At 51.6% G+C, this 126,710-nt stretch overlaps 4 protein-coding genes across 9 annotated transcripts; 2 read left to right on the forward strand and 2 right to left on the reverse strand.

Annotated features, from left to right (window-relative positions):
* Positions 1-15,632: 15,632 nt before the first annotated feature.
* Positions 15,633-72,580, reverse strand: CNGB1 (cyclic nucleotide gated channel subunit beta 1). 3 transcript variants are annotated; one of them, XM_081273774.1, is made up of 22 exons: positions 72,456-72,580; positions 72,159-72,195; positions 66,995-67,154; positions 60,951-61,044; positions 60,367-60,403; positions 54,562-54,718; positions 51,369-51,479; positions 48,947-49,104; positions 47,766-47,921; positions 46,433-46,641; positions 44,237-44,287; positions 43,767-43,853; positions 41,394-41,458; positions 40,188-40,310; positions 32,015-32,156; positions 31,672-31,831; positions 30,672-30,769; positions 30,494-30,577; positions 28,082-28,200; positions 27,573-27,719; positions 21,742-21,952; positions 15,633-18,835 (listed from the first exon to the last, which is right to left on the reverse strand). In XM_081273774.1, the coding sequence occupies exons 3-22, from the start codon at positions 67,048-67,050 to the stop codon at positions 18,464-18,466; spliced, it is 2,637 nt and encodes an 878-aa protein (XP_081129900.1). In that variant the 5' UTR covers positions 67,051-67,154; positions 72,159-72,195; positions 72,456-72,580; the 3' UTR covers positions 15,633-18,463. The 3 variants fall into 3 exon arrangements, with proteins under 3 accessions (XP_081129900.1, XP_081129899.1, XP_081129901.1); XM_081273773.1 differs by having other exon boundaries at positions 72,505-72,576; XM_081273775.1 differs by lacking the exons at positions 60,367-60,403; positions 60,951-61,044.
* A 16,868-nt stretch (positions 72,581-89,448) lies between these two features.
* Positions 89,449-96,934, forward strand: SPMIP8 (sperm microtubule inner protein 8; the record flags this gene model as incomplete). Its single annotated transcript, XM_081273784.1, has 7 exons — positions 89,449-89,671; positions 93,547-93,608; positions 93,827-94,001; positions 94,426-94,487; positions 94,708-94,772; positions 95,103-95,135; positions 96,203-96,934. 7 exons carry the CDS (start codon positions 89,449-89,451, stop codon positions 96,231-96,233), a joined length of 651 nt encoding a protein of 216 aa, XP_081129910.1. The 3' UTR covers positions 96,234-96,934.
* Positions 96,935-102,093: 5,159 nt separating this feature from the next.
* ZNF319 (zinc finger protein 319) lies at positions 102,094-108,516 on the reverse strand. 3 transcript variants are annotated; one of them, XM_081273777.1, is made up of 3 exons: positions 107,687-108,516; positions 106,790-106,965; positions 102,094-105,840 (listed from the first exon to the last, which is right to left on the reverse strand). In XM_081273777.1, the coding sequence occupies exon 3, from the start codon at positions 105,583-105,585 to the stop codon at positions 103,837-103,839; it is 1,749 nt and encodes a 582-aa protein (XP_081129903.1). In that variant the 5' UTR covers positions 105,586-105,840; positions 106,790-106,965; positions 107,687-108,516; the 3' UTR covers positions 102,094-103,836. The 3 variants fall into 3 exon arrangements, with proteins under 3 accessions (XP_081129903.1, XP_081129904.1, XP_081129902.1); XM_081273778.1 differs by lacking the exon at positions 106,790-106,965 and having other exon boundaries at positions 102,094-105,586; XM_081273776.1 differs by lacking the exon at positions 106,790-106,965.
* Positions 108,517-108,535: 19 nt separating this feature from the next.
* USB1 (U6 snRNA biogenesis phosphodiesterase 1) lies at positions 108,536-123,118 on the forward strand. Of its 2 annotated transcripts, none has more exons than XM_081273782.1 (7): positions 108,536-108,786; positions 109,872-110,038; positions 113,460-113,643; positions 118,286-118,339; positions 119,644-119,749; positions 120,975-121,058; positions 122,005-123,118. In XM_081273782.1, exons 1-7 carry the CDS (start codon positions 108,665-108,667, stop codon positions 122,194-122,196), a joined length of 909 nt encoding a protein of 302 aa, XP_081129908.1. In that variant the 5' UTR covers positions 108,536-108,664; the 3' UTR covers positions 122,197-123,118. The 2 variants fall into 2 exon arrangements, with proteins under 2 accessions (XP_081129908.1, XP_081129909.1); XM_081273783.1 differs by having other exon boundaries at positions 122,092-123,117.
* Positions 123,119-126,710: the final 3,592 nt, after the last annotated feature.

Raw genomic sequence — 126,710 nt, forward strand, 5'->3', positions numbered from 1 at the left:
TCTCTCTCTCTTTCTTCCTTTCTCTCTCTCTTTCTTTCTTTCTTCCTTTCCCTCTCTCTCTTTCTTTCTTTCTTTCTTTCTTCCTTTCTCTCTCTTTCTTTCCTTCTTCCTTTCTCTCTCTCTCTTTCTTTCTTCCTTTCTCTCTCTCTCTTTCTTTCTTCCTTTCTCTCTCTCTCTTTCTTTCTTTCTTTCTTTCTTTCTTCCTTTCTCTCTCTCTCTTTCTTTCTTTCTTTCTTCCTCTCTCTCTCTCCCTCTCTCTCTTTCTTTCTTTCTTTCTTTCTTTCTTTCTTTCTTTCTTTCTTTTTTTGTACCAGGATTAAATCCAAGGACGCTTAAGCCACTGAGCCACATCTCCAACCCCTTTCCATTTTTTCTTTCAAGACAGGGTCTCACTAGGTTGCTTACAGCCTCACTAAGTTGCTGAGGCAGGACTTGAATTTGCAATCCTCTTGCCTCAGCCTCCTGAGCTGCTTGGATTACACGTGCTGTGTGCCACCACACCCAGCTCCTTGACACCTTTGATTAGCTGTTGTTTCCTCTTACATTATCCTTCGGGGGTTTTACTTTGTAAATCTGACAATCATTTCATTTTGGCTCAGGAAGGGATAGAGGCGTGATGCATCCAGGCTTACTTCAAAGCACGTTTTTTTCTTTAGTGCTGGGGATCAAACCCAGGGCCTCCTGCCTGTTGGCCAAATGCTCTACCACCGAGCCAAACCCCAGCCTTCAAAGCACATTTACTTTAGGTGTCATTATTGTTCCATAAACTCTAATGAGCCCAACAGGGGGAGAGTAAGGAAGCCACATGGTGAAGATTCTACCCTCCACCTGAAGTGGTAGAGCAATAGTTGAAAGTAAAGCATCACAAGTCACATATGTATGCCATAATTCCTGCAGCAATTTAAAAAATTCTTTGTAGAACAGTCTTTTATTGATTTGTTTTTTTAAATTTTTTTTTGTAGTTGTGGATGGACAGAGTGCCTTTATTTTATTTGTTTATTTTTATGTGGTGCTGAGGATCAAACCCAGTGTCTCAAGCATGCTAGGCAAGCACTCTGCGACTGAGCTACAGTCCCAGCCCACTCTTTTATTTTATTATATTATTATTTATTATTTTTACAGTGATGGGGATCAAACTCAGGGCCTCATGTATGCCAGGCAAGCACTCTACCACTAAGCTGCCTCCCCAAAACCCTGTAGTCATTATAGAGAATGACTAGAAATATTTTTGTGTAGCACTAAAACTAGTATATTCTAGTAGTTTTCTTTTTTTCTTTTGATACCAGGGATTGAACCCAGGAGTGCTTAACCACTGAGCTCCAGCCCCTTTAAATATTTTATTTAAAGGCAGAGTCTCTTGAAGTTGTTTAGGGTCTCACTCAATTCCTAAGGCTGGCTTGGAACTTGGGATCCTCCTGCCTCAGCCTCCCCAGCTGCTGGGAAAAAGTTGATTCTTTTAAAAGATCAATTAACCTGATAATCCTGTAGCCAGAACTGACAAACGAGTGAAGCTAGAAATGAAGTATTAAAAGGGAAAGCGATATAATCAGACTGCACAGGCAATGGAAGAATAATAAGGAATTATTACAATCAATTCTGTGCACTTGAGTTAAATGAAATGGACCCATTACTTAAAGCTACCAACTACTAAAGCTCACCCAAGAAGAAACAGAAAGACCACAGTGTAGTAGAGGTTCTAGAAGAAATGGAATGTATAGTGGAAATTCTTCCATAAAGCAAAACCCCAGGCCCTGGCAGTTTTATTGGTGAATTCTCTCCAGTGTTTAAAGATATAAGATCAGATCTTCACATGCTCAGAAAATAGACGAGGGAACACCTACCAGCTCATTTTCTTGGCCAGCATTACCCTGATAGTAATGAACCAGACAGATTGTATTAGTGCCACTCACAATGATGACATACCCCAATGCCACCTGCCAATGCTGTGCTTGTGTGCCGTGTGTCTTTCTGTGGGTCCCCAGAAAGGAAGCACACATTGGGGCTCCGCCATCCTCTCCAGGAGAGAGTGAACTGACCGGTCAGGAATCACCACACCTAAGACGCACACTCCCCTCAGGAAAGCCCAGTCTGACCCTCGGCCAGGTCCTCCGACTCGCCTGGCCTTCCTGGACTCTTCTCCCATTTCTAATTCTCCCAAGTCTCCCAACAACCCCTCAAACCTCCTTCCTCTCTTCAAACTTCCTGATACTCAATGAGCCAAGAAATTTCTCTCCCGTTATCCTCGGAGCCTCATGGCAGGACCCCAAGGCCCTCAGTAAGTGCATCCAAGTGCAGAGGACTGTGCCCTTGGGCAGAGCTGGCCCTTCCCTGGATCCCAAGAGCAGCTGACGCCAAATTGAGTTTTGTTTAATTTCTGCTGTTTGTTTTGTCTTTTATCTTCTCCTTCCTGCCACATTTCAGGAATAGCGACAAGCCATCTAATGTAAGGATTGTGAACTATTCATAGAAAATCAAAGTGCACAGCATGGCAGCCAGCCATGTCTTGTGCTGGTGTTCTGCTCCAGGTGTGTGATTAAGGGTCATTTACTTTCTTTAGCTCGATAATTCACAAGTGTGTCCCCTATCCCACCCTGGGCTAGAGATGGAACCCAGGGCCTTGCTAGGCAAGTGCTCCACCTCTGTGCTACACCCACAGTCCTTTTTATTTTTATTTTTATTTTGAGACAGGGTCTCACTAAGTTGCTGAGGCTGGCCTCCAACTTGCCATCCTCCTGCCTCAGCCTCCTGAGTTGCTGAGATTACAGGCATGTAACACCACAACTTTACTCTACACCCTACCCCGCTTTAAAGCCTTCTTGTTCTTTAACAAATTTAAATGAAAATACATAGTTGAATTCTCATAACGAATTTGATTCCCATGCATACCAAGACAGATGTGTCGAAAAATAGCCAAAGACACTTTATTCAGCTTTATGACAAAAGAAGGTCCATAAAATTATATTTTTCCTTGACACTCTTCCTGACTTAAAATTATATATAGGACCGTATCCACCTTCTTATCTCGGATAATACTGGAACAAGTTCTCTCCGGGGATGTCAGAGTTAGATTCCCCTAAAGCTGCATACTCTGGTGGGCAGCAAAGATATTACATTCAACCTGATCCCAAAAAGGAGACACAAAGCCTTTCCAGAAATGTCTACACGAAAACACTTGTTTTCCACACACCAAAAATAGAGACTTGTCTAATGCGTGTTCTCTCTTTGAATATTTTTTCCTGCTTCCGCTTCCAAATTTAAGAAAGGGCTGAGCTGAGCTTTGCTTCCTCCCTCCTGCAAGGATTGGGTTGGAGCCACGAGATGACATGAGTGACATTAGCTCCAAGCCTAGAGCGGAGAGCTGGGGCTGTCACTCAGTGGTTGGGCACTTGCCTCCCCAGGTGCAAGGCCCTGAGTTCAACTCCCTGCACCTCGTCCCCCTCCCCCCCCCCACCCAAAAAAAGCAAGAAGAGCAAAAGAGAGTGTCACTTAAGGAAACACTAATTATAACTCTTTCTATTCAGGTCTCAGAGCTCCATCCCGCTGAGCTGCCAGACCCCACCATTAGGCCGTCTGCGTTGGCCTTAGAAACTTCCCTCAGACAAATCTCCTCCCACACCCCCAAGTGATGCCACGGTATGGCGGGGGGCAACTGTGCAGGGGGGGAAACCCAAACTGTTGGCTTCTTTGCAAAACATAAACCCAACCGCCCCCAACAAAACCAAGAGCGGCAGATGAAGTGCTCTTCATTCCACCCGAGGAAAGGAGGGGGAGCAGGCAGGAGCCCAGGAAACGGGACATCTCGGTGAAACAGAATGACACCCGTTCACTCCTCACCTCTGTCAACCTTCTGCCTCAACGCCCTTCCCTCTGGTCCTATCACTGCGCAAACCAAGGCAATCTGTGAGTCTCATCCATCAAATAAAATCGACTAGGGCAAATGGCCGGCCTGGACGTTCCCAAGGAAACATTGCATGCAGGTGGCACGAAGGTGGATGAGCCAAGTAGCCAGAACTTTCTCAGTGGATGCTCAGGACACATGGCTCCGACAGGAGGGCCGAGAGCGCCTTGTGACCACAAGGATGTGGGGGTTTGACTGGCTGCTGCCTCTGCCTGGGAGCGCCGGGCTGTCCCTCATTTACTGGCTGTATCCCAGCTTTAGGTATCATCTGAGGAGTCACCTCCCCAGAGATTAACTGCTTTTCTTGTTCATGCGTGAATACAGAAACGGAGCCTCACCTGAGGTGCAAGTTTCTCATCCGTGATGAGGGCCACCTGCATGGAGTCCCCAACACGTCCTATGAGCCTGTCATCCTGCAGCTCTGGAGGCGCCCTGTGGAGCCAAACCAGGGAGCCCACTGAGCTGTCCTGATGGGGAGGCTCCACGCCGGGCCCAGGGTAAGCCCTGGAGAAAGGGGAGCCATCCTCGAATCTTACAGAAAACTTGTAGCCTGCGAATCTACACAAAGAAATTTACCAAGAGCTTCCAACATTTTGTCCCAAGCTAATGACAGCCCTCTGGACATATTCGAAATACGATTCGGTTCACAGAACTTTTCATCTGGGCTCCAGAGTGATATTTGCAGTAATTATAAGTAGGTGTCAGCAGCACCCAAAGAAGATAGGAAGGGTCTGGACTGGGACATTCTCCCAAAGACACAGTCTCTGGTCCAGGGCAGGTGACGGCCCTCCGCTCCCAGAGCCACTCCCCTTGGCTAGCCACAGAGGCAGCCATGGCAGTCCACCAGGAGGGCCATGACAGGCTGTTCCTCGTGACACTGGACACAGACAGAAATAATGTCCTCAGCCCTCATCAGTGTCCACAGCCAGAGGAGGAGGCCTCTGAGGAGTAAAGAATGAGGATAATGAAAATGGAAACGTCAGTGGCAAGTGTCAAACGTGGAGGGCCACCCGGGGGACAAGGGAGGATCTATTTCTCCCTAACAGGCAGCACCGGGTGGGGCGGGGCTGGAAGGGAGTTGGTCGATGATCCCTTTGAGGAAGAGGCATTTTTCTGCACTTCCATGTGGAATTGCTTTTAAACTGCATTAAAAAAAATACTTTCAAACATTTAATCCAAGGAAGATGTGCATTTAATTAAAATTTAATCTCTGCACTGCCTTATAAGTAATTCATACTCCAGAGTTCTTACAGTTCTCCAAGGATTTCCGCTGCAAACCCAATCCCTGTCAATCCTGCCGCTGGAACCTCTCTCCAGCTTCCCTCCCCCCCGCCACACAGAACCAGGTCATCACCTCACTCTGCTCTGGGACCGGAGCCTCCAATCCAGATGCATCCTCGTCTCTGGACCTCCATAAGGCTGCCAGGGTTCTCTTTCCAAAAAGCAGCTCCGTCCAGGCCATTCCCTGAGCTCTCCTGCTTCCTGGGCTGCCCCACGGCCTTCAGGGTAAAGTACAAACTCCTCAGCAGACACCTGCAAGGAATCCTTTGCAGTCCATTCCCTCCTCCCTTGGAATGCCACCTGGCCCTGTGCCCCATGCCCTTTGGTCATCAGCCTTTCTAGCTATTCTCCAGCACACCGTGTCACCTGGCCAGCCTTCTGGGGACACTGGGCCTGGAACGCCCTGCCTCCTGTTTCCCAGCCTGCAAGAGCCTATGTGGCCTTCATCCTCCAACAAAACCTCACTGAAATATTCCCTCTGCATGCCACACAAGGGCTGGGACTGTGGCTCAGTGGCAGAGCCCTCGCCTAGTGTGTTCGAGGACCTGGGTTCAATCCCCAGTCCAGAAATGAAGATCCCCCTGGAGCTGATCACAAATTCCCCTAAGTGGCCAGAGTGTGCTGTGATCGCCTCCATCTTTGATTTGGGTGGGGTTCTTTGTTTTGTTTTGTTTTTGCATTTATTTATTTTCTAAGGGAAAGAAAGCTCCTAGGGCCCTCATTTCACCTGTTTTTATCCTCAGAGTCCAGCGTTATGCAAAGCAGAAGGTAAGTACTGGATAACTGCTTCTTGAGCAAAGGAAGGAATGAATGGCACCCTGCAGGTGCCAAAGTGCCTTTTGCAAAAACCAGTCTGCGTCACTCTTTGACCTTTGATCCTTCCTAGTGATAAGGTCACATTGGAAGCTATGAAAACAGGTAAAGGAGTTGAGGGGAGGAGGCGGGGATTAGTCCAGTGCAGTAGCACAGGCCCAAAACTTGGGAGGCTGAGCTAGGAGACACAAGTTCCAGGCTCTTCAGGGAGACCCTGTCTCAAAAAATTTAAAAAGGGGTGGGGACATGGCTCAATGGTGGAGTGCCTGCATAGTGGGAAGCCGTGGGTTTGATCCCCAGCACACACACACAAAGGAGGAGAGAGATCTATGGGACTCTGACAATTTACTTATTTTCACTGTTTCTTCTTTTGTTACAAAAGTTCTGCCTGGATGAGCTTGGAAGGTCTCTTCCCGTTCTCCTGGGTCCAGAAACAGCTGGGTGAAAACCCGAGCCTTAGCGCCACCTAGTGGCCAACTGGCAAGAGATAGCGAGGAGGAGGAGATGGAGGAGGAGGGACCTGGGGGTGGGCAAGGGAGGGAAGAAGCCCCAGCTCAGTTACATGAGGAGGCAGCCAGAAATTAGGTCAAAAGTGCCAATGTGAAGTTAATCCAAGAGGCAGCACTTTATCCTGATGCTGAGATAATGAATTAGCCTTGGAACAGGTATGAAGTAGATGACAGGAAAACCCCAATTGGAAAAAGGCAAAAAACAATCTCTACTTATCCATTTACTGCTTGATACTTCAATTAATTAAATAGTTTCCTTAAGAGGAAATTTTATTTATTTGTTTGTTTATTTGTTTGTTAGTTTGTTTGTAACGAGGATTGAACTCTTACGCTAAGCACCTATTCTACCACTGAGCTACACCCCCAGCCCAGGAGATATACTTTTGAAGAATCTACAGGATTGGATGCTAATGACTCACTGAAATCACAATCTAATCTAGAGTATCTAATCAAGAGTACAAAGATAGTTTTCAAAGTCTTTCTTTACCTACATTAGAGTGTAATAAGGAACATTAAAAACCCAGATGAGTTAGATGTGGTGGCACCTGTAATACCAGCAACTCTGGAGGCTGAGGCAGGATTGCAAGTTCAGACCAGCCTCAGTAACTTAGTGAGACCCCGACTCAAAATAAAAAATAAAAATGGCTGGGGATGGGGCTCAGTGGTAGAGCGCCCCTGGGTTCAATCCCCAGTATCACAAAAACAAAACAAAACAAAAACAGATATGACCAATTCACACTAGAGAAAATATTTAAAATGATCTGAAAAAAGCAGAAAAATAATAACAAAATATTAGCGTCTGCACATGCTTGGGCGTAAGCTTCATGAAAGCTTACTGAGCTAAACTTTTTTTTATTAATATCAATCTTTGTTTTCTACATTATTTTCTAGCTGCCCAAAATGAGACTCAAATAACCAATTGAATAAATAAACAATTTTTAAAAATTCATCATTTACTGAAGGAGGACTACACTGAAGATGTCTCAACCAACGCTAAAGTGAGATTCCTTGGTTACATTCACAAATAACAAACTCTATCTGTATGTGTATTACCTTATAAAATCTGTTCTTCTATATCCCATCTCATTGGGATCTGATAGAATCCCAGTATTTATTGACACCCCCACCGGCAGTACTTATTATTGCAGGGCCCCAAAAACACAGACTCTTCCACTGTGATGCCATATTTTCCAAACCAAAAAATGAAGACCCCTGGTACTGTTAAGAATGTTTACATAGAAACGAAAGGAAAAAGAAAATCTCCAAGACACAGGACTTCCAGGTGGCTCTCTTCCTGACAAATCTATCACCTAAAACTGCTTGAAAAGGAAGAAATTGCAAAAGGGAAAAGGAAAGAAGTTGGGACCCAAGAGGGAGGTTTGGGGGACCCCTGAAGGAAGGGGCACAGGTGAATCAGACACCGACAACATAAGAGAACACAGCTAGTCATGGGTGGTGGGTCCGGAGGCAGGCTGAGCCTGGCAGGTGTATTTTACCTGCTGTTCAACACACAACATAGGCCTCAACCTGCAAGCTCACTAGCTGTGCCTTTCTTTCTTTCTTTATTTCTTTTCTTTTCTTTCTTCAGCGCTGGGGATCAAAGCCCTGGCCTCTGGCATCTAGGCACACGCTCCCACCCCCACTTAAAACATGCAGACCTAAAAAAGAAACTTTAAATGAATAAAAAAAATGTAAATCCTAACAATGCTCAGATAGGTCACCTCAGCACAGGCAGAAGGCCCAGGACACAATCCTCAGCTTCATAATAAAACCCAGACAGGAAAAAGACTTGACAATTAATCTCCTGGCTTGAGGTTTAAAACATATCAGGTTCAAGTGAAAAATGACCCTCTGCGCTCACACCCATTGAGATGCAAATGTGGTTTTATTCTCCGGACTCCCCGACTTGGTTCTGAAATTCTGTTTGGAAATTCTGTCTGTCTGCAGATGTCAAGGCCATTAGCTTCTTCTTGGTTGATAAGTGTGCTTTGCATAGAGCGTTTTGTAGGAGTTATTTTTCCCGTAATGAACACTCAGCCACGCAGGCCTGTCTTTCCAGCCTGCCTGATGTAAGTAAGTGTCCCTTGATTAATGGACCTGCCAACTCGATGAGCTGATATCACCCTGACAAAGGCTCAGCCTGAAAAATGTCGCTTCTTATCCTGGTTGTCCAAGCACTTCTGCTTTATGAGCTTTGTGCTTCTCCTGGATGTATCTAGTATTTCATTTGCGGTTTTGTTAGTAATAAGGAAAGTCATATTGAAGCCGAGCACTGAATTACTTAATTCCATAGAAATACTTTCTTTTGCTTAAATGACATGTCTCAGAGGATGGGCAAGTTCTCTTGTTTTTGTTTTTTCCCCCATTTTTTCGCTCCTGTCGGCTACACTGCTACGTCCCTTAAATCAATGGATAGATACGTAAACACAATATTTTTTTCTAGATTCTGCCTGGAGACAAAGCCTTGCAATAATAGAGATGTTTGAGAAGGAAAAAAAGAAAATTCTTCATTGAAAACATTTTGCTTTACTTAGTCAAAGACATAGAATCTGGATGTGTGAATAGTCAACTCTGCCAGCATATTTTATGTTATTGGTAAAATTCTATTTCAGCAGAAGAATCAGAAGTCTCATAATGTAAATAAGCAGAATTATGGGCTACTCTGGCTGCATGATAGAACAGTACTCTTTTTCTTTTTTCTTTTTTTTTTTTTGGGTACTGGGGATTGGACCCAGGGGTGCTTAACCACTGAGCCACATCCTCCACCCTCTTTTTGTATTTTATTAGAGACAGGGTCTCGCTGAGTTGCTAAGTGCCTCGCTAAGTTGCTGAGGCTGGCTTGAACTCGCCAACCTCCCGCCTCAGCCTCTCAAGCTGCCGGGATTACAGGTGTGCGCCTTGTGCCTGGGCAGACAGTATAATTGAAAAATCCCATAACCATTGTATAGAATAAATTTCAAGGTATTATGAAGACTAGTGATCCCAAAGTTATAAGACAATAGGACCCCACCACCACCACACTCACAGAACTGCATTCCACAATGTGAATGAAGGACTTCTGTAATCATTAAATGTCAAGCTGGGTCCCAAATGAAAGAAGGAAAACAAAATCCTCAAACAAAAACATACTTCTTGGGCTGGGGGTGTAGTTCTTGCCCAGCACAGGCAAAGCCCTGGTTGATCCCCAGCATGAAAAGGAAAGAAAAACTCACTTCCTTCATTCCATGGGCGAGGTTTACAAATATAGTTCTCAAAAGAAGCAAAACTAGAGTATAGGTACACGAGTACCTAATTTCCATAATCATCAAAATCTAAAATGGTATAAAATAATAAAAAAGAGAGCACCTTGGAAAGGGGAAAGAGTCTGGATCAACCTGGCCAAGTGCAAGGACGAGGACCAAAAGACAAAGAGGAGAGAGACATCCTGCTCACATACTGTCTTCATTCATTTTGTGTGGCTATAACAAAATGCCATAGGCTGGTTAGTTTTCAAAGAGAAGAAATTTATAAGTCACAGTTCTGGAAGAAACCCATGATTGAAGGGCCACCTCGGGCAAGGGCCTTCTTGCTGCATCAAAACATGACAGAAGACATTGCATGACCAGGAGCACACAGGAGACACAGCTGTCAAGAGGGGGCCGAAACTGCTGTGACAGCATGTCCAGTCTCAAGAGCCTAACCTGCTCCTGAGATAACAACACAGATCCATTCATGAAGTCAGAGCCCTGGTGACCTAATCACCTCTGAAAGGTCCTAGCTCTCAACACTATTAGAGCAGTTATTAATTTCCACATGAGTTTTTGGAAGGTGCCTTCAACCCATCGCTCATTCAGATCAAATTTGAGCAACATCCAGTAAAATGTCAAAATTCAGTGAAAGGCTGGGGATGTGGTGCAGGCGCATGCTCAAGGCCTGGGTTTGATCCCAGCACTGCAAAAGCAAACAAAGAGCAATTAACACCCCCCCCCACAAAAAATACACTGATGACAATAGAGTAATAGCCAAACATTACTAATCCATGGAGAGATTTCAACAAGTTCTCAGCAGAAACCAAAGCTCATAAGGAAACAAAACATTAAAGAAATGCCTCGAGTCTCTGTAGCTGGCCACGTCCTCTTTTTATTAGATTGTCCTAAAAATTAATTACTTCTGCTGTAGGGAATTTTCTGCTGGGTATAAAAATATTAGGGAAAAAAAAAAAGAAGCTTACTAAGTAGAACAACTCCAAGTTCTCAGGCTTGTAGAGACTTGAGTGCTGGTTGTGCCACATAGTGTCATATCACCTGCTGACAGATTAATAGGAGAAGGATTCCTAGTTCTCATAGCAATCTCATGCAGATATTGCTGGGGCACTGTTCTTTAGAACTGGGCAGGTGCCCGAAGATTTCCCTCTAAGCAAGTCTCATTCTGTGATTCAACAAGCCTTATTCTATTGGTTGTTCTCAGAGGCACGACTCATATCTGGAAGGATTATTCCGAATTGCAATGGATATTTCAAGTCTGAATCATTCAAAGTTTCGAGGCTCCTTCTCTATAGTCACCGTGGTTACAGGTGAAGGGCCTACCTATGGCCTGTGCACTGTCCTTTCAAGTAAATTTCAATGCTGAGAGAAAGCCAAGTATTATTCTTTGGTGCAAACTTTTGTGGCTCGTAATTCTTCCTGGCAGTTTTCTCCCCTGGTGAGGGTTATTTATTATGAATTTGCCAAAAGTCATCCAGTTTGTTGTTGATTGAATTGAGGTCAATCTATTTTTATGTCTCCCACCCGCCACTCAGTGCTGGGACTGAACCCCAGGCCTTGTGCATGTGCTGTACCCCTGAGCTACATCCCCAGCCTGTGATCAATCTGGTTTTATTTTATTTTACAAGTATATTTGATTCTATTTTACAAGTGTATGTGTTGCTAGGGATCAAACCCACGGACCTCATGCATGCTAGGCAAGCACTCTACCACTGAGTTATGCCCTCGATCCCATCAATCTAATTTTAAAACTGGTTATTTCTTTTAAATTTACGCATGGAAGTTTTCAGTCTTATCTGAATTATTTTTCTAACCATTCCAATCTTTCTTTAAAGATGGAAACACTCCCAGCAGCTCAGAGGCAGGAGGACTGCAAGTTCAAAACCAGCCTCAGCAACTTATTGAGGTCCTAAGCAACTTAGCAAGACCTTGTCTCAAAAAATTTAAAAAATAAAAATAAAAAGGGCTGGGGATGTGGCTCTGTGGTTAAGTGCCCCTGGATTCAATTCCTGTTACAAAAAAAAAAAAAAAAAAAAAATCAAGGCACCACTTGGTTTCAGATAGTTGGCAAAGTGAAGGCAGAGGCCTTCTGAGACTCTTCACATACCTTGATAGCCATTTGTCTAGTTAATTGCTTTTATCTCAAAGGATAATAAAGTCCTCTTCCCTCCCAGAGAGGGACAAATGGCTGGGCAGAGGTTTGGGTTTCACCCCACTGTGCCTGCAAGACTCCAGGGAAGAGTATTTACACACCAAAGGGAGGAAGTGCCAGACCTTTAAGGCCTTAAGTGGCTTGGGAGACACCTGGGGCTCTCTATCTCTCACCTGGAGAGACTTTCTTTAATCAGTGGTGTCTTTTGCTTGTTTGGGGGGAGGGATCCTGGGGAGGAAACCCAGGGCTTCCCAGGTGCTAGGGGAGCACCTGCCACATTCCCAGCAGGAAAGACTATTCACATCCCAAAAGGCTGGAGTTTTAGGGTCCACCCATTATGCTTCAAGAGAGACCCTTTCAGGAAGGGAGAGGGAGTCCACCTCCTTTTGCTTTATAAGCAGAAAAATGTTATTATCATTAGTTTTTTCTTGCTCTTCTCCTAATGCCCACCTACGACATTCCCCAGCCCGGAGGAGGGAGGGAGGGGGCGGGACGATGTGTATATACTTACTTAAGCTAATTAATACTTAAGGTAATTAGTAAGATCAGATCCGGAACACCTGGTGTGCACATCCAGGACAAAATTAATTAAGGTAGGCGTTGAACACCTAACCCAGACGGCACAGTGGAGCGGGCTCTTGCCCTCCTCTGGCGACAATCCTGACCCCTCAGGAGAGGGAGGGGGAGGTGTCCAATCAGGCTGCAGGATGCCCACCGCCCTCTTTTATTTCTTTGAAGGGGCAGACGTTTGTCTCCATCTTGATAAAACACACCCAGCTGCATTTCGATTTTGGATATATAACAAATTTTTGGTAAAGGTGTGTCCCCAGTATTGTCCCACATATACTGAGAACAAGCAACACAAAACCCACAACCATTTGCTGTTTATCTGAAATCCAACCTGTATTTTTATTTCCTAAATCTGGCAAAGTATGGCGGTGACCCGGGAAGACCCCTGGAGATGCCAACAGCTCTTGCCCACTGAAGGAATAAGATAAGCAGGGCGCTTGTGCCCCTTTCCCTTCATTTTGGGGCTGGTGAAGAAAGACTGCTTAGCATATCGAATCCAGGAAATCTTAACTAACACCCATAAATTTTTTGGTCATAGTTTATTTAAAATCCATTGAATCTTCTTAGAACACCCTGGGAGGATTGCTTTATTTCTCCCAATTGAGATGGAAGGGCTGGGACTGTAGCTCAGTAGATCTTGGGCTTAAGCATGCGTGAGACTCTGGATTCAGTACCCAGTTCCAAAAAATAAAAATGGAGTTGGAATGCCTGAGGTCCAGAAAGCAAGCAGAACAGTGCCTGGCACAAAGGAAGAAAATTTAAAAATATTTACCAAATGAATGAATATCATTTAGGTCAGATGAGCCTGCAGAAACAGGACGGTGGCCAGCAGAGGACATTTCTTTTGGCTATTTGTGCCTCTAGCCAAGGTGCTGATTCCTTAAGAATCGATTCTTTCGCCTATCAAGTTAGAATTTCCTCATCAATAATGTGGATCTTATCATTTCCTTCCTGATCACTTTGCCTCTCCGCAGCCCCAAAGCACAGTCACCTCTGTTCTTAGCACTTAAGGATGTGAAAGACGGCAAGGGGGCGGGATCATTCTAAAGAATCCTTAATGAGGTGGGTTCTGCTCCAAGACTTCTGCCTTTAACACAGGGAATGGGCTGGGAGAAGTTCTTGGGAAATATCTTTCATGCTCAAGTTTGCTGACAGGTCAAAACACTCTCTCCCAGTGGACTGTCCATCCACAGAGAGGTATGTGACCTGGGTCTTGATCAAACCCACCTCCTCTATTCTCTGTTGCCTTCCCTGAGGAGCTCTTCTTGATGTTTGCATTTAGAAACCCAGACTTGTTTTTAAATAGTTTCTAAACAGAAACCAAGTGCCTGTGCTAGACTAAAAGTCACACCCAGAGTAGGTGGCAGAGATCTTGGGTTTTAAATAATCAGGAGACTCCCACAAGTCCTTGCTTAGGTTTCCTTCATTTCGAGCAACAGAAACCAACAGACTAAAGCTCAAGGCAGTGTGTGCGTCATCAGGGTGAGGCTGAGGACAGGCCAGGGAGGCCAGGGAGGCCAGGGACACAGCTGGTAATAAGAATCTGAGCAATAAGAACTAATGTCCAGCCAGGCCAGGGTGTCAGGTTTGGGACGCCTCTGTTCCTGTTTTCTTTCTTTCCTTCTTCACTTATCCCTCACTTCAGGATGGAAGAATGGCCTCAATAATAAATATAGACCATTATCTCCTATGGCAAGTGGTCTGGGGCTAAGTGTCTCAGGGTGGGTTGGGCCACTCAAACATGTCAAGACCTGCATCTCTCTGATGTTTGACTCCTTGGTCACAAGATGGTTGCTGCAGCTCCAAACATATTCTTGCATCCGTATCACGAGCAGGAGGAAAGGAGGACAGTGGTAATGGGGATCTTTCCTTTAATAAGGAGGTCTTATCATCCTTTCTTTTGTAATTCGTTGCTTGGAACTGGGTCAAATGGCCACCCCACTATGGACAAGGCTGGGGAGTCGGGTGTCAGGGGAAAGAGAGAGAGTGAGAGGGACTGGCTTGGACAGGGCTTCGTCTCCTGCAGGTAGGTGTGTTGTTGCCCAAAGCTAAACCAGTGCCCTGTTAGCAAGGAGTTAGGTGGCAATCGCTGTCAAGAGTCGAATTCTTAGCAAACAGAATCTAGCTGAGGTCCACCCGTGGCCCAAAGGAAATCTTCCCAAGGGGAAGGGAAGGGAGGCAGGAGCTGGAGGCAGAAAAGACACCCCTGCCTCCCTCTCCCAGGGGCCTTTTCAGATACCAGGTGGCTTCCTTATCTAGCCATGACAGGCAGTGTCATTCTGTGGGGCCCAGTGCAAATAAAAATGCAAGACTTGTTCAAAAATTATTAATGTCCAACGCAGGGTCCTTCTGACACGGGCCTTGTGTGAATGCACGAGTCACATGCCTAGTGTCCGTCCCAGGAGGGGAAACCTTTAGGGAGTGTGTTAGCCTCTGTTTTCATGTGAGAGTGAGTTAAACCGTTAACATTGGTAGGGAAAGCCGTGATTTATAGTGTTATAATTCACACATGCCCAGCCCTTTGTACAAACTCTTGTAAAATTTCAAGAAAGAGGAGATCAGGCCCATTCTGTGTGTATAATTCAGAAGCAGAATTTAGAGGAGAGAGACCCCTGGGGCGGGGGTGGCTTCCAGTCTCCTCTGCAGCAGAGTCAGGGGGTGTCCGATTGGATTTATTCCTCGTGCCCATTCAGACTTGGCGGTGCCCCCTGGTATCGGATCGTCACGCTGGTCCTGTGTGATTCAGTGTGTTATCCCCATCTCATAGACGACATCATCGGGGGTCAGAGTCAAGCTGCAATTGGAAGCCAGACGGTCTGAATCCAGAGCCCGTGTTCAGGAGCACGTTGTGTCATGGAACAGGCTGGATGGGGAAACTGTGAACAGTTGGCTTGCTGAGACCAGACATAAAAAGGCCGTCCATTCGAGGCTCTTAGAATTCCAGGGGCCGTGGGGGTTTGATAAGGACATCACCCCAGAGACAGAATAAAGGATGGATTATGGCTCCAAAGATGTCAGTGGGAGATGAGCAAGGGCGCCTGAGCCAGGAAATTCACTTAGTACTGCTCACGGAGGTGCTGTCGCACACAGCCGGCTTTTAAAATGAATCCAAGGGCCAAGAACATTTGTCTAAATACTTTAATTAAAATGCACTGTAATCTGAAAGCCCCGGTGTGTATGTGAAGTATTCATGTTTACTAAGGAAACAGATTATAATATTCCTGATAGCTGAACACATTTTGATTATGAAATTTTAAACAGCTTCTTGGTCTGGTTTAAAATATTTATGTAGTTAAAAAAATAACTTGCTTTTCATTTTCTACCCAAATGCAGGAAATATTGAGACATTCAAAATGCACAGATTCAACATATACAGATAAAGGTCCTAGAATTCCTCGACTGTAGAATGACACTGTTTCTGAGCTGTTCCATATCTCAGCAACCAACAGTCCAATTCAATTTGGAGAATAATGCCCGTCTTGAACTCAATTGACCGAATATCCAGGTTTGGGGAAAGTGTTGAATTTAAGATAGCTCAGTGAAATATTAAGACACTGTTCATCTCACTTCAAAATCACTTTCTTTCCAGGGCAATTCTTGAGAACGGTAAGAATCTCTTGTTTTACATAATAAGCAGTACGAGTTCAAGAAAGAAGAACATTCACATACAAAAGATTCCTTATAAAACAGGATTCACAGTGAAGGTGCCATTGAAGTGTTTTGCTGTCTACAGAAGGGCGATATGTTTACCTTCTGTGAAGGTCAGAAATAACTTGCAAAGAGTGGAAGCATTCTCTGTGCTTGGGTCTTAGAAGATGTGGTGCGAATATGGGAAGGATAAATGAGGGTAAGGGAAGAAATCCTCCTAAACTCCCAGACCTTCCCCATTTAAAAAGACTGTGCCAGTGAAATTACGTCCATACAAGATTTTTTCCAGTGCTGGGGTGAAACCTAGAGCCTTGCTCATGCCAGGTAAGTTTCCTACCACCGAGCATCACTGGCAGCCCCTGTAGGTGACAATCAGATTGCACATTATTTTTTTTAACGGCATCGGATTGGAATCATCAATGCTTATCGATGGAGATGGTTTAAGTACCATGATACGTCCATCCGATGGGCTAGATTGCCATCCATGAAAACATAGGCATGTTCTTTATGTACTGATAGGGAACAATCTCTAGAATAAATAAGATGGAGAAGAATGGTGGGCCTACTATGGGTTACCACTTATAAAGGAGGAGAAGGGGCCAGAGGGGGAGGAAGAGGGAGGAGCGGGACATGGTGGCTCATGCCTATAGTCCCAGTTACTTGGGAGGTTAAGGCAGGAGGATTGCTTGAGCCCAGGAGTTTGAGGCCAGCCTGGGTAACAGAGCAAGACCATGTCTCAAAAACAAAAACAAACAAACAAACAAAAAAAGAAAAATAAGAAAAGGAAGGGAATAAGAATGAATATACATAGTTACTTGCATAAGCATAAAATATCTCTGAGAGGATACACAGGGAGCTGATAACAGTGATTACTTCCAAAGAGGGCTCCGGGGAGGCTGGGAGCCAGGGATAGTTATAGGATCAATCATTTTTCCTGAGTATCCTTTTGTACCCTTGTGAATATATTTTTTTGTGTGTGTGTGCTGGGGATTGAACCCAGGGCCTTGTGCATTCAGGGCAAGCACTCTATACCATCTGAGCTACGTCCCCAGCCCCATGTGAATGTTTTTAACCTACTAAAACAAATGACTAAAACCTTTAAAGAGGAGGATAATAATGCTGATCATCATTACATTCAGTGTCGTGAACGGCTGTACCAGTGAAATGGCGTTCAGTGGAATGATTGTCCAGGTCACATGACATGACATCAACGAGATAAATCTGTTCATCACTCTGGGATTTGGAAATGCTTAGGCCCACCTGGGAACTCCCAAGTTGTTTAAAAATGTCACAGTGTTGTTTGTAGCCGAAGGACAAATACTACAGTTTGGAGCCTTCGGGAAGTCCCTTCAGGGGCTCCCCAGGTCCTGTCATTTGATATAAAATGGGAAGAACCTACTGGAATTCAAGCCCTTTGGGTTCACGGTTGCTGGTGGAAACAAATGGTTCAATACCAGATTTTGTTTTTAATCATGGGCTCCCCCAAGAGCCATTCGGTATGCAAATAAAATCCTCTTGATAAATATTCATGGACTAAATAACCCTTTCTGCTTTTTTTTTTTTAATCATATAAACATGACATGATCTGGAGAGACTTCAGGGATTTAAGTGGTGTCAGCAGCTGTGAGATTACATTTTTGAGGATTAATCCAACTCGCTGCCACCATTTCTACAGCAAGGGTGTCTAAGGCAAGTGACAGCCTGATCCCTGCTGGTGAGAAATGGGGCTTTTCAGGGTGACAGGCTGAAGATGCTCCCACAGGGCTGCCCTTTACCTGGGAAAGCTAAGTCCATTTCCCTCTTCTCTGCTCTGACATAATGGCGTCAGACAGGCAACTGAATGTAGTCCGGGGAACATGCAGGGCCAGCCTAATAAGCTGCATGTCCCTTAATGTCCCTAAACTGCCTAGCCAAGGAAAACAGCATTCCCTGTTCCGACCAGGATCACCACGGACAGCAGGCTGCCCCCCCCCCCATTGTTTCTTACCCTTGACATAAAGGGGACATAAAGGGACAAATCCGGAGAAGCCCTCCCACTCCCAGACCTGACTTCTCCAAAAGCTTCCAGAGACCTCAGAGCCTCATTCTATCACCTGCAGATGAACTTTAAAAGCGGAAAGTGATTTTGTTCTTTTAAAATATAAACCACAGCGTGGTCCGGGGACTGTGGGAGCTTGGGGACACCGACATTTGATGGACATTTGCTGATTTCAAGACCAAGTCCATCAGGAGGCGTCTTAGGAATGGGAAGGTTGGCTCGACTGGCAGGCGTCCTCGGACACAGGCACCCTGCACAGGGCTTGGCGGGCGGGTGGGTGCACCTGCCAGACGGGGCGCAGGCGACCCTCACTCACTCCACCGCCTCCTTCTTCTCCTCGGGCATTTCTATGGACAGAGACTGCTCGCCTGGATCCGGACCAGGGCTCATGCTGATCCGCACCGAGTGCTCCTCGGGCCCCACCACTCCCTCCCCGCCTGCCTCGGGCTTCCTGGGGGAAGCAGGCGACGCAGAGCGCGCGGCCGGGGGCTCCTGGGGCGCAGGCTGGCCAGGGGCAGCCGCCACCGAGGGGGCCGAGGGGGCCGAGGGGGCCGAGGGGGCCGAGGGGGCCGAGGGGGCCGAGGGGGCCGAGGGGGCCGAGGGGGCCGAGGGGGCCTGGGGCTGGTCCTGGGTGGCAGAGCCTGCCTCGCCCTCCTCTCCTGTGGCTTCTTGCGAGTTCTTGGCCTGAAATTCAAAAAGGATGATTGGTGAGAAACAAACGCCCAGGGAGTCTGGCGGGGTCTGGATACCTCCTAGTTTCCATCCTCTTGGGCCCAAAGAGCAGGACGGTGGGTGCCCACGGCTGACGTTTGCTGGGGCAGGGCAGCTTATCGAGGTTATTTAGAAACAGCAGAATATGTTACCCGGACGTTTAAGGACAGAAAGTCCCAGCTGGATTTCATGGAAGGTCTTGGAGCATCCTCGGTTGCAGAGCAGGAAACCTCTGCAACTATTGAGGGAGGTGACCGGAGCTGCCCTGCCCACTCCCAGGTGTGGATGATGGAGAGACAGAAAACCCTAAGCTGGCAGGGTAGAGGCTGATGAGGGCAGGAGCCGCAGGAGCCCAAGGTGGGATCCTCAGGGGAGGATGGGGCTGGATGCCATTGGCATTAGGCTGAGCTGACCCCATACTCCAGGACTGGGCGGGCACCTCCTCCTAGCCTGTGTGGGCACCTCCTCTCTAGCCTGTGCTTCCTCCTGTCAACATTGGCCATGGTCTGTGTATCAACAGCAAATTGGGTTTATTTATTTATTTTGTACTGGGGATTGAGCCCAAGGATGCTTCACCACTGAGCCACATCCCCAGCCCATTTTATTTTTTATTTTTTTTGGGGGTACTGCAGATTAAACTCAGGGGCACATCCTCAGCCCTATTTTGTATTTTATTTAGAGACAGGGTCTCACTGAGTTTCTTAGTGCCTCCCTTTTGCTGAGGCTGGCTTTGAACTCGCCATTCTCCTGTCTCTTCCTCCAGAGCCCCTGGGATTACGTAGTGGGCCACTACACTGGCCAGCCTGGTGTTTTTTTTTTTTGTTGTTGTTGTTGTTTTGTTTTTTTTTTTAGACATGGTCTCATTTAGTCCTTTAGGGCCTTGCTAAGTTGCAAAGGCTGGCCTTGAACTTGTGATCCTCCTGCCCCAGCCTCCTGATTGCTGGGATTATAGGCACAGGCCACTGCCCCCAGCTAGGGAATTGGGCCAAAACAAAACTAAAAACCAAACCAAAGCCCGTGGATGCCTGTGAGCCTGCCTGCTGCCTGACCCATTTCTACATGGAAGGAAACTGGACAAGGAGCCGCCCCCAGAGGATGAGGCCAGATGGTCCTCAGGTGCCTGAGACCCACTTGAGGCAGTGGTTGTAAATTTAAAGGGAGAGCGACCGGCATGCTGTGAGGAACAGGGACCCCTGAAGTTTGCCCAAGTCGTAGGGTTTTAAAGGAAGGGAACAGTGAGCCAGGGGACAGGGTGCTCCCAGAACACCAGGCAGCTCCAGGGACCTGCTGCTCCCTCTGTCTTGGTGCACCTGTTCCGTCCTCCCCTGTCCACCCTAAATTCGGACAACACCCTTCCAGGGCACGGTGCTCAGAGGGGACGTCTGAAGCACATGCTTTGATCAGAGCCAGGGGAATCACGGGAAGCCTAGTGAAGTGCTTTTCCGTGTTCAAAATGCTCTTATAAATGGTCTCCAAAGTGGCCTGCTTGCTCTCGCGACCCCACGACCCCACGGGGCAACGATGAGGAATCTGGGTTGCAGAAAGCTCAGGGTCCCCAGGGCCATGGAACTAGCAGGTGACAGAGCTGGGATTTTGACCTGCATCTCTGCACTTCTAACAGCTCCTCGGGCTCTGCCATGCTGCCCTGGTTGTTCTAAATTGCAGAGGAAATGCCTTTGATTAGCACCCTCATGCAAATTTAATTTACATCTCAGTGACGAGATGACACTTAGGAGCAAGAATCCATTGCAGCTGAAGCCTTCCTCTGCACTGAGCGCACTCTGGAAGTCCATGTCCGCTCAGCCCCATGCAGCAGCCAGCGCTCATGACCCCAGCCTGGGCTCCACCTTGACCTTGGTGATTGCCGAGCTCAGCAATCGCATCTTTCTTCAACCTGTGGCCATTGGTGGCTGTGTCTAGAGGCTATCTCAGAACCCCAGAATCACCACACTCCTGCCATCTGTGACCCCTGGATGGCTCCCCTGGACTCTGACACCAGCCTGGGTGGAGGTGGAATTCACGGGGCTCCCTTAAACTCTGTCGTGTGTCCTGCTATCTGTACCCCGAGAGAGCCCCACCACTGAGCGCTCGCATGCCCCGGCCACCTCCTTCCCTGGCAGCCTCCCTAAGGGACAGTCATGAACAGACATAATTAACGTAATTATTCTAATTGGCATTCTTGGCTTTAGTCACAGAAAAAAAAAAAATCCCAGAACTAATTTTAATATTCCCTTCAGCCTTATGGGGGTGGGGGCCCCGCGCCGTGCCTGTCTGTGGGAGTCCTCCTGTCAGATCTTTTAATGGGTCACAGACACAGTGTGAAGTTGTCCCTGACACCTGGGAGGGACATTCCCTGTCCAGATGCTCTCTTCCCACCTCCACGACAGCACCAGGGCTTCCCGTTAGGGAACATCCCCACCCCATCCTGCCACTCTCCGCCCAGGGCTGGGCATGTGGCCTGGGTTCCTCCCGAGTACCACGCTCCCCTGGCTGCACCCAATGGCTCCTGGCCAGGGACAGTGAGTCCCGGGACTTTTGCTTGGATCTCTGGGAAGAGGCACTCTCTGGTGGAGTGGGGACACCAGGAGGATGGGATCTTAGGGGCGTGCCTGGAAGTGGAGCCTCCCCAAAGAAAACGGTCACGACAGAAGGTTTGTAGTGAGATCCTCTGGGCCCCATCTGGGCTCCTGGATCCAGCTTCACCTGAACTTGTCGACGACCTGCCTCCCCGATTCCCTCAGCTAATTTGAACTTGCCGCCTGTCCCTGGCCACCCAGTGAGTCCTGCCTGATGGAAAGAATGTGTGCGTGGGTCCCTAATACCAAATGAGTGGCCTCCCTGGCACAAACCGGAAACAGTCTGGGTCCCAAGGGCCTCACCTGCTCCAGCAGCTGCTGCTGCCTGGCGGCGGCCTCCAGTGCGGCCAGCTCCTTGAGGCGGGCTCGGAGGTGGGCCAGCTTGCCGCCCTTGCCGCCCATCTTCCCTGCTGCAGCGAGCGCCGCGTTGAAGAGCTTCGGGGTCCCCGCCCGCGGGGGCAGGATGAGCACGCTCTTCTCCCCCTTGGGCTTGTTGTTGTTTCTCAGCATGCGCCTGAAAGAGAGCCGCTGCTGCTCGCATCAGGAGCACCCTGGGGCGGGAGTGAGCTCTGTGCTGGTGGTGGGGTGGCTGATGGCTTGGGGGCGCCTTTTCTGAGCCAAGCACAGGGCTCAGTGTGAATGCCCAGACCTCCTTGAAGGATCAGAACATCCACCATGAGGTGGGTCTTCTGGATGCAGAGGTCCTGATGCACGCTGGAGCTCAGAGAGGTTAAATAACTCATCTTTGGTCACACAGGACTCACTAAAGGACAGTGGTATGGTGTGGATATGGTTTGAGTGTGTCCCCAAGGAACCACATGTTGGGCTCTCATTTGGGAGAGTCGGGAGGTGGAGGAGCCTTGAAGAGGGGGTGCCTGGTGTATAGTAATGAGGTCACTGAGGGAATGATGTCGTGGGTCCCAGAGGGTTGTCATACAAGGGGGAGCCTGGCTGCCCTCCTCTCTCTCTGGCTTCCTGTCTTACCGTGAGGTCTTTCTCCAACGTCCTCCCATCATGATGGCATCTGCTGTGGGGTCCTCACAGAGCCAAGCCCATAACCAGCTCTGAGCCCTTGCCCTTGGCCTACAGACTGGGAGCCAAACACACCTCCTTTCTGTATCCCGCGCCCCCCCCCCTCCCCCAGGTATTGCTTTTCTTCTCGGCAGTGCTGAGGGCAGAACTGGGTCCCAGGCCCGAGCCCCGCCCCCAGCCCTTGGATTCTCACAGCAACAGGAAACAGACCCTGGGGGCCTGAGTGGCCCTAGGGGCTGGGCCCTGTGCTGCCCTTCACAGCACTCTGGGGCCCCCAGCCCCCCTTCCTGGTGCTCACCCCTCTGTGGGGTCCTCACCTGGGAAGACCAGGGAGACATGCAGCTCTTACAAGATCCACACACCACCATGTGCTGGTGCCACCCAGGACTGCAGTCTTGCAAGGAGACTCCCCCACTGGCTCTGATAAAGCCACATTTGGGAACCCTGCAGGGCCAACAGCTAGCTAGGCACAGAAGCACCCCATCCTGCAGCCCCAAGGATCTGAATTCAGCCAATGATCATGTGACCTTGGAATCAGGTCCTCCCCCCATGAAGACTTGAAATGCAACCTTGCCCTGGCTGTCACCTTGATGACAGGTCCAGATAAGCCATCCCCAAAGGAGGATGCAGATGTCCAGAGTGGGTGAGTAACTTTCCCAAGGCCACACAGCCAGGAAACCAAAGAGCTAGAATTCAAACCCACCGTGGGGGGAGCACATGTCCAAGGTGGCTCAGAAGTGGCAGAGGCAGAATCCCAGTCCGGATCTAGTGCCCCGTGCCACCCTGTTTCTCTGAGCGAGGATAGAATTTTCCATCAAACACAGCCCCCGCCTTTTACAAGACATTTTTCCTGCCCCAAGTATGTGCTGAGTGGTTTAGCTCAGGAACAAATGGACGTCGCCTGCCATCTAGCTGGCCCAGATGACCAGCCGGCAAGTGTACTCATCAGCATTCCGGCGCAACTTGTTTGTTTAAATATGAGGCCATTCCCGGCTGCTCCTCTAATCAGAGGCCGTGGGTCTAAATTGTGGGTATTGATATTAATTGCCCAAGATTTGCATGTTCTCACTGGGCTCCCCCCGGAGGGCACAAACATGGCGATTCATCAGGGCCTCTTAGAGACCGGCCTGGCACCGTCACCTGGGTTATTGAGTCCAGAGTTCATGGCTCGGCAGTCCACAGGAAGGACACAGAGGCGCTCTCCATAGGACTTTTGCCGATCGCTAGTGGCTGGCCCTGTTCTGAAACACCGTGCTGGCCTTGGGGACGTTCCAGAGTGAGCACATCTGTCCTCATCATCAGTGGATGAGCTTCCTGTTCACGAGGGCGAGGCACTGCCCTGGGAAAGGGACCCCGAGCACACCTTTCAGCCCCTGACTTGGAGTGGCCAGGCCAGGACCGTGGGCGCCCCACTTCCTTAGGGCCTCGGGTCCCCTTCTGTGAAGTGGGGGTCTTAGACAGAATCCCCTGAGTGGACCTCGTCAACTGTGGGTCTCAGTCTCTCCTTTGATGGGCAGAGTCATCTCCCAGCTCTCCAAGCTGGCCTGTCCCAAGGCAGGGGACAGCCACTCTGAGGGATTGGGATGCCCTGGTCTCATCCCTCTCCCTTCCTCTGCCACCCCAAAGTCCAGGAGGGTCTTGGGGACACTGTAGGGAACAGGGACCCTTCATGGCCCTGGCGAGGGCCCTCCTGATTCCCAATAGCTTGCCTTCCCCACCAGAGGGACAGGGAGCCAATTGTGGCCCTGAGACGTGTTCCTCTGCAGGGGGAGGGCCAGGGTGACGGCGCAGGGGCCGTGAAGGCAGTTTTCAGACCTGGACAGTTGAATTGCACGATTTGCGAGAATCCTGTTCAATAAGGTGTCTGCGGACCCTGAACCAGCAAATATGAAACCAACGCTCCTAGAAAACACAGGTGAGGCCCCGGAACTTCTCACCACAGCATTTGTCAACCGCCAGTCCACGGCCTCCCTTACAAATGTCAGCAGCCTCGTCAGTGCTGACCACAGCCAGGGGTACTGGGCTCCGACCTGAGCGAAGCTTATCACAACTACTTTCTGTGCAGGTGCACGGCAGCCTTCCCGTGCTTAGGAACACAACAGTGGCACTTTGGCCCTGTGCTGGGGGACCATTTGAAACAGCAAAGCCACCAACAAAGAGCACAAACACAATTTTTAAAATGTGGCCCTGAAATAACCACCGATCTCAAATGTTCCCCAAAGGCCCATGTGCTCAAGGCCTGGTCACTAGCCTGTGGTGCTATTGGAGGTGGTGGACCCCTGAGGAGGCGGGGCCTAGGGAAAGGAAGTTAGGTTATTGGGGGTGTGGCCTTGAAAAGGCAGGGGAGCCTTTCCCCTTTCTCTGTGTGTCTGCCTGTCTGTCTGCGTCCAGGCTGCCGTGAGGTGGGCGGCTTGGCTCTACCACATGCCACATGTTCTGCCGCAGTATAGGCCCAAAGCCACCGGGCCAGGGGACCACAGGCTGGACCCTCTGAAACCATGAGCCAAAATAAGTCCTTGCTCCTCATGGGTTGCTCATCCCAGGTGTTTTGTCACAGGGCTGAGCGCCAACAGGGAGGCAGAGGGTCCCCTCATCTGACTTCAGCTGGGAACATGCATTTTGAATGACCCAAATTTTTGATCACTCTGGGCATGTCCTGACTGAAGCCTGTGAGCGCCAATCTTGGGGTACCTAGGAAATGAGTGAGTAGAGAATGTAGTGTGGAAATCGTGAGAATGAGGATCTCCTCCACTTCTCTGCCCCCGGGAGAGCAGGAGCTGGTTTGTATACCTGCTGTGACAGGGACAGTGGGCAGATCAGGTCAGGAAAGTTCTGGTAGACTGGCCCATGGCAGGGCCCAGGTGGGCTTCCTGAGAGCAGCCAGATATGCTGAGTTACAGGCAGCTCCCTTCCCCAGGGCCTCGGCGCCAGATGCATGTGATGCTTCAGTAGCAGCCCAGCCTCCTTTCACCTTGAAGCTGCCAAAGGAACCCTGTAAACACCTGTCACATCAAGCGACTGCCGTATGTAAGCTTGTACAGCTCCTGTCTTCCTCAGAGTAAAAGCCAAAGCCATTGCCAAGTCATTCCCTACAAGGACCCACACAATCTCTTTCCCTCCATTTCTCTGATCCCACATCAAGCGACACCCATTTTCCTACTGTTTCTCTGCACACACACGGAGGTTGCTCCACCTCAGGGCCTTTGCACATGCCATTCCTTCTGTCTGGAATGTTTTACCCTGCGGAAAACACTCCCAGCTCCCCTCTTCCCTCTGTGCAAGTCTTAGTTGAAATGCCGCCTCCTGAGACTCGTGTCCCCGGCCCAGCTTGTCTCAAATAGCCCCTTCCATCTCCGCTCTCTACACATGGCCTTTATTTTCTCATGGCTCCTACCACAGCTGACACCTTGCAGAGCCACCCATTTTTCCATTGTCAGTCGCCCTGAGTAGAATGTGAGCTTTGGTCCCTCCTGTGTCCCCAGGGCCTAGAACTCTGTGCTGGATGAATGGTTGTTGGTGACTTGTTCCCTTCCTCTGACCTCGATGTTTTTTTTTCCAAATGAAAAACTTTAGGGAGAATTCAGTGGGTAAAAAGGGGAACCCGAGGATTATCATCATGAAGTGAGCACCTGCCAGGCACCCCACAGAGATGCTCTTGCCCCCTGGTTTATTGAATCTTCACAACGGCAAAGTCAGGGGTGGTCACCTTTATTTTACAGAGGCAAAAACTGAGACCAGAAAAGTTTAGCAACTTTCCTAAAGAAACAAACCAGTAACTCACATGGAAGGGAGTTGAGCCTCATTGGACTCCCAAGTCTTTTCTGGGCTTTCTACCACAGGGTACTGCCTCTGCCGCTCAGTTTGAAGCCCAATCTTAAAGATCTGAAAGCAAAGCCCTGCTTTGCTAAAAAATAAAAATAAAAAATTTATAAATGACCTATTTTCCAATAATACAAAATGTAGGTGCACAAGGTCACGGGTTGCAAAACACTGGAAATACCCTCAGTGCACACTCATAGGAATGTCGTGCAAACCGCTGAAGGGAATGAGGAAGCCGTCCATGCACCGAGAAAGCAGCTCCCAGGATATTTTGTCAAGGGGGACAAGCCAGGTGCAGAAAGAATCTATGGTATGCTGCCTCTGCACAACAGGGAAGGGAAAATGAGAACACAGCCGTGGATCTGCCTATCTGTTGCAAAAGTCAACACAGGAATGAAATGCAGAAATCAATGAGGCTGGCCACCCAGGGGTGGGTGGCAGTGGGGACGCTTGTCTGGGCATACAGTTTTGTAGAATGTGGACTTTTGGAAATTTAGCAAGGAACAGCCAGTAGATGCTAAAGGTAAGAGATGAAAGTACTATGAGCAGGTACGTGCCGCACGCCTGGAATCCCAGCGGCTCGGGAGGCTGAGGCAGGAGGATCGCGAGTTCAAAGCCAGCCTCAGCTACTTAGCCAGGCCCTGAGCCCCTCAGCGAGACCCTGTCTCTAAATAAAATATTAAAAGGGCTGGGGATGTGGCTCAGTGGTTAAGCACCCGTGGGTTCCTTCCCTGGCACCAAAAATAAAAAGTTCTAAGGGGAGTGGGACACCTGAATGGTCCTCAAGTGACTGCCCCGTAGTTACTTATTAATTACAAAAAGAAAAACACTAACAATAGCGTAGAACTTGACCACGAGATTGAATTAAAAACCATCAGACCAGCCCCGTGTGCCCCTAGTGAGATCACTGAGACAGACACAGGGTCACTCCTGCCCTAGATCTGAATCTGAGGGTCATCACAAGAAGAAATCGGGGGAACCCAGACTGAGGAACAGCACAATTCCAAGAAATCAAAGTCAGCAGAGAAGCCAGCTGACCAGCAGTTCCAGATCCAAGGAGACAAAGGACACGTGGCGACCCCATGTGACGTGTGACCCTGGGTCTGATCCAGGAAGGAACAGAAGCCAAGCCAAGCTGATCCCTGGGATGATTAGCAAGATTTGAACCTGGGTCCCAGGTGGATAAGGGTGTTGTTTCCGTGTTAAATGTCCTGATTTTGGTAAAGGTATCGTGGTTAGGTCATTTTTTTTTAAATGAAAAACAAAACAAGTAAATTGTGTACCTGGCCTTCTTCCGGAGTAACTTCTGAGATTCAGGATAATGCACCAAAATTTCGTTCAAGTCCTTCTTATCCAAAATGAAGAGGTTGGTGAAGCCGTGAGCCACCACGTTGGCTGTGCGCCGATTCCCGCCCCCGATGGCCAGCAGGCTGGGTGGAGAGGGGAGGAGGTGAGAGCCCTTCCAAGGCTGGGGGAGTCTGGGGTTCTGTTTCTTGAGGTGGGGTCTTGCTCTGGCCCAGGCTGGTCTTGCACACCTGGGCTCAAGCCTCGAAGAGGGCTGGGACCAGAGGTGCGCACCTTCCCGCCCAGGATAGTGGCTGAGGTCACCATCAACGGTGCATCCCCCGCTGCGTGGAGCACGACGGTGACCCCACCGACTTGAGAGCTCAGACTCAGCCTGCAAATGCCAGCAGGTGCCCGTGCTGTGCCCACCCAGTCTCCCAAGATCCACCGCGGCCCCTGCCCCCAGCCTTTGCTCATAGCCTCCCACTCACCCCAGTTCCCTCCTGACCTTATCTCTCCAAACACGGATCCAGCTTTCAGTGTCACCAGCACAGACTTCCCGTCAGGGCCCCCCAGAACCTGCACCTGCCCCGCCTGGATGATGTACATCTCCCGGCCGATCTCCCCCTGAAACAGACAGCACAGAGTCCTTCTGTCCCCCTCAGAGCAAGCAGGGAAGAGGCGAGGGCTGGGCCCCGAGGCTGGTGGCCCAGGGAGGAGGCACCAAGTCTGAGCTCGTGGGGCCAATCACGTCCCATGGGGGCCTCAGACTCCTCATCTGTGGACTGGGGAGGCCAGAGCGCCCTGCCTGCCTGACTGATGGCCTCACGAGGGGAGGGTCAGCAGCGTCGCAGGAGAGAAAAAACAGCCACGTGCCAGGTGCTGGCGTAAGGGTCTCCTGCAATTCCCAACTCTACCCGGCAATGGGGGTGTGGCACATGGGACGGTGGCCAGGACGGTGGCCCAGGCTGTGAGTGACTGTCCAGGCCCAGCACCTACCAGGTGTTTGCTAACTCAGCAACAACCAAGCCCCGCAGGTCCATGACACTTTTAGGTGCCAGCCCTGGTCTGAGTGCCCTACGCACCTGTACCTTCAGGAGGCTCTGCGCCCTTGGAGGCAGGACTGAGCTTTTCTCAAGGCCATAAAGCAAGGACGAGGCAGAGCCAGGGTTGGATCCAGCTGGTTCCAGAGTTCGTAGTTTTCATGGTTGTTATGGGTTGAATTCCCCACCCCGCCCCCATTATCTGTCCCAATTGTAATCTCCAGTAGTTTAAAGTGTGACCGTATCTGGCCATAGGCTCCCCATAGGTGTAATTCAATTAAGATGAGGCTGTACTGGAGTTGGATGGGTGCTGGGTGCCCAATCCAATCTGACTGGCATCCTTACACAAAGGGAAACTGGGGCCGGGCACGGTGGCACACGCCTGTCATCCCAGTGACTCAGGAGGCTGAGGCAGGAGAATCGCAAGCTTGAGGCCAGCCTCAGAAACTAAAAGGTCCTAAGCAACTGAGGGAGACCCTGTCTCAAAATAAAAAGTAAAAAGGGCTGGGGATGTGGCCCTTGGGTTCAATTCCCAGTACCTGCCCCACCCTCCAAAAAGGGGAAACTGGACACAGACAAGCACAGAGGAGAGATGATATGAAGGGACTCAGAGAAGAAGGCCATCAGGAAGCCAACCAAAGAGGCCTGCCACCTGTCCGTCATGCCTGGCATATTTGAAATGGGGAAAGGCCAAGGACAGGAACCCGTGACACTTTAGATTTGTTCACCAAATGTTTCCTGCACGTCTCACTCCGTGACCCTCTTCGAGAAAGGGGGAGGTAGTGGGCCTCCCTGTTTCCACGTTCAGTCTGTCATGGGGCCAAAGTGTGAGGGCCACCAAGCTCCCCCTCTCTGGCAGGCTGCCCCTGGAGAGTGTCGCTGAGCAAAACCGCCAGCAGAGGGCGCCACTCACAGCGCTGGGAACAGCCAACTCCCCACACTGCTGCCTTCCTCTCACCTACTGCCAACTGCGGTCCCCAGGCCGATAACAGCCACGGCAACTGTAATCGCTCTGTGCCAGGCACAGTGCCAAGCCAGGGGCTCATATTTCTCCTCCCAGCCCACCCCCATACGGAAGCACTACCAATGGCCCCTCGTCGTTGCCGAACAGGAAGGGCGGATGCTGGCTCAGGCTGCACAGCGAGGCAGGGCTCCAGTGTCAGGGACATCACTTGATTGTTCCCAGATCCCTCCCGGGAACTTTGAATCTCAGCCTCCTGCAGCAGTTTCTTCTTCCTGTCCCCCAGCTCTCTGCTTCCAGAAACTTCACGACTGCCCAGGATGCTACTTAGTCGGGGGGCCTTCTTGGGCTGGGGGCTCCTAGATCTTACAGGCAACATGTTCACCCCGTACACATTCCCAGCTTCGTCACCAGCTCCGTGCAAGAGGACTAACCCTGGGTACTGTCCCCTCCCCAGTTGACCTTGGTGTCACCTTAAATGCCAAAGACAGGAAGCAGAGGGGGCACCTGACACTGTCAAGTTCAGGGTTCAAACCCATACGTTTTCTGGGCTTGGGTGGGTGACGTGAAGACAGTCACCCCTCTCCCCTCCCATTTTCCTGATAGAAAGACCGAGGCACTGGAAGCAGTTCCATCCACATGGTGAGGCTCCTCGATTCCCTTTTCTACAAGGCGGGAATCCTCATCCTGACGCCCCTGGTCTCAGGCCGGGGGAGGGATGGGAACGCTTTGCAAATCCTGGGGCACCTCCGTGCACGTCCACTGCCTGAGGCTGGGTACACTGATCCCAGGTCAGCTGGGGCTCTAATGCAGGGGCTAAAGTGGCCCGGGGCTTGCAAACGTCTCTGGGCCATCAGGAATGCACTGCAGCCGGTTCCCAGGAGGGCGGGCGGCTGTGCAGACCCCGGCCGCTCACCTTCTTGCACACGTAGTCGTTGGGCAGGTACACGACAGAGCGCAGCCTCTTCAGCATGTCAAAGATCATCTGCCGGTCACAGCCCTGCCCAGGGAAGGGGGAAAGGAGGCCCACTGAGCGGAGGTCTTAGGCTTGGGTCCCTCCAGAGGCCCCAGGGAGAGGACACTGGCGGAGGTACCTGGAAGAGCGCCACCTTGCTGACGATGTCATAGTTCACGTCGATGGCAAGGTCCAGCCGCATCTTGTCTGGAAGCTGCACCATCAGCTCTGACTCATCTGTGAACAAGAACTGGCAAGGGTCAGAGGTGAGGCCAGCCCCGCCCCAAGCAGGCCCTGGCCGAGACCCCTGCTCTGGCTCACTCAGCCCACCTTCCCCTGAAGCGCAAACCACTCTTGAAAGACCCTGAAAGCTTCTCCTGTTGCCTCCAGGCCTTTACCAACACCTGTGCCAGGAATGTGGGTCCTCTAACGAACTCCTACTCACCCTTCAAAACCCAGCACTAATGTCACCTCCTTCAGGAAGCCTCCCCTGAACATCACCCGCCCAGATTCTGTGTCCCTGTGCTATAGGACCTGTCACGCCCTTGACTGCAATGGTGTGTGAGCTTTTTTCGCCAGTCACCCTAGAAGAACAGGAGCAAGCGCTGACCAGGTACCAGGTGTTTACAGGAGGTTTGTATAAAGAGTATTTTACTCAATTGTCCCAGCAACCCAAGAGGGTCCACTGCTGTGATCAGGAAAGGGCAGAGGCTTTGCCAGGGCTGTGCAGACAGGGCACAGAGGCAGGATCCCACCCAGGCTGGGTGGCCCACAGCCGCCTTCCCCAGGAGAGCAGGGGCCAGGTCTGCGGTGCACACCCAGAGGAGGAAAGAGAGGAGAGGAAAGAGGGAGGAGGTGGAGGAGGGCTTCCTCTTTCCTGATTTAAACTGTGCCGAACCTTTGACGGGGCTGTGCCTACTGGGGAGTGAGGTGAGGAGACACTGGTGCCAGAAGACAAGACCCTGGGTCTTTGGGGGTCCCGGGGCAGCCCAGTTGGAGGTACCCACAGGCCTCAGGAGGCCCCTCTCTCAACATCGCAGCCGAGAGAGGCCCGGCTGGAGACCAGGGCGAGGGAAGCCCGGCACCAGGTGGCAGGGGTTGGCTGGGGAGCTGCCCACCCCCTTGCAGGCCAGTCTTACCCAGCATGCCTTGCGAGTGCCAGGTGTACTCGTACCAGGTCTTGACCCGGTTCTGCACGGACCTGGGGATCCTGTAGAAGTTCATGTACTTCACGGTGCTGTCCATGCAGCTGCGGTAGTAGGTCTGTCCTGCCGTGGCGGCCCCCACCACGTCTCTCATCTGGGGGAGAGGGCAGGGGAGTCAGGGAGCTGCAGGGTCGTGGGGAGGGGTCGCTTCTCACAGACAAGGGCTCTTTTTCAGGCTCAGTCCCAAGGCAACATGCACGGAGAGCAACGCTTCTGGAAGCAGTAGGGGGAGGGGCCTGCAGGTGTGGGGGGGACTGCAGGCTGGGGCCCCGGCTACCTGTCCAATCATCACAGAGAAAGCGAAGACCCCCGTGAAATAATTCAGGAGCTGGAAGATAATTTCAAAGAGGGTCTGGGGGTCGGGCAGCCCCCCGATGGTGATGAGGGTCTTCACGGCCCAGTAGTAACAGCGAACGTAACTGGAGGGAGAAGAGAAAAAGGCCTTTGGTCACCAGAGGACCCTCCCTGCTGTCCTTGAGCAGCCAAGTCCAGATATTTCTGAGAGAGATCACTGTGCACACGAGGGAAACTCGCCTCCCACCCAGGCAGGGGACATTCTGGTTTCCAAAGCAGGTTCATGGGTGCTGTCTGGGTTGGCTGTGGTTCTGTCCCTTCCTTGCAGGGACATGTTGTCATGCCCCTGTACAGACATGGAGACCGAGGCTGCAAGGAATCTAGGAAAGGCTGTCGGGAGGAAGGACAGCCCCGGTGACTGCGCTCCTTCAGCCTCCTTCAATGTCCCTTCAATCTCCACACTCTTGTCCTTTGTCAACCCCTGTCAGGCTGATTTCCAGAAAGTGGGTGCAACAACCAGGTGGGGAGACAGGGGCACCTTCTGGAGCTGCAGGTTTTACATCTGCAGACTCAACCCGCCTCAGACGGAAGATAATCAGAAAAAAAAAACCCGCATACTGGACACGTCCAGACTTCTTTTCTCATTGTTATTCTCTAAACAACACTGCGTACCACTGTAGAGCTTTGTGTGAGGTGTGATCAGTCATCTAGAGACGACTTAAAGCACACAGGGGGATGCACTGGGGGACATGCCAACGCTGCACTATCTTGTAGAGGGCACCTGAGCGTCCTTGGATTCTGGCATCCTCAGGGGTCCTGGGACCAAGCTCCTGCGGGTTCATAGGAACAACTGTGTCTCCATGACAACTTTTTCTGACCCTCCCCTTCCCCTCCCATTTTTCCAGAGTGAACATGAGGCCCCCAAAGGAAAAGGGAGCACCCACTTGGCAGTCCCAGAACAGGGACTAGAACCAGGGTGCCATCTGTCTGGCTGTCAATCATCCATCATCAGGTAACCCCTGACAGACGCCCACGACGTGTCAGGAAGGGAGGTGTGGGTGACGGGGTCCTACTGTGAGATAAAAGGCACAGAAGATGCCCGAGCTTGTCTGGTTATCACAAAGCAGCAAGAGATCACACACAGGTCTGTACCCTCAGGTTGAGCCCCCCTGAAGTCAGCCACGAAGGAGGCCCGCCGAGCCTGGAGATGGGCTGTCGGGCCAGCTGCCCAGGGCCTCCCTGGGCTCTGCTGACCAGCTCTGCCTGCAGCCCTGCAGCTGCAACATGGGCTCTGGGGCCAGGCCACCTGGGCTCAGAGCCACTTTCCAGCTACAGAACTTGCAGATTTAAAAAATTTCTCTAAGGTTTAGTCTCCTCCTCCATAAAATGGGGGTGGCAAGGGGACATCCTTCACAGGCCACCATGAGAATGAAATGAGGTGCCAGAAGAGTGCCTGGCACAGGTGGGTTCTCAGCCAATCAGTGGTTAAGACCTTCATGCGGCCAGTGCCTGCCACGGGTCTGCAGGGGGGAAGGGACAGCCTGGCCTGGGTCCTCGGGAGGTTCCCCTCCAGCGGGGACAGCAAGAAACAGGCACTGAGTGCTGGGAGGAGGGCGCAGAGGTTGCCGGGAGTGAGGTGAGGGCTCTGCCTCTGACTAGCTGCCCTGGCCTTTCTGAACCTCATTTTCACCTGTGGCCTGGACGTCTAGGGCAGCACCAGGAAGCTTGCCCTGGTCACGCCCCTGTCATACCGGTTCTGGCCACGAGAGGGCGGTGGAGCACCTTTAGTGACTGAGCAGCCCTCAACCCTGGGGACCAACCAGGCTGGGGGAGACTTGGGTGTGCAGGTACCTGGGCCACCAACAGAGAAGACAGTGCCCGCAGAGCTCCGGCTTTCTCCCAGTGCTTCCCAGTTAGAGGAATCTTAATTGGCACAGCACATCTAGGGACAAAGTCCTCATGTCTTCCCTGCTAGTGGGTCTGTGGGACCCTCCCTCTGTGCCCAGGCTGGGCAGAACCAGAGCAGGAGAGCCCTGGACAGGGTGAAGGACCAGCACATGTAGGAACTCGGGTGCCCTTCCTACTTTCCATCCCTTCCCAAGGCTGCCAGCCCCAGAGAGGTGGATTCTTAGCTCAGTGGGGCGTGAGCCCTCTGGGATTGAAGGAAACTCCCCTGGAGCGAAATTAACGTATTCTCAAGATTTAGCTTCAATTTCCAGGAGGGTAGAAGCACTGACCTGAGGTTATGAACCCCTTTACTGACATGTTGGCTTCCCCAGAATAATAGCTATAGCTAGGAAGGGGACACTGACCAGTCCAGGCCTGGGCTGCATTGGCTTATTATTCCTCTCCAGAAACCTGAAGGTGAGACAATGGTCATTTTGTAGATAAGTAAACTGAGTCTCACGTTGACAAATTTCTACACACATATGACCTGCCCAAATCAAACCAGGAAGATGTAGAAAACCTAAACAGACCAATGTCAAGTCAAATGAAATTGAAACAGCACTTAAAAGTCTTCCAACAAAGAAAAGCCCAAGACCAGATGGATTCTCAGCTGAATTCTACCAGACCTTTAAAGAAGAACTAACACCAGTCTTTCTCAAACTATTCCATGAAATTGAAAGGGAGAAAACACTTCCAAATACATTCTTTAAAGCCTGTATAATCCTGATACCAAAACCAGACAAAGACACATCCGGGAAAGAAAACTACAGATCGATATCACTGACAAACATAAATGCAAAAATCCTTAATGAAATGTTAGCAAACTGCATTCAAAAACACTTCAAAAAGGTATTACATCACAATCAAGTGAGTTTCACCCCAGGGATGCAAGATTGGTTCAACGTAAATGAATTGATAAATATAATTCATCAGTAAATGGAATAATGACCAAGGATCATATGAGCATCTCAATAGTTGCAGAAAAGACCTTTGATAAAATCCAGCACCCATTCATGTTAAAAACACGGGAGAAACTAGGGCTGGAAGGAACTTACCTCTACATTATAAAGGCTGAATACGACAAACCCCAAACCAACGTCACACTGAAGGGAGAAAACCTGAAAGCGTTTCCTCTATACTCAGAAATGAGAGAAGGATGTCCACTCTCTCCACTTCTATTCAATATGGTTCTCGGAACTTTAGCCGGAGCAACCAGGCAAGAGGAGGAAATCAAACGGATAAAAACAGAAAAAGAAGAAGTCAATTTATCTCTATCTCCTGAAGACATGATTCTATGCCTAGAAGACCCCAAAACCTTACCAGAAGACATCTGGAACTGATAGATGAATTTAGCAAAATATCAGGCAAGATCAACATTTATAAATCAATAGCTTTCCTATACTCCAACAGTGATTCTGCTGAGAAAGAAATCAGGAAAGCCATCCAATTCACAATAACAACAACAACAACAACAAAAAAGGTTGGCCATTAATCTAATCAAGGAGGTGCAAGATATCTACAATGAAAATTATAGAACACTGAAGAAAAAAATCGAAGAAGACCTTAGAAAATGGAAAGACCTCCCATGTTCATAATATTGTCAAAACAGCCATGCTACCAAAAGTAATATTCAGATTCCATGCAACCCCCATTAAAATACCAATGATATTTTTCACAGAACTAGAAAAGACAGTCCTAAAATTTATTTGTAAGAACAAGAGGCCCAGAATAGCTTAGGCAATCCTATTTTTTTTTTTTTTGGTGGGGGGTACCTGGGATTGAACTCAGGGGCACTCAACCACTGAGCCACATCTCCAGCCCTATTTTGTATTTTATTTAGAGACAGGATCTCACTGAGTTGCTGAGGCTGGCTTTGAACTTGCAATCCTCCTGCCTCAGCCTCCCCAGCTGCTGGGATGCAGCCAACGCAATCCTGAGCAAGGAGAGCGATCGATCCTAGAGGCCTCACAATACCTGATCTGAAATCACACTACAGAGCTGTGGTAACAAAAACAGCATGGTACTGGCATCAAAACAGACATGGAGACCAATGGAATAGAAAGAGAGACACAAAGACCAACCCATATGCTCACAGCCACAATATTTGACAAAGGTGTCAAAAATATATGTTGGAGAAAAGACAGCCTTTTTAACAAATGGTGCTGGGGAAACTGAATATCCTGTATATAGAATGAAATTAGATCCCTGTCCCTGTACAAAAGTCAAATCAAAGTAGGCTACAGACTTTGGAATTAGACCCAAACTTTGCAAGTGCTAGAGGAAAGCATCGGCTCAATACTCCAATGCACTGGGAGGGGAACCGACTTCCTCAGCAAGACCCCTGAAGCTCAAAGAAATCAATCCAAGAATCAGCAAGCAGGATACCGTCAAATTAAAAAGCTTCCATACAAATTGGCCGCACCCATTTGCAGTCCCACCAGCAGTGTACAAGAGTACCCTTTTCCCCACATCCTTGCCAGCACTCATTGTTGTTTGACTTCATCATGGCTGCCAATCTTACTGGAGTGAGATGGTATCTTAGGGTGGTTTTGATTTGCATTTCTCTGACTGCTAGAGAGGGTGAGCATTTTTTCATGTATTTGTTGATTGATTGTATGTCCTCCTCTGAGAGGTGTCTGTTCAGGTCCTTGGCCCATTTGTTGATTGGGTTATTTGTTATCTTATTGTCTAATTTTTTGAGTTCTTTGTATACTCTGGATATTAGGGCTCTATCTGAAGTGTGAGGAGTAAAAATTTGTTCCCAGGATGTAGGCTCCCTAGTTACCTCTCTTATTGTTTCTCTTGCTGAGAAAAAATTTTTCAGTTTAAGAAAGTCCCATTTGTTGATTCTTGTTATTAACTCTTGTGCTATGGGTGTCCTATTAAGGAATTTTGAGCCCGTCCCCACAATCTGTAGATCGGAGCCAACTTTTTCTTCTATCAGATGGAGAGTCTCTGATTTGATATCTAGCTCCTTTATCCACTTTGAGTTGACTTTTGTGCATGGCGAGAGGAGGGGATTCAGTTTCATTTTGTTGCATATGGATTTCCAGTTTTCCCAACACCATTTGTTGAAGATGCTATCCTTTCTCCATTGCATGTTTTTAGCTCCTTTATCAAATATAAGATAGTTGTAGCTTTGTGGATTAGTCTCTGTGTCCTCTATTCTGTACCATTGGTCCACCCGCCTGTTCTGGTACCAGTACCATGCTGTTTTTATTACTATTGCTCTGTAATAAAGTTTGAAATCTGGTATCGCTATACCACCTGATTCACACTTCCTGCTTAGAATTGTTTTTGCTATTCTGGGTCTTTTATTTTTCCATATGAATTTCACGATTGCTTTATCTATTTCTACAAGAAATGCCATTGGGATTTTGATTGGCATTGCATTAAACCTATAGAGAACGGGTGCAGCCAATTTGGAAAGCAGTATGGAGATTCCTGGGAAAGCTGGGAATGGAACCACCATTTGACCCAGCTATTGCCCTTCTCGGACTATTTCCTGAAAACCTTAAAAGAGCACACTACAGGGATACTGCCACATCGATGTTCATAGCAGCACAATTCACAACTGCTAGACTGTGGAATCAACCCAGATGCCCTTCAATAGATGAATGGATAAAAAAAATGTGGCATTTATACACCATGGAGTATTACGCAGCACTAAAAAATGACAAAATCACGGAATTTGCAGGGAAATGGATGGCACTAGAGCAGATTATGCTTAGTGAAGCTAGCCAATCCCTAAAAAACAAATACCAAATGTCTTCTTTGATATAATGAGAGCAACTAAGAACAGAACAGGGAGGAAGAGCAGGAAGAAAAGATTAACATTAAACAGAGACATGAGGCGGGAGGGAAAGGGAGAAAAAAGGGAAATCACATGGCAATGGAGGGAGACCCTCATTGTTATACAAAATTACATATAAGAGGTTATGAGGGGAATGGGATAACAAACATGGAGGGAAATGAATTACAGTAGATGGGGTAGAGAGAGAAGATGGGAGGGGAGGGGAGGGGGGATAGTAGAGGATAGGAAAGGTAGCAGAATACAACAGTCACTAATATGGCAGTATGTAAAAATGTGATGTGTAACCGATGTGATTCTGCAATCTGTATTTGGGGTAAAAATGGGAGTTCATAACCCACTTGATTCTAATGTATGAAATATGATTTGTCAAGAGCTTTGTAATGTTGTGAACATCCAATAAAAAAAAAAAAGCTTCCATACAGCAAAGGAAACAATTAAGAGTGTGGAGAGAGAGCTGCATGGGGGGAGAAGATCTTTGCCACCTGCTCCTCCAACAGGGAGTTAATATCCAGAACATGTAAAGAACTCAAAAAAATATAACCCGGAAATAAACAAACATGCAAATCACCCAATCAATCATTGGGGAAAAGAACTAAAGAGACATTTCCCAAAAGATAAAACACAAATGGTCAACAAATACATGAAAAAAAAAAGTTCAACATCTCTAGCAATCAGGGAAATGCAAATCAAAACTCCACTAAGAGTTCATCTCACTGCAGTCAAAATAGCAATTATCAAGAATACGAATAATAGTGCATGCTGGCGAGAATGTGGGGGAAAGGGTACACTCATACAGTGTTGGTGGGATCTCAAACTAGTACCATCACTCTGGAAAGCAGTATGGAGATTCCTCAAAAAACTAGGAACGGAACCACCATACAGCCCAGCTATCCCGATCCCCAGTATTTATCCAAAAGATCTAAAATCAGTATATGATAGCAATACAGCCACTCCGATGTTTGTCGCAGCCCAATTTACAATAGCCTAAGCATGAAATCAATCCAGATACCCACCAACAGATGAACGGATTAAGAAAATGTGGTAAATACTCACAATGGACTTTTACTCAGCCATAAAGAAGAATAAAATCATGGCATTTGCTGGTAAATGAATGAAAAGGGAGAACATTGTGTCAAGTGAAATAATCCAGACTCAGAAAATGAAGGGTCAAATGTTTTTTTCTCCTATATGTGGAAGCTTGAGCAAAACTAGGAAAAGAAGGTGGGGGTGGGTGGGAGGACAGGATAGTGTGAAGACAGAGGGGTAGGTGGGTGGAGCAGGAGACTGAGAGAGGAAAGAGGGACGGGAAACGGGAAGAAATATAGAGTGAATTCAACAAAATCACGTTAAATGCATACGTAAATATGCCACAGGGAGCTTCACCTTTCTGCATATGTAGAAAGCACCAACTGAAAATAAATAAATAAAATGGGTGACAGGAAGGCCAGTTGAGCAAGGAGGAGGGGGAGGGAGGAGAGGAAGGAAAGGGGAGCAGAGACTGAAACAGGGTCAATCAAATTCCACGCACATGAGTTTGTCAAAAGGAACCCAACCTCTACTTATAACTACAACGCTCTAATTTAAAAAAAAAAAAAAAAACTGTGAGTCTCAGAAGGGGCGAACTCTAGAGTTGGAAGCAGGTGCCTGGAGGGGGACCCAGTGTGGAGGGCTGAGCTGTGAGCTTTTCACATCATGAGAGGCCCCGGGAGCGCTTGCCTGGTATGCACCAGACCCAGGCTTCATCCCCTGCCCCGTGGGGGAGAAAAGAAGGAAGAAAATGAGGCAGTCCCTGTATGGGAACTCTCGACTTCCCCAGGGACCTTTCTATAACCCTGAGACCACGCTAAAGAAGTTTATTAGTTTTTATTAATTCAAATAATTAACATTTTTGCACCCTTGGCTATTCCCCTTGCAAGAATTTGAGATGAGGAAACCATCAGGCCAGAGGACAAAGGTGCCCTGCAGCATCACATGGCACATGCACACCGTAGCCACCCTCCCATCGTAGAATACGGGAACGGCAAGCCGGTTGCCCCTGTCCACAAGCTCCTCGGTGGCTGGTGCGCCCTGGGAAACTGTGTTGGGAAGTGTTTTGTGGCCTCGTTCCCAGTGGGCCATGGGGGGTGAGGGGTAGATGGCCGGTGTGCTCGCCTGCCCTCCTGGGCTTGGGAAGCTGAAAGGACCCTTCCTGCAGGTCTCGTTCCCATCTGTACCTGTGCACAGGCTACAGCAGGTGCGCAGGACACTGGCTCAGGAAGACAGGGGACGTGGCCCCTGAACCTCGTCTTAGGAGAGCCATTCCTTAGCAAAACAGTGGCAGGGAGACTCCTTTCTAGGAGCCTGTATGCTCTGAATGACAAAGAAGGAGAATGTCACCCGGAGGAAGCCAGCTCACCTGTTTCCCACGCCGTCGTACACCCAGTGGGTGGACCCGATTCCCTGATAGGCCGACGCCCAGTAGTAGAGGCAGGAGTTCAGGTGCAGGCTGTAGAGCAGGTAGGCTGTGGTCCTGATGACCCTGCCCAGGCGGGACACCACCCAGGGTGAGAGAGAGCGTGACCCCAGGTGACAGCGTGCTGGAGGCCTCTCGCCACCCCAGGGGCAACAAGGGGGCTCACCCTCTCCTCCCCCGAAGCCCACTTCACAATTCCTCCATTGGAACGTGTGGCCCAGCCATGGGTGGACGCCCTGCCAGTGGGAACAGCTGGGGGCCACACTGGCCCCATGGGGCACTCTTCCGAGGTGGTGGCAGTTAGGAATGGTGGCCCTTGATGGGAACCTTGTCAAGACTCAGGCTAGGACTGGTCCAGGCGGGAAGAGCTACCTGCTGATGAGTTCTGGGGGAGCAGAGGGGACAAAGGAGTCACATGGCTGTGGGCAGGGCCTGGAGGGGACAGGTGACTGCAGAGAGGTGACCATGAGGCTGAGAGGTCTGAAGAGGAGTGAGGAGCCTTGTTTCCCAGCGTGGCTGGTGACCTTGTGCCCCCCCCCCCCCCCCCCGTGCTGCTGAGCGGCTGCGTCCACCTGTGTGGACCCTCGTCCCAAGTCACAATGGGAGGAAATAGGACATTCCTGACTCTAAACATAAACATCCCTTCAGAGAGGAGGAGGTTGGGCCAGGAAGAGGCCAGGAAGAGGCCCCGCTTCCTGTGTGCTGAGGCCGGGAGGTCAGGGTGGGACAGGGGAGGCGAGTGGTGAGAATGCTCTGTCCTGTGGGGTGTGTGTGTGTGTGGAGTGTGCATGTGTGGGGTATGCATGTGTGGAGTGTGTGTGTGTGGTGTGTGTGTGTGTGCATGTGTGTGTGGGTGAGTGGTGTAGTGTGTGTGGGGGGAGTGCATGTGTGTGTGGTATGTGTGGTGTGTGTACACGTGTGCGCGCGCACATGCGTGTGTGTGATGTGTGTGCGTGTGGGGGTGTGTGGTGTGTGTGGTTTGTGGTGTGTGCACACATGTGTGTGCGTGCATGCGTGTGTGGTGTGTGTGTACGGTGGGGGGTGTGGTGTGTGTGGCATGTGTGTGTGTGGCATGCGTGTTTGTTGTGTGTCCACACGTGTGCATGTGTGTGTGTGTGCGCGCGCGCGTGTGCGCGCATGCAGCCCCACCTGTACACGTAGGCCTTGCTGAGGATGGCTTCCAGGCGGTTGTTGAACTCGAAGAAGGCCATGTACTGGGAGCAAGGAGCAGGCGTCAGGGGCAGCCACGCTGCAGGGGCCATGCTGCCCTCACCTCCCCGCTGCCCACGGCCCCAGGACTGAGCCCTTCTTCCCGGGGAAGGGGCTGGACAGTGAGCGTCCCAAACCAGAGGGCCCTCGCCCTGGGCCTGGTGGGGCCAGAAACCCCACTAGGAATCATGGCAGCCCTGGCCCCTTCCCGTGGGAATCACACGGGGTCCTGGTTTCACAGTGGCATGGAGTTAATTAACGGGGACTCCCAGACCTTCTGACCCCACCGTGAAACTTTCAGGGGTTCACGCATCCCAGGTTAGGGACTCTTTTAAATGTTGACTTTTAAAGGAAATAATCTTATTTTTTTAAAAATCATTCCTAACACTTCTTCCTTAGTTCCTTCAAAGGCTTATTTATAGTAATAAAAGTATAACAATAACTACTTTTTTTTGAAGGGGGTTCCTGTGGATTGAGCCCAGGGGCACTCCACCACTGAGCTACATCCCTAGCCCTTTTTATGTTTTGAGACAGCGTCTCACGAAGGTGCCAGGCTGGCCTCAAATTCCAATCCTCCTGTCTCAGCCTCCACGTCATTGGGATTACAGATGTGCACCACTACTCCTTTATGGAGCTCCTGTTATATGATCAGTACCTTATATAACTCCCTCCCTCCCTCCCTCTCTTCCTCCTTCCTTCCTTTCTTGGTGCTAGGGACGGAGCCCAGCGCCTGACACACGCTAGGCAAGCACTCTAACACTAAGCCACACCCGCAGCCTTATAATTCTCCTTTGACAGAAAGTTGTCACTCAGTGAAGTCCAATAATGTGACCAAAGCCCGTGCTGGGAGGTGAGAGTCAAAATTTCTTTTTCTGCTTGTTTTTTTTTTTTTTTTTTTTAGTTGTAGATGGACACAATACCTTTATTATACTTATTTATCTTTTCATGTGGTGCTGAGGATCCAACCCAGGGCCTCACGCGAGCTGGGCAAGTGCTCTACCACTGAGCCCCAGCCCCAGCCCCAGCCCCAGCCAACATTTGAACTCAGATCAGACTCCGGCTCCTTCTGTTGGGCTACATCCATCTGGATCTTTGAACACATGCAGTTTTTGGATATTTGAAAATCGTATCTATGAAGAATTCCTAAAGGGTAGGCCAGCCAGCACGCAGGGGCCCATTCCCATTTCTATCCAGAGTTTGAATTGGATAGAGAAGAGCTATGGGCTTGGAGCCCTCTCCTCAGGTTCAAACAGATGCCCCCTCCGAGTCATGCTAAATGTTAGGCCTGGGAGTCACGCATGCTCACAGGGCTACCTCACTTCCACATCTGGGGTAGTCTTGGCCTGTGGACCCAACCTTCCTCATGCCAATGACTAGCTCTAAAGCAACCTCTGAGCCCCGGGGAGGCTGGTACGAGTCAGATAAGAATGGTGCCAAGTACAGTTTCCCTCTTCCCCTGGGCAGCCAGGAAGCTCAGAGGCAGCTCCTGGGTTCGGTTTCACCCGGGCTCTTGCATTCTTCCTAGTGTTCTCTGCCCTTTTTCTCTGGGTTATTGATGTTATCGCATTTCCCTTTTGTGTAAATCCCCCCTAAAAAAGGCACCAGGCATCATGTAGGGAGAGAGAGGAATTTAAGTGGTTGGCTGGAAAAATTCATTTGGGGATCCCAAGAGCCCTGAGTGGCTGTCTACCCTAGCCACATTAAAGGAGTTGCCAGGTCTGCAGTATCAGGAAGACCCTCCCTGGGACCCTGCCTCTACCCAGTGAGTGGCAGGATGAACAACTGGACTGACATTGAGCACCAACCAATGACAAAACGGGTGGTGGGCGGGGCCTTCACATCCATCCTGGCACTTCCTCTCCTGTGACCTTGGGCACATCACCCAGCAGCTCCAAGTGCCAGTCTCCCTGTCTTTTGGGTAGAGCCCATCATAAAGTGGAACCCCACTCTGGACCATCTCTTTAATGGTCAGAGGGGACAGACTGCCTATTCCAGCCCGGGCTCTGCTCTGTGCTATGTGCCCTTGGGCAGGTTCCTTAGGCTCTCTGAGGCTGTCAGCACAGCACCCACATCCAGGGTTGAGGAACCAGGGCCTGGTAAGCCCCTGGATCAATACTTAGCAGCAGTGCCAGCTGGTCACTTTCCATTAAGACATGGGAGGAGTAGATGCCTGTCCCCTGGGCCACCTGTGAGGACACCTCCCCCTTCCCAGGCTCTTGGGGAAAACTTAGGGGGACATTAAGGTGGCAGTGTCTCAGTGCAGAACACAGAGGCGCTAATTAGGCACAGGGGAAGGGCGGCTGCGGGTCTTACCTTTAAGCAGCGGGGCAAGCGGAGGAGGGGGTTCATGCCCAACTTCAAATAGAGCAAATCCAAGGGCAGGAGGCACAGCAGGTCCATCTGCAATCCCAATGGCCCCCACGGTGCACGGTGAAGGGGGGGCAGGGGAGCCAGGGGAAAGGGCAGGGCCTCTACCATGGAAAGGTGAGGTCAGAACCCCAGGAGGGCCTCAGATGGGGGTAGGAGATATCCCACCAACCGTCCCTGGGCTTCGGCCTCAGTGGAAGCACCAGGCGGCGGCTCCCTTACCATGACCATGGCCCCGTGGCTACTGGGAACCAGTGGTAGGGGCTGGCCCCTTGCAAGGTGGCCTCTGAGCGCCACCCAGACTGAGTGGCCTGGAGGACACTCCATGGGAGATCGTGGCAGCCACGTCCTATGTGTCCCCAGAGCACCGGGCCTGGTGAGGCCCCGCGGGCTCATGGCTGGCAACCTGCACGCACCTTAAATCGGCGGGACTTCAGGTAGTTGTTTCGCATCTCCTTTTTGTCCACCTGAAAGAAAATGGGACAATGACGTGAAGTGGGTGAGAGCTCGGGCCCTGACCTGCGGAGGCAAAGGGGGTTCCTCCAGAGCCCCTCCTCCCAGAGCAGCCCCCTGAAATAGGCAGTCAAGGAGCTTTCCCTCTGCACGCTGCTCTTCCCCCACCACCAGCGGCTTTTACTGAGTGGGAGGGGCTGGCCTGGGAATCCTCTTCCCCTTAATTTGTTTTAAAGGCAAAACTTCAACGTGTTCACATGCAGGGGAGCAGGGGCTGCTGGTGGGAGTTGTTTCTCTGCTGTTCTGGGTGGAACCCAGGGCCCACGGCATGCCGGGAAGGCGCTCCCACTCCACTGCACCCTGTCCCTCCCTCCTTGGGGAATTTTAGGAAGTGACTTGAGTGGGGAGATAGGGGGCTATGTCACCTGCTTTGGGGATGGGTACTGGGATTGCACCAGGATTGCTTTGCCCCTGAGCTAATCCCCACTCCTTTTTCCTTTTTTTTTTTTTTGGTGCTGGGGACTGAACCCAGGGATGTTCTACCACTGAGCTGCTTCCCGGGCCCTTTACTATTTTTTTGCACGTTCTTTATTGGTGCATCATACTTGTGCATAGTGGTGAGGTTGCTGTCACATAGTCATACATGCTCACAATGTAACAATCTCATTTGGCCAATACCACTCCCCAGCCCATCCCCCTCCCTCTCCGCACCCCCCCCCATTCCTTTTCTGTATTCTACTGAGTTCCTGCTGATTTTCATGAGATACCCCCACCCTTCCTCTCCTTTTCCCTCTCTAGCTTCCACGTTTGAGAGAAGACATGCGACCTTTGACCTTCTGAGTTTGGCTGATTTCGCTCCACGTGATGGGCTCTAGTTCCATGCATTTTCCTGCAACTGATATAATTTAAATTTTCTTTATAGCTGAATAAAACTCCCTGTGTATATACACCACATTTTCTTTATCCACTCATCTGTTGATGGGCACCTAGGCTGGTTCCATTTCGGCTGCGGTGAACCGTGTGCTGTAACACGGGCATGCATGTGTCACTCTAGTAAGATGACTTTAATTCTTTGGGATAAAAACCAAAAAGTGGTATAGCCAGGTCATATGGGGAACCTCCCTACTGATTTCCATAGCTGTACTGATTTACAGTCCCACCAACAGTCTAACAGTGTTCCTTTTTCTCCACATCATCTCCATATCCTATTCTTGATGGCTGCCATTCTGACCGGTGTGAGATGAAATCTCAGTATAGTTTTGGTTTGAATTTTCCTAACTGCTAATGAGGTTGAACATTTTGCTCATATACTTGTTGGACATGTGTATTTCTTCTTTTGACAAGTATCTGTTTAATTCATTTGCCCAGATGCTCAGCTAAATTGCTGAGGGGCCTCAAACTTAGGACCCTCCTGCCTCAGCCCTCTGAGTTTCTGAGTTTACAGATGTGCACCACCGAGTCCAGCTCTTTTTTTTATTTTTTAGGTTGAGACAGGGTCTTGCTAAGTTGCCGAGGCTGTCCCTGAACTTGCAATCCTCCTGCCTCAGCCTCCTGAGATGCTGGGCTTACAGGAGTGCACCACCAAGCCAGCTGTCACTTGCTTTTGGTAAGTCACATCAGGGCCTTGATTTTCTCAAGCAGGAGCTGGCCTAGACCAGGGTCTCAAATGGTCCAAGTGGCAGAGCATCAGCAAGCTCTCTGCAGGAACCCCAGGAACACCCCCACCCCATGCTGGTTTCCAGCAGTTATCAAGCTGAGCGCCCTGCATCCTCTCAATCAATCTGCACAGCAATGCCACAAGGTGGGAACTATTACCAACCCCAATTAACAGAAAAGGAAACTGAGGCTCAGGCCATTCAGCTAGGATTTGAACAGTGTGCCTGACCTAAAGGCCATTCCCTGGGCTACTGCTGCATCCTTAATTCCAGTGGGTGGTCCCGGAGCTACTTCGCCTATGAACAATATTGGATGTGTGTCCTCTGAACCTACCCAAGTGTGCAAAGTAAGCAACTGTGTTGTTGAACACACACAGGCAGCTGCACCTGAGCTTATCTTATTCACTTATTTCGTCATCTACCGCAGCCTCAGGGGTCAGTCCCCTGAAGGCTCTGACTGGAGGACTCAGCCCCCATCCCCCTCTCCCCTGGCCTGTGACTCACGATGATGTCACCCCCTCGGACGAACTGCAGGCGGATCTGGAACACGACGATGTCCAGGAGGTAGATGAGGTCGCACAGGTAGTCCATCAGCAGCCAGAGGTGGACGTTGCCCGGCGTCTGGTAGGGGAAGGCCCAGCGCACGGGGATTAGCCAGCAGTTCCAGTTCCAGGCCAGCACCACGAAGAACAGCCACAGGATGTACATCAGGTCTGCGGGGAGGGAGGATGGGCAGCTAGACCCAGCTGGACCCGGGAGCCTCCTCTGTGGGGTCAGGTGGGCTTCCAGCTTCCCAGGGGCCTGCACCTGGTGCTCCTGTCACTGTGCATGGGTAAAACTTTCTGTGCTTTAAGGACAGATCACCCCCAGGCCCTAATGAAGGGGCACTGAGGAGGGGTCACAGGGACATTATTAGATAGTAGACACCTAACTAGAAAAGCATTTGGCTTTCATTCTTTTTGAAAAATTTTCTAACTGGGCTGGGGATGTGGCTCAAGCGGTAGCGCGCTCGCCTGGCATGCGTGCGGCCCGGGTTCGATCCTCAGCACCACATACAAACAAAGATGTTGTGTCCGCCGAGAACTAAAAAATGAATATTGAAAGATTCTCTCTCTCTCTCTCTCTCTCTCTCTCCTCTCTCACTCTCTCTTTAAAAAAAAAAAAAAATATTTAAAAAAAAAAAAAATTTTCTAACTGGTAATTCCTGCCTTAGTAAGTCATGCACGGAGGTTGGACGGATGGAGGGACAGACAGGGGGGTGGATGGATAGATGGACAGTGTAGGTCTCCTAGTCATCTTAGAAGCCCAGGGGACACCAGGATTGGAGTCTTGCCCCCTGAAAGATTTCCTTTGTGACCTTGAGAAAGTCACTCTCTGGCACTTGTCCTGCTCGTCTCAAAGTCACAGGAGAATGTCAGATAAGAGGGGCGGGGAAGGCCTTTGTAAACTGCAAAGTGCTGTGCACATAGGCAGTGGCATCGCTCCTGAGGATTATAGAATGCGCTTAAAGGGATGAGAGAGGAGTTCCTCTTCAATGTGGAAGAACCTTCCCCGTCTTGGTGCAGCCCGAGCAGAAAGACTTGGCCAAAAGCCAGGAGTCTGGGTCTGTGCTAACTCACTGTGTCTTTAGGCTGGATGGTTTCTCTGTGCCTGGGTTTCTCCACCTCTAAAATGGGTGTGACCTTGCGTTCCTATTCCAGCGACTTTTGTTGTTGTTTAAGAACTAGGTGAGGAAGTGTGGAATCATTTGGAAAATGGGTCACAAACCTGGGACGATGTGGCCTCCCACCTGCCTCTCACCTCACCCGCCCTCTCCCACTGCACGGTGGCAACTCACTGGTCAGCGGATCGATGCTCTGGGGGAACTTGTACTTCTTCCAGGGGCGCCGTTTGAACTTGCAGCAGAGCATGTCACAATAGTGCTCCTCCTCCACCTGCTCCACTTCCGGGGGCTTCGAGGCTGGGGCGGGCTCTGGGGCTTTCTTGGATGGGGCTGAGGGATGACATGGGTGACCACCTGTCCAGCCCTGAGAAGGGTCCCAACCGCAGACCCTGGAACCAGAACTAAGGGGTCCACCCCACAGCCTGCTGCAAGCTCTGTGTGTGGAATCCAGGGGGCTCCCCAGAAGCGCCCCTGGGCTCCCTCTGCAGCAGCAGCCAGGCTGACCCCCGAGACTCTTATTAACTATAGCACGGAACTGCTTCTCAGGAGCTGCCCCAGTGAGGTCCTCCTGGACACGTTGACCATTTCAGCTCAGCCTTGTGCGCCTGTGTTTGGACCCCTGGCTGCACTCTGATGGGCGAGGGGTTGTACCCAGGGCTCTCACTGTCGGGTCTGAGTACGAAAGGGCCCAAAGAAATCAGGAGATGTTTCTCAGGCTTCTCAGAGCAGGACTCCTGGCCCTTCTGTCCCTGCCAGGGACACTGAGTGGGACCTGGCCTCCTGCCTGGCAGCTACCTGCTGCTCTGGGTGATGAGGGCCTGTTGCTCACAGGATCAATGTGGCCGTGTTTCTAACTTTAGGACTATGAAGTCAGGGTCTGATGAATCCATGGTGGGCACCGGAGTTCCAAAGCCCTTCTCTGGAAAGAGCTAGAAAACCTTCCTGACAAGAAAGCATGGTTCTTATTTCCCCCTAAATCCTTGAAAGAAAGGAAAATGTTCAGGTGGCCCCATAAGAACTTTCGAGGCTCTGATGAATCTGAACAATAAGACCATCTGGGACACTATCTGACTGTGGCACGAGACACAGCCCCACACAGGCCCCCACCTGCCAGCGGGAAGGGGGCAGAGGGTCCGCAGTTGCCCTCGTGAGCAAGGTTGTTGCTCATAACCTTGAACTTTGTCCCCTCCCAGATAGAGAACCCATATTCACAGGGCCCCGAGTCCACAGCACAGGGATCTGGGCTTCTCCTGTGCACTCCAGACTTGCCCTGGGCCACCCTCACCTTGGTTGGCATGGACTTTGGGGACCCCATCCTTCTCTGACCAGGTGAACCACCTGCAGCCCCCACTCACAGGGCTTGGGGCTCTCCTCGTCGGAGGTGACATCCGGGTCAATGAGCTTCTCCTTCACCTTCTCCGTCCGCTCCTTGAAGAGCTTCACCAGCTCCTGCAGCCGGTCGTTGATGATGGCGCTGTTCTGGCTGGCGGTGGAGGCCGCCCGGTCCTGGCCACTGTGGGAACGGAACACAGGCTGAGCAGGAAAGGACCCCAGTGTCCAGCCAGAGCTGGTCAGCGTCCGGGGCTCACCTTCCGTCAGAGCCAGGAGGAGGCACATCCTGCCCCCGCTTCTCCAACACTAGACATTCGACCCTGTCCACTTTCCCCCAGGAGGAAATGCAGCAGGAATCATGTGCAGGTGCGCTGGCCCCAGGGACACTGACACCCACCAGGGTCAGAGAATGTACCCTGTTGCCTCTGATCCAGGCGCAGTTCCTAAAATAAACTTTCATTCCATTTGTAATTTGGGGAGAAACTCTTGGAACTCATCCCAGAGTTCAGCAGAATCAGGGATTTAGACCCAGCTCAAGGTTCCCATGAGATTTGTGCCTGTGGTAGAACAGAGAGGGGAGCGGGGGCTATGTTTGGGGACCTAGGACATAAGTGGAAAAGGCACTGGAGACATGTGTTAGCCCTCTTTAACTTACAGGACTTAGAGTTCATGCACTGACAGTGAAAGAGAGTGGTAGAGAGAGAGGACGAAGGCTGCCCACTTTCCAACAGCGTGGGGCATCTGCCCTGCGTGAGCTGGCACAGGTCACATGAGCGGGCTCCCCTCTGAGTGTCCACACTATGATCAGCTTGCTGAGCGGACTGTACCAGTAGGATTTGCAGATGTGATATGTGTCAAGGTACAGAAACTCAAGTCAACTGCTTCTCTTGGGCTGAACCAAGGAATGGGCCTGATGAGAGGTGGCATGCAGGTACGGCAGACACGGGAGCTGATTCCTGGCATCTGCTCTCCCCCGTGGTGAGAAGTGGCTGGAATAGAGCCACCCAGCCTGGGACTTCACTTTGAGGTATGTGTGGGAAGCTGTCACCATTGGAACATGAGTAGATATGTGACATGCGACTCCAGAGCTCCTTGCTGAAGAAAGGCCTACAGTTGTCCCTTTCTGATGATGACCAGTGGGATCTTGGAAGCCACATGGAAAAAGTGGCAGAGCCACTGTAACCTGGGTACCTAAATGATTCTGTGGAGCAGAGCCTTCCACTGACCAGAAACATGCAACTTGTGCCATAACTATGACATATGAGATATCTTCTTGTCCCTTCAGTCACTGAACTTTTAGGGTATATTTGTTATAGCGACTTAGCCTAACTAATACATGGGTATCTATGTTGACCTCCTTATGAGATTTCAAAGATAATTTTTGCATGTTTGTGCAGTGCTGGGAATTGAACCCAGGCCTTTTTGCATGCTAGCCACATGCTCTACCACTGAGCTACATCCCCAGCCCCTATTTTTATTTTGAAAGACAGGGTCTTGCTAAGTCACTGAGGCTGGTCTCAAACTTGCAGTCTCCTGCCCCAGCCTCCCAAGTAGCCACCGTGCCCAGCTAAGGGTAATTTTTATTATCATACCTGACTTATGCCATATTATCTGAGGCTCGGTCCTAATCCTAACCTACCCTACTGTATTAAATGTGTGCTAAAAAGGGCAACTGGTCTAGGGATGAGGTTAAGGGTTTTTCCTGCTTCTTCATCTTTGATGAATTTCCTGTTACTCTGTTAAGCACAAACTGCATAAAATTATGAATATAGAAACAAAAAAAGACCAGAAGGAGGAAGGCAAGCCTGGCATCTCCTGTCTCAAGAGGCTCATGGCTGGAGAGCATGGCAGGGACTGGGGCCAAATGCCCATGGCTGGGGTACCCAACATGCACCAGGTCCCTCAAATCCTTCAGAAACACCCCCCATTGACCCAGCCTTGGGATAATTAGATGCCAGAGACCCCAGCCCAAGGCCGTCACTACCGTTTCTAACCCTGTTTTGCATACAAGGGGCAGCAGAATCGCCAGGGAGCGGGTGCAGCCTCCCCAGGGCTGTGGTCTGAGGCTCTGATCCAGTAGAACTGGATGGGCCCGGGGGTCTGTAATTTTTGACAAGCTTCCCAAGATGGGACCCACTGGAGATCCGGTGTCCCCCTGTTCCTGCCGACCCTTTTGGGGTCAGTCACCACCCCCTGTCTCTGAGCACTGCTGGCTGTTCCCAGAGCTGGACCCAGAGTTGCAGTCTATCCTGCGGAGTTGGCAGAACTCCTGGGCCAGCCAGGAGCAGAAGGAGACCAGCCGACAGACTGCTCGGAAGCCCCTGGAAGAAATACAGTCCCCCGGAGTAGCCGTCCTCTAAAAACACGCACACACCCCCACCTCCTCATCGGCCCACCCCACCCAGCCCCCCAGCACCATGAGACCCGAGGGGTGGCCCCACTCACTCGGCTTCCTGTGGGGTGGTGGGGTCTGACCAGGCCACCACTGGGGACTCGGCTGGTGACAGCGCCTTGAGTTCTTCGGCCTCATCATCATCATGAGAGGGCAGTTTCTTCCTGAAAGGATACAGATACACAAGGTGCCTTTAGGAGGGCAGAGAAATGACTTTGACCCTGAGGACCACCCGGAGCCAGTTCCTAGGTAGAGGATGGGTCGGGGTGCTTCTGCCAAAGGATCCTCATTTTGCTGGAGGGAGGCACAAAAGAAAAGAGAGGGACACTGCCCGTCTGGGACCTCCCCCTGTCTTCCCACCTGCTCACTCACTTGGTATCGGGCAAACTTGAATTTGCACCCAGCCCTGCCTCAGGCCAGGGCGTGACCTTGGCAAATGACTTAAACTCTGAGCTCTTTCCATTTCCCCTTTCTGTAAAATAGGGCTAAATCTCCCCGACTACATGGGGTACTTGACACTCAGCCAGGTCTCAACTGGGACGTCCTTCCCCTCCTGTCTCCAGTTCGAAGTCTCCCCTTCTCTGTGCCCACCCTTTCAAGGTGTGACCTTGGGCAAATCCCATCCCCTCCTGGACTATAGGTTCCCTATCTGAATAAATGAAGACTAAATTATCCAGGGATCCCCTGTCATTCAGAAAATTAAACTCTGCCATAGAATGCTGCATTTGGGGGCTTTTTGCATCTTGGCTGATGGCATCTAAGCCTGAAAACCACCTGGATCTCAGGGACGAGAAGGTTCCTGCCCAGCCTGCCCCTGGCCTGGGGTCCCCAGGTTGGAGCCTGGGTGATCTGACGTGGTAGGAGAGGTGCCTTTGATACTATTTGACGTTGGCATTTTAGGGGTGAATTCCCTGGATTTTCCCACCCTTTGTCTCAACAGCGAGAATGATTTGGTTGGCTGGGTTACCCCAAAACCTGGGAAGAGAAGAAAAGCGATGAAGAGAGAGAAATTTCTTAACATCAGCAAGGAAGCCATCCCCGGAATTAGAGAAAAAGTCCTGCTCAGCATAAAGTAGAATAAGTTGAAGACGAAGCATAAAGATCATTCTGGAGGACCTGCCCAGGCCAGTGTCCGCCACTAGGAAAGGCTTTTTATGGGTTAACGACTTAGGTGCTGGTGGAGAAGAAGGGTCGCTTCTTAAGGACTTGTATTATCCTATGAAACACAGAAGACAGTGTCAGCACATGGAGACGGTGACAGTGTGTGAAACCAAGCATCTAGGGACATGGATAAGAGCATCAGCACAGCAAGCCTGTGTTGTCCATCAAGACGAGTGTCAGAACAAAGATGAGCACTCAGCCCTTGACCTCAAGTGTGCTGGGCCAAAAATGGGTACAGCGTGGCCACACATGCAGCTGGGCCCACCCCACCGTGAAGGTGTGAGCAGCCTGCTGAACTCGGTTGTAGCAGCAACTTACCGAACACAGACTATGGCCCTTAGCTGTGACACCGTAGAAGCAAAATGGTATGACCAAGTTCTAGAAAAGAAGCCCTTGGACCTGGACTTCCGAGGAACGCCCTTGATGACCCTCTAGCAGGGGGCTCAGTTCTGTGGGGCTCAATCAGAAATGGAATCCACCAGGGGAACTCACCAGATGAGGACCTGCAGCTAGTACCCTGCCACCTGAGGGAAGCTGGAATCTCTGGTCCGGTCCCCACTATCCTCTCTCCAGCCTCCTTCTGGCTCTGCCCTGGGTCAGCCAAGGTTCCCACTCCCCACCAAGGGCCAGTCACAGGCTGGGCAGGACACTAGGGGCAGGACCGAGGCCCTCACCTACAGATGCGACATCATGTGGCACTCAAATGGTGTCTTGCACTCCTGCTTTCACAATAGCCAAGAGGTGGAAATAAGCTAAATGTCCACCGTGGGTGAACAGAGCGTAGTACACACACACACACACACACACACACACACACACACACACACACACGGCAGGTCAGATTCAGTCTTGAGAGGGAGTCTATCGTGTGCTGCGATACACGATATCTTTATTTATTGATTTTTATGTGGTGCTGAGGATGGAACCTGATGCCTCACACGTACGAGGCAAGTGCTCTCGGGCTGAGCCACCGCCCCAGCCCACGCGTGCTACAGTACAGTCACCACAAGACACGGCTCCAGGCCCAGAGCACAGAACAGCTGCAGAAGAACAAATACTGCCAACTCCACTGACCCCAGGTGCCTCCTGAGTTCACAGACAGGAGGCTGACGCTTCCCAGCTGGGCTGGGGGAGGAACGAGCAAGTGTCGTTCAATGTACAGAGTTCCGGTTGTGTGAGATGGAAAATTCTAGAGAGCCGCTGTATCGCAATGTGCGTACAGTGAACGGTATTACACATTTAAACTTTTGTTGAAGAGGGGGAGAAAAGGACTGGTAGTTTATAATCATTTGTAAGTCCAACTGAACCACATCCTTTCAAAAGATAAAATAAAAAGGAAGTGTAAATGAGTCTGTGACATCCATCACATGTTGTGATTATTTACTAGACGACTGCCCTCCTCTCCTGCCTGAGGGCATCTGGGGCAGGGCCTCCCGGGAGAGCCCCTATAAAAAGCCCTGAGCCACTACTATCCCCCCTCCCCTCCTTCCATTTCCAAGCAATTTCCCTTCTCTCTCCCTGTCCCTCCCACCTCTCATCCCTGTTTAATGTTAGTCATCTTCTCATGCTCTTCTTCCCTACTCTGTTCTTAGTTACTCTCCTTATATCAAAGAAGACATTTGGCATTTGTTTTTTAGGGATTGGCTAGCTTCACTTAGCATAATCTGCTCTAATGCCATCCATTTCCCTCCAAATTCTATAATTTTGTCATTTTTTAATGCAGAGTAATACTCCATTGTGTATAAATGCCAAATACAACAGACATGAGTATGTCAATATGTAAATCAGTGGAAGTGTAACTGATGTGATTCTGCAATCTGTATATGGGGTAAAAATGGGAGTTCATAACCCACTTGAATCAAAGTGTGAAATATGATATATCAAGAACTATGTAATGTTTTGAACAACCAATTAAAAAAAAAAAAGCCCTGAGCCAGGAATCAGGAGAACCGGGAGAGGGTGTCATGGTCCCAGCCCTGAGGCCAACTCAGCGTGACGTGTCCCCTGTCTGGCCTCCGTCTCCTCCTCTGCCACATGGACAGGGGACCGTGCTCAGAGGAGCCCAAGAGAAGCATAAAAGGTCACCTGAGGGCCCCGGGGGCCGAGCCGGGGACCGTGAGGGTGTCGGATTTGACGGGCGAAGGTGGCAGCTGCTCGGGCGGCGTCTCCTCCACGGTGAGGGGGCGGCTGTCCGCCTCGGTGTCTTCCACCTGCACCTCCGGGTGCTCCTTTGTGGCAGGCACTTGGGGAAAGGGAGAAAGGAAGGGAGTCAGGGAGAGAAGCCGGGGTGGCGGGGGGCCTGGCCACGTGCCTGAAGGAAGCAGCGGAGCCGTGTCTGGAGGGAGCCTGGCAGCCTCACCTGCCCCATGCAGGGGTGCGGGACGCCATGCCTGAGATGCACTGAGGGCCACAGCCAGGCCAGCCACCAACCAGGAGCCGCGAAAGAGGCCACATGCCATAGAAACCCTCCAAGACCTGACTGGCTCCCCTGAGCCCAGAGGGAGCATTCACGGGGGAGGGGGTGACAGTGTTTGGACAGGACCCTCAGGGAAAGTCCCAGGCCTGGCCTAGCACTTCTGGTCAGCCACTTCCCTTCTCTGAGCCTCAGTTTCTCTCTCAAGGTAGGGTGACAATGCCACTCAGGCCTATGGGAAAACCCAGGGGACACAGACCGTCTTTCTAGTGTGCGCCACCCCCTATCTGGGCACCTGCTCTGGCATTTCCTGTTTTCATACATGCCAGGAGCCACCAGAACCCAATCTCCAGACCACTGAGAAGTGTGTCACCAGGTCCTCCCTGGGGACACCAGATGTGCTCCTGCCTCTGGCTCCATCACCCACCTCAGGGACTGTGGGGACAGATCTGCCCAAGCCCAAGCTCAGAGGATGCCGGGGTCTGAGCAGTGCCCCTGCTCCCCTCGCCCCCTCCGCCAACACCTGGGGGGACCCACGGTAGCAGGTAGGCCCAGGCCTGGGCCCCAGCAAGGTAGGGGAGGGGAGACATTGAAATAATGGGATCTAAGACTTGGGGAGGTGGGTTTGGGAGCCAGGGCATCACCACCGAGCGTCACCCTGGCCCTGGGTGTGATAATGGCCATCGTGGGAAGGCTGCCACTTTGTGGAGTTGCTTATACTTAGTCTCATGGAGAGGACCTAAGGAGGCATCAAGATCTCTTGGCATTTTTTAAAGAATGAGTCCTAATCTCTCGGAGGAAGAGGATGAAGGTGAATGGAGACGTTGCCTAAAATGTAAAGGAGACACTTTACCAACCAACAGGAGATTCCCCAGCCTCCGGGCGGGAGGAGGACAGGAGGTGGAGGCCCTCACCCAACTGCTTGGTGGCCTGGAAGGGTGAGCTGGGGGAGGAGAGGGGACAGGGGACCGCCAATCACGAAACCTCTGGAACATGCTCAGGGACCTGGGAGGACAGCAGGCAGCCCACCAAATTCAGCGTCGATAGCGAGGGGGCTCCACAGAGCTGCAGGGGCTGATGCCCACCCTGCCTCGTCCTGGGTGGGACCCTGCATCCTTGATGCCCCTGGGGTTCTGGGGAGAAAACTCCCACGACTGAGGTTGCATTTCCTACCAGCTCAGTAGAGCAGGAGCTCAAAATAGCAAAGCATCGGTTTACATCATGTCCATATATAGACTAAGAATTATTAGAAATATAGGGCTGGGGCTGGGGCTCAGTGGTAGAGCACTTGCCTAGCGTGTGTGAGGCCCTGGGTTCGATCCTCATCACCACATCATAAAAAAAATAAATCAATCAAATAAAGGTATTGTGCCCATCTACAAATAAAAAAAATTTTTAAAGAAATATAAAGAAAAAATATTACATTACTAAATTGGTTAGAGAATAATATTTACTGTTAAGTACTTCCTATATGCCGGCCAATATTTCTTTGCCAAACTCTAAGTATTTTGTATATATCAACTTTTTTCATTGTTGCTTTGAGATGGGGTCTCAGTATGTTGGCCAGGCTGACCTTGAACTCCTGGGCTCAATCGATTCTCCTGCCTCAGCCTCCTGAGCAGCTGGGACTCCAGGCATCGGGCTACTACACCCAGCTCTGTGGACTCTCCAGCCCTTCCATCTGTGCTGTGAGGTAGTTGTTATCCTGGTCCCCACTTTGTGCATAAGAAACCAAGGCACAAAGAGCACGATTCAAACCCAGCTCGGAAGGCACCAGTGGCCTCACTGAAACCGTGTGTCTTGCTCTATCTTCTCATTTCCTTATCTGTCGCATCTAAAGTCAACACGTGTCGTACCTTTGCCAGATCCACCCGCTGTCACTGGGGACATTTCCCAGTGGGGATTCCCAGGGACCCAGGAGGACAGAGGATGATTTCCAATGTACAGATCAGACAAAGGAGAACACAGAATGGGAACATGACTCCCGATCCATTCCCTCTAGATCCTGAATCCACAGAGGGGAAGTCAGGTTAGCGCTTCGGTGGCCTTCACTAATGCCCCTATGATACATCCGAGGCCCCTTTCAGCCAAGGACACAGCACGGCCCCCAGCCTGACGCCACCCCACCCGTAGCTCTCAGCACTGATTTGTTTTCCGGGTGTTTGGGGTTATTTCTCTTCATGGCAAGCTGTGCTGGTTTTCCATTTGAATAGTAACATAAAGTTTCAGTAAAATGAATTAAATTGAGAAGAGAATCCAGTTAAAGAAAATAAGACGCATATAAAAGGAGAGTTGGCCCAGAATAGGACAACAGGTACAGGGTGATCCAGGGGAGAGGGAGTCGGGGGACCCCTGAATTGGGAGAGTAAGGGTCTGCCCCAGGGCACGGACCCACTGTGGGGGTGATCAGCGTGCCACCTCACCCCAACTCTGAGCCCATCGAGAGCCAGGAAGAGGAGAGAGGAGTCAGTGTCCTCGTGAGGGGCTCAGTGAGACCCACCACCTGGCCTGATCTCAGAGGCAGCTTTGCACGGTGTCAACCCAAAATAGCAAACGTCAAAAGGAGAGGTCTGGCTTCAGCTAAGGCAGAAAGTGACAGGGATCAGCCCAGAGGTGCCAGTATGTCCCTGAGTACTTTCATCAGCCAGTGAGCAGCTGTAGCCTAAAAGCCACTATGAGAACCTTGTGACAATTAAAGGGATCCAGACAGGCCTCCCTCTGCACTGGCCCCTCAGGATGGCCTCCTCCTGGCCGGCTGGCCTGCACCTGGCAGCTCCTTCTTTCCTGAAGTGGAATTTGCTGAGCAGATATTAATAGTCCTCAGAAAGCCCAGCCAGCAAACTCGCACCATCAGTAGATTGTATCTGCAGAGGGCCTTACTTCACTCTCTTATTACTTTTCTTTTTTTAATGCCCTTACCCGCAAAACGACTAGCTCCTTGGCCCAAGCTTCATGGCCCAGAGATCCGAAAAAGTGCAGTGTTTAGACTAGAGTGCAAATGACTACCTCTCTCTCTATTTTTTAAAAACCCGATTGTCTGCAGAAAGCAACATGTAACCCAAAGAAATAATTGCTAAATGCAGAATTTAGAGAGGAAACCCTTTCACGTTGCCACCACAAAGCAGGGGGAAGGCCTGGTTCAGCAGAGGAAGAGAAAGTGGCTTTCCCTGAGCACAAGGCGAGGTCCCACACCCTGGCCACAGCGCCCTGCAGGTAGAGAGCCCAAGCCATGCACCCGCGGCACCGGCTGCACCCACCGCAGGCTGAAGCGCTCTGGGTGGCAAGCTCATGCTACCTAGGCGACGAATGGAGCTCCTGGTCTCCTTGGCGAAGCTGGAATTGGACAGGGCCGTTCTCCGGGTGACGAGGACAGGGATGCGGGTGATGGGCGGGCGGTAGCTAGGCACATTGGGGAGGTGCTCTGCCAGGTTTGGGGGTGCAAGCCTGGGGGCCCCCTGGCCAGGCGGCTGGTCCTGGACCAGGCGATTCAGCTCCATGTCCTGGCCTGGCTTGGCCATGGTGCTGCAGTCCGAAGGTCGCGGGCAGAGGTGTGACCCTGGGGACTGCAATCAGGAGCAGAACAGGGAGGCGGTCAGTGGGGCTCCTCTCTGAGCACCGACACGGAGCAGCATGGTGCCCATCTGCATTCGCAGCAGTTCTGTCCCCGGTCTGAAGCACCCCTCACTCTTATCCCTGAAGTTCAACATCGAAAGGGTCATCCAGGCATGTGGCCGGTCCACCCAGCAGCCCCAGCGCCTCCTGACTTTTCACGGTCTCCACCGACCACCTGCAGCAGCATGACCCATCTCTGACCAAGGAAAGTCAGAATCCCGCAAAGCAGGACTCACTGGCTCGGGCGCTAAGAACCAGAGTCCTGGATGGAAAAATATCCTCAGCCCAGAATCGCCCAGGCCAAAGAAACCCTGGAGGTAGATCAGTGTCACTTCCAACCAGGGGCAGTCCCCTTTCCTGGGGCCCAAACCGAGCTGCATAGCTGCATAGTGGAATCAGCCGGGGCCGTCGGCGTGTCTGATACCCAGGCCTGTCATCCCCAGGACCTGACTTAATGGTCAAGATGAGGCCTGGCACTGGGAGTTTTAAACTCTCCCCAGGATTCAAATGTGCAGTCAAGTCTGAGAACCAGGGCTCAAGGCCATTCCCCTTTCAAACGCTAACATGCAGAGCCATCGCCAGAGGACCTTGTTACACGGTCAATTTCTGACTTGGCTGGTCTGGGCGGTTCCTGGGGCTCTGCATTCCTCAGCAGCTCCCAGGTGACACACGACTGCTGGACCTGCATGCAAACTTTTGAGTATAAATGGACAAGAGGCCGTGCCTCAGCGCTTCTCGAGTGTGGCTCCAGCACGTGGAGCAGGGGCAGAACCAGCCCTGCTGTGCCAGTTGGTCCTGGACTCATTGGAGGCCCAGCATAGGGCCTGGACTTAGTGGGTCTCCCACAGATGAACATGAAAGTTCACAGAGAATGCTTTGTAAAGGCCAGCTGAGGGGCAAGCTGGGGACGCCCAGGTCAGGACCCCAGCCCAGTATCATCTCCATGGCTGGTGGCTGGGACACAAGCATCAACTGTCCTCTCCACTTGTGACTCTTCCCTTGGCACCAGCAGCGATGCCGGGCACCTTCGATCCATCACGTCCCCTGTTCTGCCCAACAGCCTTGGTGGTGGGAACTATGATTGCTCCATTTTTCTGGATTTAGGAGCCAGGACTCTGAGAGGTCGCAAAACTGGCTTTGGGTCACGCAGCCAGGAAGGGGGAGAGGCGTGAGGGGCAGGTTTGGGCCTTGACCTTGGAGCAGCCTCAGTGGTATCATCTGTCCAGTGATCTGTCTGCATCGCCGGGCGGCTGCAGTGCAGGTGGCTGGAGGAACGGGAGGCGTGTGGGCCGGGGCTCCACGTCTGTCTGTCTGTCTGTCTGTCTGTCTGTCTGGGTAAGATGGCCTGGCTGCTGCTCCGCCCCCTGGACTCTCAACCTACCATTCTTGAAGCTCTCAGGAGTGGGGGTGGGTGTAAAATACAAGCAAAGCACAGGTGCTGGCCCCGCCCTGCAAGCTCAGCAGTCGGGGCGAGCCCTGAGACCCAGGGTCTGGGAGCACCATTTGCAGGCTCCGTCCGGCCCCACGGTCCCTCACTTACATTATGCGGTGTCTGAGCTGAACCCTGGCTGGGTGGGACCCACAGCTACACTCCCCCGAGAGGCAGTGGCAGGGGCGGAGGGTGGGGGCTAGGGCTTCCGTAGCCCGGCCTGGAGTCCTGGGTCCTCCCTGCCACTGTCTTAGGACCTTTGAAAGACGTCATCTGGCCATGACAATGTGGCCCCAAAACTCGCGGGATGGGCTTTGCTGAGGGGGCACGGTGGGGCAACAACTTGGAAGGAGGTGGAGGGACAGGCGGAGAGACCCCCCCCCCCCAGCCTGAGAGGACACCGACACTCCACGCAGTCACCTCCACCACCACCTACCTGCTGAGCTGGCGGCCACCGCCTCCTCCTGCAGCCCCTGCAAAGATACAGTGAGGGCAGTGCTGGGACCACCCGCTCCCGGCCTCTGTCCGAACGGCCCGCTCAGGACATCTTTAGGGGTCCTCGTGGCCCCCCATTCTACTCTCGCCCTGCCCAGGCAGGCAGGCCCTGCTGGCCCGTCTCCTGGGGCATCCAGACAGGTGGCTAGAACCTGAGGAGTCCACAGTACACAGGAAGCCCCAGGCCCTGACTCAGGGACTTGTCATGTGTGCCGAGAGGAGCCACCCCCCCACACACACGCATCCTGTTCTTATGGGCACAAATCAACCAAAGCAGACCCCACTGGAAGCCCCACCCCGGACAGCACACCTTGCAGAGGGTACAAGCACTTTTGGATCCTCCTACAATCCCAAGGAGGCGTTTTACGCAGGTGGCCACGGAGGCCACATAGCAAGGTGAACCAGGTGGGAATTTGAGCCCAGCTCCACCCGACCCCACCCACGGCCAAGGTCCTTCCTGACACCTGAGTGGGGCCCTCCACTCTCTCCCCTCCACCCTGCCCAGGCCTCAGGGGTTCTCCGTACCTGGAATGAGGCCTTCGGGGGCTGCTTCCCACCTCCTCTGCTCGGATCCACACTGGACTGCACCAGCCAGGAGCTATCCAGCCGGACACTGGGGCTGGGGGGGGGGTGTGCGGAGGATGGGGTTAGGAGCGCTCACCAGTTCCCAAGCCCTGCTGGGGCCGAAGCTCTGGGCCAGGGGTTGGGGACAGAATGGTCAAGACCAGGCCTTGTCCTCATCAGATTCCCAGGGCAGTGTCCTGCTGACCATCACTCTGTTTGAGACCCAGGACAAGCCACACCTCTTCTGGGAAGGAGGGCTTCCTGGAGCAGGTGGCCTGCAAGCTGGGCTCAAGGATGAGGATTTTAAAACCAGGAACAGGAAGCCAGGACGGCATGTGGCAAGAGAAGCACAGAGGAGGGAGAGAGGAGATGTCCCTTGGGGTATGGGTGGAGGGAGGCACTGTGTGATGTTCAGAATGCATGCCCAGGATTGCCCTGTGAGTCTCCAGGCAATCTTAGTGTCCAGGCAGAGCAGGGAACATAAGAAAAGCAAGGACCAGAGAGTTGAGTTCACCCGGGCAAAATCACACAGCAAATTTTCACAAACCACATGAACCTCACCTCTAGGCCCTGGATGTTCCTATGCTGTGAGATCAGAGTCACACTGCCACTGTCAAAGCTCTCAGTGGTCACTGACCCAGGTAGCAGGCACACATGAGTGACAGGGTCAGAGAGCAGCATGGGGCAGGGAGGACCATGGCAAGTGAGAGACCCATATCCATCTGCAGATGGCGACCCCCCTCTACTGGGAATGGATCTTGCCGTTTTCAAGAGAAGCCTGAACTATACATTTTGAAGGTAGAATTTCCTGATATTTAGATGCCAATAATTAATTCAGATTAATTTGAATATTGATATGTAGATATTTTAAAAAGAACCTTTCTCCAGGCAAAATCAGGCCCTTAGAAGTCTAAGTATGACCTCTGGGTTACAGGCTGTCTTAGAACTGGGGGCTAATGTGACTTTTGTAGTTAGAATTAGTTGCGCTTCTGAATAGCCCTGTCCCAGCCCTTGGTTCCCTGTCCCCAAGAGGCTTATTTAAGATGCTCTGGGGTGTCCGCCACCCAGAAAACCTGGGTTCACCTTCCTCTACCCCTGGGGCCTCATCTCAGCCTTTTCAAGGGGGCTGAGGAGGTGGGGACAGGAGTATGGCCGAGTGGGTTTGAATCCAGCCACCTGGGAGCAGGAATCAGCCCAAGGTCACAGTGCCACAACAGCCCCTGTGGGCCACGGGCCAGGCCCTGTGCCAGGCACTCCACATACAGTGTCTCCCGACTTTTCGTGTAAACAATCCTGAGAGACCAGGGCTGTGGCTAAGACCATTCCAGCTCAGAAAGTTGAGGCTCAGAGAGGTTCGATGGCTGGTCCAGGGTCACACAGCCTGTAAGGGGGGTGGGGAGCCTGGAAAAGACACAGGTGTCTCTGCCCCCAAAGCCAGGTGCTTACCACTCAGTTCTGCTGCCCACCTCTGAGCAGCGACATGGCCCCATGTGACATGAAGGAGTAAGACCCAGGGTTTGAATGGCACAAGCACCTGACTCACTTTATTTTCCTTCTCTGTGTAGACATTTCCATTGTAAGGACCTCAACTCTCAGGGTAAGGCTCCCCACCTTGCCCAGCACAAAACTGATTTTTTGGTAGAGATTCAAGTCATAAGAGCAGGCCATGTCATGGCTTCGACAGGTCCTGAGCACATCAGCTTTCAGCCCCTTATCCCCAAAAACTCTATTATAAACTCTGGTTTTATGACTGTGATCATATGAGATTAGTATGTTAATATTATATCTTGCACCATCTTTCTGCTATCTCAAAGCCCTTGTGGGGGGGGGATCTGATTTTAAAAGAAATTAAAACATTCTCAGGGCTGCTGTATTTCTCAGAGGGAGAACGAGCACCCAGGAAGCGCTGGGTTGGAGCCTCAGCCCTGCAGAAAACAGGAAAAAAAAGAAACATTCTCACGGATCCCTGAGATCCGTGGGCACGGCGCCTACTACACAAACCATGGCCTTGCACGGCTGGTGAGCTACGGACCTCTGCTGCCCAGGGGTGGGACCGGCTTCTCCCTCCCCAAACAGATACAGGACCCTTCTCTGAAAGGCCCTGGATATGGGCCACCCCTGTCCCAGCTAGAGGCATCCTGAGGTCCTGTTCTTTCCATTATCAGGCCAGGAAATCACTGTCTGGCCTTGGGCAAGTCACCTGGAAGCCCCGGGGCTGCCTCTGTCTGCTCATCTATCCAATGGGCAGGACTCGCCTGGCCTGTGCAGCCTGACTTACTTGAAGAGGTCAGAAGGGCCAGTGAGGACCTCGTGGAAAAGAGACTGTCAGAGCGGTTCTTGGGATTTTTTTGGATCTTTCACCTCTAAACACAGAAAGTGGTTTTCCTTGGCCCAAAGTACAAGGCTCTGTGTTCACTCTGGAGCCAGCCTGACTGGGGACAGAACCCCAGCTCTGGGCTTCCTGGTGGGCCAGCCCTGGGCATGCAGGGCACCATCTCTGAGCCTCAGTTCCCCATCTCTGAATTGAGATTAGTGATAGAATCTGCCATTCTGACAGTCTCAGCTCGGTCTAGCGTGGAAAAATATTACCAGTCAAATGACAGCTATTTCTATTACTATTCTTGTCATTGCTATCATTCATCCCAAGGAGGTGGTGGTCGGCAGGGCCATGAAGTCACCCACAAGGACTGGGAAATGTTTTGAAAAGATAGCCTCAGTTATCCACGAACCAATGTGCCCAATGGTGTCTGTGCCCATTATCACCAAGGGCTGTTGGGGGTGGTCCTTGTACCCAAGTCACACCGTCCCTACTCCATAGTGTGCCTGGTACCTGCCAAGGTTCCCACTTTCCCAGCCCAGAAGCAACATCCTAACAACTTCCAGAGAGTTCTCAAGCCTCGGGGATCCCTGAGAAAAGGAACCGAGATTGGTCAAGGTGGGCTTCTCAGAAGGCCTCCCAGGTCCCAGCTAGCGGCAGCCAGCTCACAAGGGCTTGCCAGTCCACTCCTCCCTCAACTGCCCCAGCAGGCTGTGTCCCCAACACAGGGTCCTCATGTCACCTGCAGCATGCTCTTCCCCTGAAATCCCAGCCACCAAGGAAGGAGGGAAGGGAGCCCTCGGGCACAAGCAGCCACCTACTTGGGTCTCTCGGTCTTTGCCAGCACGGGTGCCCATGGCGCGGTTCAGTTGGAGGCTGTGCCCTTCACCCCGAGCCTGGGGTTGGAGCATGCGTGGAGCCTAGAGAGCCCTGGCCCAGCCAGGAGTCCAGCGTCCAAGCCAGAGCGGCTCAAATGGCAGCTGAGCCACCAGTCCTCCTGCCTCCGATCAGATCGAGGGGATGTGCAGGGAACTCTGCAGAAACGTCCCCAGAGAGGCCATGTGGGGACCAAAAGGCCACAGTTGCTAGGAAAAGCTGAGCTGTTGCCTGCAGAGATGGGGTTGCTAGGTAACCATCTGCGTTACCAGGGCCCTGGCGTCATCAGTAACCTGTGCCTCTGCAGAGTGGCCAAGAGCATCCTTCCCCAGACAGCAACAGCCCTGCTCTGCTGGCTCTGGCTCTGGCCTGGGATCACTTGCTCTATCACCACAGCATCTGGTCCCTCCCTGGGTCTGGGGCTCAAAAGTTCCCTGAGTTTAAAACTCTGGGTGGGCATTTGGGCACATGTGCGTGTGGGTGGGCTGCGCGTGCATTCCTGTACATGTAGATGCATGGACTGCCCGGCCCGGGCGTCTGTGTGTACCATGTTCTGAGAACGTGTGTACCGCTAGAGCGTGGGCACGTGGAAAGCAGTTTATCACTGGCCTTTAAGGGTCATTTTGGCTCAAGAGCAGTGGCAATAAAGGGACTTTGGGACCTATCTGTTAGGTGCACAGGTGTAGCCGGGGAGTGGCCTGGAGCTATGAACTCTTCCTAGAGGCAGGTTGAAGGCACGGGACAAAGCAGTCTGCAGTGACCAAGCTCGACGGCACCGTGGTCCCCACCTCGTGGGGTGGGGTAACTGTGGCAGGGACCCAGAACACAGAATTAGGGAAGCAGGCTTAGTGTTTGTAGAAAACTAAGTTCACAAGTCAGAGACGCCTGCGGATGAGTGGACGGCCTTCAAGAGGTTATGAGCCCCCCCATCATTGGAGGTAAGCAAGTAGAGTTTGGGTGGCTTCCTGCCAAAGTTGGAAGAACTGAGCCAGGGTGGACCAGGAGCTGAGGACCCCCAGCATCCAGCTCCGAAATCCTGTGCTGGCCTCTTGGTTTAACTGTTTCCTGACTGGGACTAAAAGTGACCTCTGTGGCGACAAGAGCCCCAGTAACCACCAGCAGGGCACTATTCCAGGTGAGGCCCCACCACACCCATCTGGCAGCTGGCCCTGTGCACCCTCTGCAGGGACCTGCTGGCAGTCCCCACCCCACAGCCATGGAGCTGGGAGGCCACTCCCCAGGTCACTTTGTTAATGATGCACAGTGGCATTTCTGATGGCAAAGACCGGCCAAGGTCAGAGGGACAGCTCAGGGAGGGGGGCGTCACCCTCTCCCCTCCCGGGTGGGTGCTTCCCGGCTCTTGGTCACCTCCCTGCCCTCTAATCTGGCCCTGGGGCCCCTCCTGTCTCCCCGCTCACTCCTGGGGCATCTCCTCCATGACCCACTTCCCGCTCCTCCCCTGCTCCAGTGTCCACTCCCCCAGCCATCGTCCCTCTGTCTGTCCCCACTGCTGTCGAGCCCGCCCCTCCCAGCGCTCCTTTCTCAGCTCCATCTGTAAACGTTTACCTGGACTGAGTCCTTGGGTTGAAATCTGTGTAGATGCAGATGAGGATTCGGCCCCCAGTGGACAACAGAGGAGACCTCGGGCAGCCTTAGAAGGTGTCGAGACAACATGGGATCGTTGGGGGCGGGGGACAGTCTTGGATGTGTTAATAAGAGGGGAGCCCACTGCACGGTCCACGCATGCATTCATCTCTTCTATTAGTCCATTTATTTAGTGCCTACTGTGTACCAGGCACTGTTAGTGGCCCAGGAGCTCCCTCTGGAAACCCTCCTGTGGCTGTGCCCATGAGGGTCAAAGAGGCGCACACCTACAAGGGTGTTGGCTGCACTTGGATCCCTCAAAGGCCCATGCTAAAGGCTTGGTCCCCAGAGTGGCCCAATTGGATGGTGGAACCTTTAAAAGATAGGACCTAGTGAGAAGTCTTTAGATCTCTGGGGACATGCCTTTGAAGGGGACAGTGGGACCCTAGCCCCTTCCTCTTTCTCCCTCTTTCTTCTCTGCCATGAAGTGAAGGCTTTTGATCTACTACACACTCCTGCCATGATGAGGGGACCAACCAACCATAGACAGAAACCTCCAAAATCACGAGCCCCCACATAAACCTTCTCTCTCTACCTAAGTCGATTATCTCAGGCATGTTGTTAGAGTAACAGAAAGCGGACAACACACAACATAAACGTCCATCAGTGGTGGGCAGGTTAAATAAATCATAGATACTCAAGAATGGAACCCTACAGAGCTGTAAAAACGATAAGGATGATTTCCACCTACTGACTGAGGAAGGCCCTCAAAGTATGTTATTGGATGAATGCAGCAAGGGGCTGACAAGTTACATGGGCTAGATTTCCTTTCAGCCCCACCCCCCACAAAAAAGAATAGAGAGGGGGATGAGAGCATGGATATGCCCAGACTGTGTCTGGAACGGGCATCAGAACACGGTTCATGCCTGCAATCCCTGTGACTTGGGGACTGAGGCAGGAGGATTGCAATTTCGAGGTCAGCCTCAGCAACTTAGCAAGACCTTATCTCAAATAAAAAATGAAAAGGTGTGGGGTTGTGGCTCAGAGGTAGAGCATCCCTGGGTTCAATTCCCAGTACCCCAAAATAAAGAGCCAGGTGTGACCTATGGGATGTGGGCCGGGCTTGGCTGTGGCTCTGTGGCCTCTTGGACCTGGGGATTCGGCACGGCACGCCTGCTACCTTCTCAAACGAGAACTGGCTCTTTCGGGGGAATCCTCGGGCTCCCACCTGGGCGTCTCCACCACAGCCTTGTTCTCTTTCCCATGAGCTGGAAGCCTCTCCATCTCCTGGGGGCTGGAGCTGCAGTCCTGCTGGGCATCCTCCCAGTGAGAGTCAACATCTTCTAGGATGAGGTCGGGCTCCTGTGGCTGCGTGGCCAGGATGCCAACTGCAGGGGACACAGGAGAAGCCACCTGTGAGACTCCTGCAGGGGACCCAGGAGTCTCAGGGAGCCCAGGCAGGAGCCTGGCCGTCTCCAGTAGCACTTCAGCTCCTGAACGAGTCCAGGGAAATGCGCTGTGGCCGGTGGGACTGGTTCCACCGCATCCGCGCTCAAGCGAGTTGAAGCCTGACCGTTGGCCGGGCACCCTTCACTTCCCCCCCCACACTTTTTTCTCTTGCGGCAGAGCTTTGACAATGGCTGATCAGCTTGTTTTCTTTGCAGAAAGAATACTTCCAACCAGAGCGTTGACGTAGGTGTGGGGTCCGCCTTGCCACCTCCGTGCAGGGCAGCCCAGACGGTCCCCAGGGATGCAGAGTGAGCCTGCCCACCGCTGCCGGCTGGATGCCCAGCACTTGATCCCTCCCCTTCCTCCTGGGTCTAGAAACTGCCTCCCCACGGGAACTCAACTTTGCTGAGGGGCGGAGAATCGCAGGAATCTGTCATTTTAAACATCTCTCCATGCACTTGGATTCCTGACCGTGCGAACGCGGTAGACCTGTGAGGTTGGTCGAAGTGGGTACAGGGGAGGCTCATCAGAATCCCACCCCAGGTAGGTGTCTAGGAGAACGGGGGAGACTCCAGGGATATCAGGTGTTCTGAAAAAGCTCCAGGGGTCTTTATGGCCCTCAAGCTGAGCGTGAATTAGTCATGGTGACTTTAAATGAAAGCTGGCTCCAAGTCTTATCCTGTGATTTTGGAAGTTATTGCTCATGGTACAGCAAACAACAACAATAACAGTAATAGTAACAGCAGCGGCATTCCTGAGTACTCCCGGGGGTCAGGCCTGTGTTCAGAGAGGACCTGGGTTCATTCCATTAGTGCTCACACAACCTCTTGAGGTGGGAAGAATGATTTTTATTTTATTTCCTCTCTTTTGTATTTGATTCTCCATCTTACAGATGAGCAAACTGAAACAAAAATTATCACTTTCTTTTATGGGGTGCTTTGCATGGGCCAGGGTTGGGATTCCCAGCTTCCGGGTACAGATATTATCCCCATCAAACAGAGAAAGCACCTGTGTGTCCCTAGGGAAGCCCCCGCACGCACCCTGCACGACCCGTCTCTGCAGTAGCTCCTGGACTTTGTACTCCAGGAGTCCCCTGGGGGACAGGTTCCTGCCCGAGCACTGTAGGAGACAGAGGACAACACCCCCTGGCCTAAGAGCTTGTTAGCTGTCACAGCATCCCAAAGAGAACAGCACTCTCCTCATTTTATAGCCCAAACAGCCAGCCCAAAGAGGCTGGCCTACTTGTCCAAGGTCACACAGGAAGTTAGAGGCAGACTCAGGTCTCCTGATGCCTGCGTCCCTAGCACGCCATCCCAGGTGGTAAATATGCACCAGGAGAGCCTCAGTGGGGCCCTGGCCACTGTCTTGGAAGCACCCGTCCCCGCCTGGCTGGTGCTGTAGGAGGGAGCGATCCCTGACATTCCCTCTTTCCTTTAAGGCCTGCCCCAGACTGTCCCTAGTTTATAGCCAAGGATGTGACAACTCTAAGAAGGTGGTGCCCACGGCCACCGGCCAGGAAGGGAAGGGATTGGAGTGTGCCCCTCCCTGCAGGCTCCCCACCTCCCAGGGCCCCACCCAGGAGCCCAGGCTGCCCTGTCTGCGGTAAAGCTTCGCCCCTGGATTCCCTCTGGGCACCCCACCTCGTGGCCGGTGACCTCTCCACCCTCAGGACATTCCGACCCAGGCCAGGAAGGCCAGCAGCCCCACCCAAGAAAGCGCTCCTGCTTCCAGGATCTGGGAGGCCAGGTGCATGGGATCCAGGGCAAGCCCCCACCGGGTCCCATGCACCTGGGTCACTGGCAGAGCTGGGGCCATGGTCCCCGCTCCCTCAGCCTCTCCCTAGTCCAGCCCACCTCTCCGCTCTGGCCCCAAAGCACTGAACTTTCACTCACTGGAAATTCCTCAAAGTAGGCTTGCAGCCGTCCCTCATCACCAGAATCATGGGTGGGGGTGCCTCTTGAAAAGGCAGATTCTGAGGCCACTATTCTAGTCATGGGGTCTGAGGGTGGGACACTCTTCAGAGTTGCCCCCAGTTGCTCCGCGATGCCTCCAGTTGCTTGCTCAGCCCCAGAGTAATCTCTGGGAAGTCACTCCTCTGCTCAACCACACTCAATGGCTCCCCACTGCCTATAATCTAGCTCACCTAAAGTGAGGCCCAACTATCCTGCTTAACCATGAAGGACTGTGGGCTACAGATGGCCGGGTGTCACACCCCACCCCGGGGACCCACGCAGCCTCCCCCTCGTACCTCTAGCTTTTCCTCCCTTTATTCCCTCTCCTGGGTGGCCCTCTCCTCACTGTCAGTGTGAGCCATCGGGGGTCTCAAAAGGAGGATACAAGAAGGGACAGCTGCCACCTACCCAGAGTCTCCCAGGGTGGCAGGGAAGCCAGACATTCTACATAAAGTCACCTGAATAGTAAATGCTGGCAACTGATTCTAATTTTTCAAATTACCGTTGGCCCAAACAAAGACGTCTATGGGTCACCTGGGACCCCAGGACCCCTAGCTAATTCCTCCTGAACCCCAAGACCCACAGGCCACAGCCCTCTCGGCCCACCCACTTTTAAAATCTAACCACTGTGCTGCAGCCTGACCCTAGGCAATAACATCGGCCACCACAGGGCTGAGGTGCTCGTCAGGCATGTTTAATGTTGATTTCAATGTCACTGTCCCCCGGCCTGCCCAGAGAGACAAAGTGGCCAGGCCTTAGGAAATCACTTCTGGGAAAAGTGTGTCCCATGGGGGTTCAGACAGAGCCAGTGCCACACGGGGCTGTGGAAGGGTCTTCTCAGAGGGCTTTCCATCGCCTCCCACTGAGGAAGTCCCCCTGCTGTCTAGCCTGAATCTCTCAGGCTGCCCCTGGCCGACTTTCCCCTTGAGTTGGCCTGGGTCCCACTCCCTTGCCAGGTGTCCTGAGAGGAGGCGGCTGGGGAGCTGGTGGGGCAGACTCTGGCTCTCCTTGCCCTGCCTGGGAGCGTAGGGGAGGGCCAGCGGCTCACTGACCCCGCAGGGAGGGGTCCATGGCCACCTCCCGCCCTCCACCCCCTGAACGTCTTCTCCTCCGGGCGTCCTTCTTCCCTTCCATCCATCCATCCGTCTGTCCATCTGTGCTCTCCCAGATCCCCTTCTCCCTTGTCTCAGAGGCCTCCAGCTGCCGCCACCCCTGAAACAAAGGAGGAGTCAGTAGGATAGGCAGCTGGGGGCAGACAGAGGGCACGGACAGACGGACGGATAGATGGAAGGGAAAGCTGGGGACAGAGCGGGGAGGAGAGGAAGCTCCTTCCCCATGTAGAGGGTTGATAGTGTTCCCCCCAAAATGATAAGTTCAAGTTCTAATCCTATTACCTGTGAATGTGACCTTATTTGGAAACAGGGTCTCTGCAGACCTGATTAAGGATCTCAAGAGGCGATCATCCTGGATTTAGGGTGGCCCCTAAATCCAGTACCTGACATCCTTGCAAAGGAAAGCGGACACAGAGCAGACACAGAGCAAGACACAGAGCAAGTCCACGTGGACACTCACGCAGGGTCGGGGGGGTCAGCTGGAAGCCAAGGAGCCCAGGCGTGGCCTGCAGCCCCTGAGGCCAGGAAGAGGAGGGACAATGTCTCTCTCAGAGCACAGAAGAAACCCACCCTGCAATGCCTTGATTCTGGACTTCTGGCTTTCCAACTGTTGCCTTAAGCCCCCTGGATTGTAATTATCTGTTGTTTGTTTTGGTAGCCCCAGGAGGAGGACCTGCCCAGGCTCCAGGCCCCACATGTGTCTGTCCCCATTGTTAGGCCTGGTGCCCACCTGTCACCTGCCCACTCTGGGAACTGCAGGAGGCCCTGCCTACAGTGGGCTGAGAATCCTGAGTCCTCCCAGAGGAGCGAGAGGAAGACAAGAGGGGGCCCAGGCTCCAGCGCCCCAGGGGACAGTGTGGGTCCCTTTAACTTTGCCTGACTGAGCAGCTGCTGTCGAGCCAGAGTCCGGTTACTACCCCACCATATTTGCTCTGTGACCCTGGGCAGGTGCCTTGAGTTCTCCGAGCTCTTGTCCCCCACCTTCCCCAACAGCCATAGAGGTCCCTTCTCTTCATGCTCAGGGAGACCGTGGGCTCCATGAGAGACTGGGCCAATCCTGCCCAGAGGCCGGTGGGCTCTGCTGCTCCTTGGGTTGCTGTCACGGCCACCATGAACCCTAACACCTCTCATGGTTCGTCCACCAGACCCAAGCCCTGCAGTCAGCCATTTGTCTGTGTCCCAAGCCACAGTGGTCATCCCCAGCTTCAGAGAGCTCACCCTGGGGTTGGACACAGCATTACAGCACAGCGGAAGTGTCCCTGGGAGAGCCTGACCTAGGGTCAGAGAGCCCATGTCCAGGACAGAACAGGGGCTGTTGCTGCCCAAAGGCCCAGCCGGTAGCGGGCTGTCCACCATCACTTACTTAGTGAATGAGTGAATGGCTGCGTGGCCAGAGGCCAGGAAGCAAAGCAAGAGCAGATTCGGCTTCCAGCACACCCAGAGGGATGTCAATCTCTGTCGCCCAGTCCTGGCTTGGGGCTGGGATAAAAAGGCACCCACATCTTCTCACCCCAGCTGCAGGTGAGGGACAGCCTTCCTGCCCAAGGGTGGTCCAGCCGATGGGATCTGGTTCCCTCAGGGACGCCCGCCGCTCTCCCTCTCCCCACCTGACCAGAGCCGTCTGCCAGCAGGAAGAGGGCCCATCTGGTTTGACTTTGGGACTGTTTTCTCTGGACAGAAGCCAGGAGCCAGGCCCTGGGGGCCTCCAGCCGCTGCCAGGCTCCGGCTACCTGGACCCGCTGAACAGAGATGGTGCCCTGCTCTGCAGGGCGTCTCTAGGCTCCAGGTCAGGAGGCCCCAATTAACCCCCAACTCAGACCCTAGGATACCAAGCCACCCTCCTGGGAGGTACACGAGAACCCAGAAATGCAGCACTTACTGGTCTGCGCGTCACCTGTCTCCGGGGAGCTAGGCTCCTGTGGGGAGAAAAGGGGGGTCACCATGGCTGCCTCCTGCCTCCCCGCTTCAACCACCCCTGCGGCCCTCGCAGGAGCAGGCAGGGCTTTTCCTGGGACACTCCACTCTTCCCTGCCTGGGCTCTCCTGCCTCTGAGGCCACCTTGCTCCAGCCCTCTCCCACCAGGGCCACTTCCTGGGCCCCCCTCACCACCTTTGCTAAGGGTGGGGCTCGCCTGGAACCCCCACCCGCTGGCCTCTGTGTCAGATCCTCCTCCCACCCTCCCAAGAGGGTCGCCTCCAAGCTCCCAGCTCCTCCAGGCCTCTCACCAGGGGAACCCACTTCCCCAGCCTCCTCCCCAGGGCCCTGTGACCCTGTGAGGACATCTACATCAGCTAATTGCCACCCAGCCCCGTGTGTCTTGGAAAACCGGGTTGTCGCACTTCCTCTGCAGACCCGAGGCGTGGATCGCCTGTTTCCTGCCCACTTCCCTCCGCACAGGAACCAGCCTTGGAAGAGGGCAGGGTGTGCCTGGAAGCCACAAGAGCCTGGATATGGAATTGGAACTCCAGCCACGTGTGACCTTGGCTCGCCTCTGTAGGCCTCAGGTGGCCCAGAGAGGACCCTGCTGTGCCCACAGACCATGAGGGAATTGGGAGAGGAGCTTTGAGGTTCAGTCTTGGCTCAGTGAGGCAGGTGGGGAGGGTGTCCCCAGACAGGCACAACAAAGGTATCCGCCTGGAGGAGCCAGGCTGGGTCCTTGAGTGACCCAGAGGCCCTGAAGCCGGCCAGGCCTTCCTGTCTCTTGGGCCTACACGCCTTTGCTTAAAGAATTCTTTCCTGCCTTCTCACACCCCTGGGGAGTGAGCCACTGCCCGCTCCTTGCTCAGGTGGGACAATGGAGCCCTGAGAGGGCCGCGGCCACACTCACACAGCCAGGACTCAGGTTAGGCTTCCACTCCCAGCACAAGAGCTTCTATGGAAATGTCCAATTGTCCCCCCAAAAAGAAAGGCCAGGTCCCGGGATCTTGGGGAAGGAAAGACACAGTGACAGAGGCCTTGCTCCCCCCCACCCCCCACGTTGGTGTCCTACATTGTCAGTTTTGCACACGGGATCTGCTGGTTTCCTGTGAACCCCACTTCTTCCCAGGACATTCCAGGCCTCTCTTGTCACTGGGCCTTGGAGCATGCTTGGAGGTCACCTCTACTGGGAAGCTTTCCTTGCTGCTCCCAGGAGGCGCCACCTGTGAGTCCTACACCCTCTCTGCTCCCCACATGTTCCCAAAGGACTGTGAGGCCCTGGCAGTGGGCTGGGCCAGCACGTCTCAGCCGGTGGCCACAGAGCCACAAAGGGTCTGGGTGAAGTGAACATGGGCTTCAGACAGGCAGGCTGCAGGGCCTGGGTTCTCACGGTGGGTGTCCCCACCCTCCAGGGACCAGGCCAACCACCCCATCCTTCCCTGAGCTCCCAAGATCCCCATCCCCCACTGGCCAGGACCCACTCCCCGAGCCCAGCACTGACCTGCTCCCGGCTGTTCCCAGGGAGCACCGGCTGCGGCAGGGCCTTCTCCAGCCTGTGTAGGAGCCACGCTAGCAACCTGCGGGCAGAGCGGGCTGTGTTCCAGCGGGAGAGTCCCCCACCCCAACCCTGGGGAGACTAGGCCACCGCCAGCTCCTTCCACAGGTCAACAACAGGCCTGCCAGAGCCCAGCCACGTCTCCATCTCTAAAGACCAATTCCTTCCTCCCCTCCCCATCCCTTGGGTGGGCTCTGCCTACTGCTTGGGTTACCCCTGTAGGCAGCTCGGGTACCCCCCAACCCCATCCCCGGAGCTGCATTTCCACCCTCTCACACTCTGCCAGGGTGCTCGCATTTGGCAGCTCTAATCCGGATTTGTTGTTGTTTTGGTACCTGGGGGCTGAAGCCAGGACCATGCACACGCTAGAAAAGCCCTCCACCACCAGCTCCATACATCCCAGGCCACCACCCAACCAGGTTTTGACTGAAAGTCACTCTTAGCCCAGCAGTTCCATTTTCACGATTTATTCTACAGATTTACTTGGGCAGGAGCCCCAGGAGGCCAGGAGAGGCTCTGACTGCAGCACAGGGTGGAAACAAACTCAACGTCCACCATGTGGTTAAATCAAAGCTGTGCGTCCACCTGATGGAGCACTACCCGGTAGTGGAAGAGCGAAATGCAGCTCTGTGCACAAACCCACCTCCAAGATGCATTTTTAAGTGAAAAAGCAACATGCAGATTCCTGCCTATAGATCACCCTTGCTAGGTGTGTAATTAAAGAACGGTGTCCTCATCTGGGGAAGGGTGTACCTGGGGAAAGCAAGAACCCGAGGTTGCCCTGGGAGGACTTGGAGAGTTAAATTTTCTCCTTGAGGCATGTGTTAATTCCATAATTCAAAATGCTAGTTTTGTGAAGGTGGGGTGTTGGGCTGGGGCCAGGCACTGACCGTGCTCCCGGAGGGAGGCAAGACATTTGGGAGGGCTCACCCAGCAGAGTCCGCAGGTGGTGGCAGGGAGGAGGTCTGGAGGCAGGGCTGGGGCTCTGGAGCCGGCTCCTCCTCCTCGAGACTGGTCACACAGGCGCTCTCGGGGTCCTGCGGCGTGGGCTCTGTCTCCAGCGGGGGTTCTGGAGGCTCTGAGCAGAGAGAGAGCAGGGGCAGAAGAGCCCACAGCAGGGCTCCACCTGGCCCCTCCAGGCCTCAGGGGGTCAGCTCCAAAGCACTAACGTGACCAGGCAGGGAGACCCTTGGGACCACTCCAAACACCTCTAGCATCAAAAAGAGCAAGGAGAGGGAGGGACTTTCCAAAGTCTCACAGGATGAATGAGACCTGCCCCTAGTCTCAGGCTCCCCAGCTTGGATTAGGGAGGGGGCTCCAGTGCCCTCCCACAACAATCCACTCCCAAAAAGGCCAGAACTACTCTCTGACCCAGATGAAGACCAAGGGTCTCCCTGAGATCCCCGGGATTCCCCCAGCCCAGCCCATAACCACCCGAGCAGCCCCTCCCAGGCCCCCCTCTCTGTACCTGGGCCCAGGACAGCACCTGCAGGCTCAGCAGTCAAGCCCTGGACGGCAGGTGGGGAGCAAGGACATTGGTAAAAGCTCTGCACTTGCCCCATCCTGGCCAGCGGTCCCTGACCTGAGGCCAGGGCGGAGGGCTATCGTGCCCCCAAGTCCCCCATGGCACCCTGGGCAGTGACTCCTCCCCATTTAGGATGATCCCAGGAGGGGTTCACCCCTCTTGGGTCCCTGGGGGAGAAACTGCTGGAATAGTCAGTCCCCACCCCTTGGGCTCCCAAATTCTCCCAGGTGGCCAGCTGAGGTCCCTCCTACCGTCCACTCACCTTAGCGGGTGTCGGGGGTTGAGGTAGCATTTTCTCCAGATTCTGCTCCAGCCACCTGAGCAGCCATGGGCTGGGCCTAAGGAGGGCCAATGGTCAGACACCCAGTGACCTAAGGGAAGGAGGCAGGCACACTCTCCTGACTGCCCACCAGCCCTTCCTGGCCCTGGGCAGTGGGACCTTGTACTGGATGCTCTCAAAGGGCCCCATGGTGGTGGGGAAGCTGCCAACCTCAACTTCAGACCCAAGGCTAGACCCGGCTCTGCCCCTGACCCAGCTTTGGTCTCTTGGGCAGCAGGGAGGAGTAGGAGATGCCTGGAGCTCTGAATGCAGCCTGCGGGTGGGCTCCGTGGCTGGCATGGACAGGAGTGGCTTCACGGGAGTGTGACTGTGTAAACACGGGACCCCATACTTAGAAGTTTAATTATGTTTAATGCACTATTGCCATAAACTGAAAATTATTCATCATTTAAAGGGGTCCTGCGTTTTTATTTTATGTCAATTATGCAGCTGGCCCCAGGGGCAAATATTGGGTCCAAATCTATCTGGACTCCAGAAAGCCCCCACCTCCTGAGGGGAGCTCCAGGCCCTAAAGAAAGCTCACAATCTGGGCACTTTTCCAATGCCTGTTCAGCATCGATAGTGACCAGTGGCCCTACCTAGCTCTTGAAGCCCTAGACTAGCACCCTGACTGGGAACCTGCTATCAGGTCCCCTGGTGAGAGCTCTGTCTTGTTTCTTCTCACTTCAGTAAACCCTACTCTTTCAAGAAGAAGAGGAAGAAGGAGGAGGAGGAGGAAGAGGAGGATGAAGAAGAAGAAGAGAGGAAGAAAGGAAAAGGGGAAACAACACGAAGAAAAGCCTGGTACGTCCTCTACGTCCACTCATTCATCTGGTTATGTGTCCCCTGGGTGCCGATTCCTCAGTCAATACCAAGTACCGTGCTGGGCACCAGGGCTCCGCGGTGACCAGGACAAAAGCCCCTGCCCTCCATGGGCCTCCAGTCTAGTGAAGGAATGGGTGAAGCGTGACTGGAGTTGAATTTCCAGGAAAAATCAGAAACTGGAAGTTTCAGGCTCACGTTGGGGACCCACAGCGTCCTGAAAGCTCCATTAGTTGGCAACATCCAACAATTACAGATGGTACATAAAAATCTATATTTCTAGCTTTTTCGTAAACCAGAGGCCCTTGCCACGGTGGGCCTGCAGTTAGAAGGGGTTGGACCTAATCAGGACCCCTCCTGGGCTCCTGGGGCTCCCCCATTGCCACAGCCCTCACCTGTCCTGCTGCCCTGGGGGATGAGGCAGCCGCCCCGCCCACACCCATCAGCTCTGAGAAGTCGAACGCTGTTGCCCACATGAGGCAGAACAACGGAGGACCCCAGTGTCCCCCAGGGCGGTTCAAGCCCTGCTTCCAGTGACCCCGACAGGGACGTACCTGGTATCCTGGGCCCCAGGGAACTCACTGGATCCACCTGCAGACCCTGCGGGGTCAGAAAACAGAGACAGGCAGGGAGGGAGGCATGGGGAGGCGGCTCTGTGAGGGCCAAGCGGCAGCTGGCTGGAGGACGCAGGTCTGGGGTGCAGCAGGGCGAGCAGACAGTGACCGCCCACCTTGAAAAGCTAGAAAAGGGGTCTGAGACGCTTTCACTGCCACGAGGAAGGAATGACAAGTGCCAGAGGGGACAGAGAGGCTTCACCTGATTACACGACGACGTGCACATGCATTGGAACAGCACAGGACACCTCATTCATAGGCACAGACCTTGAATTTGTATGTGTTAGTTTAAAAATAAGTTCAATTTTAAAGATTTATATGCATCCACAAATTTCCAATAAAACACAACATCAGGCCAGATGTGGTGGCACACATCTGTGATCCCAGCCGCTAGGGAAGCGAGGCGCTAAGCAACTCAGTGAGACCCTGTCTCTAAATAAAATGCAAAGTGGGGCTGGGGATGGGGCTCAGTGGTGGAGTGCCCCTGGGCTCAATCCCTAGTACCAAAAATCAAAACAAATCATAAAATCAATGGAATAAAAAGGGGGGAAGAGAGGGAGGAAGAGAGAGAAGGAAGGAGAGAGAAAGATGGGCAATGGCAAGGGACGTGCCCAGAGCCCTAGGTCAGCCTCCAGCAGGCACCAAGGGACCTCTCGCACTCAGGCCAGAGCCCAGGCCCAGTCAATGAGAAGCCCTGGCTCAGGTGGCCTCTCCCTGGTGGCCGAGCTCATCCCAACAGCCTCTCAACCCTGAAGAGCCGTCTCGCCTCTTGGTCTTACCTGTGTTCCCTGTGCCATGGTGCCCAAGGATCTGTGCTCCGTCCTGCCGGGGACAGACAGAGAAACATGGCAGGGAACCCAGGCCAGGCTGACCCCAGCGGGCCCTCCTCCACCGCCAGCCCCAGCACTACCTGAGCCGGGGCCTCTGTGCCGGCCGCCGTGTGGGCTGCCCTGCCGTTGCAGACGGGCTGTGGTACCACCTTCTCCATGCCCTTCCTGAGCCAAGTCAGCACCCAACCGCTGGGACTGTGGGGGACAGAGACACCATCCACCCTCAACACCCACCCCAGGGTCCAGTGACAGTTCATAGTATCCCAAGGGACTTGGCTTGAATCAAACCCAGTCTGCACCGTGAGACTTCAGGCATATCACCTTCCTCCTGAGCCTCTTGTTTCTCTCTAAAAAGTGGGCCCGTGCTGGGTGTGGTGGCGCACACCTGTAATCCCAGTGGCTTGGGAGGCTTAGGCAGGAGGATCATGAGTTCAAAGTCAGCCTCAGCAAAAGTGAGGCACTAAGCCACTCAGTGAGACCCTGTCTCTAAATAAAATACAAAATAGGGCTGGGTATGTGGCACAGTGGTCAAATGCCCTGAGTTCAGTCCCTGGTAACCCCCCCCCCAAAAAAAAAAGGAAAGGAAAATGGGCCCACTATGCCCAGTGCCTTTGGAGCCCACTCTCAGGCTGCTCAGAACGGTAGGGTCAGCCTCTCCTCCCCACATCCCTGCTACAGAAGGGTCAGGCTTCCTGTGGGGCATGTCTCTGGAGGCCTGGGCTGGCCAGCCTACACGTGAGAGTCCCAGACTCCCAGCCTGGGCCAGCCCCAGCCCCAGAGCTGGCTGGTTAGACAAGCATCATGGGCTAATACGTCTGAGCCATTCAGGAGAGTCTACGCACAAGTCTAGATTTTTGGCTCTAGGGTAAAAGTATCACCCCTGAGATACTTCTGGCCCCCTCAAAGAGGGTACCCATTATACAGCTCTCCGCCTCCATCTCTCTTGGTCACAATGACCATCTGGCCCAGGAGATCCTCCACCTAATGGCTCAGAATGACTACAGACCAAATGCCTGTCCCCCCTGCCCACCCCCCGTGGCTCCCTGGGAGGGAGTGGAGGTCCCAGCCCCAGGGAGAGGTGATGGGGGTGCAGTACCTGTTCACGTCAGGAAACTCCGCAGCCTGGGCCTGGAGGGCTGTGGGCAGAGGAGAGGCATCATTCTGGGTCTCTGGAAGAGTCCCCCGACTTTAAATCTGGGCCCCCAGAGAGGGCCATTTCTACTCTGTTGGGGAGATCAAGTCAAAGGCAGGGGACAAGGGAAAATCCTAAGGATCAAAAGGCCTGAAAATTCTCCAGGAACCCACCCTGAGCCTCTCTAGGCCTCGGTTTCTTCATCAGTGAAATGGGCTACCACAGCTCTGAGGGGAGAACACAGCCTCCCTGCCCGCTGGCCAAGCTTCCAGCACTCACCCTGAAGGCCCGAGTCAGCCGCAGTCACTTCCTCCTCATCAGCTGGCTCTTCCAGGGGCTGGAGGGTTCAAACAGGACCACGTAAGCCCTGAGACCTGTCTGGTTCAAACAGGAGCCGCCTCTGGATCACCCACGAGGGACCCCCCACCCCCAAAGGACTGAACAACTCTATTCTACGATCATCTCTATAAGTTCTTGTGGCCTCAGATGCTCCCTTCCTCCTGGCCTCGGCGGGGGGGGCTCCCCCAGGGCGAGGACCTCACACCCCCTTGATGGTGGCCTCCCTGCTCCCAGCCTCTCAGTCCTATCATCCCCACTAGAAGCTGCCCAACTTCAGTGGCCTGAGAAGAGGGAGATGCAGTGAAGTTATGAAGGCTGCGGACAGGCTGAGGGGAAGGGAGAGGCAAAGGACATCCCCTCAGCCCAGCCAGGGCCCTCTCTCCTCTGGCCTGAATTTCCCATTCCTCTCTAGCAGCTGGGTGGAGTCCAGCTCTGCCATCTGCCTCTCACCTGCCTCTCACCTGCCTCTCACCTGCCTCTCACCTGCCTCTGCAGCCACACATCCAGCTACTGCATCACCTGTATACACGCATAGGCAAGCACACATGTACATACACACACAAATGTGCACACACACTTACATGGATTTTGTATATGTACAGACACACAGATATGAATGTGTGCACCCATGCATAATCCAGTAACACATAAACATACACGTACAGGTCAGTGAATACACACGTGAACACATGTATGAACAGAATCTATGCACATATACATTTGTGCATATGTACACTGCATAGTCCAATATATACACATGTGCACATGCAACCACGTGCATATACACACATGCACTCGGGCACACAGATACAAATTGATTGTTTCTCAATCAATCTAGTGTGTAAACATACAGACATGGGCATGTGCACACAGATAACATTTGCACATATAAAGACAAAGGAGCACGTCCTTTGAGCATGTGTATACACATGCTCAGTAGCATAAATAAGCATATGCACATGCTCATATTTGCATAGAAGTACAAACATGGATAAATACATGTATACTTGCACATATACCAACTTCAGCATGTAACACACATGAACATACATAAATAAACACATGAATACATTCCCATACTCAGAAACATGCTTATACACAGTAGTATGTCACACACACACGGAACCATATATACACTAATACATGTGCACATACATGAGCACCTGTGTGTACACATACATATAGATGCACACAGACAATGGCATGCATGCCCAAGTTGCAAATATGTGTTGCACGCAGATATCACACCAAGGACACACTACACACATGCATACACACATAGACACATACATACACACAAATCCTATAGCTGTTTCCTAAATATGCCCTTCACTACTGCAGTAAGGGCCTTTCTCCACCAGGAACAACCCATCTCTCCATCTCCAACAGTTAAGATTCTGCCCCAGCCTCTGTCTAGGAAGCATCCCCCACCAGCTTCCAATCTCCAAAGCGAAGGTGACTCTCTCCTGCACTCCCCTAATTCCCAGTCTGACACATTTATTTGGCCCTGCCAGAAGGGTAGAGCTGAGACCAATGCGGAGGCTGGCCACATGGCCTCACCAACCATCTCCTGGCAGAATCAGCTGGCTAGGCACTCGTCTGCTGACCCCCAAAGCAATGCCTTATCCATCTGTATGTCTTCAGCACTGAGCACAGGGCCCAGCATCCATTAGAAGCTAAATCAATTCCATTTAATTGAGCTGCTAAATTACTTGTCACCTGATTCCTGAATGGATGGGATGCAGAACTGGCAAGCTTTTCCTTCCAAGATACACTTGAAGGAAAATTCTAGAGAAATTCCCCTCAAACTGTGGGACATGAACCAGTGCCAGTGTGCAAAGTGCTCTTGGTTCGTGATGATTAAACAGTTGCACCAGGATGTATATTAACTCCCTGTTTCTTAATCAAGAAGACCTCACTACAAAACAGACACCAGCCGAACTCAGCAGTGTACTTAGCTACACAGCAGATCTACATTCTGGATCAAGTTCCTAATGTCATCCTGGACTGATAACAAATAGTTCGATGGCTGGCTACTTGGAGTGGCTCTGCTCTAGACGCTAGGATGTTGGTAAAATATGGTCCGTGGGCCATATCAAGACCATTGCTTGATTTTAAATAAAGTTTTATTGGAACACAGCCATGCTCATTTGTTGATGTATTATCCATAGCTGCTTTCACACTATAATGCCAGAGAAGAGTAACAGAGATGGCATAACCCACAAAGCCTAAGCACTGTATAGTCTTTGGGCCTGAGTGTCCACCATGTTTCCTTCTGACCTCACCTTTTTCTGTAGTAAAAGGTCCTTGGGGAGCAGGTGGGCCATGCCAGGAAGTCCCTGAGCACAAGGGAGCCTGCCCTCCCCCACCCTCTGCGGCTATTTGAGACTCTGGCTCTGGTTTTACCTCCGGTTCCAGCTCTAGCTCCGACTCCAGTTCTGCCTCTTCCTCCTCCTCTTCCTCCTCCATCTCTGTCTTCTGAGGAGTTCCTGGGGGCTGAGGCAGCACCTTCTGGACCCAGCCCAACATCCTGGTACCTGTAAATGACAGTCCTTAGGCCAACCCAGAGTGCTCACCGTCGCTGCCAGCATCTATGGGCCACTTTTATGGGATACACATTTGCTTTCTTGCTCATCATTAAAAAAATATATTTCTGCAATTGTTTCTCCAGATATTTACTTTATAGACTGACTCAAGACCATACACAAATGTGTAGGAAGAGGCCAGTTGCAATAGTGTTACGGCAAAAGATGAAAAATACCCAAATATCCATCAGAAGACTGGTTATTGGGAAGTACCTAAGTGTTCATCTGTAAGAGGAGCACATATAAGTAAATTATGGGATATCAATACTGAATATATAGACCCATTAAAAAGGAAGAGGCAAATCTGTTAGAAATCACCAGAGAAGATGCACAGGGAGCTGAGCCATGAGAAGATCAGTTAGACTCTCTGTGCCTTGTAAAATGGGTGCACTGATGTCTTGGGAGCCTGAGGCAGAAGGATCACAAGTTCAAAGCCAGCCTCAGCAATTTAGCAAGGCCCTAAGCAACTTAGCAAGGTCCCATCTCAAAATTAACAATTTTTAAAAAGGGGGGGGGGCTGCTGGGGATATGACTCAATGGTTAAGCATCCTTGGGTTCAATCCCTGATACAAAAAAAAAAAAAAGGCACATAGGTCTAGGCTATAACTCGGTAGAGTACTTGCCTCGCATGCACAAGGCCCTGGGTTCAATCCCCAGCATCACACACACACACAAAAAGGTACATAGATAGTACCTACCTCGTGGGCAGAGGAAGGTACAACAAATAAGTACAACATATCAAAACAGTGAGATCCGGCACAGGCCCAGGGCTTCATAAATGTTGCCCATGGCTACTCTGTGATATCTAGTGAAGATGCCAATCATGGAATATAATGTACTGCATAACTGCATAATCTCATAATAAATAAAAGTATACTTTGTGATTAACATAAGAATGGAAAATCTGTTCTGTTTAAGATAACATTAACCAATATTCATTATTTTTTTAATTTTTAAGATAAAATGCCCGATGGACCTTCTTTTTGGTTTATGGTGATTGGTATTCACACAATTCAGCCTCCGGTCCACTGTCTTCTGTGAATGAGAAGTACATGGGACCGTGAGACCGGACCCCTGCAGGATAGCCTGGCCCAGTCACCACCATACAGGTCAGGTCAACCCACCAACTCCCAGCCCTGGACGGCCCCTTCCAAGGCCAGGCTGGATGCCAGCCTGCTCAAGGCCATGTCCCTCTCTGCCAAGGACCCCAGCCCCAAGTTGGAAAGGGTAGACTCAGGCCCCAGGATCCCTGCCCCAGCGCTCAGCTCCCCAGTGCCCTTGGCCACACCACCCTGACCTCTCTCCCTACTCTGGTCTTAGCAGCCACCTTCTCCCATGAGAAGCTGTGGTGGGGACCGAGCTCTGGGAAAGGAGTCAGATCAGCCTCCAAACAGGTGAGCTCGGGCCAGACATGACCCTTCTTGTCTTCCGGGTCCCTGTTGGGTGGGGCACATGGACCCAGTGATTTCCCAGATCCGGACAGCTCAAGGTCACACGTTTGGGGTCAGGCAGCTCTGTGGTACTCCACACAGCGAGGTCAGTATTTTCATATGGAGCACAAATGGGTCAAAGGTCGTGACGAGATTGACCAAGCTGCGTCTGCACTCAAGTCTGCCCAATTTCAGCTGCCTGTCATCTGCCCGACCTCTGCCCCAGGGGCACTGTCGTTGCCAAGAGTTGCATCTTCTACCGGCCTGACCTGTGTTCCTCTTCCGGCGAGCAACGACTGACCGACTGACCGTGACTTGTGTGAATCTTCTAGAAATGACTAGGGAAGCTGTCTCCAAGCCCTAGGGAAGTTTTCTTCTTCCCCTAGTCACTGCCATTTCCTCCTGGATGGGAAGGAATGTGGGCAGCCCCACCCCCACCCATCTTCCTGACTCCACTTTATGAGGGAGACTCAGGCCAGACAGGGACCTGGGAGTGGCAGCCCGGGGAACCATGGTATTGGATTACCAGCATTTTTAGCATCTTCTTGGAAGCTGGTGAAAATCCAGACTCCTAGTTCCCTCCAAATCCTCTGGGGAGGGTCCAGAAATCTGCTTTTCCCAAGCTGCCCCAAAGATCCTGACTCATGCTAAAGTCTCAGCCCTGCAGAAGGAGGGAGAGGTAGACAGAGGGAAACCTTGCCTTTTTGGTCCTGATTAAATGCCTTGTTAGAAGCTGAGCATGTGGACACCCTTGGGGTCCCACCAAGCCACCACCTCATCCTGAATTACCTGCTCAGATGCCAACTGCCAGCCAGGAATCACCTTCTCGCTGCCACTGTGGACTGTGGACTGGCCTCTGAGGCACTGGGGGATTAACTGGCGGGGGGCTGGGCCGTGTGCAAAGGATTAGCAGGTGTCAAAGGGAGGGGTGGGTAGAAAAGAGATGATTGATGCCCAGGGAGCCACAGCAATCCCTGAGTGTCCAGCAGGGACCTGAGTCTAAATTTGGGGCCCTATGGGTTGCCAGGGAACCTGCCCAGGTACCAGGGCCTGGCTCCCCTCATACCTTGGCCAAGCCACAGTCTGACTGGCTGCCAGAAGAATAACAGTTTGGAGTCCTGTGTGGTTCTGGGAGACTCCTCGGGGTGACAGGAACTTGTCAACTCAGTCAGCAGGAGCAGGAGGTGTACCCCTGCTGCCCAGCCCCAATGCCAGGGTTCACAGTGTTGGGGTTTTTTTGCTTGTTTGTTTGTTTTTTCCTGCTGTCTTCAATAGCTTGAGCTCTTCCAGAATGACAGGGTTCCAGGACTGAGACTTTAGATCAAATCTGCATTAGTAGGGTTTCTCCAGCGAAACTGAGCCAATAGATTATGAAGGCTCGGAACTGAGGAGGCCAAAGTCAGAGGCCTCAGTCTCAGGGAGACGTGGAGGGCAGCTTGTGCAATTCCCACAGTTCAAGGGCCCAGCAAGAGAAGACACGCCCACGCAGGGAGGAAGGACCAAAGAATTTACCCATTCCTTCTCGTCCCTGTTCCATTCAGGCCCTCGTCAATCGGATGATGCCCCTGCACTGAGGGCCCATCTCCTCCACCTCGGTCACCCATATGCCAATCTTCTTTGAAACACCCTCACAGACACACCCAGAAGTGGGCTTCACCGACTCTCTAAGCATCCCTAGTCCAGTCCAGATGACACCTGGAACTAACCATCACAGGATCAGAAGACTGGTGGACAACTGGCTGCATCTGATCTGAACTGAGCTGGACCCCAGAGGGGAGACAGAGACCTGGGGCTCCAGGGCTGCAAGGAACAGGGGCCAAGGGAAGAGGGAGGGGCTCAGTGAGGAGGCAGGACCTGGGTGGCAGATGGGGTTGGTGAACGCTCAGCAAAGGGCAGGCAGGGACTTGACCAGGTGCAACGTTTGGGGAGCTCTTCCTGCCCTGGGCAGTGGCCAGCCCGGGCGTGTTGAACAGGACAGACTTAGGGCCTGCCCTCCTGGAGCCTGCATTCCAGGGGAGGAGGAAGAGAAGGACAAATTAAGAAATATTGCCAAGTATGCCAGAGCCACCAAAGAAATCAACAGGACAGAGATGTGTCATGAGGGGCCCTGGGTAGGAGTCTCCAGGGAGAAGCAGATCTGTGTTTGAGCTGAGACATGAAAAGCAAGAAGTCTCTACCCTGAAAAGATCACATGGGCGGTGCTCCAGAGAGAGGACACTGCCGGGGGATAAGTCCCGAGGCCAGAATGAGTCTGGAGGAGCAGAAAGGGCACCAAGGGGGCATGGAGTCCAGTGGGCACAGAGGAGTGGGGAAGGGTGGGAAGTGGGCGGGTGAGACCCCATAGGGCCTCTTGGCCACAGAAGGGTTTGGTTGATGGACCGTGGAAGTCCATGCCTGAGCTCATTGGAGCTGCTCAGCATAACCCCTTACACTGGGTAACTAATAAACAACAGCAAGGTATGGCTCCCTGTTCCAGAGGTTGGAGGCCCATGGGGCAGCAGATTTGATGTCTGGTAAGAGTTTGCTCCCTACAGATGGTGCCTTCCATGTAGCCCCTAAAGGAGGGGTGAGCAAGCTCTCTCTGGCCTCTTTTATGAGGGCCCCGTCCCCTTCATGAGGATGTAGCCCCCCTGCCCAATCACCTCCTGGAGGCCCCACCTCTCACCACTGTTGCATGGAGATTAGGTTTCAGCATAGGGATTCTGGGGGGCTCACACATGTAGACCCCGGCCCCTGTGGTGGTGTTGAACACAAATTGGGCAGAATATGTGTGGCTGTTGTGTAGTAGGCAGGCACGGGAGCAGGAACTGCTGAGGAAGTCCAGCCTGAAGAGGGACAAGCTAATCTGTGACAATGGGACCCCTGGTTTCCCCCTCCAATGCGGGGCTTCAGGACTTCTGATAGGCAACACCCTCCCGAGGCCAGGGGTGTAGGAGAATGCTCTTTCTGTTGGCAAGGACAAACCCAGCGGCACAGTTCAAGGTGACCCCTGTCCTCCCCCCATAAACATGCCAGGCTGCTCCTCCGCACAGAGACTCCAAGAGGACTCTGCAGGAGCAGGAACTCTTCCACCCACCTGGGCTGGTGAGTGGTCACCTGCGTAAGCAGTGATGGTCACCCTTGCCTCAGCCCTGATGGGGACAGACGACAGAGCTTGGACTAGGCTGGTGGCAATAAAGATAGGAGGAGGGGAAGGGAGGTGTTGGTTAAGCTTGGGCCACTGGCAACTTTTACCAAAAATGAGAGCCTGGGTCTGGAGGTGAGGAGGAAGAGTTTTGAGGAGAAAACCACTTCTGATTCGTTAAGTGCAGTAGGTAATGAAGTGTGTGTGTGTGTGTGTGTGTGTGTGTGTGTGTGTGTAGACACCCCAATGGTCCATGTATCCAAAGTTCAAGAGGTGAATGACCTGATGTACTTATGGCTGCAAATATACCTAATAATACCATAAAGAAAAGCAGCGGTTACACTACAAGACCGGAACAGTTGCTTCTTGATGCCTTCCATGTAGCCCCTGAAATGAGGGGTGAGCAATGTAACACGTGAGGCTTGTTGGACATGTGGAGCACGCCTGTGATCTCAGGGACCACGGAGGCTGAGGCAGGAAGGTCCCAAGTTGAAGGCCAGCCTCAGCAATTTAGTGAGACCTTGTCTCAAAAGATAAAAAGAATCGGGGATGTAGCTCAGAGGTCGAATGCCCCTGGGTTCTGTCCCCAGTACTAGGGGGTAAAATGTGGGGCTTTTGAGTCTGGTTTCATTCATGTCGCTTGTTTTTGAGGTTCACCTACCTTGGAGACGTAGACTTCATTTTAGTGCCCGGCCGGAGCTTTCCAGGTATAGGCACGCCACGGTTTGCCTATCAACTCATGAATCTGCAGATACCAGGCTTAGGTCTACTTTTTGGTTATAAATTATGATGCTATGGGGGCTGGGGTTGTGGCTCAGCGGTAGAGCACTCACTTAGGACGTGCAAGGCCCTGGGTTTGATCCTCAGCACCACATACAGATAAATAAATAAAATAAAGGTACTGTGTCCAACTACACCAAAAAATTTTATTAAAAAAATTATAAACATTGGCATGGATATACACATTCACTTCTCTTGAGACAGTCCCTAAGGGTAGAGTCTTCCATATGATCCCATCACACTGCAAATTGATGTTTCACTTCATAAGAAACTGCTGAACTGTTTTGCAAAATAGTAGCCCATGTCTTGACCTGGGTAGTGCTTATAGGAGAGTCTCAATTTATAAGTTACTTCTGGTTAAATTATATATTGATGTACTTTCTTAATTTCTTTTTTTATAACTATAAAAGTGTTAAAAAATAAATTGGGGGTCGTGGTGGAGAATGGAGTGAACTCTGAGAGTTTGAACTTGGGGATGTTGCTCTGGGGTTTCCCTGAACGACGAGGCTGGAGCAACTGTGAACCAAATTCTACACAAATCTAAGCAGGAGTCCTAGGACCCATCAGGTTCAGAACCTGGGCAGGTATATGCAAAGCATATGCAAATATATGCAAAGCAGTTCAGCTCTACCTGTTTCCTTCACCTGGGGGGGGGGGGGGTCCTGGGTCCTGGTCCCAGAGCTTTAAGGTGCTAGGCTCAGGAACTCACAGCCTGACCTTCCTGGGAGGGAGGAAGCCTGCACCCCTGCAAGCAGCTGGGGATGGAGTATCATCTGCTAATCCCCAGCCTGCTGAGGCCACCACTCTCCCTGATCCCCACAAGGACCCTGGATATTGGCCACAACTAATCTCTACCCTGAGGCCAACGGCTGGTAGACAGCACAGTGCACCCTTCCTGAAGTTGGCAGGAAGCAGAGAGCCCTCCCAGCTCCCAGGCACCCCTAATGCAGAGTCTAGGATGCTTGCCTATACAGACAGGAGCCTTGAGGCCCAGAGAGAGACAGAACCGAGTCCAGGGTCACACAGCCTAGGGTGGGCTCAGCAGCCATCCTGGGTCTGCCCTGGCCTGGCTGCCTCCAGGGACATTTCCCAAGATGCCTGGCTTGTGCTGAAGCTGGGGAAAGCCTAACCTTCAGGAAGGCTGAAAGGAAGTGCCCAGCACATAGGGACCCTGGCAGCGGGCCCTTCTCAGAGCCTGCGGTTGCCAAGGAGCAGTGTCCTCACAATCAGCCTGGAGTGGGCATTGTCTCTGCACAGAGTTTCTTTATTCTGCTGTCCACGGGCCTGGCCTGCCTCCCTTCCTCTCCTGCCCACTGAACAGTCAGAAGAGCAGAGAGTCCTTAAAACCCTGTGCACCAGGCCTGTGCCCTGCAGATGAGGTAGTGGCTGTCAGCGGGTCAGAAGTGGGGTACCCTCTCTGCCCTCCTCTAAGGGCTCCACTTCCCTGCCCTTCCCCACCTCCCCGAGGCAGCTTCCTATGCCGTGTCACTGTGTCCTCCCTGTCCCTCCATGGCCCACCGTCCTCTCTCCTCCGGCCCACCTAGCTCCCACCTCATCTCTCACCAAGAGAAATTGAGCTAAGTCAACAAAGTCTCACTAAAGTGTAAATGACTAAAAAGGATTTCTGCGAATATCTGCTATTTGGGGTGGGGGCACTTGGTAGCCAGCAATGATTTTCTAGTGCATGTGTCATGTCTCTCCTCGTGTTTAAAGTGGTTCTATGTCTCTCTGTAAAATCTGGGGTAAATGCCAGATGCCTTAGATAAGGAGATTCAGGATTGGTCACCCAGAGCCATACAGCATTCTGAGTCACACTCCGAACCCACCTGCTTCACCTTTTCCTGTTCACTACTTAATTCAAACACCGCATCTTCTAGACCATTGCTTGAATGCCCCAACTCCAGCCTCCTCAGACAGACAGACAGACATACGCCCTACACTGACCTCACAGCCCCTTAGAGCAGCTTGTGTGTGTATCTGCGCACGTGTGCATGTGTGTGCATGAGTGTGAGTACGTGTGTTGAGTGTCCCTGCCACCAGACGTGGAACTCTGAAAAAATCACCTGGCACAGAGTAAGTGCTCAATAAACCCTTAACTAGGGACAAATCAGCCCAGGCTAAGGTTGTCCCCCGACGGAAGGTCGTTACCTGGCATGAGCCCAGGGAGCCCTTCATGTATACGCTTTGCTCCGCAGTTATGGCCCGCATCATCGACGTGGTGCCCTGGGACGATGGTACTGCCCACGTGTATGCATCCCCGGCCATCTTGCTCCCGATACCGCGGCAGCGCCAACCGCTGGCCAGCGTGAAGCAGCAGCTCTACCACCCGGCGCTGCCCACCCTGCGCCGCATGGACATGGACTCCGTCAAGGCCTGCCTCCCGGATGAGCACTGCCAGTCCACCACCTACTGCCGCAAAGGTCAGGCCGCCTCACCTCCCACCAGCACTGGGCCCCCTGGGGACTTTGCAGAAGGGGCAGGTCGACAAGGAAAGAAATCTTGGAGGGAAAAGTCACGAGTGGCAAATGAAAGGGTTAAAAGGGCCAGTCTCGGCTGCTCCCTGTCCAGAAACCTCCATTAAGCTCTGACCGCTGTTTCCTTATTTGTAAAGTGGAAATGATGACCAGGGCCGCCTGCCTCACAGAGCTGTTGACGCTGGGAAGAGATGAGGCGGGAAAAGCACGGAGAGCCACAGCTCACACATAATATGTGCTCAACAAACGTGATGGCTAGGTCCGTTGTGAGCGTCCTCTAAGTTTTAAGGGAACAACGTTGATTTTAGCGCCCAGTTCTGGAGGGGCTAGGTGAGGGGCTGCATCTGGTGATGGCCTTCTTGTTGGCAATGTGTGGAGGTGGGGCAGGGCATGGTGAGGGACAGAGTCTATGTGCCCGCATGCCTCTTATGGCTCTTATTAATGAAGACAGAACTGGGCAGAGATTGGAATGATAATGCTCGAGACAAGGATGACTTCTGCCTGCCCACCCCTGTGTCGGGGAAAGGGAGAGACAGAGCCTTCACACCTCCCATGAACGCGAGGTCAGGCGGGCCTGCAGGGGGAAAGGGCCCACAGAACTACCCCGCAGGGACTGAGAGGGCTTTAGGAGATAAGTCAACAGCACTGGGTGCCAGGATGGGTGCAAGAGGAAGGGGAAGATCCAGGGTGATATGGAGGTCCCTGCTGGGGTGACCGGTGGGTGAGGATGTCCGAGCTTACACCGAAATCTCTGGAGACCCACCCTGACCCCTGCAACCAAGATGACAAACATCGTTGAAGGGAGCAGCGGGGGCAAGCCCCTCTGGTGAGGAAGAGCACCCACATGGGTCCCATCCAGAGGGCTCCGGCTCCCAGACTCCCACTGACTGGACTGTGTGCAGAGAGTCAGAGAGATCACGGTTCTTCTAATTTCCTGCTTCCAAGGGAAGCCAGGAATTTAGATTTTTAGGGAAAGCCCTGATTTAGTTCTGTATTGTAAGCATATGCAGTGCTGGGGATGGACCCCAGGACCTTGGGCATGGTGGACAGGGCTCTCCCACTGAGCTACACCCCAACCCTAAAACTCAAAACGCCACAACAGTGAGTATATTGACACCCCCTTACAGGTGGCACTCTTGGTTTCTAATGTACCTTTCTGTTTACTAATGCAAATACAAACATGCATTCTATTGTCTTTATTTGTTTGTTTTTTGAAGAGACAGGATCTCACTCTGTTGTCCAGGCTGGCTCTGAATTCCAGGGCTCCCACCATCCTCCTGCCTCAGTCTCCCAAGTAGCTCGTACAGGCATGCTCCTGTGCACTTAGCACAAATGTACATTATTTTGTTCCCTCAATTTTTATTATGAACATTTTCAAAATTTAAAGAATAGTACTACGAGCACTCATTACTTTCTATCTGCGTCAGTCAATGTTTTACCATATTTGAATCCCGCCCCCCCTCTATACACACACACACACACACACACACACACACACATAGTCTACCAAGCAGCTCCCAATGATAACAGCCTTCTACATGACACAATATCGTTATCATACCCAGGAAAGTTAATAATAATTCATCAGCTGGCAGCCACAGGGCCCCAGCAAACTTTCAGACTGCCAGCTGATGATTTGCTCACAGCGGCCCCAGCAACTTCTAGCTGATTGGTTCCTCTGCGGTGATGCTCATTGGGCTTCCCCCCCCCCCTTTCAGACTATGGAGCTGCTCATTGGGGGACTTTTTTGGCTCCGCCCACACGACCCAGCCAATCACCTCAAGAGCAGGAGGAGTGGGGGAGGTTGAGAGGCTTGTGGGAAGCGGATGGTGGCAGTTGGGCTCTGAAGGTTTTTCCTGAGGAGCAGTTTTGTTTGGTGTGTGTGGTTCTAAAAATAAAGTTAGTTTCTTTTGACAAGTGGCTCCTGATTGTGCCCAGCCAGACTGTGGCATTCAACAATAATTCTATAACATTTTATAACCAGTCCACATTAAAACTTCCCTAATTACCTCCCAAAGGTGTCTTTTATAACTTAAAAAAAAAAAAAAAAAAAAAAAAACAGACAGGGGCTTCTACCTAGGAGTGTGCATTGCAGTTGTTTTTTATGTCTTTAGTCTTAGCATAAGACTATCTGTTTTTCTTTTCTTTTTTTTAATATTTTTTAGTCATACATGGGCATAATATCTTTATTTTGTTTATTTATTTTTACGAGGTGCTGAGGATTGAACCCAGGGTCTCACACATAGGAGGAGAGCGCTCTACCACTGAGCCACAACCCCAACCTGGTATCTATCTCTTTTTCATTCCCCGCTGTGATATTGACTTTTAAAAAGTCCCCAGCAGTTGTGGGACACAGTGCCTGATGGTATTTGAGCAGCTGTTCCCTCATGGTGGTCTTTACCCTGCTAATCTATTTTCTGAGGATCAGTAACTAGACCTAGAGGCCTGATCAGCCCCATGAGACAGTGCTGGCCAGAATCTTCCACAGATGATGGGCGCCATGTTTCCCCTAGAGTTGCTGCAGGAGGCATACAGCTATCCTGCTGTTCATGCTGCTGAGTTTGATAATTTGTTTAAGATGATAACCAGAATGTATTTTCTTCTCTGCCTCCAAGAATCTTAAACTTTAGGCTCTAAACAGGTATTTGTATACAGTAACTATTCTTTTGTACCTTGAAGGTTTTGTCTAGAGGATGTCCTCAGATTTCTTTTTTTTTTTTTAATATTTTCTTAGTTGCTTATAGACCTTTAATTAATTAATCAATTTATTTATTTATTTGTGATGCTAAGAATCAAACCCAGTGCCTCACAGATGCAAAGCAAGTGTGCTACCTCTGAGTCACAGCCCCAGTTCCTCAGATTTCTGTTAGTAGCTGCACAGTGTGGAGGTAGTGTAGTTTATAGACAGTCCTTTAGTGACAGACACTTGAATTATTTCCAATCATTCGCTATTACAAACAATACTGAAATGGGTTACCCTCTTCTTACATCTGCACTTGTGCCTTTCTGGGGATAAATTCTCAGAAGTAGGACTACAGGGTCAAAAGGCACATGTATATTTATAATTCTGATGGAAAATGCCAATTGTTCTCTGTAGGCTCCAATAAATGTATACTCCCTCTGGCAACATATGTCAAAGGCCCTGTTGCACTAACTTTTTGGATTATTACCAGTCTGAGAAGTAAAAGTTGGTATCTTCATGTAATTTGGGTATGCATTCATCTTATTATAAATGAGGCTCATCATCTTTTCATGTTTAGGGGTCATCTGTAATTCTTATATTTGTGTATGGGCTGTGTATGCTTTTTTACCCTTTTTTCTTTTTTCATTCTTTTTTTTTTTTTTTTGGCTTGATTTCTACTCTTTGCCTTTCGTCTGTAAAATTAGTAAAAAATAAATTTCCATTTGCCTTTCGGCTTCTTTTCTATTTTGCCATGCAGAAGTTTATTTTTATGTAGTCAAGGATGTTGATCCAAAGTTGCTGATCTTTAAGTTCTGGCTTTCTAGTTAGAATTAGGTCTTTCCTGCTCCAAATTTAGAGGAACTTGCCCACATTTTCTTCTAGTATTTCTATGGTTTCTTTTCTTTTTTCTTTTTTCTTTTTCTTTTTCTTTTTTTTTTTTTTGCACTGAAATCTTTTATCTATTTGGGAGCTTATTATATTATAAGAGGTGAAGATAGAAATACTAGTTTATCTTAGATGTTTAAATCCATCCAGTATTAAAAAAAAATAATACACAGTGTGGGCCAAACCTCTCTTGCATGAACCTGGGACTGCTATTGAAGGAGAAGTCTCTTCTCCCTTTATCTTCTTTCAACAGATGAGTTTGACAACGCCCACTTCACACTCCTGGGGAGCCCCAATCAACCCCTGCATTGCCTGGTGAGTGTTGTCCCTCACCCTGGGTTTGCAAAAGCACAAGCCTGCACCCAGTCCCAAGCACCTCTAGGCTCTACTCCCTAAGCATATCCTCAGTTACTTGTTTGGGACCCCCTCCACCACCATCCAATCCGGGTCTTCAACCTCAAGCACACCCCGGGTCAGATGGATCAAGTTCCCGCTCTACTGCTGTGCTCCTGACCTCCCAAAAACCCTAGCAAGACATGACGCCCACTGGCCAGAAGCTCTGCTGCAAGTACCGTGAGGGAAAGCTGCTGCCCATCGTACCAGGCATCAACCGGATCGACTGGCCCTCCTTCACTAGTGCCATCAAGGACTGGTCCCACTTTGTGTCCACGGCTGGGGAATTCAAGCTGCCCTGCCTAAACAACAAAGGTTAGTCTCCCAGCTGCAGATGACGCCTACGGCTGGGGGAGATTGAAGGGCACTTGGGTCATTGCTGTAGCAGGGAGAGAGGACCACCGGCTGCAAGTGGGCAACCGCAGGGACAGAATAAGGGAGCGGGGAGCAGCTGGGACGCCTACAGCAAGCATGACAGAGGGCGGCTGAGGGATTTAGAGGCCGTGCTCATGGTGGGGAAGGGCAGGGGGCCAGGGCCAGGCCAGGGGGAGCAACCGGGCTGGGCCTGAATGCTGAGCTGGTTCTGGAACTGGGGGTGCCGGGTCCGGAGACCCACTTTTGTCCAGCGCTGGGCAGTGGAGGTGAGGCTTGCTCTGTGGGCGGGGCTTAGATGAGGAAGGGTGGGGCTCGTCGGAGCTGGCGGGGGGGGGGGGGTGTCCAAAGTAGGCTCTTTCCTCAGTGGAGAGGTTCAGCGGCTACGCGGTGCGGTATTTGAAGCCGGATGTGACCCAGAACTGGAGGGTAAGGGAGATGCTCGCTGACCAGTCCCCGGGGATCCTGATGGGTGCAGCTAAAGCAGAGGAGATGCGAGGGATAGGGAAAGTGGGGACGGGGTGGGGGGACGGAGCGCAAGTTCTCACAGTCCCCAGGGCTCAGATCTCCAGTAGGGAACGCTGTGGGGGCTGGGTGGGTGCCCGAGGTCCCGGGTTTACCAGGGCCCCATCCCTGTGGCCCGCCCCAGTACTGCCTCAACCAGAACCCCAGTCTAGACCGCTACGGACAGAAGCCCCTGCCTTTCGACTCCCTGTAAGTGATGCTACGAACCCCGGGACCTCCACCCGGAGGAGGGAGGGTGGGATCTCAGCCCCTTTCCTAGTACACACAAGGGCCCAATGGCGCTTGAAAATGTGAGACCTGGGAAGTATTAAATGGCTCGAATACAGCACACGAAAATCGTAATTTCAAAATGAACAAATACTGAATTCGTACCAAACGGAGCACCTTGTCATCCCCGGCAGCTTCACTCTTTTGGAGTGGAGGCGTTAAGTGGGACGAAGGACAACGTGATTATTTCGGTTTGCTGGCGGGGAGCGGGGCCCCCTGCACTCGGGGCTCACCCTCCGCGTCCTTTCGCAGGAACACGTTCAGGCGCTTCGGCTCCAAATACAGGTAGGGGACTGGCCACGCCCCTGCCCGCAGCCGGCCACGCCCAGGTCGGCAGCTAGGGCCGCGGGGGGCAAGGGCGGGGAGGTTTCCGCCCACGTGCAGATTCCCCAGCCCTCCACCCTCTGGGCCCAGCGAAGGAGGGATCGCTAGCTGCTGGGCTCCCTAGAGATCCGAACCCGGCCAAAGCTCAGCTCCCTGGGGACTGGGGTGGGCATGGAAAGGAGCTCATACGCTGTCAGGATTGGCTCAGAAGAGGCCGGAAAGAGGAGGGCATTACCTGGGAGGACTGAACGCAAAGAAAGGGCCAAGATTCTACCTTCTAGGATGCGGGCAAGTCGGAGGGGAGGGTGCTTCACCCCTTGAGACTCAGAGATGGGAATGAGAACGGGAGTGCTGCTGCGAGGTGTTCTAGCATCTCCAGGATATGGCCGTCTCCAGCCCTGCTTTGTGCCCCAAAACCACCGGCGCGACCAAAACCTCTTCCAAAGCTTTTCTTGTGCTGTATCAGAGCCTAGATGGGCCTTCCTCCTCTGTCTGGAAAAGCCGGTTCCTCACTCTTTGAAAGCCAGTCTGGTTGTTCCCCCCCCCCCCCCCCCGGAAATCTTTCCTGAGCCTCTGCCTCTCCCACCAGCTCACACTCCCTCCATTTGGTCATCGCCTGGGCATCCCTACCTCTTAGCACCCTGCATTCTCGTTATTGATGGAAAGTTGCCCTCCCCCTCCCCCTGCACACACAGGGGGAAACGTTCTGCTCTTACTACTGTAGGATGCCTAACGGAGTAGGTTTGTTAAATGACTGAAAAATTAGGGAAGCAGTACATATTTGAGGGTCTTGGGAGATAAAAATGAGGTGAGGGAGGCAAATTTGAAAACCAAGAAAAATCAAAAATAAATTAAAGGAAATAGGGAGCTATTAAAAGCTCTTGGGCCACACAGAGGCTGGGGGAAAACTGTCTTCAGAGACTTGAGGGTAGGGAGGTGGGTTTGGGGGAAAGGCCTGGAGGAAAACCGACCGATTTTTCTTGAGAACACTCTGGAGACCTCCACTTCATCCCTGTTTCTCTCCACAGCCGCATCAACTACCTGACTCCCTGGCATTAATCTATGAAAAGGAGGCCAACCCCCAGACTGCTGAAATGTGCCACCTCAGGTCCCCCAGTGGGACAGAGGGCATATGGTGGCACCACTCATCTCCCCAGAAGTTCAGCCTGGCTAGAAATAAATTTAATGCTCACTAAATGCATGCGTGTGTGTGAGTGTGTGTGTGTGTGTGTGTGTGTATGAGTGCCTGGGAGGGGGTTGTTACAGAGGCTGGGAAAGGGTCAGGACCACAGGATGACCACATCTTACCTTTACCTTCCTGTCCCCTGCCAACTCCTGTAGGACCACTGGGAAACTGGAGTGGGATGTTTGGTGACCTTGGGTAAGAATGTCAAGGTCTAAGCCTCCAGCCCAGTCAGGCAGACCTGGGAATTTCCTCATGCACCTGTTCCTTGCTCGTAGCCCTACACCCAAGCCCCTTCACCTCAGATCCTGAATTTGAGTCATAAGGAGAAAGGCAGGGTGTTAGAGATTTGTTGGTGCCTCTTTCTGAAGCGCTCAGAATGGTCCAAAAACGAGGAGCTAAAAAATTCTTCTTGAGCCCCTGGTCTTGCATGCAATAGGTACTCAGCAAATGTCAGTGGGTAAAGGAGGAGAGGATGTGAACCAGGGATTCCTAACCTTGTAGGCACTGGCTTTCCTGAGAATCAGATGAAAAGAATGAACCTTCCCATGGAAAATAAGCACTCAAGTGCACACAGAATTTTGTGCTTGATTTTAGAGGGTGTGTGGATCCCTGAAGTCCCTGAGCCCAGGACCAGAAGAGAGTTCCTAAGATTGGTGGCTGGGGGCTGGGGATGTGGCTCAAGCGGTAGCGCGCTCACCTGGCGTGCGTGCGACCCAGGTTCGATCCTCAGCACCACATACCAACAAAGATGTTGTGTCCGCTGAGAACTAAAAAATAAATATTAAAAATTCTCTCTCTCTCTCTCTCTCTCTCTCTCTCCCCTCTCTCACTCTCTCTCTAAAAAAAAAAAAAAAAAAAAAAAAAAAAAAAAAAAAAGATTGGTGGCTATTTGCCCCAGTCTGGGCCTGATACTGCTGTCTGTCCACAGGTAGGATGGAGTGGGGTTGGTGACGTGTCTGGAAGGTCCAGGCACTATCCTGTGAGCTGCCCTGACTCCTGAGCCAGGCTGAGGAGCTGCTTCCCTAGCCCCTTGGAGCAGGGTGACCTTGTACTTGGGCCACAACATCATGCCTTCCTTTTACAGGAGGGGCTTAGGGTTTGGAGGTTGCTGGGCAGGGAGGGCTAGTCCTACCTCCTTGTGGGTAGAATAAACAACTTTTTGCTTAGATGATGTTTATTGGTGGTGTCTTGGCGAGCAAGCACTGTCCTCATCTCAGGCACCTCATCCAGGTTTATATTCCATGTTCTGTTGCTTCACAGGAAATGGATGCCATAGGCCTCACCAGCCTCCCAGAGCCTGCCTCTACTTTAGGGAATCCCTGGGTGCCAGGAAGCCCCCCATACACTGGTATGGTGAGCGCTTCAGAAAGAGGCACCAACAAATCTCTATCACATTATCATTGGGACTAGTTTTTTCTCTGGGCCTCACAAGCACCCTAGTGAGTGAGCTGAACCAATGCTGCCTATTTCCCAGATAGAAAAAGAGAGGCCCAAATCAAGCAGGTAGTCGGCCAAACCCAGAACCTAGGTCTCATGTCCCAGCACTTGGCACAGTGTCCACATATGGTTTGTGCTCAACTTTTGTAGGAAGAAATTCTTTCCCAGATCGTGATCTTTCTGCTTAACTTTGGGTAATAAATAAGAAGATGGGTTGCATGTGGTTTGATCTGCAGAATCTGCCTTTTAGAACTGAGGCTGATTTTAATTTCTTTCAGGCATGGAAGTGACAGTCATTGCCCTTACACTGAGATGAAGGACCATGATGCAATCTTTCTATGCTAAAGTGTAGGCTCTGCTGACAACAGAGCAGGAGACTGGAGCCTGGGCAGGAACAGACAGGAAATTGTAAAGACATCACAGAGCCTCTTCTTCCTCAGGGGCCTGCTGAAGATGTACCCAGCCTCCTGCCACTCATCCAGAAGTCCTTTCCTACAAGCTCAGAGGACAGTATATGCTGACTTCTACCTTGGGAATCCATTCACAGAGCCCTCTGGGGTTCCTGGGCCACCCAGCACCAGAATCCCCTCCAAATGCCAGAGAAAAGATGGATTTGCCCAAGGCTCACAACAGAGACACTAGAGTCTTGGGTGACAAGGGACACTAGTCAGCTCTAGGGAGCATGCTGAAACATATAAAAGGGAATCAAGTGACTGGGTTTTATTCCTGGCCCCACCTCCTGGTGAGCAAGTCCATCTCAAAATGAGGCCCAGCATATGTCTATGGCCTTTGCCTGGGCCAGCTCTGTGCTGGGTGCTGGGGTGGCACAGACAAGATGCCATCTCTGCCTCTGGATGCTTCCCATCCAACGGGAGAAACCAGTGGGCCCAGCTGGTGCAAACCAGAACCATGTTCCTCCAGCCCAGGATGCCATGGACAGTAACCCAGCCCAGAAACTTGATTACAGGTTCTTGCCCACCGGTTGTACACTTAATCCTGACTTCATAAACATAAGAAAAAGCGTGCCTAAGAATAAAGGAACTAGAGAGTAGAAAAGCATAAACACCTGATTAAGGGTCCACTTCCTATTCTCAAGTGGAAGGCAATACAGTGAGGGCTTTGCAGGCCCCATTCAACAGTTGATGAAATGGACTTGGAGAGGTTAAGTGACTGGCACGAGATCACACAGGTGGTGACTGGCAGAGAAGGGAATTGAAGCCAGCCTGTCTGATCCCCCGCCTGTGGTCACCACATTCCACTGCTTTCTTGCTAAGAGGGAAGCCAAGAGTGGGCAGGAAGTCAGAGGGGGCTTCCTGGGGCTGGGACATCTGACTAGAGTTTAGAAGGAGGATGGGATGTCACATCAGAAAGCTCTCTGAAGCTGGGCATGGTGGTGCCCCTAATGTCCTATTGGGAGCTATTTGGGAGGCTGAAGCAGGAAAATCACTGGACCCAGTGATTGATCCCAGGACCAATCTGTCTCCAAAAGAAAACAAAAAAATCAGAAAGCAAGCAAGCTAGCTCTGGGTGGCTGCTGATGGCCACTATCTCCCATCCTCCTCCTCTTCTTAGCCTCTGGGGTTCCTTGTTCTTCATAAAGCCGATCATATCAGAAAATCAGAAGTTTTCATTACAGACAAAATCTTGAGGAGAGTCCAGCCACCCTGACCTGGCCTCAAGGCCTTCCAGGCCTGACCCCAGTTCAATACCCTGATCCTTTTATACCAAAATAAACCCCACCTGCCTCTTCACTGTCCCAAACACCCAGGCTCTGTCTGCCTCCAAAACTTGGTTCACAACTATCCTCCCACAAGAAACGCTTTCCCCACCTCTTCCTACCCAAAGCTCACACTTTCTTTCTGACAAGTCAACCTTCCCCAAGACCATGAAAACAAACACTGCAGCTGTTCAGGGGACTCACTCATGCCCTCTGGCCCACAGTGGACTTGCCTGCCTCTTATCTTTATAACCGGGGCTGAGGGATTAGGGCTTGGAGTCACCCAGAGCCAAAACACTGATCTGGATTAAATGAAATAACTACAACAAAGTAACAGTGGTGTTTAATACAAAACAACAGGTACAACACACTTCACAGTCCAGGGCTGGGGCTGGCTCTGGGACAGGTTTAGGAACTAGATGAGGATTCCAGCTGAGGGTAGGATGGAATGAGGGTTGGGGGTACTTTTGCATAGCATATTTTATACTAGATATTTTTTTGGTACCAGGGATTGAACCCAGGGGTGCTTAACCACTAAGCCACATCCTCAGCCCCTTTTTATGTTATATTTTCAGACAGGGTCTTAAGTTGCTTAGGGCCTTTCGAAGTTGCTGAGGCTGGCTTTGAACTCAAGATCCTGCTGCCTCAGCCTCCCGAGCCATTGGGATTACAGGTGTGTGCCACCACACCCAGTAATTTTGACATTTTTTGATCCTACTTTTTGATTCATGAAAACGCCAAACCCTCTCATCTGAAGTTCTTGCTTAGTGCCCTGTTGCACCCTCTGGCAAACAGCGGGTGCTCAGTAATGCTTGTGGATGAACAAATGAAGGAGTGTAGACCCAGGGAGGGGATGGAGTCGTGTAGTGAAGATCGAGAATCCATAGCCCCCCCCCCCACTTCTTTGCAGGATATTCTGGCTGGAATCTTTGTAGGTTTGAGAAAATCAATAGCAGCCAAGGCTCTTCCTGGAGGCGTGACCTTCAAGGAACAAAGAAACCACTTGCTTAAGGGTTGAATGCGGAGCTTGTCAGCAGAGTCTGACCAGGAGGCCTTGGGCGAATTTCTGTGGCCTGAGCAGCCCATGGTCTCACCTGAGGCCTGCTCTGGAGGAAGACAGAGGGGTAGTGGGATGGGAATGGAGACCAAGAGATAACCTGTACGTGCAGGCTGTCTATGTAGGCGCTGCCTCTGCACAAATGGGAAGGTGGAGCCTAGTAACTGCAATCCCTCAGGCAGCTGAGCAAGCTGGGAGGGTGGCCCCCCTGGCCTGCTGGTGAAGAGCTGTCCTGCTCCTTTGGCCAGACAGGGCAGCAGGACCAGTCCTGGCCACTGTTCCCAGCTTCCTGGCCAGCTGAAGCCAGAGTCCCAGGCATCAGTGACCAGAGCTAGAAGCTTCAGTTGTTCAGGGCCTCGGTTTCTGTCATTCACCAGTGTGCAGGAACCAGGTTCATGTGACAGCACCCCCAATTCCAGGCCACTTGCATCATTGTGTGGCTTTGAATAACCCATCGGCCTGCATAAAGGGAATATTCAGGCCCATCCTGCTCCCCAGGTAGATGGGTTTTGCTTAAGGTCACACAGCTAGAAAGTAAGCTGGGACTCGAGCCTGATACAGACGCAAAGGGCAGTGGTCATCCCCTTGCTGAGAGACAGAGGCAGCAAGAAGGAATCCCACAGCTTCTTAAGGGTGGGGTGTGCCCCAGGCCACATGGAATAAGAACAGAGGATCCGGGTCACATCCAAGGCCCCAGCCTTTCACTAAGCTTCCTATTAAGCTTCCAGACTTTTAATCCTTTGAAGTATAGGTAGCTCCTCCTTTTAACTTCTACACTTACCTTCTACCCCGGGCAGGGTACTCTTGCTAGCTTTCTCCCCGCCTCTGCCCAGCCCCATCTTTGCCTCTGAGAAATGGAAAGAGCCTGAGCTGCAGCTGGGCCATTGGTGGGGGTGGGGGGGGGTGGACTACAGGGAAAGGTGTGCAGACCCTGAGGTAGAGGGCTGCTGGGCTGGGCATGCAAAGGGGGCATAATGGTACAGGGTGAATGGCCGTGGGGTGGGGTCAGGCCCTCTGAGGTGGGCCTGGCTGGCAGGGTCTCCTGCTCCAGGGAGGGGCTGGACAAGCTCTCTTGCTTACCAGGCCCAGACCCCAGCTTCTGGCCTTCCATGAGCTGCACTGATCCCTCATGGCCCAGCTCCCTCCTCCAGGGCTATAGTTTTAATCCAAGGTCAAAGGGGAAAGGTCCATTCCCCAGGGACTCAGGTGTCCTGCAGCTGATACTGTCAGGACCTTGGCAGCTTACCCACCTGGGCCTCACCGAGACTCCATTTCTTTTTCACAACAGTCAAGCAAGGCAAAGGTTAACCTCCTTTTTTTTTTTTTTTTTAATAGACTAGGTAACTTCAAAGAGGTTAAGTGACTTGCCCAAGGCCACAGCCACACAGTCAGAACATTCAGGATTCAAACCCAGCCGTGTCCCAGATCCCAACCTGACACTCTGGCCCGCATGCCTTTCTCTGTCTCTCCATGTCCCATCATTTCCCTGTGGAAAAATGACCAGAACAAACAGAGCTTTGGTCTGTGACAGTCGATGTCTTTACTTCTAAAGCATACATTGAGTTCACTATATATTAACATCAAAAGTGGCTACCTAAAATGGAGTCATCCTTTTTAAAAATCCAGATTTTCACATTTATATATAAGATTGAAAATGACATGAAATTAAACTATACAATGTTATGAATAGTATAACAAACTGCTTTTAGAAAGCAAAATGAAAAGAAAAAAAAATAGCGGTTGGGACTGTTGTAAGCCTGGGTTCTGGTCTTTTGAGGCATTGTGACTGAGAGCCAGCACCGAGGGGAAGGACCAGCCCCTCTCTGCAGGCACAGGAGGGAACCCAGTCAGACAGAGGAGGCAGATGTGGCTGTTCAGACTTCAGAAGGTAAGAGAGAGGCAAGGTGGTGTCTTCCTGCGCCTCCGGGCCCTTGGTGTGTGCACTGATCAGTCTTCTTTCAAGACCCACACCAGAGAGAGGTGGGGCTGGAAGAGGGCAGGGGGCAAAGCTGGGTTCAAAATGGTTATTTTGGTAACAAAGGGCCTCTGGGCCCCTTAGCAGGCCCTGGCCACCAGCAACCAGGCTGACCCCATCCTCCTGCCAGGCACACTGCCTGCTGGGTTCCCAAACCCACTGTTTCCTCCTGCTCCCTATGCCCTGGGCACTTTCTGCTCCAAGAGCCCTGAGGGCAGCCAGAGACCTGGGGTACTCTAGGAGGACCCACAGGAGAATACTGCAGTTTTCTAAGTAGCTGGATATTATCCAGGGCATTTTGACAATATAAAATCCCTAGGTTCAGGCCAGCAGCCAAAACAATGGAGGGATGGCACTCCCATGGACTAGGAGCACACTGTGGAGTCAGAGGTCATCCCCCCTGGGTACCCGGACCTGGTCTTGGCCTTGAGGCAGGGCTGGGGCAAGCACACTGGGGCTATGCCCCTGAGCCCTGAACATTTTGGTTCTCACAATTTGAGAAGAGGATACTTGTTTCCATCTGCTAGGGGATCATGAACCTCACCCTACTCCCTCCTACAATCCCCTTCACCCTACATTCCTCTCCCCCATCAGCAGTTCCATCTGGCTAAGGATACACTCCCCACCACCAATAGGAACCACACTGCAAGTTGGGAGGGGGCTTTCAAAACCACAGGACTAGCCCTCGATGGGCCAATCCTCCTCTCCCGCTTCCTAGCCATGCCCATTACTTTGCAGACAGAGCTTCCCAAAGACAACTTGACTGTCAGAAACTGGAGGGACACATCACCCCAGTCTGGGACAGGCAGAAGGCTGAGGCTCAGTCTATCCTGATCCCCAGAACTAGGTCACAAACAGCAACTTGAAGGGATGCCTTATACCCAGCCCACCTCTGAGGTCCGGAACCTACCATGACCATACTCCTTCCAAACCCAACTTGTGGCCTGAAAGATTTGGAAAGATTGGGTTGGTAGACCCCCCAACCCTGGGACAGAGAGAGAGCATGTGACTGCCAGTGGAATTCCAGTCCTCCAGAGATGAGGGAAACTACTGCCCTCAGCAAGCAAACCCTGCAACGGGAAAGAGGTTTATGGAGTCAGGACTGGCCACAGATCTGGCTCCCCAGGGCCAGGCTGGTGACAGGAGTGCTGAGTACACTCACCCTCCACTGGCCCAGTACTGTTTGTCCTCACTCCTGGAGCCTAAGAAGATGGAGCTGGGTGGGGGGTTGGTGGGCTGCAGCTATAAGGAGGCGAGGCTGGGCTGGGCCCTAGGAGCCATCGCCTGGCCTCAGGGTAGGCAGGCAGCCACCTGGTAGGCGCCCTCGGCAGCTGCAGCGGCAGCACTGTGCTGTGCACTGTGCTCCTGCAGCAGGGCCACGTCCAGGAAGCGCTCGCCACACCACACGCACTTGAACTGCTGCTCTCGGGCGTGGACACCCTGGTGCTTGTTAAGATGCTCGCGCTGCTTGAAGGCCTTGTCGCAGTTGGGGCACTTGTAGGGCTTCTCGCCCGTGTGCACCCGCCGGTGCCGCTGCAGGTCTGACGCGTATTTGAAGCGCTTCTCACAGTCTGGGCACTTCAGCGGCTTCTCTCGGGCTGGGTCGCAGCGGTGCTGCACAAATTCGGAGGAGGAGAAGAATCGGCGCTCACACAGGGTGCAGCGCAGGGGCTTCTCGGCCGCGGTGCAGTGCGCCAGCTGGTGCTTCTGCAGGGCCGACGCCCTCTTGTAGGCTTTGTTGCACACAGGGCACTTGAAGGGCCGCTCGGCTGCGCCGGGCAGGCACTTGTGCCGTAGCAGCTCTGCCGACTGGTCGAAGCCCTTCTGGCACATGGGACACTTGAAGAGAGTCTCGAGGGTGTGCACGTGCTGGTGGTAGAGCAGATGGCTGGGCTGCCCGAAGCCCTTCTCGCACAGCCCGCACTTGAAGGGCTCCTCCGTCTTGTGTGTACGCCGGTGCCGCATCAGCGCATACTGCTGCTTAAAGCCCATGGGGCACAGGTCGCACTTGAAGGGGCGCTCGGCACTGTGTGTGCGCTCGTGCTGCCTCAAGTCCGAGGGCCGCTTGAAGGCCTTCTGGCACTCGCCGCAGCGGAAGGGCCGCTCGCCACTTGGAGTGCAGGGGTGCTGCAGCAGCTCTGAGGACTCCTTGAAGTGCAGCTCGCACACATTACAGCGGAACAGGTGGTGCTCGCCGGAGTGCGCGTACATGTGGCGCACCAGGTGAGAGCGGTGCTTGAAGGTCTTCTCGCAGACCGCGCACTTGTAGGGCCGCTCGGAGCTGTGCGTGCGCTTGTGGTGTACCAGGTGGGACGACTGGCTGAAACTCTTGTCACACAGCGTGCACTTGTACGGCTTCTCACCTGTGTGGATCCGCTCATGCCTGGAGAGCTCCGACAGGTGCTTGAAGGGCTTTTGGCAGATGGGACAGCTGTAGGGTTTATCAACCTGTTCCGCAGGGGCGACAGTAGGAGGCGGGGCAGCTGGCGGAAGTGACGGGGCAGCAGCAGTGGCAGGCTCTGTGGCCTCGGCTGGCTTATAGGTCTTCTCACAGATAGAACACTTCACGAGGCCACTGTGCGCGCTGTGGTGCTGCGCCAGCGAGGTGAGCAGGGAAAAGCCCATCTTGCACACTCCGCAGACGAAAGGCTTCTGCTCGGCCTGCACGCACTGGTGCTCCAGCAGGTCAGTGGCCTGGTGGAAGATCTTGAGACACTGCGTGCACTGGAATGAGCGGTCGTGGCCCGCCAGGCACTGGTGTTCATGAGGGCTAGTCAGGTGTGCCAGGTCGTGACCACACACACCGCATTTGGGTCCTGGCTCCCCGGCTGCCTGCAGGGGTGCATGTTGTGGAGGCTGCAGGCCCGTGTCTGGCTGCAGGAGGATGCCATAGACCGCACAGCCCAGGGGGTTCTCAGCAGTACCAGGGGGCAGGGCATGCTCTGCCAGGGCCGGTGGGGGCTCGGCATGGTGCTGAGGTTGGGGTGGCTGGGGCTGCTGCGGCTGTGTCTGAGGCGGCTGCTGCCAGCTTTCCGACATGCTTGGGAAGATGAAACAGGGTTTGGAGATTAATGGCTTCAGTTTCCCGCTTAAGGTGACCCAACTCAGAGAGAGAAGTTACCCAAACTCAAGGATGGACAAGGACCTCAGACAAGGCACGGAGGAGGACTGGTCAGACGGCCCTAGTCATCAAGTGAGGAGACAGAATACAAGGCTGCGTCTACAGGGCAGGGGGTGCTTCAAGACAGGGTCCCAACACTGCCAGGGAAACTCTGCCTTCCACAGTGAGCAGTTCTGTGGGGAAGAGAAAAACCGTGAGCTTGAGCAGAAACAAGCAGCCCTTCCCCATCCTCTCCCTGTTCCGCCTGCACTTGCCCCTGGACATAAACCACATCTGGGAAGAGAGACAGGACTGGGAGATGTTCCCTTCACTTGCCACCAAAGTAGTCTGCGGGAGGTTCAGCTCCTCTAGGCAAAGGGGATGGCAGCTGCCTCCACTCTACCCATGCCTGAACCAGGGCATCCTAGCCTACACGAGTTTCCTCAGCTTCCTGCCAATTCTCTTCAGTCAGGTGTCTCCAGGTGAGAACCTGGGGTGATCTGTTCACAATACAGAGGCCTCCCTAAGGCCTGCAAGCCTGTTCCCATTGCTACCCTGAGTCTTGACCAGGACCCCACTGCTCAAAGGAGCAGTCTATTGACCTAAAAAGGCCACACCTCCCAGGTTTGAGAGCCCAATGGCAAAAGGCCTCTGGCAGACAATATTAGGAAAACTACATAGAACCAAGGACCACCTCAAAAACCCTCTCCTGTGTGGCACTGGCTCACACCCCTCCTCACCTATCCCCAAGCCCTCCACTCTGGCTACATACCTATCCTCTTGCCACATAATAGGATGGATGGCCTGGCAAAGACCTAAACCCACAGATGATAGGAGCTAGGTTCCCAGAGCCACCCAGTCTCATTGTCCACAGAGCAGAATGTCTTTACTTTAGCCATCTTTCAGAAAACCAAAACCAAAACCAAAAAAAAAGTTCTAAATCCTCTGAATCTCTCTGGCTGGCTATCAATGCCTGCAGAAAAATGTGAGAAACTGCACTGGTCTGTCTCAGCCATGTAACAACAGAGCATCTCTCTCCATCTCCCTTCTGGAGACAACCTGTTACCTTGCTCCAGGGCTATAATATTCTGGGTAATCAATGCAAGGTAAAGCCCACCCAGCCTAGGCAAATCTCTAACTCACCACTTTGTGGCAGCATATGATAATGCCAGAGAGCGGGAGGAATTTTTAGAGTCACAGGCAACCCACTTTCAGGTTTCCAGCTCATCCGCCTCTGAAGTTGAAAAGTTTGTAAGTTTTCTCCTGAGAGGAGGAAGGGTAAAGTATGTCCTCATAGGCCAGCCTGACTTCTAACTGTTCTGTCGACAAAATATAAGAGTGAAGCTAAAAGCTGTCATCCTCAGCATCTTCTGGGAAGGGAGGAAGGAAAGGGGCTGCTGCTCTTGGTGGAGGCAGCAGGTTGCATGAACAAGCAAGTACCACTTGGTAATCTAAGCAGGCAGAGGAGAAAGGTGGCTGCTCTGAGCACATTCGAGGTCTGGCTGCATCAATCCAACTGTGTTGTGGTTGTTTCTTTTTCTGGCATAAATGGCTGCCAGAGCCAGGGGCCCCTGGGGCGCAATCCCACTGCCCACCCTGATCCTCCTCCCGGAAGGTGCAGCCAGGAAACCTATCTAATCACTCCACAAAAGGAAGGAGAGATGAGGGGAGTGGAGGGGAGGCAAAGGGAGGCCCCCACCTGCGCCCCACCCCAATTCTTCCTCCTCCCTTGGAAAAGGAATGAAAGCCGATCACCTCCCACCGGGCCCTACCCGCCGGCCCAGCTGGGCTGCCTCCTGTCAGCCCTCGCCTGGAGGGCCGAGCCCCTGCCGCCCGAGAGAGGGTGCCTGGGCCCCAGGAAGGCCCCAGGGACGCAGGCCCGGCCCGGGAAGCGGCTGTGCTTGGAGGCCCGGCCTGGGCCACCCAGGAACTCAGGAGGCCGCCGGGTCGGGTCGGAGGGGCGGGCGGGCCGACTGGGGAACGGGTGCGGCGGCAGCGGGAGTGGCCCCCAGACGCAGCCCCGGGCGCCCCGCCGCTCACCTGCTCCAGGCCGCTCGCGGGGCCAGGCGCCCGGCAAGCGGCGACCAGCTGCTCTCTCGGCCGCCCCTTTATTCCAGCTCCATCAGCGGCGGCGCGGCCTACGCGCGCTGCCAATCCCCGGCCTAGCGTAGAGGTGGCGGCCGGCCCGGGGGCGGGGAGCCGGCTTGCGGCGACCGGAACCGAGGAAGCGACGCGCGCGTCCAGGCTAGCGGGGCCGGGGCGGAGGAGCGCCGGGAGGGCGGGCGGACGGACCGATGGCCTTGCTGAGACAAGCGGACGAGCGGGCGGCGCGGGGGCCAGGGAGGCGGGGCTGGGGGAGGAGCGGTAGCCGGGGCTGCGGCGGCGGCGGCTGCGGGAGGAGCGGGCGGCACGGAGCGAGGCCGCCCCCTGCCGGTGACCCCGCGGCCTGGCCGGGTCGGACACGCCGGGTGCGCCAGACTGTGCCTACCGAGGCCGGGCCGGCGCGCTTCGGTTGACCAAGGGAGGGCGCTCAGTTCGCGCCCACCCAACCCGGCCTCAGGGGAGACGACTGCCGGTTCCGCCCCCCGCCCGACTCTTGCACCTGACAGCGAGAGCCCGCCTGGACCCTCTCATCTTCGGCAACCGACGCGCGACTAAACCGCTCGGCTTAGCTCTGAGAGCAGCGGCCCCGGGGCTCGGACTTTGAACCGGTTTGAGGAGGAGGCCCCGGGACCTGTGAAACGGGCACACCAAGGATGGAGCGGGGAGGCTCCGGGAGGCGCGGTAGCCCTCCACGCGCAGCCAGCGGACAAACAGCATGCGGACAGCGTGCAGATCGCGGACACCGTCTTCGCTAGTGTCCCGCGGGTCCCGCCCCTTCTGGCCCCGCCCGGCCCCGCCCCGAGGCGGTGATACCCTCGCCCCGCCCCCCCGGGAGCACTTCCGGCTCAGCGGAACGCGGGGTGCGGGCTGAGGTTGCCCACGGACCTGCCCCGTGAAGGTGTCGCACAAGGCCCCATGAGCGCTGGACCCCTGGTGGGCTACAGCAGCAGCGGCTCCGAAGATGAGGACGAGGCTGAGGCTGAGATCGAGGCCGCGACCCAGGGGCGGACCTGGCCCGGGGCTGGGGGCTGTCGTCGGTGAGGATCGAGGAAGTCTCTTTCGCCGGGGCGCGGATTTGTTTGAGAACCCCGCCAGACCCGAGCGTCTGTCGACTGGGGAGGGGAGGCGGTTCCTGGGGAAGGAAAAGCGGGAAAGGAGGATCCAAAGGGCACCCCTGGACAAAGCCCCAGAGTGCCCCCACCAGGCTCGGGCAAGGTTGGGAGGCAGGACGCCAGCTCGGGTCCAATCTGGGGCGCTGGCAAGTTCTGTGTTCTGTAAGGTAGCACACCGTCCCGGGTCTGTTTCTTCATTTGAACACAATTGCAGTGATAATACTTGCTTAAGCTTATGGAGACCCGGGTGCGGTGGCACATGTCAGAGACCCGGGGAGGCTGAGACAAAAAGATCACAATTTCGAGGCTGGCCTCCTGCAACAGACTGTCTAAAAATAAAATTAAGAGGGGATGGCTGGGAAGGCAGCCTTATGGTAAAGTGCCCTAGGATCTCCAGAACCACATACACTGCCTTCCCCCAAACACAGCATATGGAGAGCCTTTTAATTCATCCAACAAATACTCTTTGAGCACCTAGTCTGAGCCAAACTGAAGACTGGGAACTTAAGTGGACAAAAGCCGTGAAAGTCTATTTTTTTGTGTGTGTGGGCTCTAGGTTCTTAAGTAACTATCTTTGCTGAGTGCTTTACAAGCAGTATCACTGTTGATGGCCTAGTAGTTTTGTCAGGTAGAAATACAGTTAACACATGAGGAAACATGTATCTCAGAAAGGGTACATCACTTGCCCAAGATCACAGAGTTAGAAAATGCTGCTCCATCTCAGGCCTGTCCAACCAAGGATGTAATACCTAAACCACACCTTGCTGCCTGCCCAAGTGTTTCTCATGGAGACCATGCTTTATTCTAAGGTCTGCTTCCCAGACTTGTTGAGAGACTCCAGTGCAAATAAGTGGGAGAAAGCTTTGTGACTTTCTAGAAGCTACCTCATGTACTTGCCTGGAAAACCACACTCAGCATCATATTTATAAGGGGTTACAGCTTTTGTTGGGTGTATAAAAGCAGAGAATGCTAAAAAGATAAATGTGCTTGTTTCCTTTTTTCTTCTGCAGTGGCCAGAGTCCTGATCCTAGTCAGAGGTTTCCAGTGCCCGACAGTGTATTGAACATGTTCCCCAGCACAGAGGAGAGGCCTGAGGATGACAGTGCAAAACATGGGGGACGTGTGCGCACCTTTCCTCATGAGCGAGGCAACTGGGCCACCCATGTCTACCTACCATGTGAGTCATGTGTGACAGGCAAACAGTTGAGACCAATAGGTGCCTCTTGATGTATTTAGCCACAAATAAGAGGAAGAAACCAGAACCCTGTCTGTGCCTCCCCAGCCCTGATAAGTGGATAGCAGGCGAAAAAAATGCCCAGAGTCAGACTTCGTCCATTATCTACTGCTCTGGGTATCCTTTGGACTTCTCAGATCTCAGTTTTCTCACCTCCAAAAAGGAGATAATAGTAATACCTATCTTTGGAAGATGAACTAGATAATTTCTGTCAGGTTCCTCGTACAATTCACAAAGTAGGTGGTGGCTCTTATTATTTTGTGTAGCCTTCTCCCATTACCACCAACATCCCCCACCAAGAATGGTGCACTTGTCACAGTTGATGAGCCTACATTGGTACATCACCATCACCCAGACTCCAAAGTTGGTATTAGGGTTCACTCTTGGTGTTGTTCCTTCTGTGGGGAGACTTGTGCTACCATTATAGAATCATATAGTTCACTGCCCTAAGAATCCTCTCCTCCTCTTATCCATCCCTCCTCTGCTTCCTCACCTCTGTGAACCAGTGATCTTTCAACCATCTCCATAGTTTACCCTTTCCAGAATGCCATGGAGTCAGAATCATTCAGTAGGTAGCCTTTTCAGATTGTCTTCTTTCACCTAGTAATACATATTAAGGGCTCCTCCATGTATGTCATGGCTTGACAGTTCACTTTTTTTTTTTTTTTTTTAGTACTAAATAACATTCCATTGTCTGGATGTACCATAATTTATTTATCCATTCACCTACTAAAGATGGATACTTGTGATTGCATCCAAGTTTCGGCTGTTATGAATAAACTATAGACATCTGTGTATAGTCTTTCATGTAGATGTAAGTTTTCAACCTCTTTAGGTAAACACCAAGGAGGGCAGTTGCTGGATTGTATGGTAACGGTTATGTTTAGTTGTGTAAGAAATCACCAAACTGTCCTAGGCAGTGGTTGTGCCATTTTACATTCCCGACAGTAATGAATCAGAATTCCTGATACTCCATGTCCTTGTCAGCATTTGGTATTGTCAGTATTTTGGAGTTTAGCCATTTTAACAGGTATATTGTTGCATTTCCTTGGTGACATATGATGTGGGACATCTTTTCAGGTGCTTTTTGCTATCTGTATAGCTTCTTTGGTGAGGTGTGAATCAGATTTCTGTCCTACTTTATAATCAAATTGTTTATCTTCTTATGTTTCATTTTAAGAGTTTCTTCTGTATTTTTCTGTATTTTTAATCAGACATATCTTTTGCAAATGTATTTTCTCCTAGTCTATAGCTTTTCATTCTCTTAATATCTTTTACAAAGCAGAAGTTCTTAAATTTAATGAAGTCTACTTTTTTTTAAATAACTTTATTTTGTTTATTATATTTTCATATGGTGCTGAGAATTGAACCAAGTGCCTCAAACATGCAAGACAAGCACTGTACCATTGAGCCTCAACCCTAGCCCATAATGAAGTCTATCTTTTCAATTCTAATAACTAATAAACAATATAGCAATATAAACCTTTGGGAGACCTATATTCAAACTATACCTACCAGTTCTATCAATTTCCTGTTTTCAATTTCATCAATTTCTGCTGATTTGTATTATTTCTTTTCTTCCGTTTACTTGGAATAGAATTCGCTCTTTTCTGGATTTTTTTTTTTTTTATTTTTTATTTTTAGGTGGACACAATTTTTTTTTTTAATTTTTATGTGGTGCTGAGAATCGAACCCAGTGCCTCATGCTGAGCCCCAGCCCCGGCCCCTTTTTCTAGATTCTTAAAGAGGAAGTTTAGAGGATCGATTTTAGATCTTCTAATATGTGCTTTTAGTGATATAAGTATTCTTCCAAGCACCTCTTTTGCTGCATCCTACAAGTTCTGATAAGTTGTGTTTTCATTTTCATTTACTTAAAAATACTTGTAGGTGGTACCTGCCTATAATCCCAGCAACTGGTGGTAGACCTAGGCAAGAGGATTGCAAGTTCAAGGCCAGCCTCAGCAACTTAGGGAGACTCTGTCTCAAAAAAACAAAATCTGCAAATTTCTCCTGAGATTTCTTCTTTGACACAGGTGTTATTTAAAAGTGTGTTGTTTAATCTCTAAGTATCTGGGAATTTTCCAGTTCTCTTTCTGTTATCAGTTTCTAGTTTAATTCCATTGTGGCCCAAAGTCAGACAATGTATGATTTCTAATCTTTTAAATTTAAGGGGTTCTGATACCTACTCTCTCTTTAAACTGTATTTTTTACCTTTTATTATGTTTTATCATTTTTTCTTCATAGCTGGATATGATGTATTGCATAACAGGGACATGGTAAACAGGCCTTCAGTAACATGGTGAGGTGTGAAGGGGAAGCATTCTACAGCCCTGTGATCAGGTCCCAGTCATTTAAATGAGCCTGTGCCTCTGGACTGTGGACAGCAAGGCGAGAGCCAGTTTGAAGTTATTTCCCTTCCCCCAGGTCAGTAGGGCTCCTATTAAAACACCTGCAGGTCAGGCTCTGGTTAAACCTAAGGGCAGACCTTTTAAGAAAAACAGAATTTCTAAATGGTTTCTTTCTATCCCCTTGTGCCAGAAGGGCCAGAAGCACAAGATGATTTTTGTCCAAAATTCTGTGAGAACCTGGTAGAGTTCCAGATCCTAACCCTCAGAAAGCAGTGTGCATATGTGTATGTCCCACAACCCACATCCTCTTAGAGTTTTTAACTTTCAGATTTGTATACCCTGAGTCTCCAGCAATTTGTCTATTACAATTTAGGCCTCCCTGCGCTAGCCCTTGTTCTCACACAGGTTTCAGCTCATGTACGTCTAGTCCAATAATTTGTGAGCCTCTGTATTCAGCTGTGTGTCACTCACTTCTCTTATAGATCTAAGAAGAACTGTTGTTTTCTTAGTTTGCTGAACATTTTACTTGTTGTTAGCATGAAGTGAAAATTTCCAAACTTTTTTTTTTTTTGGTACTGAGGATTGAACTCAGGGACACTTAACCACTGAGGCACATCCTGAGCCCTTTTTTGTATTTTATTTAGACACAGGGTCTCACTGAGTTTCTTAGGTCATCACTAAGTTGTAAAGGCTGGCTTTGAACTCACAATCCTCCTGCCTCAGACTCCCTAGCCGCTGAGATTACAGGAGTACAGCACTGCACCCGGCAACTTCCATGCTTTTTAATGCTGGACTATACCGAAGTCTCCTCCCTGTGTGTATCTTGTTTACCTGAATTCTTTTCAGTGAGCACATATTACTTCTTTAACCAGAAATGCATGTTAAATTTTAATAAGCTTTATAGACACAGACTCAAACCCAGAGTGATATGGGTTTCTGTCTGCCTTCTGGGTTTTTTCACTCAGCCTTGAACCTTGGCTAAGACGACAGCCCACCTGCTCCACTCTTCCTTCCAGATGAAGCCAGGGAGGAGTTCCTGGAGCTGCTTGATCTGTTGCTACCCCACGCCCAGACTTACGTGCCCCGGCTGGTGAGGATGGAGGCCTTCCACCTCAGCCTGTCTCAGAGCGTGGTTCTGCGTCACCACTGGATCCTCCCTTTCGTGCAGGCTCTGAAAGACCGCATGGCCTCTTTCCAGAGGTGAGCGCTTCCCTGGGCCTCTAGCTGTTCTCTCCAAGGCTTCTCCCCCTTTCCTGAGCTACTGCAGGTTGGAGGTATGGGTTTCATTATCCCAGCAAAAGGAATATAACACAGGAACATTGAAACATCTCCTGGGGCCACCTGCGGTACATCTCATCCCGTGTGACCTTGGGCACATTATAAATTCTTGATACTTCTAGTTTCTTACGTGCCATATAGGAAAATCTTCACTCTCTTTCTCTACACTCTCACTCAACATTTCTAACACAACTGTAGCCACATGATATCCTGAAATTTTAGTTCAGTTCTGATGGTAATGACCCAAAGTTAGTGCACACATCACAGGTTAGGGGCTCAGTCCCACGAGACTGCCCCCCACTTCAGATGCTAGCTTCTCATGTTGGATCCCCATGTTACCCACCACTCTTTTTCAATTTTGCTATAATTCAGAGGTTTCTGTGACTCCCTCCTCAGGCTTGATCATTAGCTAAAACAGCTCACAGAACTCAAAACAGTTCATTTAATAGATTATCAATTTGGATCCTTTAAAGGATATTTTAGGGGATCCAAATGAACAGGCAGATGAAGACACACATAGGGTGAGGTCTGAAATGGTGCCAGGCTCAGGAGCTTGTCTCCGTGAAGTTAGGGAGTGTGTCACCTTCCCAGCGCACCATGCATTCTTCACCAGAAGGAACTCTTCAAACCTGTGCATTAGGGATTCTTCTGGAGGTTTCAGTATGAAGGCATTATTAACTCTAGCTCCTCTCCCCTCCGCAAAGGATGGGGGTATAGGGCTGAAAGTCCAGGCTTCTAATCATGGCTTGCTCTTTCCAGGTGACTGTCCCTCTTATAGGAGTCCAGCAAGAGTTGCAGAAAGTTCCAAAGGATTTAGGAATGCTGTGTAAGGAACCTGTCAAACACTAAATAATAGAATGAAAGATGGTCTCAGCATCCTTACTGTTTAGGAACTTATATGTGTTTAGGAGCTCTGTGTCAAGAACTGAAGCAGTGACCAATATAAATTTCTTAATTTCTCATATCTGCATACAGGGCATGGGAAGATGTCTGCCTCAGAGGCACTTATGGTGAATGAAATTCTGCCTGCCCCTCAGCATGGCACTTGGTAAAGGGCCAGAACTGAACCCTACTTCTGGTTTTGTCTACGCGCTTACGACATTTTCCCCCTTAACTAGTTCATGCCATTCTCCTACAGAAATGCTTTTCCTGCTAGACTTCAGCACATCAGAACCCTGCTCTTGCCAGGCATGGTGGCACATGCCTATGATACCAATGATTTGGGAGGCTGAGCCAGGAGGATCACACATTCAAGGCCAGTCTTGGCAATTTAGCAGGGCCCTAAGCAGCTTAGCCAGACCCTGTCTCAAGAAATAAAACAGGGTGGGGATATAGTCAGTGGTAAAGTGCCCCTGGGTTCAATTCCCAGTACAAAAAAAAATTTAAAAAAGGACCCTCCTGCTCTTTCTACCAGATGGCATGTGCCCCAGAACCCCTCAGTCCTCGGGATCGTCAGTCTTGGCATTATTTACAGCCTATAGCTCATTACTCCTCACCTCCACTCATATGTCCCTCTTCCCTTCTGGAGCCCAGGTTCCCCCCAGCAGGATAATAGCTTCTCTCTGAATAACCCACAGCCTTCTCCAGGTGCTCTGGTTAATCATGCCATTAAATAGATGCTTGCTGAGTGCTTGGACATTCAGGAGGGAACGGAGCCTGGAGACACCTCTCTTAGAGTTCGGTGGGTCCACTGAAGGCTGGGACTGGAAAGAGCCTAAGAAGCCATGGTGGTTCTGTGACTCTGCTTTTATCTGCAGAGCTTTTTTTCAAATGAGGTGTTCCACAGACACCTACTGTGTAGATGTGTGAGACAGGTAGAAATAGAAGTCTCTGGGCTGGGGGTGTAGCCCAGTGGTACAGTGCTTGCACAGCTTGCACAAGGCCCTGAGTGGGAACTCCAGCACTGAGAGAAAAAGAAATAGAAGTCTCCTAGCCAAGGCCCATACCCACAACTGAAGAAGCCCTAGGCCCAGAAATTCTAGTGAAGGGCTTTGCCCAACTAATGGGTTCGACCTAACTAGTTGAACCCTTTCTGAGGGCTAGAGGGGAAGATTTACTCCAAGCCAGTCAGTCATCTAGAGGATCAGGACTGAAGCTCATCTGTTCTCCAAGCCTAGCCCACGTCCTTTCAGATTTACTGAACTTTATGTATACTTTCAGGACTGTTTTGGTCACAGATACCAGAAACTCAACCCAAAGTGGCCTAACACAAAGGGGGATTTATAGGCTGGTATAGCTACAAAGTTCAGAGGAAGCGCTAGCTTCGTGATGAGGGAGTGGAGGTCACCAGAAGATGTTAGATGGCACCTGGCTCTTACTGTCTCAGCTCTGTGCACCTGAGGGACACTAGCATCTCCAGGCTGACCTGCCTAGGAAGATAGCCCTCTTTTTTTTTTTTAATATTTTAGTTATACGTGGACACAATATCTTTATTTTATGTGGTGCTAAGGATCGAACCCAGTGCCTCATGCATGCTAGGCAAGCGCTCTACCTCTGAGCTACAAACCCAACCCACAGCGCTCTTCTTTACTTTTTTGTTTTTGTTTTTGTTTTTATTTTTGTCAGGAACAGAACTGAGCGCTTCAGGCATGCTAGGCAAGCCCTTTGCCACTGAGCCATCCTCCTTCCCCCAAAAGCCCATTTTTCAAATAACTTCAGCAAAAGTCACAAAAGACTTGGATTGGTTTGGCTTGGTGTTCATGCTCTCCCTTTTGTGAGTGAAGAGTTAAAAAGCCCTTTCTCCTTCTACTTAAGAAGCTTTCTCTGCTAGAACACTGTTCCCTGACCAAGGGCTGCTTATCAATAAGTTCTGGGTCCGGGAACAACAGAGTTGCCCAGGGTGCAAGACAAAGGAAACGAGGCCCCTGGTGGGAAGTTACAGTTCTGGGCCTCCTTGAACCCACTTGTTCTTTGATAGGCAGGTGCCCATTAAGACTCTGGAAAAGGGCTGGGGATGTGGCTCAAGTGGTAGCGTGCTCGCCTAGCATGCGTGTGGCCTGGGTTCGATCCTCAGCACCACATACAAACAAAGATGTTGTGTCTGCCGATAACTAAAAAATAAATATTAAAAAAATTCTCTTTCTCACTATCTCTTTAAAAAAATAATAATAATAAAGACAATAATCATCATCATCATTTTAAAAAATAAAAATAAATTTTAAAAAAAGACTCTGGAAAATTCACCCAAGAGTTATTTCTAGAGTACCCGAGGCGTACCCAAGGAGTACATAGATGGCTTTTTCCCTTGTTTACTTGGAAAACAGCTCCAGAGAACTGCCCCTGGCTTGCTGGATTGGTTCCCTCTGAGGAAATGCATCTGATGTGCCCCGTGGCTCAGTGTTTCTTGCTCTGTGTCCTGAGTGGGGCTCAGCCAGCCATGGCCTCTTTGAGCTTGATTGTCAGGTTGAGTCCAAGATGACTGAGAACAAGCAGTGCACCCCGGATTCTGTTGCTGCCACTGAGGGCTCTCTCTGCTCTGACAGACCAGGCCTAGGTCAGTGCCTGCAGCTGAAGGGGCGGTGGCTGGACACAACATCCAGTGTCGACAGCAGAACACTTATCCGACACCTTCCAGAACTCTTTCCAAAATCTGTGCTTTCCCAAGAACTAGTGGTTCTGTTATCCCTTACATTTTTCCCAAAAGGGATGCTGAGCAAGGAGGCAGGGTGCTGGCTGGCTGACTTCATGCATGTGCACAGGTTGTAAGGCTCTGTCCAGCCAGCAGATATGTCCATTCCTTCCACTGGGATGAATCCTTTGGCCTGGAGGCTGTGAAATTATCTTTTCCTGTGATGGGACTTGCCAAGATGGTCCAGGAGGGGCAAGAAGCCTGTCTGTCCCTTTGCGGTCACCAGTATCTTTAGGACACAGCCAGCACCTGACTGACTGAACCTGACTGGTCCCCATGTCACTCATCTGAGGGGTCAATGGGGGCCTGTTTCTGCCTCCTTTCACACCATTGGAGACCCACTGTTCCTAGAGCCTCATAGGAGAGAGCACGGGCTTTGTCAGGCAGACTGAGGTTCAAATCCTGCCTCGAAAGCTTCAGTTTCCCTGTCTGTAAAATGGGCATAGTTATAGTGCCTGCCTCAAAGGCTCATGTGAGGATCCCATGAGCTGATAAGCCCCAAACCCAAAGCTCAGCCCTTGCACATGGGAAGTGTTCTTGTTATTGCTTAGACTAAATCAGTGTTGTCCTTGTTTTAACCTGCAAGGCACAATTTAGCCCTCATATGATTTGTTATCACCCACTGATAACAAATTAAGTGATTAAGACTTTCTCAGTTCTCATCAGTAAAGTTGAGATAGTCTCAAATTGTTTGGAATGAACTGCTCTTACCAAAATAAAGTTTTTTTGCTAGCATCTGAATGATACTACATATACTTGGACAGGGTGATTTTAAGGTCTTGCTAGCTCTAATTAGGGTTCAGTTTACCATTTATATAATGAGGTGACAATATTAAGTATAAAGTTCTATTTCTCAAGTGCTATTTATCAAACTATTTTTCTGTTTGTTTTTTCTTATTCTTCCTGAAATATGATCTTTTTTCTTCTAAATTTCAGATTCTTCTTTACTGCCAACCGTGTAAAGATTTATACCAATCAAGAGAAGACCAGGTGTGTCCCCCTGATCCCAAGTCACTACCAGAAGAAGAGTCTTTGGTGGAGTGCTTTTTGTTAAATTTTTAACCAAGTCTGCCAGATTATAGGGAAGCTGTTCCCAAATCTGAATTTTCATTAACAAAAAGAACTGGGAGGCCAGGCATGGTGGCACATGCCTATAATGCCAGACATTCAGGAGGCTGAGGCAGGAGGACCAAAGTTCAAAGCCAGCCTGGGCAATTTAGTGAGACCCTGTCTCAAAAAGTAAAAAGGGCTGGGATGTAGCTCTGTGATAGATCGCTTGCCTGACCTATGAGGCCCCAGGTTCAATCCTCAGTGACACAAAAATGAAAGAAAAATAACTGGGGGAACATCGGGAGGGGTCCCAGAGGTGGAGCAGATGGGGCCCTTCTCGGTATAGGGAAGAAAGCTGTGAAGATAGAAAACCTGCTCCTGCCCGTCTGCATCCCTAGTTTTAACCTTTATCTCACACATTCTGCTCTCTGACCTTTGTGTACTACACCAGCATCCCCACAGTGACACCATCGCACACCTCCCCTTGATTCATCCATTGCTGGGCAGTTGTGAGGCTCAAAAGAGGCCAGTGGATTTTAAAAGCATTAAATGAATATAAGAAGAAATTATCATTACCAAGGTCTCAGAGCAAGCCCCAGTGTCCCCTCCACTCACTGAGCCACCCTCTCTCAGCACCTCTGAAAGGGCTCACTCCTTCCTTCATTCTGTGCTCTACAAATTTATTAAGCTACTGGGTTTCCAGGAGGGAGGAATTGGCAGCGTCACATACCACTGAACAAGTAAGTGAGGACAGAGGAGTATCCTTGGCTTTAGTGACGCGGAGGTCATCAGCAATCAGCAACTGGCAGGCACTCCTGCCAAAGGTTTGGAGACAGGAGGCAAGGAAGTAGGGGACAGGAAAGCTGGACCAAACACCTTTTTAAGAAGTTTTCCTGAGAACAGGATGGGGGCTGGCTGAAGGTGGGGTCAGGAAGGGCTTTAACCATACTACGTGGTTCTGCACGGGAGAGCGGCCTGAGCACTGTGGGAAGAGGCGGACCCAGGGGGCAGAGTGCAGAGCAGTAGCAGCAGGAGCCATGTGGGTTGGACCTGGGGAAAGAAGGCTTAGAGACAGAGGAGGAGAGAGGAGAGGCTTATGGAGCAGCCCTGGAAGCTCAGAAGGGAGGTGGAGTGAGCCTATGGCCAGGCTTCCTGCCTGGTGCGTCCCGCTCCTCCTTGGGTGGTCTGTGCCCTCAGAGGCTGCATCTCATGCCCATGTTTCCTTTGCCTCTGCCTCTCCCTAGGACCTTTGTTGGGCTTGAGGTCACTTCAGGGCATGCCGAGTGCCTGGACTTGGTTTCAGAGGTTGACAGAGTCATGGAGGAATTCGACCTCACCACTTTCTATCCGGTAATGAACAGGGTTGGAGATAATGAATGGAGATACTTATTGTCTCTTCAATGGGCTGCTGCTTCTCCACTGGCCCGTCTCTAACTGGAATAAAGCCATCCTTAAAGAAGCCTTCATCAGAGGCAAATTAAAGAGCCCTCCAGACTTTGCTGTGTGGAGTGTCCCAGATGCCAGCCCACAGAGGACACATGCCACTGGGAGGTGAGGGGTCTGAGGTGCAGCTAGATGCGGCCCATCCAAAGTCTAACGTTTTTTAAAACTCCATATTTTAAATATGGTCCAGTATGTCTCCTACTGCATAATGTCTCCATGTTTGTTTTATATTTCTTAAGAAGTATCTCCCACAATTTTTAGCAAAATAGACCCTCTGGGAAGAGTTGTAGCTTTGCATACTTTACTGCACCTGCCACGTGCTCTCCCGGGGTACTGAAGAGTCCAGGTGGAATGTCAAGGCTTTAAAGGGACCATTGATTTTATTTGATATATTTTTTAAAACCATGCTGAAATATTTAACAATGAACTTGAATGGAAATAAGTATTATTTCTTTAAAATTTTAGACGTTTTGAATTTTGTTCATTTCATCTGAAAAGTATGGCATCTGTTAGGATGTTCTAGATCGGAAAACAGAGTCAGATCCTGGTTTCTCTTCCATATCCCCAGATTTAATGACTCTCTGTATGATATTTATAGGAAAGCCTCTCAGAACGGATTGTCTTAGTTAGCTCAAGCTGCCATAATAAAATACCATAAACTGGGTGTCTAAAACAACAGAAATTTGTTTCCTCACTTTCTAGAGGCTAGTTATCCAAGATCCAGGTGCTGGCCGGGTTGGTTGTAGTAAGGACTCTGGCTTATAGACCAGTTCCTCCCACTGTGCCCTTCCCTCCTGGAGGAGAGAAGCGGGAGTGCACAAGATCCCCAGAATCTCTCCTGCCAAGGGCACTCACCCCATCATGAGAGTCCCTTCCTCGTGATCATATCTAGCTGTAATTACTCCCATAGGCCCCTCTCCAAATGCCATCAAAATGGTGGGGTTAGGTCTTCAATATGTGAATTTGGGGAAGGGGATAAGACCAACTGTTTATCTTTCTGCTGTCCTTGGGATCAACGCTATGGGTCAGATCTCTCAGATAGGCCAGGGATCCAGCAAGAATATCCTGATAGCTCTGTCCCAGACCTGCTGTGGCATCCAGGTGATAGCTTGCATCCCTTTTTCCTCTACAGGACCCTTCATTCCACATCAGTCTGGCCTGGTGTGTGGGTGATGCTCGTCCCCAGCTAGAAGGACAGTGCCTGCAGGAACTACAGGTAAATTCCCAGGGCAGGAGCAGAGAGTGCTGAACTCTGGAAGGACAAGGTGGACACTGGGGAGGGGAAGGACTAAGCATCCAAACCTGTATGCCTGGGAAGCCAGTGAAATGGCAAAAAAACAAAACAAAACAAAACAAAACCCTCAAACGTTACCTTGCAACTCAAAGTGTGGTCCGTGGACCAGCAGCACCAGCAGTACCTGGAAGCTTATTAGAAATACTATTGCTTTGATCCCACCCCTTGCCTAGGAAAGCAGAAATGCATTTTAATAAGATCCCTAGGGATGTGAGTTGCAGGAGGCTGTGAGAAGGCTGCTGGTTTTCCCTGCAAGGCTTGGGCTTGGCCTATACTGGGAGTGAGTGGAGGGTGCCAGGTGTAAGGAACATCCAGCCCCCAGAACCTAGCACAGTTTGATAGTAGGTGAGATGTTTTACCCTCCCATTAGTGCCCTTGGGGGAGAACCAACAGTACATGGGCAGCAGTGACCAGCAGCTGATGCTCTGCCCCCGGTGGGGAGGCAGGCCATGCGGGAATGTGGCTTATGCTGCTTAGCTGGCAATTCTGTTTTTCAAGAGAAGCCAGAAATGCAGATTTTTATGTGTATCTCCCAGTTTTCAAATATTGGGAAATGATGTCGATTTTTAAAAACACTTTGTAAGGCAAACAGACTCTCTGCAACCCACAGACCATCATGGAGTAGCCTCCCTGCTCTGCCTCGGTCATGCTGGGAGAAACAGAGAGCACGGACTTCTGACTCTAGCAGACCTGGGTCCCAGTCCTGGTCCCCCTGGTTTCTGAAACCCAGAGCTTTGAGCTTTGTGTCCTCATCTATAAGTTGGGGTGGTAGATGGATGGCACAAAGTTGCAGAGATGATTAGACCAGACAGCTCCTGCTGGGGGGATGCGTGGCTGCTTCCCCCTCAGCATTGTCTACCCTCTGAAGGAATTCATGAGGCTGCTTTTGTTTGCCATGTCCTCTGGGTCCGGGATTTCCCTTAATGTGACCGTGCTGTCCTGCTGCTGGCTGAAGGAAATCTTGGATGAGTTTGAGGATTCTGAGATGCTGCTCCGTGTGCTCACCGAGCAGGTGCGCTGCAAGTCTGGGAACAAGTTCTTCTCCATGCCTTTGAAGTGAGCACAGAAGCCTTACTTGTCCAGGCCCCTCTGCAGGCCAGGCCACGAAGAGGAATAGTCCATGGGAACACTCCCAACCTCCCTCTAAGAAGCCCAGTCATGCCTTTGGACTGAGTGGTGTTGCCATCCTGGATTGTCCTGGGGGCTGCTTCTCCTGGTCCTTTGGGGTTTCAGGTTGGATGCAGCTGTATTGTGGTCATTCCCAGGAGTCACCAGTAGAGGGCAGCCTGGGTTTCCTAATTCTTGCACTGTGGCTATGCAGAAAAGAAAAATGAGGGCTGCCAGGGGAGCCCACCCACACTCAGCCAGAATCCCCACCATAGTCCCCCTAATGAACAGCCTCCTCCCTGCCACTCCCCCTTCTGTGTTTAGTATTTTGATGCCCTTGGCCTCATACCAGGTTTTTTTAAATCATCATGCCCTGCCTTATCCCTGTCAAGCAAGGACATAGGGTTCTTCCGAGAGTCTGTCACCCTCCTTCCTTGAAGTATGTCACTTTTATTTATTTTCTGTTAATCCCAGCCCCTCCTGTGCCAACAGAGACCATTTCGGGGCCAAGGTACAGGGTGATAATTTGTGGTTCAGCATCAGTTTTCTCCATTCTTTCCTCCTACTCACCCCCAGCCAGGTGCCTGGGGAGACTTGAGCAGATGTTTCATTTTGGCCTAGCCATGGCTGAAAGCCCTGCCTCCAGCACTCTGTGACCTCTGGCTTCCCCACCAACTTTCCCAACTTCCCCTGTCAGTGCCTGGGCATTCTGTAGGGAACCTGGAGGGAGGACCAGGGATGCACAGGACCTTTATTTTTTCCATCCCTCACCAAGGTGAAGGGCCAGCTCTCTCCAGTTATTATCTGGGTTTCTGGTAATAGATGAAGAAATGTTTTTGTTATAGTTTCAAATTATGTTCAACAAATAAAAATTGCATTTTTAAAAATTTTTCCGTCTTGTTTTGGACTGTAAGAAGGTGAGTGAGAGGTGACTCTCCTCTGTCCCTGCCTCCCCAGGTGTGCTTCACAATTTAGAGGGTCTCTTGTGAGTCTCTTATGACTTCTAAGGTGGGCTAAAGGGGTTTTTTCAGTAAAATGAGGGTGGGGTCATTCAGCCTTGCCAGGCCCGCACACAGGAGGCTGCTGGAGCACATGTAGCCAGGGCTGGGCGTGTGGCAAGGGATTGCCTTCCCCGTTCCTCAAGGGTTGAAGCACAGATGTTTAGACTTTACACTGCTGTAACACTTATTTCGTCCTAGGACCTTCTCATGTACTCTTTCCCATAACCCCCTGAACAGAAACCAGGGTAGGAATGATTGTTGCTTTATGGAAGAACTTGTTAAGTGACTTGCCTGGGGGCATGAAAAATCAGCGGTAATGGCCTGACCCAGCCCTAACATCAACTCCTGTTCTGGCAGGGCCCAGGTGTAGCACTGCATACCACAGGCCTCCTGCTCAGCCCTGAGGGAAAGGTGCAGGGGGAGGGGCCCATTGCTCTGGCTGCCACTGTGCCCTGGCAAAACCGCCCTATCCTCACCCAGGAGGCCACGTGCGTACCTATTCCCCTGAAACCACCACACTGGTCTGACTCCTGCTTGACTGGTCAGTTGCTTCCCTCTTCTTGCATTTGAAATCACACTGGTGAGAGAGAGGGGGCCAGTCATGTTTTCTGTCTTGCAAACAACGTGGCAACTCTGGCTGCACAACCCACATTACTGACACCTGCTCTGTGCTGGGCCTGAATTGGACACTGACATAAATCAGTCAAAGTCTGACCCCGGTGCTCAGAATGGGGAAAGCAGGCAAGGAATCCCTAGCCCCAACTTCATACTTCCCAAAACGACTGGCTGCTTCCCTGGGGAGGATGTAACTCCTGTAGTGTCCGGCAGAGGATGGAATTAGAGAGCAGCCACTTTGAGGAATGGGCCAAGATCAATAAGCAGCTCTTCAATGGAGAATGGATGGTGGCGATTGAGGAAGGAAGCAGAAGTTGCGCTGGGGGGAGGGGTGGGCAGGCCAGGCTGGGCGTGAGGAGGCCAGGCAGCAGGGGCTTGGCGGATACCCAGACATCAGATGTGCCTCCAGAGCAGAGCAAAGTGCTCTACTCCCGCTGACAGTGCAGAAGCAGCTGAGGCTCTTCCATAAGAGGAAATGTACTCCAGAAACCAGGGAGAGAACTCTTGAGAAAGAAGGAAAGATTGGAGCATGCTGAGGTCCCAAGCTGCTGGCTTGCAAGGAAGAAATGCTCTTGATGAGGATTTTTTCACACCAGGGAGAGAACCGAATCAACACATCTGGCCCCAGCGTCCTCAGACGTTTCCCACAGGGCAGGGAAATGGTCATCTCATGGCCTGATTGGCAGGTTTCCACCTGGCACTCCCAGCCCTCTCCATCGCCTCTCCAGACCACCCCAGCTTTGTTTCCAAGAGAAAGAGCAATTACCTCGGCTTGCTTGTTTATTCCTTGTCTTGGCACCAGGAGTCCCAGGAACTGCCTTGCAACCCAACCAGACCTGTTTTGCCTGCCTCAATTGTGCCAAGCACTGAAATGGTGAATTTTGCAAAAGAGAAAGAGTTTATTCATCAGGCAGCCAAATGAGAAGAGGCAGGAGTCCCAAGTCTCAAATCTGCCTCCCCAGGACAGGGTTTAGGGATGCATGGGGTAAAGAGGCAGGGTGGTCTGAGGCGTGGGGAAGGGTGATCAGAGTAGGAAAAAGTGAAGTCATCTGAGTTCTGCTCAGGCATAGTCCAAGAGTCCTATGACTCTTCAGAAAATGGCAGCATTAGCATGCTCTGCAGATGGTATTTTTAGCTCTCTGATGTCAAAAGGGCACCCATCGGACACCTGACCGGGCCCAAGTGAAGGGTTAGTGATTTTAGCTGATTTGAACTACCTCAAAATTGCTGAAAACCAACTTTACCACATGACTCATATATCAGAAGTGTTATCTACCTATCTCAAAGTGAATGTGAGTATACTGCTGAGCTACAGGACAGCTAAAATGGGTGATAAATGCAAGAGGGTTTATTCAGGTTTTCCCTCAGTGGCAGCCTCACCTTTGAGGTGGGCCTGGTGTGCTACCTTGAGGGGGAAAGGGTCCTGGGCCTGGGCAACTTTCTTTCACTGAACCAGACCTCTCCTACTAGCTGGGTCAGCTCTTATGATGAGGAGACAAATCCTCAGAGGTGAATAACATGTTCCAGATCATCCAGCAAATTCGGGCTGGGATAGGAACCTCATGACCTGGCTTTCAGTCCAGAGCTTTCTATACAACCCCTGACACCACATCAGGGTCTCAAAATGAAACTATGCTATGAAACACAGTAAACAGGCTTTGATTCAAAAGACCAAGAAGACAAAAAAAAAGTTGGGGGTGGGGGGGTCAGGATAGAGATGAAACAATGTTGGCAAGCTGTGGTGTTTAAAGCTGGCTGACCAAGGGCTGCTGTTCATGCTTCTCAGTTCCTTGTGTCCTCTTAAGATCTTAGGTTCTGGCTAGACAGGACAGAAACTTAGTCACCTTGCCCACGGTACCTGTAGGAGCCAGAACTGATCATTGGGAACCCCTGGTCACAGGGGAAGCCACTTTCAAGAGGGATCCCCATAAGAGAAAACAATCTCTGGACTTGTCCAGCTGCAGGCCTCTACAGATGCTGCTCACCTTCTGGGCTCCTTTCTTATTCAGTGGTCCCATAAACCCACTTTTATTAAAAAAGAAAAACTGGCTGAATGAGAATAAACACAGGGAAAGATTGCGATACATTCATTTAAACGGGGGCAACCCTGATGTCCATTTCTGAAAACCACTGTACGTTTCCCCAAAGCAAATTTCAAAATGGAGAATTTAGAAACCCATTTCCTATATGAGGAATCCCTACAGAGAAGTTAAAGAAAATCAATGAATTTGCCAAACTCGAACTTCCTTCCTCGGAGGAAGCTCTGCCAGGTAACATCAGGTCGGTTCTAATAGGCCGTTTCCAAGGCTCTCACCCTGCCTCCAATTTCAGGGAGGCAAGCTGGCTAAGGAGCCCCAAGGGCCCACTTTAGGGAAAACCGCCCTCAGGTAAGGGAAGCTCTTATTTTCTGGTCTGCAGAGAGGTGAGATCTCCGCCCCAATCACCTCTCGACCTCGCTGCCCTGCCTGGCCAGGGCCCTGTGTCAGGGCAGTCCTAGATCCCTATGCACAGTCTTCCGGGGACCTTCGATCCGGGGTCCCTAGCTCTGGCCTCCAGCACCGATAGGGACTGATCTCAGACCACTCCTGGAATACATTTAAATCTCGCACATTAAGATCGGAGGGAAGGTTGCTCCCCCACCCCCGGGTCCAGAGCCTCAGTGGGCATTTCACTTGCACATAATGGTGGCCAAGAAGTGCCTGACTTCAGTTTGGAAATTAATGTGTGCTGAGCAGGAGCCAGAACCCTCACCCAATCTTCACCCCAACTCCTTGCCCCACATTCCAGATGAAAACATGAAGGCCCAGAAAGACGAAATAATTTGTCCACATCCATGCAGCGAGCGAATGGG

This window comes from Spermophilus citellus (genome assembly GCF_964194105.1).
Source record: "Spermophilus citellus genome assembly, chromosome: 18".
Taxonomy (NCBI): domain Eukaryota; kingdom Metazoa; phylum Chordata; class Mammalia; order Rodentia; family Sciuridae; genus Spermophilus; species Spermophilus citellus.

Bases quoted from the DNA above. Each gene is read 5' to 3' on its own strand.
- CNGB1 (XM_081273773.1), bottom strand. From the start codon at position 72,561: ATGTCCTCACAGGGTCACAGGGCCCTGGGGAGGAGGCTGGGGAAGTGG. The intron at 67,155-72,158 runs GTAAGTGCTGCA...TGTCCCCTGCAG, and splicing joins GACAGGTGACGCGCAGACCA to TTGGCATCCTGGCCACGCAG. The intron at 18,836-21,741 runs GTGAGGCCCTTG...TTTGAATTTCAG, and splicing joins AGCAGCAGCTGCTGGAGCAG to GCCAAGAACTCGCAAGAAGC.
- ZNF319 (XM_081273778.1), bottom strand. From the start codon at position 105,585: ATGTCGGAAAGCTGGCAGCAGCCGCCTCAGACACAGCCGCAGCAGCCC.
- USB1 (XM_081273782.1), top strand. From the start codon at position 108,665: ATGAGCGCTGGACCCCTGGTGGGCTACAGCAGCAGCGGCTCCGAAGAT. The intron at 113,644-118,285 runs GTGAGCGCTTCC...TCTAAATTTCAG, and splicing joins CGCATGGCCTCTTTCCAGAG to ATTCTTCTTTACTGCCAACC. The intron at 121,059-122,004 runs GTAAATTCCCAG...TACCCTCTGAAG, and splicing joins AGTGCCTGCAGGAACTACAG to GAATTCATGAGGCTGCTTTT.